This window comes from Phodopus roborovskii, unplaced genomic scaffold (genome assembly GCF_943737965.1).
Source record: "Phodopus roborovskii unplaced genomic scaffold, PHOROB, whole genome shotgun sequence".
Classification (NCBI taxonomy): domain Eukaryota; kingdom Metazoa; phylum Chordata; class Mammalia; order Rodentia; family Cricetidae; genus Phodopus; species Phodopus roborovskii.
This window is the reverse complement of record NW_026126459.1, coordinates 3597035-3718930: the sequence shown is the minus strand read 5'-3', so window position 1 is coordinate 3718930 and position 121896 is coordinate 3597035. Positions and strand designations below refer to the sequence as shown.

The following is a 121896-nucleotide window of genomic DNA, read 5'->3' as shown; positions in this document are numbered from 1 at the left end:
GGTACTAACCTGGACAGAAGGCAATCATAATTAGTTTAAAGACTGGCTTGTTTATAACTGTATAGCCTTGATCAAATTACTCAATTACCCCAGGATCCATTTTCTCAACAAAGAAATAGGACACTGCATAAGCCTGAGCTTATGCTCAGCATGTCTGAGACCCATCTGTACAACTTCTGGCAGTAAGAGGCGTCCCACAATCTCTTCCCAGGGCCCAGCACTGCTGCTAACATGCTATGAAAATTATGGCAGGTCATTTAAATCTCATGGGATTCATGTGAGGCATGACAGACAGAGGACATGCAAACATCCTATAAAGCACACAGCATGTCATGAGCACAGGGATTAAAGAATTCAGCTTCAGCACTGTCTGAAGCACCAGGAAAACAGAGAACACAGGAAATAGTGGACTACTGCCAAAGCCACAGATCTTCCCATAATAACGAGACCACAAATGCAGCTCCAAGTAAGACCCTTTACTGAGAGCTCCCTAAAACATCCAGTCCTTGATTTGAACAAGTTTCAACTCAGCTGATGGCTGACTTAGGTAAGGCTTCTTGGTGACAAGAATGCTTCCATCCACAATATCAAAACAGGTCTTCACTCCTGCATGAGTGTCTGTCTTCAGGGCCTCTGTCCCATCTTCTTCAGGGTTCGATTAAGCTACAAGGGAAAGTAACGATAAGTTAGATGTAGGATCTTTGGGACCCATCCCAACAGTGTGCACAATCAGGCAGCCAGACTCCAGCAGTCCCCCAGGGCCAGGGAGGGCCACAGGAAGCCAGGCATTCTTTAGACCCTCAAGTGGTCATAGCCTTTTTTCTTGTCTTCACTTGACAAATACACAGCCTACACTGCCCTATCCATTACACAGAAAGGACAAGGGTTCAGGGTGGCTAGACCAGCTGAGCTTCAGCCTCTCCCTGACAGAATATTCCCTGACTCACTGACTGACAGGTAAGGCTTAGACAACTAAACAGTAAGGTGTCACACTGTCATAATTCTGAAGGAGCATGTCCTCTGTCTGGGTATCAGGAAAAAGTGGCTCAGAGATGGACGAGGGAGCTCCACAACCTTGCACTCTTTGGCCTGACACACAAGACATTTCTTAGGGTAAAACAGGAGCACCGGGTCTGTCAAACACAGCTTCCAGTCTTCCTGCATGCAGACACTGGCCAGACCTGTCTGAGCTGGAGAACACCCCGACTGGGAACTGGGGGAGGATGGACTCAGCAGCAAATCCACCCATATTAGGAAATACCAGGAAGGGTGAAGAGCGCGGCACCCTTTTCAGGGCCACCCGCAGACCAAGATCTTGGAAAGAGATACCTTAGAAAGGGCTGATACAGCAACTCCTGAACCCAGTCCACTCTCCAAGCTGCCAGCCAGGCAAGCTCAGAAAGTTAAAGGGCCAATCACACATTTCTTAAAAAGAAGAATGAGGAAAATTTCCAAGCCTCCTATCTATTCTCAAGCTTATCAGCCATTCTCTCAGATATCTTACCTCTTCAAATTTGTGGATCTGCCGGATAAAGAAATCCCCATAGCGCCTGGCAACCTTAGTGTCTGCAATATGGATCATGTCCTATGGGGAAAAAAAACAGTCAGACGGCATTGGGGCGGGGAGGGGGGCAGGAGGGTGTAGGGTAGGGATGGAGAAGAGGGCCACCTAGTGTGGAGTCACTTAACTACAAAAGACAATGGTACCCACAGTGCTGTCCCCAGTACCTGGCATGGTGGTGGTGATGGGGAATGACATGACACACACAAGACAAAGATGCTCTATTTATCTATGTTCCTGTCCTCTTTATTTTTTATTTTGAGGATCTCTCTAAACATCCTTCTCAGTCTCCCAAGCAAGCAGTATTACAGAACCTGGACTACCACACTCAGATTCCTAACACTAATTTTCAAAAGCCGAGTTTGTGGGAAGCAAATCAACACCCATTAGTGAGAAACAAAAGCACAAACACACTGGTACACACATGTAATCATCATATGCAATCCTAACACTTGAGATGCTGATGAAACAGGACCACACCTGAGCTACACAGTGAAGATTACCCTGCCCTCAACATCTCCAAACCACCAGTCATAATTGGCAGAGCCTTTAAAGCATGGATGTAGTATTAATTTAATCTGAATACAAGTCACAGCAAAACGTGACTTGTGGGCATGGAGATGGCTCAGTGATGGTGATGGGAGGTGGAGACATGAGCATCCAGCAGAGCAAAATAAGACAGACCCTATCTCACCAAGATGGGAGGTGAGAACCAACTCCCAAAAGTTGTTCTCTGATCTCCACATGCACACCAGCACACAGATCATGCACACACAAATAATGAAACATAAAAATAAAATTTGACTTGTAATGACCAAATTGGGAGAAGTATTTTATTAAACCATTGACAGAGTGGGTAGAGCAAGCCAACGACGCTATTAAAGAAAGTGCACGTGCCACAAACAATGAATTCAGTGCAGAAGAGGTATGTGGGGGGGGGGGAGGTGGGAGTGGGATGCAGACACATGTTTATATAGATGTGTACAGCTGTGCATAGGGACCAGAGACTAATGTAGAATGTCTTCTTTTACTACTCTCTACCTTACCTACTCTTTTATTTTGTAAGATTTTAAATGGCATGCAGGTCTGCATGTGGGTAAGTGCTTGTGAGTATGAATGCCCAAGGAGGATAGAGGCGTTATCCCCTGGAGCTAGAATTAGACAGTGAGAGCAGCCTGATGTGAATTCCAGTCCTCCTAAAGAGCAGCAAGTGGTTTTTGTTTACTTGAGACAGCATTTCTCTGTATAGTCCTGGCTGTCCTAAAACTTCCTCTGTACCCCAGACTGGCCTCAAACTCACTGAAATCCACTTGCCTTTGCCTCCTGAGTGCTGGGATTAAAGGCATGTGCCACCATGCCTGCCTCCAAGTAAATTCTTAAAGACAAAATACTGGACAGCAAGATGGCTCATCAGGCTACATGAGTCTAATGACTGACTGATGATGAGTATAATCTCAGAACCCATGTAAAGGTAGAAAGAGAACCAACTCACAAAGCAATACTCTAGCCGACGCACACACTATGTGGTACATGTACATACACAGTTTGGCATATGTATGCATGCACGCGCACACACACACACTTTAAAAGACAAATTACCCAAACAGGACCCATCCATTCCATAATTACATACATACCCAAAAGAAAGATATGTTAGGTGTGTGCTACCAAGCCTGAAAGCACCATTCATGAGAGTAAAAAAAAACTAGTACAGTGGGTACAGGCACTTTCTGTGCACGCCTGATGGATGACCTGATGCCTGGATCTCACACTGAAGGAGAGAACCGGTTCCTGCAAGTTGTTCTCTGGCCTCCACATGTACACACTCCTCTCTCTACACACAAATAAATACATCAAGGAGCACTTCAAGTGAAGTAACTGGTGAGGGGAACTGCAATACTAGATATATAAAATGTTCATTGTTCTGTGCTTCTGAGAAAAATGTCAATGAAAATTAAAGTGACGCTGGGTGTGCTAGTTTGAATGGTATGGCCCCATAGGCTCATATATGGAGCTGTTGTGAAGGATTAGATGTGATTTGCTGTAGTTGTGTCACCAGGAGTGAGCTTCGAGGTTTCCAAAGTCCATATCATGCCCAGTTAGCTCTATAGCTCTCAGTTTCTGCTCCAGCACCATATTCCCTGCCATGATGGCTAATCTTTGGAACCATGAGACACAAATTAAATGTTTTCATAAAATATCTTGGTGATGTGGTGGTGTCATGGCAGTGAAAGACTGAAACAATGGGCATGGTGGCACAGACTTGTAACCCCAACTACTTAGGAAGCTGAGGCAGGAGGATCAAAGTTCAAGGCCTGTCTGGGCAATTCCACAAAATTGGGCTGGAAATACAGCAAAGTGGAGAGTGCTTGCCTAATATGCACAGGCACTGCTCAACACCCAGCACCAAACTAAACCACAAAAGGCCATTTATTTCCATGGTCTTATTAAATAGGACACTAACGTGTCTGGCTTCGACTTAGTATCACAGTTACAGAAAACACTATTCTTTAGCGTACCTCTTTTCCCTAGGAAGCCACTGTTAGGATTTCGGTAGGAACCAAACACATACCCAGACACATACAAACTTGTTACAGATTGTTGATAGTTAACCTACAAAAGTCTTATGTAAACCAGACAATGGCATATGTGTACACTTCCAGCACATGGGAAGCTGAGGCAGGAGTATCGTAAGTTAAAGATCCCATTCCTCAATAAAGCCTTTGTGTCCTTTATATAATAACCTAAAATCACCTAGAAGCCCACCAACAGGAGAGCAGATGAAGCACAGAGCAATCACTGTAGCGAGCAGCAGGAGGTGACCATTTCAGGGCACAAATGAAGGAACTGAACGTGTGCAGTCATTGTGGACAACAATTTTCTCACAGCTAATGCTAAGTAAGCTCTCATCCCAGCTTAAATCTCACTTCAATCTCAACAAACCTTCCATACCATCTCATGCCTATAACCTACTACATATCTGACTTAACTATAGGATCTATCATTTACCCCTTGAGAGGATAAGCAGGGTGACCAGGGTTGCTCGCCTAGGGGATACCATACCTTATCAATATAGAAGTCCACCTCCGAGGCTGACTGGAATTCACCATCTAGGGCAGAAATGCCACTAGTCCACACCAGGTTCTTCATCTTGTGCTTGAAGACAAGTAGTTGGATGCGGAACTCCTGCTCTGTGAGGTCCAGGAAGCCAGCGAGCTTGGCCACAGGCATGGTGGTGTAGAGCTTGAGGAAGCTGCGGATGGTAGAGAGCTGGGCCTGCTGCTGCACTTCATCAGAAAACACCTTCAGCTGCTGCAGGAAAGGCTCCTTGTGATAGTTAGGATGTACATTGTCATAGTTGGGCACCACAGGTGACAGGAACTTGGGACAGGCATAGCTAAACAGCTCCTCATAGACCTGAGGATCGCCCTTTTGCATGCGCAGCATCTTGTCCCCATATTTCTCCCGCAGCTGGAGGTGGATGCTCTCATCAATCCGCATGGGGTACATAGTGAGAGCGATGGCCAACAGAGCATGCATCTGCTCGTTCTGCTTGTTAATCTGGGGAAAGTCAAACACACACATTCTTGAACCACACTGTGGGCCTGCTGGCCCCCACCTGCACAGAGCTTCGTTTACCATGTTGTCTCCAATATAATAGTCACTGCACTCAATCAGGAGACCTGCAACACCAACCTGAAAGCTCTCCTAAGCCCCACCCAATGCTAAGTCTTCCTCGGTTGTCTCCAGAATTCTCCACAGGGCCTCTCCAGTTGGCTTCACATTACTGGAAAGTCAATTCTTGGAAACTTGCTAAGACTAACAGAAACCTCTGATGCCAATAGAAAACAAAATCCTCTGTGATAATGGCGGACTACCAAAGCTTCCTTGCATTCCCAGTAACCCTACTGCCTAAGCTAGTCTACAGAGGTGCTGTGCCAGGATTCTCAAGCCCCGACCCCTCTGTGCTCAAGCTATCCATGCTGCCTAGGAAATACCTCCCCAGTCCACATGTCTTGAGTCCATCCTCCCCCCACTAACTGCTTCAGACAATGTTTGTTTTCAGTGCTAAGGATTGAATCCAAAGCTTTGATCATGCTAGGCAAGGGCTCTACCTCAAACTAAGCCCCCAGCCCTCTAATTTGCCCTTATTACCCAAATGTTAGTAATCTAAGGTTATGCTAATAAATGCTTGGTCAGGCAGGTACTAAAAAGTCCTGCTGAAGTGCAGTTCAATGGGCAATGGTCTGCATGAGTGACAGCGTAAAGGGAAAATCCAGCTGAACAAAAACACATGTTCTCACACACAGCAGCTAAAGAAACTGATTTTACAGATGGGTAGGAAAGAGCTAACCCTAATGCACAGGCTTTTAATCTCAGCCACTTTAGTGGTTAAGGCACAGAAACCCATATTCAAGGCCTACAAGATTAGTCTGAGGAACTTAGTGAGACCTTCCCTTAAAATAAGCTTGGGGGAGGGGGAAAGGCTGGGAATGCAGCTCAGTAGAACACTGCTTACCTTACAAGCACTAGACCCTAAGTTTAAGTCCCACCACCACCACCCCACACACAGGAAGAGAAGCTGTGAGCCCTATACACTAAACTAACCACTTTCTGATTGGATTTAAGGCCTGCTACACAGGAGGGAAAGTATGCCTGCTACTCTAAATTAGGCAAAGTACCCATAGTAGGGAAGGAAGCCCATAGAGCCCAGGGGTGAACCTACTTCTATTAGTTTGCTAAAATAGACTTGGCATCAAAATGACCTTTAAATCTCTATCTCTCAGACTATCAAAGAAGTCCCATTGTTAACACAGAAATTCGCAAGTGCTCAAACTCCAGAGAAACGTTTGTGGACTGGTCAGTCATAAACAGGACATCTAGAGCATATCCCCTGCACCCAAAGCTCAGGGATGATGGCGAAAGAGGGACCAGAAAGATTGTAAGAGTCAGAGACTGAGAAGGACTCTGGAGTGGGCATGGCAGGATCCCTACACTCATGAACTGACAGCAACTGGGATTTCCTGCACAAGAATAAGCTAGTCATCATTCCAGCAAGAAGCAGGGAGGGGAGGCACTCAAGAGGCCCAAAGGCTGGCTAAGGAGCTTCTAAACAGCTATGGCTTCTGAGGGGGAGTCAGTTTTCAATGGCACCACACTCTAGGTTATTAGACATAAATAAGTAAACAAAAAGACACAAAGCTGAGAGGGTGGGGGGTTCTGGGAGGAGTAGGGAGTGAATACGATGAAGATATATTATATATTGTATGCATGCATGAAGCTCTCAAGTAATTAAGGAAAATATACTGTTTTAAAAACCCAATATGCAGCTGGGCAGTGGTGGTGCACACCTTTAACCCTAATGCTTAGAAGGCAGACAGATGAATCTCTGTGAGTTGAAGGCCAGCTTGGTCTACAGAGCGAGTTCCAGTAAAATCTCCAAAGCTACAGAGTAATCCTGTCTTGAAAAAATAAAAACAAAACTAACAAAATAAAGCAGGGTGATGGTGGTGCATACCTTTAATCCCAGCATTCGGGAGGCAGAGTTGAGTCCAGCCTGGTCTACAGAGCGAGTTCCAGGACAGGCTCCAAAGCAATACAGAGAAACCCTGTCTTGAAAAACTAAAAAAACAAAACAACCCAACATGCTGAGGCGGGAAGACTACTGTGAACAGGAAGATAGTGGCTGGCTGCAGCTGTCAACAAAGTTCCCAAAAAACAGCCACTATAATTCCCCTAGAAGTGAGTGGGTAGACAGAGGGAGTTCAGAGGATAGGCATGTAATAGATAAAAAGAAAAAACGATGAGTTTTATAGCATAGCAGGGACACTGTTTTATATCAATTTTTATCTACAAAGAACTAGGAGAGGGGCTGGAGAGGCAGCTCAGAGGTTAAGAGCACTGACTGCTCTTATAGAAGTCACGAGTTCAATTCCCAGAAATCACATGGTGGCTCACAACCATCTGTAATGAGATCTGGTGCCCTCTTCTGACCTGCTGGCATATGAGCAGACAGAACACTGCATACACAATAAACAAATAAACCTAAAAACAAAACAAAACAAAACAAAAAAACCAAGAGCCAGCAGGCTGTGAAGGAAGGGGGGTGTGGTGGGGGGTAGAAAGGAGGAGACGGGACAAGGACCGGGACAGGGACGGGACACGGGATGGACGGACAGCCAGGGCCACACACTGAAATGCTGTCTCAAAACAAATAAAACCAGAAACAAAGAACTAAAAAAAATAGTTTGAAGGTTTTTCAACACAAAGAAATGATAAATGGTTATGGTTGAAAAATATTTAAATTTTTTGTTTGTTTTTTTGAGACAGGGTCTCTTTACATAGCCTGTAAAGAGGCTGTTCTGGAACTCACTTATGTAGTCTAGGCTGGCCTCAAATTCAAGAGATACACGGGTCTCTGCCTTCCAAGAGCAAGGATTAAATGTGTGCACCCAGCTATGATTCATTTTTTTATCTAGTTATCACATATGCCACAAATATATATAATGTAAGCTGTATTGAAATGAATTATTTTTGAGAACACAAGTGGTGAGGAAGCGGCTGGCTGCAGGGTTCTCTTACCATTTCATACTTGTATGTGGTCCTCTGGAACATACTCTTGGTCCTCTGGATGTACAGGAGGATGTTGGCAAAGACCCGGATAGCATCCTGGTAGCGACGCATCATCAAGTACGCAAAGCCAACATAATAGTATGTGGTGACCTGACACTCGGGCACACGGGAGTACATGCTCTGCAAAGAAAAGTGGAAGCAGTAGCCATGAGTCACCCCAAACCAAAAATGCCAGGCGGTGGTGGCCCACATCTTCAATCCCAGCACTTGGGAGGCAGAAGCTCTGAGTTCCAGAGCGAGTTCCAGGACAGCCAGGACAGAGAAACCATGTCTTAAAAAACCAAAAAATAAATAAAACACAACATAAACCCAAGACTTTCTTCTGCGTGTGATGGTGCACACACACATTCAATCCCAGCGCCATGGTGGCAGAGGCAAGTGCATTTCTGTGTGTTTGAGGTCAGCTGATCGGTACAAGTTCCACGGACAGTTAAAGCTATACCATGAAACTCTGTTTCCCCCAAAACAAACATAAACAAAACTAAGTCTTTCAGGAATCTGTTCTTGTTCTCAGAGATATAGTCATAGAGCCCTGGCTGGTCTGGAATTTGCAGGGCTGGGTGATAGGCAGGCACTGCCAACGCCCAGCCCAGCCTTTTAACTCTACACTAGTGAAGAACTTTCATTAGCCTTCTGTTTTGAAGATAGGACAAAGATTCTGAGAACAAGCCACTTCAGTGTCATCAGCCACGTACAGCTTTAGGCTCAACTTTCAGCAGGCTTGGGGACAATGGAAGGGTCCAATTTTCTGGATATTTACTCTCAAAAATCAGTGTTCTGGGGAGTCAGAACAGAGAGGAAAGACATACTTACCTTCTTGTTCAGCTCAATGTTCTCCAGCACCTTGATAGCCTGGTAGTAATCTCCCAACAGGGAATGCAGGCGCAGAAGCCCCACCAGGCTGAAGTAGCCCAGCATCTTGTAGAGGGAGTGCCGTCCATATTCCCCAGCCACACTTTCAGGGTCACCTGTGAGGGAAGATGCTGTGAGTGTTTCCATAGACAAGGTAAAAGAGGACCAGCCTGGCCTCTGACTGTCACTCAGGAAGAGTATCACCTATTCCTCTCACATGGAATGCCTAGCAATCTCAAGAAACTGGGTTGGCTGTGTTCTCATCTTGTGGTGACTGACTGCTGCTTTGAGTGGCAGTTCATCTGTTGGTTTTTTTGTTTTTGTTTTCATCCTAATATAACCTGAGAATGTGAGAAGGGCCTCATTGAGAATAGTTACTCACAAGGCCTTTCTTTTTGGGACTCAAAGCCAAAGCAATTTACCCGCAGATGCTATGGCCTCTTTCTGAGGAGAACCCTGTTAACCAATTGGCATGGATAACACAGAAAAATGCTAGGCAGAGCCACTGCCACCTCTGCACCACCAGGCAGCATGTCTTGGATGCCACATGGTGGGTGCCTGCTCCTTGCCACAGCTGATCTAAAGAACTAATCTCTTGCCTCAGCACTCTACTTGACACAATTACATACATGAACCAAACTCAGGCCTGGATATTTGACAGACACATCTCCAAACATAAAGTAATCTCTTAGACTTCAATGAAGCTGGAAAGGGCTGACAATATAGCTCAGCAGGGTAAAGGTGCCTGTCGCCTAGCCTGACAATCTGAGCCAGAACTCCCAGAACCCAAGTGGACAAATTGTTCTCTGTTCCCTGCATGTGTACTCCGTGGTACATGTGTACCTATAACCCATACACAGAAATAAATAAATTGTAATTTTAAAAAAAATCATTGAAAACTAACAATATTTGCTGTTGATTAAAAAAAAAAAAAAGTGAGCTGTGCCTGGCTTAGTCCCAGCAGAGGCAGGCAGGTCTCTTGAGTTCAAGGCCAGCCTGGTCTATATAGAGCGATCTAGGCAAGTCAGGGCTACCCTGAGAAACCCTGTCTCACAAAGAAAAAGAAAAATATTGAGCTTTTGACTTGTTTGCCACTATAAGCACAACAGCTTCCAAATACTTACCTGATGAGGTGAGGAATAAGACCTTTTTGGTTTTGGTGCTAGGAACTGAATGGGCTATGTACATGCTGAGCACACAGTTGTCCATTGAACTACACCTAAGCTCTAATGAGATTTTTAAAAAATTATGTAATAATATAAGGCCAGCTATGCTGATACACAACTTTAATCCCAGCATATCAGAGGCAGATAGATTTCTATTAGTTCCAGGTCAGCCTGTGTGTACATAGAATTTCATTCATATTGATAAAGGACCTACTGAAACTGTAGGGCAGACCAGTAAGTTAGCAGTGACAAAGTGAAAGGTCACATCAACATGGCTCCTTGCCACTACTACCCTAATCAAAGAACCACTGTCAAATCCCAAAGAAATACACACTCTACAGTGAAGAGCAGGGAGCAGAGCACCGGCACTACCTAAAAGGCTATTAAACCTTCCTTCGGGTCGGATGGTGGTGGCATAGGCCTTTAACCCCAGCACCCAGGAGGTAGAGGCAGGTAGATCTCTGTGAGTTTGAGGTCAGCCTGGTCTATAGAGTAAGTTCCAAGACAGCCAGGAGTGTTACCTAGAGAAACTCTGTCTCAAACAAACAAACCAAACCAAACCAAAAAAACCCCAAAAACCTTCTTCTGGGACACACTTCAGAGTCAGGTAAGTCTCTGTGAGTCCCAGGGCAACCTGTTCTACACAAAGTTCTAGGCTGGGCCAAAACACAAACAAGTAAACCATTCTTCCCTTTCGAGCTGAGTACAGTGTGAAATCAGATTATTCTCATACACATCAACCAAAACATGTTGTTACAGGCCGACACAAAAAACAGAGACGAGACTCCAGCCATCCATCTCCTAAGAAGTGAGATTCTAATGAACTCTGAAAAGAGCTGCTTTAGCTGGGCATTGGTGGCTCATGCCTTTAATCCCAGCACTTGGGAGGCAAAGGCAGGCGGATGTCTTTGAGTTTGAGGCCAGCCTGGTCTACAAAGCAAGTTCCAAGACAACCTCCAAAGCGATACCACCCCCCCCCCCCCACATCACACACACAAATGCTGCTTTAACTGAAAATAAGAGAGTGTGTGACACAGTCAAAGGATAGACCTCAGCGAGAACTTTGAGGGCTTGTGAGAAACCTTGTTTCCACTGTTCCTTCTAAGCTTGGATCTGTTCTTGAAATGTGCTTTTATGCGCTTTCTGGGTGTTGTAAACAGGAGTGGGTTTACTTCAGATTACCTAATATCTTACCTTTGTTACGCTAAAAATATTTTCCTGCCAGGGAGGTAGTGGTGCACCCTAAAACTTGGGAAACAGAGGCAGGTGATCTCTGAATTCCAAGACAGCCAGGGTTATACAGAGAAACCGTGCCTTCAAACCAAAACAAAAAAGGTTCCCAATCACAACCTGTCCTTGAGTTTGTATACAGTTTGAAGTTGTGTAATTTTGCTCATGTGACCTTGCTTAACCTCCAGACTATAAATTGTCTGATGCTATAAATAACCTTGGCTATTGCATGAGACTCAAATCCACCTTATGTTTTGATTCTATTCTCCCAGGTTCATACCATCAACTGCAGTACACGTTTATACACACACACACACATTCTTATATAATAATTAAAATGTTATGGTTCTCAATATTTTAAATGAAAAGAGTAGGTAAAATGTCTGAGCTTGTAAGGGCACTGCCTTTATAAGCCCAGTAACCTGACTTTGATTCCCAGAATCCATGCTATGGCAGAGAGAACAAACTTCTGCATGTGTGTCCACACGCATATCACCACGCGCACTCACACACACACACACCTTTTTTACACACAAGGAGTTCCCAACAAAAAGCTGAAGAGATACTAATCTAAACACAGCCCTGGAGACACAGCAGGAGCAGTTGAAAGTGGCCTGCCATACTCACCTCCGCTTGTGTAGACCTCTAGCTGCCGGTTAATGTTGGATTTGTCTACCAGAGAATGAAGTACATTGAGGACACTGTGAACATTCCAGATTTTAGGGTTGGATCTAAGGAAGTCAATCTCCTCCTCTGACTTCTTGGCAGTCTTGCAGCGGTACTGACTAAATGACTGGAACTGTTGAGGAAGAAGGAAAAGATGTGGAAAGGGAATAAATCCAAATGACAGACATGTCCCAAGAATGAAGTGACACAAGGTTTTATTAAATAATTTTTTAGGGGTGGGAATGACATAGCTATATAGCTCAGGTGGCCTCAAACTTTCATTGGCCCTACTTTTGCCTAAGTGTCAGGCAGGATGAAGACAAAAATGGGTGTTTTCAAGCCACAGCAAGTGGCTTAATAAAGCACAACACTCAAAGTTATATAAATACCCATGCATCAATGTGGTGCCCTTCCCTCTAGAGTAACTGATGTCGATGGTACAATAACCAGGCACTTTTACGTTATCTGAGGTTTGAATTATGTTCTCCATCCAAAAGGCCAGGAGTGATGGCACAGCCTTTAATCCCAGCAGCACTTGAGGCAGAAGGCAGATGCCTGAGTTCAAGGCCAGCCTGGTCAGAGCTATGTAGTAAAACCTCATCTCAAGGAGGAAAAGTATTGAGGAAGACCCATTCCCTTTGTCTATTGCTTTGGCCAGGAAGACTCACAGGTGCTCCCTGATCCTCTTGGTCAGTCTCTGTGACTCAGAAAGCTCCTTAACAAAAGAAGGCCAGCTAAACTAAGGAATTATGCTTATCTTAAGCTGGATGAAGCTCAACCAGAGGATTCTCCTCAAGCCAATAGGACAACCAACAATCTCAAATTATGCCAAGAGGCTTATAGAGCCAAGAAACCAGGGAGGCCAAGCAAGATGTGTGGCCTGAGATTAGTGGCATGAAAGGCAAGAAGCCTTTCTCTCACAGAGCCCGAAGGAGTTTTCACCTGCACTTTATACTCACAAGGCTTCCTGGCCTGTCGCATTCAAATACTTTAATTCAGTAATGATTTCAGGCCAGGCAGTGGTGGCACATGCCTACAGTCCCAGAACTTGGGAGGCTGAGGCAGGCTGACCCCTGGTTTATAGAGTAAGTTCCAAGACAGCCAGGGTTACATAGAGAAATCCTGTCTTGGGAGTGGGTAGGGGATACTGATTCCTTTTTCTTTCTTTCATTCATTCATTTATTTGAGGCAGGGCTTCTCTGTGTAGCCCTGGCTGTCCTGGAACTCACTCTGTAGACCAGGCTGCCCTTGAACTCAAGAGACCCACCTACCTCTGCCTCCTGAGTGCTGAGTATTAAAGGTGTGTGCCACCACCACCTGGCCGGTAGGATACTGATTTCTAACTGCTCTGTAATCCCACAACATGGAGAAGAGGCAGAAATTCCAACAGCCTGAGCTACACAAGACACTATGTCAAAGCAAATTAAAACAAAGATACCGATTTTCCCAGAATTTTTCTACATTTTAAATCTTTTTGAGACAACATGGCCTTGAACTTGCTAGAATACTCCTGCTCTTCCTTCCCAATTCCTGGTCTTACATGCCACCACACCCAGCAATGTATCCTTGCTACATGTAAGTTGGGAAAGGATGGGGACAACTAACTACTTAAGCATCACCCAGTAGCTGTTCTCAGACTAAGCACTCTATATGCAGGGCCCCAAGAATCTTCCCAGAAACCCCTGGGAAGATGAGGAAGCCACTGCATGGTTAAATCACACATCCAACATCCAGGGCCACTCAACAGTGACAATGAACTTCTACCCCCAGGCTATACAGTTGTGACCACACTTTACACCTGGCCACATTCTTGGTGCAACCTAAACAAGAGAGGCCTGAGGCAAGAGACATTTCCTTCCTGATAAGCAAAGTGGTACTGCATTCTGACCTTGCACATATTAGGTAAACACCATGATTAAGATAAAGAACTATTTCTAGCCGGGTAGAATAGTAAACCCCTTTAACCCCAACATTTGGGAGACAGAGGCCTGCCATTTGATGGGTGAGACTAGTAAAAGCTTAAACGATGTTAGCTTCTGAGACATGAGGCAGCTCCCAGTCTGGAACCTGACTCTACAGAAGCATGTGGCTGTCAGACCAGTTCCTGACATCAGAAAAGTATGAGGTATTGGAGTTCAAACCAAAGGCTTCCAAATTTACATCTGGAATTCTCAGGCTTCACAGTCCCCTCAGAAAACTGTTCTAACCCAGGGCCCAGTGCCACGGGGCCTCACTGGAGATTGTGCCATGCAAATGAACAATGGCAATGGCTACTCTCTGTGGGAATTACTTATTTCAAGTTAAAGCTGAGGCTGAACAGGCACCTGGTAGATGAACTCATCGATGATGTCCCAGAGCCACTGGTTGGGGAGTTCTAGGGGAGCGGGTCCATCAGCATCTGTAGAGATCACAAGAAAAATCAGGTTGCTGAAAGGAGCTTGCCTGTTGGAGCAGGGCTAGAACACCCTTCATAATCCCTAATCTCCCCCCCCCCCATCACAGCACTATAAACCACAACACCTCCCTTCTCCCCAACATTGAAATCTGGCTAAAAAAGAGCTGGGTGAGCAAGGCGGTGGCGGTGGCACATGCCTTTAATCCCAGCACTTGGAAGGTGGAGGCAGGCAGTTCTCTGAGTTCAAGGCCAGCCTGGTCTAAAATTGAGTTCCAGGACAGCCAGGAATACATAGAGAAACCCTGTCTTGAAAACAAAAACAACAAAAAAGAGCTGGGTGCCCTAAAACCACCCCCTGGACAAATGGGAGACTTACTGAGGATGTAATTGAAGAGATTGCAGTAGTTGTAGTAGGATTCGAACCTCTGCTCTAAGGAGGGGCCCCCCTGTAGAGAGAATAGGGTATCAGGGCACAGACCTGAGGTTTAAGGGCTTTGCCCATGGTCTACCATGATGGCTGAGAAATGAGGTCCATCTTCTCCCTGTATGTGACAGCACAGAGGGAGAGGAAAAGGGAGGAGCACTACAGTGACTGAGCATCAGGGCAAGGCCAAGTTTTATGGTCAGATGACAGCCAGCACTCACAATAGGCATGCAGATCTAGAGAGGCAGAGAAAGAGAAGGTGTTCATTTAGGAGCTACCACCCTGACAAAGGTGAAAAGGTCAGGGAGTTAAAGGAAACAACACAACGCTGCACTCCCAAGGATCTCCAGTGCCAGAGAGTCCGGGAGTGGCAGAGCCATTGCCCATGAACCACCTGTCCACGAAGGTGGAACATTTCATCCATGCTCACCCACTGGTATCTTTTCTGGCTCCTAAAAAGGCACAAATGGACAGATTATAGTTACCAAGTCTCCAAACTTCACAACATTTGTTATCTACTCCTTCACAATGGTTGCTGACCCTGATTGAGCTGGGAAACACAGAACAACATGTCTGTGATGGAGTAGGAAAAACTGCCTTGGATTGTTATCCATGCACTATCTGTGTGGTTCTGACTAGTTATTTAATCAAGGCTTGTCAGAGTTAAACAAGATCGTGTACAATGAATGTGGTAGTAATGACTACAATTCCCCAGATGGGAGGATGAGGCAAGATAATGAATTCAAGGCCAGCCTGGGCTACAAAGTAAAGCTTTGCTCAAAAAAAGAAAAAGAAAAGGGGAGAGGGACATTGTGGCATTGTGTGTGTGTGTGTGTGTCTGTGCATGGAGGGGTGGCTATACCAAAAACATGTTCATCCAGGGCTGCACCAGCCTGTTCCACATACTGAGTTCCAACCACAGACACACAGTTAAAATTCACCTCAAAAAAAAAAAAAAAAAAAAAAAAAAAAAAAAAAACCATCTAATCATTCAAAGAAAAATAAATAAATAAATCTCTCTCCAGGGGTTTAAAACTGGTCACACTCAGTGGCAGTCTAGAATCCAGCAAAGATTCCAGGTGGTAATGAATTGCTAAGTTTCTAGTCTGCAGACCAGACAGAAGAAATGAAGTTTAGTTATATCCCGTCTTCCCTAAGCTACCTTCAGCCTAGTCACACATAGCTGAACTTTAGCATTGATGGCAGTAAGGAATCCTTGCTTTCTCTCAGGTAAAGTAGCAGAGATCCCACAGGGATACAGTAAGACAGCCCCAGAAGAAACTCCTCCAGCTGCCGTTGCTGGTGGCTCCTACAGCCAGGACAGGAGCTCCAGGCAGATCAAGTGGTACCAAGGACTGAGGAGTCACTGAGGGTCAAGCCAGGGGAGGCGGCCCTTATAAAGAGCTGCTGTTACCAGTTTCCTTCACTGATGTATGCTCAAGCAATAACTAGGCCATTGGAGACAAATCTGACATCATTCCAGGAACTGAATAATAGCAGTGAGCAAAACAGAGCCCACAGCCCAGTAGTGTTAACATTCTTTGTGGGAAAAGCAAAAAGAGCCAAGTGAGCCAACAAGACAGTGTGCTAGTGACTGGTGCTTTGAAGAGCAGAGCACAGCTAGGAAGACAGGAAGGGAGGGCACAGTCACAGGGAATGAGACTGGCAAACGAGTCAGCCAGATGCAGCAGGGCCATGGATTTAACCTTGAATTTCCTAAGCATGATGGACTGACTCTAAGTCCTCATGAAGGAGGACTGGGATGGTAGAGACATTAGGGGCGGACAAGTTCAAGTGGTCAAGTGTCTATAACAGACACCAACTTTCTGGGTCAAACTATTCTTTTGCCTTTCTTCAAAAAAGTTAAAATGGGGGCGGGGGGTGTATACAAGCCTTTAACTTAGCACTTGGGATGTGGAGATGGAGGTAGGAGCATCTCTGTGAATTCAAGGCCACCCTGGTCTACAAAGTGAGTTCCAGGACCGCCAGACCTACACTAAGAAACTGTGTCTTGAAAATCAGAAAAAGAAAGTTAAAACCAACCAACCAACAAGGGTAGGAGTGGGGTAGGCATGGCTGGAGAAATGTTTATAGTGGTTAAGAGCACTTGTTCTTGCAGAGGACAAGGGTTAGATTCCCAGTATCCACATGGTGGATCACTATAGTCTGTAACTCCAGTTCCAAGGATCTGATGTCTTCTTCTAATTTCTGTGGGCACCAGGCACACACATGGCACAAAGATAATCATATAAGCAAAACACACACATAAAATATAAAAAGAAAAAAAAAAACCTTATCAAGCACCTTTAGACATGGAACAAATACAACTAGAGACTGTATTCTAGATGAAACTGACATAGACAGTTTACAAAAGTATTAGTAATACCAACATTAATGTAAAATACTCACACTGACTTTGGCGTATATATGCCTGTAGTACAATTCTTTGTACAAAATTAAGAATACAGCATCTAAAAGACATAACAAAAGGGTACTTCATTATACTACACACCAACTGGTGTCTCCTGCAGCTTCAGCCTTCCAGTGGAGGGACAGAGGTGGTCTAGAAGGTAAACTTCTATACCAGAGGTTCTCAACCTTTCTGATGCTGCAACCTTCTAATACAGTTCATGTTGTGGTGACCCCCCCCATAAAATTATTTCACTACTTCATAACTGTAATTTTGCTGTTATGAACAGCAACATAAATATCTGTGTTTCCTGATGATTTTAGAGATGAACCCAGTGAAAGGGTTGTTCCACCCCCTCATGGAATCTCTATCCATAGGTTCAAATCTGCTGTTTTAGACTCTTAAGCTTTTGCTCCAAGAACCTATGTACCCAACCAGGGTGGTAATACACGCCTGTAGTGAGGGGATGAGGCAAGGAGATCTCTGTGGGTTTGAGGTCATCCTGTTTCACAGAGTGAATTAATTCCAGGACATCCTGGGCTATACACAGTGAGATTCTGTCAACAGGAAGAATGTATACACCCAGAGAAAATTATGTTCCATTTCTATTGCTAACATCCTAACCACCTGTCCCTTCTCTTCCTCTCTAAGGCAGGGTCTCACTATGTTATCAGTGGCCTTAAATGAATCCCCATCACACAGAAAAAGAAAGTGACAGGTGAGAGGCTAATAAGCCCAAACCAAAGTGACTCAATGACCACCCCACCCCCATAAAGAGGGAAAAGAAAACTCTTTATCTGGGAAAGCTCAAATTGTACAGCTTTTTTGATCTACATGTAATTTTTATTAAAAAAACCTACATCTTAAGCTCTGGGGAAATAAAATGCTAAGTGAAACATACCATGCCAACAATGGTGGCACACACCTTTAATCCTCAGTACTTGGGAGGCAGAGGCAGGCAGATCTCTTGAGATATCAAGGCCAGCCTGGTCTACAGAGTGAGTTCCTGGAGAGCCAGGACAACACATAGAAACCATGGCTGGAAAAAACAAAAAAGCAGGGGGAAAAAAAAAAAGAAACACACATAAGCTCCCTGGCCTTTCTGACAATATCTGCTTTTATGGTATCTGCTATCCAGCACCCGTGAGACACAGCATTTATACCTACCATTGCCAACTTGGGGTGCAATGGCTTCTGCCTCAGGCCATGGTGTATTCTTGAAGAATCTTTCAGTTAGTTTGGTCCAGCTGAAAGCCAAGTCAAAAACAATTCATAACTAAAAAGCAAGAAAGACTCAGGACCCAACCCTCAAATTTTATGTATAGAACTCAGAGATATCTGGAGATATCATAGAAACAGAGTCTGAGTCCCCCAAGCCTAAGACTTTCCTCAACCCAGCTCTCCTCTCCAGACCTTCAGCAATGTAGGAACAGAGTTCAACTCCTGTTCCCTGATCTAATAGATGTCTGGTCAATGGCACACACACTCCTTGAACTTGCTTTAAGTATTTCCTGTCTCATCTTATATCTAGCATTCATTATTATCAGGGAATCCCCTCACCACTACTCTGTGCTATTATGCACTGGGAGGTTGTACAGTTCAGAAATTAGGCTCTGGGATCAGAGTGTGCAGGTTCAGAACTCAGCATATCTCATCAGAACTCCAAAGGTAGACCAGTACAAATGCCTAAATAATGACATTATTTTAGATTTGAATCTTGTTTGTTTCTGGGATACAAAGTTCAACTAATTAACAAGTTTCTAGTCCAGTAGTTCTCAACCTGTGAGTCTCAACCCTTTTTGCAAACTTCTGTCTCCAAAAACCTTACAATTTATAACAGTAGCAAAATTAAAGTTACAAAGTAGTAATGTTAATAATTTAATGGTTGAGGTCACCACAACATGACTGCAGCATTAGGAATGTTGAAAACCACTGCTTGAGCCCAAGGGAGTCACAACAACATAGTGAAAGCATCTCCTAAAACAAAAAACATAAGCCCTTTACACACACACACACACACACACACACACACACACACACACACACACACAGGATTAAACATTGCTCATTTTGTAGGAGTTGTATCACCAGGCAATCCCACTCAGAAACACAGTATTATGGCCCATACCTGTTCTCATAAATGTCCTGGATCTCATAAACCTTCTGGTCAATGACATCACTAGAGACTCGGCTGGCCTGAAGCTCATACACTTTCTGGTCAATCAAATCTGAGACAGTTTTGTGGAAGTACTGGATAAAGTTTTTGATCACTTCAGGAATCACCTGGTAGGTCTGCTGCTCGTACTGCCGTTCATAGGCAAGGTCCTGCTTTGGGTCTCCTAGAAGATGGATACAACAAAAACTGCATTGTTTGCAAGCACACAAATGTGATGGACCAGGAGGGCAGGCCACCCTACAGGGTTGGGAATATAGTTCAATCTTATTATAGAAATGCCTGCCCAGCATGAGGGCCTAAATTCAATCTGAAGCTGGTATAAAGTGGACAGACAGGGGACAGACAGACACAGAAACATGCATCTCTTTTCATAAGCTAAACTCAGATCGAAATAAACCAGCATAATTTCCCTTTAACATTTATAGATATCCATACACTTTTCCCAAGTCACCCTCAATCCCACCCCACTATTCCTGTTCCTTCTGAACAATTACCATCCAAGTTATTTCTTAGCTGAGCATGTAGGTGCACACTTTTAATCCCAGAACTTGGAAGGTAGAGACAGATGACTCTCTGAGGCCAGCCTGGTCTGCATAGTAAGTTCCAGGACAGCCACAGCCAAAGCTACAGTGAGACTGTCTCCAAAAAAAAAAAAAAAAAAAAACAACAACAACAAAAAACAAAAAACAAAGGAAAGGAAACTCACTTTCTAACTAGGTAACTCATGGCAAGCTACTCAGCCTCTTTCCTCAGTTTTTTCACTCTTAAAGAAACATTCAAACACAAACAGGAATACACACACACACAGAGTTGTGTGTGGGTTGTTTTTTTGGTGTGTGTGTGTGTGACAGGGTTTCTTTGTAACTTTTGGAGCCTGTCCTGGAACTAGTTTTGTAGGTCAGGCTGGCCTCAAACTCTGAGATCTGCCTGTTTTTGCTGGAATTAAAGGTATGGGCCACCATTGCCTGTCAACATATATATTTTGCAAAAACCTCTCTAAGAGTCTAAATAAAGCATTTAATATAATGTGCCCTAGGCAATGCATGCCATTTGGTACTTAAATAATATCAAAGTCACTATAGCATTTCAGTAAACTTCAAAAGGCTACCCAGAATACTTTCCTGGGACTTGGTTTGAATCAAGTACATTTTTCACACCAAGATTTTCTTCCTTGGGGCTGGAATGTAGGTCAAATGGTAGAGTGTGGCCCAGCATGCACCCAACCCTGAGTTCTACCTCCAGTCTAAAACAACAAACCCACAAAGGTTTTCCACCATCAGCTGATGGTTTAAACAAGGAGGGATGTATGTGTGGTACCAAGCTTGCCTAAAAACTTGGGGATCCGGGTTCCATCCCTATCATGACAAATAAGATTACCCACAAGTAAGGAAAACCTAGCCAGGCCAATTATCCTCTTCTGACACCAGGAGGAAGACCACAAAAAAGGCCTGATTTATTAGGCTCTTGCACCACCCTACCACTCAGACCTAATAATGGTAGACTCCACACTTGGGCCATCAAGGAGCAGTTTTTTACTAGATCCCTGTCAGAGTCAATGCCGAGACATTCAAAAAGGTGCCTGGAGTCACTGAACCAGCAGGGCAAATTCAAGGTCTCACCTGTGTGCATATCATAATCTCCCGGGTAGGCATAGGGATCATATGCAACCTGCAAGGAAACAGACAGTCAGGAATGCCCGCCAAGTGGGATTCCAAAATGCTCGTCCTCGGGCGTACACGTCAAGCAGGAGGCTAATGACACCACGCAGATAAGACAGTCCCCAAGGCCCCACCTGGGAGGGATTCACACGTGTGAGAGAAATGGGAGCAAAGAGGACCCACGGTTACGGGTGGATTAAGATAAGGAAAGCACAGTACGAGCGCGTCATCAGAGGCAGCCAGCACCACGAGCTCAGCTCCAAACACCCTTCCGCTCTCGTTGGGCTGCGACGACACGCGGGGACATACGCCGAGCAGGAGGGCAGAGGAGGGATCGGTGAGGAGTCCCGGAGCCATGAGGGGCCGGGTGGTCGCGGCCGGCATGCTCCGGCCCGATCTGGACGCCGCCTCACTTCAGGGACAAATCCCACCGAACCGGGTCCCCGACGCGGAGCCCGCCACGCGCACACCGCCTCATTACCTCAGACTCGTAGTCATCAGCGGGATAAGACATGGCTACGGCGCTCCAGAACCCGGCGGGAGAGAGCGGAAGAAGCCCTCCGCGCCTGTCTAGCCGGACCGGAAGTCCCGCCCGACCTAAGCCTTACCGGAAGCCCTTCCGGGGCGGCCAGGGAACTGACGTGCCTTTGATTGGAAGGCCAGAGCTCGAAGGCTAGCGGAGTTCCTTCCTCCTCCTATAGAGGTTTTCCAAGGATGTGGTTCAGGAATGCTGGTGTACGCGCAGAAACGGCCGGCGGGAGTTCTGTGTAAAGGGCCTCTTGGCCCACGTCTGCGGGGCGGGAGGGGGACGTGGTGCAGAGTTTCGCAGCAAGTTCGAGGATGCCCTGAGTTTAGTTATTTCCAAGCAAATATGGTTATAAAGCGAGATCCTAAAAAACAAAACAACAACCAAAGGACGGGAGGGGAGGGAGACAAGCGGAATCAGAAGGGAACCTCACACAAAAGATAGCTGACTGCTGGCTTCGACTGGGGAGATAATAATGTAGCGGGCCTAATCTTAGATTTAGGTGAAATTGATTTGTCTACTGCGAGAATTTTTTTTTTTTTTAAATTAACCTGGGAACAGGTGAGACAGCACAGCAGGTAAAGGTCTTTGCCCTTCAAGCCGAACCTGATTCGATCCCAAGGGACCCACATGGTAGAAGAAGAGAACTAACTCCGAAAGTTGTTCTCTGCCTCTAGGTACACTCGAGGACACACTAAATAAATAAATGGCAAAGGAAAAGCAAAGAGGTGGGGATTACAAATTGAGACTTGGTTCCATGAAATGAGAAGCACCAGAGGTGTTCCCAGCTTTTGGAATGTGGGATCAGAGCAGGCAAAGATGGGGTCAACTGTAGAATGTCTGAATTGCTCACCTTAGACTCATGCAAGAGAGGTTAGTAAAAGCCCCCAAGATCCTGGAAGTAGGGGTGGAATTTTAAAGCAACTTGGCAGAAACTGATACCTGGTGTGTAGAGTTCCTTGGGTTACATCATTCACTAGGTAATCACAGTGAGAGGAAATTTGCCTTCCCATATCTCCCCAGGCTGATTTGCCACTCTTCTGGGCAGCAGCATCCATGCCCCTGGTCAAAACACTCTGCTTATCACATTCCTCTGGGCTTTGGCACTCATGTCTACCTCCAGAATCACTTTGAGGCTGTATTGATGGACAAGTCCATCAATAGACCTGCATGGTGATGCCTTCTACTCAAAGCAGTTAGAATTGCCATACTCCTTCCTGACTCCTTAAGGATTCAGGTCTAATTCTTTTTGTTTGTTTTCTTAAACAAAGAGAGTTTAATAAAGATTTTACTTTAAAAATAATTATTTATCTGTATGTGTAATGCACAGAGGGCATCAATCTTCTGGAGTTACAGCTGATTGTGACCTTACCTCTGTGTGGGCTAGGAGTGAAATTTGGCTCCTCTGAAAAAGTAGTAAGTATTCCTTAACTGCTGAGCCATCTCTCCAGCCCCAGGAGTTCTTATTTGTTTGTTTGTCTATTTTTGACACAGGGTCTGTCCATTACACAGTTCTGGGTGCCCTGGAACTCAATATGTAGACCAAACTGGCCTCAAACTCAAAAAGATCTTGGCTCTGCCTCGCAAGTGCTGGGACCAAAGGCCTGTGCCACCACCCCCAGCCCCTTACTCCCACTCCAAAATATTTTAGCAAAGGCTTAAGCACTAGCACTAGGGAAGAGAAGCACTCAGAAAATGTCAGATACACCAGAGAGCAGGGCTGGGAGCTTCTCAGCTAGTCATAGAAGGTAATACCAGGGGTGAGTAACGAGCGGCTCCTCAGGGGAGGGTTGCTTCTGTCATTTCCCTTTGCCTCCTCCTCTGTAGTAGGACCAGAGGTGAATATGGTCCTGAGACTAATGTCTCTGAAGCTTTAGAACCTCTAGACTCCCCAGGACCTCTTCTGACTGCAGTGAGGTTGTAAGGTGCTCAGGTAGGCATATGTTTTTATAAAATTTGCACAACAGTACTTTTACTGCAATTGTCCAAGGAAGCACTTTCCACTTGGGTTTTCCTTTTGTTACAGTTCCCCTTGTGTCTGGTAGCATCTGGAATCCTGTTGAAAGAAACTCACCTGCAATCATATATATTCAATAGACTTCAGTGTGGATTTAAGTTATTGCTGGCATTCTGCAGGCAGGAATGGCTAGTACCTATAGTTACCAATGAGTATTCACAATGAGAAAAGATTTGAAGGTTAAGCAGGGCACTAAGAAACTGAACTTACATGATATCTAACAGTGCATCTATGCTAGAGATTTCATACACTTTGTCAAAATTTGACAATGTCAAAATGTGTAATGACATATTTAGAAAAAATAGAAAAAAAGAGGTAAAATTGAAATATATATATATATATATATATATATATATATATTTTTTTTTTTTTTTGAGCCAAACATGGTAACACATTTCTGTGGTCCTAGCACTTCAGGGGCTGAGGCAGGAGGATCACAAGTTTAATGATGCCAGGTAGTGATGTCTCACGCCTTCAGTCCTAACACTGAAGAGACAGAGGCAGGTGAATCTCAGAGTTCCAGGCCAGTCTTTTCTACAAAATAAGTTCTAGAACAGTCAAGGCTGTTACACAGAGAAACTGTGTCTCAAAATATAAAATAAATAAATAAATAAATAAATAAATAGTATGTGTTTCTGAACATAACATGTATATTTGCTTCCTCAGTTTTTTTGTTTGTTTGGTTTGGTTTTTTGTTTTTGTTTTTTGAGGCAGGGTTTCTCTGTCCTGGAGCCTGTCTTGGAACTAGTTCTGTAGACCAGGCTGGCCTATAACTCACAGAGATCTGCCTGCCTTTGCCTCCCCAGTGCTGGGATTAAAGGCGTGAGCCACCAATGGCCGGCTTGCTTTCTGAGTTTTGAGACTGTTGTGTTGCTTTTGTTTTAATTTGGGGCAGGTTCTTACTCTGCACTCTGGCTGGCCTGGTACTTGCTATGTAGCCCAGTCTGACCTCAAACTTATGATATAATTCTACTGCCTCAGCTTTTCCAGTGCTAATATTACAGGTATGGAACACCACTCTTAGTTTTAAAGTTATGTTTTGTTTTGTATTATAATCTGAGTTAAGGTATTATTGTGTAACCCAAGCTGGCTTCCAGCTTTTAGTTGCCTTAGTTTCACAATTTCCTGGAAATTTTGGTATGTACACTGAGGCCCAAGTTATTTTTTGTTCTTCATGCAAGCTTCAAAATGCCAAACTTAGATTCCCTCCTTATCACTACCTAGCATATATTTCACTTACTCATGAGACAGCACTTCTTACCTCTTCTAGGACACACACTTTAAAAAATATTTATTTGAGGCTGGAGAGATGGCTCAGTGGTTAAGAGCACTGGCTGTGCCTCCAGAGGACCTGGGTTCAATCCCCAGCACCCACAAGGTACTGTCCATAACTCCAACTCCAGGAGTTCTAATATCTTCACACAGGCAAAACTCCAATGTACATGAGATAAAGATAAGTACATTTTGAAAATAAGAAAGAATTTAAAAAGTTATTTTAATTTGTGAATGTGTGTGTGTTTATGTGCATGTTCACACAGGAGCTTATGGAAGCCAGAAGAGGGTGTAAGAGTGTGAGCTGGAGTTACAGGCAGTAGTGAGCTACCGAGGGTGCTAGGAACAAAACTCAGGTTCTCTGCAAGAATAGAAAGTACTTTAGCACTGAGCCATCTCTCTGCCCGCCAGAACATACACTTTAGAGGAATGCAGAACTAAAGATAATCATAAAAGTCCTGAACTCACAGAGATCCACCTGCCTCTGCCTCTCAAGTGCTACTATTAAAAGCATGTGCCACCACTGACTGGCTCCTATGTAAATCTTGCTGGCTGTACTTCCAGAAATATTCCTAATAGCTAGGCCTTACCACCTTGTTTCCAGCATCCTTGTCTTGGCTCCCTCTGTCTCATCTGTATTGCTTCCATTTAAACCCATATTTGTACAATTGCATGAGTCCAGACTAGGTTCACAGATTGACAGCACATTAACTCAGCTTGGAACTGCAACTTTGGTGAGTATATGAAAGCCCTTCACAGACTATGCAATCTTTCATCACAGAGTGTTTGATTTTGCAAGGCTCCCTTATAAATGGAAAAGCAGAACTTCAAAGGAGAAGGAACAGAGCAGCCTTGGGCTCCTGGAACAGATGATTCCACAGAAGTGCTGCCTTTTCTCTTGATCTTTTGCCTGAGGTTTGAGGTAGGTAATTCTCTGGCTTGGGCCATTAGTTATATCCCAGCCTAGCTAGGCTTTGCTAGATGTGTTTGAAGCTCCTTTTTCCTCAGCCATGAGATTTGTTTGTAGTTCACCTCCTGTTCTGTTTTTCTTACTGCCCTAATCACTATCTCAGAAGCCCTACCCACCCCATCCTGCACCTGCACTTTACCAGTCAGAGATAGAAGTATCTTTGTGGACCCTTTGGTCAAGCAAAATCTAAACTGAGGTACGCTATGTAATAAAAAGGCCAATGAAGGGGCAGGCTGTCTCCTTATTGCAACTTAAATTCTACCTTTTCTTTCACTATAGACTTTGAAGACTATATTGTTCTTGGTTACAAATGATCTGCTTACTTGTCTGGGTATTGTTTTGTTTTGCTTTGCTCCATTTTTTTTTACAGATTTAATCTTATTTTATGTGTATAAGAGTTTTGCCTATATGTATATATATGCACCACACGCATGCAGTGCCCTTGGAGGTCAGAAGAGGATGTCAGTGCAGGGCCCACAGTAAAGTGACTGCTGATACAAGAGGACAGTGCTACAGGGTTTCTGCTTCATGGAAGAGTCTGCCAGACAGTCTGTAGGACACAGAGAAAAGTGACTGACAAACTGCCAACACAGTGGGACATTTTGCAATTTCTTGCTTTGCTGAGGAGTCTGCTGAGGAGTACTATGGCCATAGGCTGAAGATGGAACATTACAGAAGGACTTCGGGTGACTGATCAGGTAAGTTGTCTCTGTCATTTCTAGAGTTTATATACTATCCATCTGTGGTCTTTGACGGAGTTGAAGACAGATAGTTATGGTTATAGTTTTCCTTAGTTAGGATTAAAGATAAGTTAAATAGAGGACTTTAGACTCACAAAGATAGGATAAATGATGGAATTTTCTTTAAATCATTTTAAAAATGTTAATGGTCTGAACATTGTTAACTATGGTTCTTATTTGATATCTGTTTTGTTATATATTTTACTATGTTAAAGTTAAAACCCTACTTCTTCTTTTAGACAGAAAAGAGGAGATGATGGGAGATGTCATTCTGTAAATATGTTTTTCGTATTGGTTAATTAATAAAGCACTGTTGGCCAATAGGAAAGCAAGATAGGTGGGGCTAGGAGACAAGGAGGATTTGGGAAGTAGTAAGGAGGAGTTTCAAGATGTAGGCCCAAGAGACAGAGGTCCTGATCCTCTCTCCAGTAAGATAAGACCATGTAGAAATACTTAGATTAATAGAAATTGGTTAATACTTAAGACAGGCCAACAGAATTATATCTAATACAGTGTCTCTGTGTGTTATTCGGGGCTGGCACAGTTGTGGGACCAGAATGGTGGGAAAACATGCTTGTAACAAAAAGGCGCCACAAAGTGGCAACTAAGAACTATCACTTAAAACTTAACAAACCTTAAGAAAGGGTTTTAGAAACAAAAGAACAGAGACAAGCAAGTCTTCTTAGTAACAGCATTTTTTCTCAGTTGGACTCTGTTTTGCTAGAGACAAGCAGAAATTTGCGAGGTTCCTTAAGGGAGGTTTCCTGACTCAGCATAAGTGGCAAAAAAACCACATGGCTTTTAAGAAGTACTGCTAACAGTTCACTACTGTGTATAAGCAGCTGGAGAGAGTAGCTGGGTGTGGTGGCACACTCCTTTAATTCCAGCACTCTGGAGGCAGAGGCAAGCAGATTTCTGTGATTTCAAAGAAAACCTGGTATACAGAGTTAATTCCAGGACAGATAAAAGTTACACAGAGAAACCCTGTCTCAGCAAATAAAAAATAGAAATAAAAGAAATAGAGTAATAAAAAAGCCACATAAAGATAAAAAACACAAAAAGAGTCTGGATACCGTATAGTATTGTGTTGTCTTTAAATTGTTTGACTATTAAAGAAATGCTGCTAGATTATTCCAATTTATATATTTTGAAAATGCTTTGATTTCAAAATTTGAGTCTAAGAATAGGTTACTGGGGAAAAGGATTTCTATTTTTGTTTCCACAGAAAATGAAAAGCTGTGGATTCCTTCCAGGCTAACATGGTTTGATCAAGCAAGACCTCCTGAAGCAGCATCCCAGGTGATCCAACATTCAAAACAGCTAGGACAAGCCAGCCTTGCAGACCACTACAGCCAGGTTTTCTGTGTCTTCTTAGGAGCCTCATGACAGCGCCCCCTACCAGCAGGAAGCAGTTTGGAAAGAACAACGCCCAAATTCCCAAATATTGTCTATAAATGTTTGTTTTCATTTAAATGGGCTTGGTAATAAATGTTTAATGACCACAACCAATCTCTTTTTAAAGGTAAACAGGGGATTATGGTATAGATATGAATACTTTGCTTTGGAACGGATTTTCATTTATTGATACAAACTTAAGGTCAGTTTTGTGATATGTATATTTCTCCTCTTGTCTAGGTGTTGTGTTTATATAGCTCATTTAAAAATGTAATGCATACTTTAGTACAGATTATAGATAGTTATCTATAATAGTCAAAACTTATAGTTAGGTGAGTTAGGTTTTCTAGATATACAGAGATATATTTCAAATGGATAGGCATTCTTCAAACTTTTTGAAGACCTACAGAATATGACATTTAAAATGGTTTATGGTTTTTCTTAACAGTGAGACATAACTGCTCCTGGCAACACCACCTGTGTCAAAAAGGAAGATGCATATTGAAGAAACACATTATGGAGTTTACTTTTAATATGGCAAGACTACCCATTTGAGCAAGATACTGCTCTTGCCTGGACTGTTTAACTTTATGCTGTATAAACTAGACATTCAGGACCCCCTAAAAAGCAACTTCTGATTCAAGATGGACATTGCTACAGGGTTCCTGCGTCATGGAAGAGTCTGCCAGACAGTCTATAGAAACAGAGAAATGTAACTGACAAACTGCCAATACAGGTGAACAGTTTAAAGTTTCCTGCTTTGCTGAGGAATCTGCCAGACACACTATGGCTTACGGGCTGAAGATGGAACATTACAGAACTTCAGGTGACTGATCAGGTAGCAAGATGTCTCTGTCATTTCTAGAGTTTATATACTATCCTTCTGTGGTCTTTGATGGAAATTGAAGACAGATAGTTATGGTTATAGTTTTCCTTAGTTAGAATTAAAGATAAGTTAAATATAGGACTTTAAACTCACAAAGAAAGGATAGATGATGCATGCCTTTAATCCCAGCACTCAGGAGGCAGAGGCAGGCAGATTTCTGTGACTTTGAGACCAACCTGGTCTATAAGAGCTAGTTCCAAGACAGCCTCCAAAGCCACAGAGAAACCCTGTCTCAAAATAAATAAATAAATAAATAAAATAAAATAAAATAAAAAAGATGTATTTTATTGAGATAGGATCTTACTTTCTAGCTCTGGCTGCCCTGGAGCTCACAAAATATACCAGGCTAGCATCAAACTCACAAAGATCGACTTTCTTCTGCCTCCAGAATGCTGGGATTAAAGGTGTGTGCCACTGTGTCCTGCCTCATTATTCCACTTTTGAGAGGGAAAAGCAACATTTTCGCTTCCTGCTAACTCAGTTTAAGAATAGGCTTTCTAGTGGTGGAGAGATGGATCAGTGGTTAAGAATACTAGCTGGTCTTCAGGAGGTCCTGAGTTCAATTAGCAGCAACCCCATGATGGTTCACAATTATCTATAATGAGATCTGGTGCCCTCTTCTGGCTTGCAGGGATACATGCAGACAGAACACTATACACAGTAAAAAAAAAAAAAAATAAACCTTAAAAAAAAAAAAAAAGGCTTTCTAAGTCAGTGGTGGTGCAAGCTTTTAATCCCAGCACTTGGGAGGCAGAGGCAGGGGGATCTCTGAGTTCAAGGCCAGCCTGGTCTACAGAGTAAGTAAGTTCAAGGGCAGTCAGGGCTACACAGAGAAACCATGTCTTCCAAAAAAAAAAAAAAAAAAAAAAAAAGAAAGAAAAGAAAAGAAAGAAAGACAAAAAGGCTTTCCTACAAATATGACAGGAAGCGGCAATTGCCTTTCAGCCTCCATTGGAAGTGAACTGGTGTCAGAATATAGACTACTGTGTAGAGCAGGAGCTGAGGTGTAACTCAGTAGTCAGGGTGCTTGATTCTCATTTTTAGAGAATGCCAATAAAAATGTTATTTGAAGGTGCCAAGTGTTATTTTATTTGTAGTTTTTTGTTTGTTTTGATTTTTTGACACAGGGTTTCTCTGTGTAGCCTTGGTTGTCTTGGAACTCACTCTGTAGACCAGGCAAATCAGAGATCTGCCTGCCTCTGCCTCCTGAGTACTGGGACTAAAGGCATGTGCTACCACTGTCTCGTTGCCAAGTGTTATTTTAAAATTTCATTATTAATCTTGTGTGAGAGTGGGGGGGGAGGGAGAGAAGGAGAGGAAGGGAGAAAGGGAAACAGTGAGTGTAGAGGATAAATTCTCCACAAGTTTTGCTATCAAACTCAGGTGGTCAGTCTATTGCAACAAGAGTTCTCACCTGCTGAACCAGTGGCTCTCAACCTTCCTACTGCTGCAATCCCTTAATACAGTTCCTCATGTTGTAGTGACCCCAAACATTATTTTCTTTGCTACTTCATAACTGTAATTTGCTACTGTAAATATATGATATGCAGATGGTCTAAATATCCTATAGGCAGATGGTCTTAGGCTATTTCTGTGAAAGTGTCATGTGTGACCCATAGGTTGAGAACCAGTCGATCTTGCTGGCTCAGCTTTCAACTTTTTAAAATCTTTTTTCAAAATGTATTTCTTTCTTTTTCTTTTTCTTTCTTTCTTTCTTTCTTTTTTTTTTTTTCTTTTTTTGCTATATATGCCATGTTCTCTCTGCATGCATGCCCGCAGGCCAGAAGAGGGCACCAGATCTCATTACAGATGGTTGTGAGCCACCATATGGTTGCTGGGTACTGAACTCAGGACCTCTGGAAGGGCTCTCAATTTCTGAGCCATCTCTCAGCTCTAATTTTTTTTTTAAAGATTTATTTATTTTTACATGCACTGGTGTTTTGCATGAGAGTATGTCTGTGTGAGGGTGAGAGATTACTTTGGAACTGGAATTACAGACAGTTGTGAACGGCCATGCTGGTGCTGGGAATCGAATCCAGGTCCTCTGCAACAGCAAGGCAATGCTCTTACCTGGGGAGTCATCTCTCCAGCCCCATCAGCAGTCAAATATTTAATGCTGACAACCAGTTCAAATTTCCCTAATATTCTGTAAATGCCAGCCGGTCGAGGCAAAGAAAGATGGAAAGGTAAGGCAACTTGTTGGATCTAGCCTGCGCTGGTACTCATATCCAACCTAGAAAAACACCTGGAGAAAAAGTCTGGCTCCAAGAAGTTGTCCCCAAATCACAAATATGGGGTACAACAGGACTAGAACTCATGTCCTTGAAGTCCCACAAGACAATGATACAGGTATTTATTTACTTGGTCTTTGGTCTTTCAAGTGTTTTCTATTTTATTTATGAATTGACCAAATGCAAATGTGTGTGTGTGTGTGTGTGTGTGTGTGTGTGTGTGTGTGTGCTTGCAGCCCTCTTGGGTCACTTCAGGCCTGTGTTTGGTAGCCCTTTCAAGGCTGAAAAATAGTAGTTCTGAGCAAATTTGCCTACTGAAGGATCACTCTTGTATAATTACTTGGAATTAAAATTCTGTTAAAGCAATGACCCCCTTGGGAAAAAGAGAAACCTGACAAAGGGAAATATATTACATTAGAAGATATTATCGCTTGCTTCGTGGTGATACCTTCAAATCATTGTGCGTTTTGTGGAAAATCTCTTTCTGTGTACATGTGTTCATTGATTGAAAACACACAACAGTGTAGTTTTGTTTCTTCACTTTCCGATTGGCTGGAGAGCATCTTATGGTGATTGGCTAAAGTATTTGCCAGTTGTCCTTCCGGATCTAGGATAGGAAACACTGCAAGAAAAGGGTGGGGAAAAGTAGTCTGAACTCTGCTTTTTTATTGGCTCCTGTAGCAAGACCGCTTAGTGCGTAGCAATCCTATATATGATTGGCTTACTTACACGCCAGTCAAACTGCTGTAAACCAATGTTCTCTTTATATTCTGATTTCCTTGCCCGATTGGCTATGCTGTGCAGGTTCGGCGAACTCTGATTGGACTGACACTCTACACAGCCCGACCTGCCCGCACTCTGTTGCTGTGGTTGCAGGCCCCGCCCACTCACTCGCTGACAGCGGGGCTTCTCTTGGAAGGAAGTGGGTCCGTTGGTCGGTTCGGAACGAGGCTGGCGCTGCCAGTCCCGCGCCTAGCCGTTGCCATGGCAGCCACCGGCGGGGTCGCAGATGACGAGTCGGGATCTGGCCGCTCGAGCTCCGACGGCGAGTGCGCGGTGGCACCGGAGCCGCTGGCGGAAGCCGGAGGCCTGTTCTCCTTCGCGGATCTAGGCGCTGCGCTGGGCGGCGGCGCAGGCCATCCGGGCTGTGCAGCCGGTAGGGCCCAGTCCCCGCTGCGCTACCTGCAGGTCCTGTGGCAGCAGGACGCTGAGCCCCGCGACGAACTGCGCTGCAAGATTCCCGCCGGGCGGCTGAGGCGCGTCGCTAGGCCCCACCGCCGGTTCGGGCCCACGGGCAAGGAGGTGCACGGTGAGTTTAGCCAGGGATCTTGGGATCGCTTGTGAATAATTGCTGAGGACCGTGGCTTCAGCCACTTGGGCATCACTGAATAAAAACTTTCCACTCTCGAGAGTGATTGTTAGTAGACAATAATGTAAAGAATATTTTTATTATTAGAGAAGGGAGCCCAGAGCCTGTATCCACGCTATCCCAATTTGTGTAAATGCAGAGATCTGAATCAGACTGCTCCACAGTTGGCCCTCACGCGACCTACAGACACTTGTGACCTCGACTTTCTACTTGTAGAATGGGTATACTACCAGCTTTCCTCGGGTATTAAGAGTTAGGTAAAGTTCTGATCTATCTTTGTGATGGACCAAACACTTGTTTGATACACAGCCTTTTATAGTTATTCCAAGAGATTCTTGTGACCCATAAGAAGTTACTTGTACAGAATTTACTGTACACAAGCAAAACAGCCAGAACCTGGCAATGGTGGTCCGTGTCTTTAATCCCAGCACTCGGGAGGCAGAGGCAAGTGGATCTCTGTGAGTTTGAGGCTAGCCTGGTCTACAAAGCTGCACAGACACACAGAGAAACCATGTCTTGATAAACCAAAAAAATAAAGAAAAGGAAGGAAGGAAGGAGAGAGAAAAGGAGACAGGTGTGGTAGTACGCCAGTAATCCTGAGGAGGCAGAGGCAGGAAGATCTCTGTGTTCAAGGCTAGCCTGATCTAAGTGTTCCAGGTCCACAGTGTATGAATCTTGGTGATTACACTCAGGAGGTCAGGTTTTGTAGCAAGCATCTTTTTCCACTGAGTCAGTTATTACCATTTGGACATTCTGATTTCAAGTCACATAGAAAAAGGCTACACCAGTATTCTAGCCCAGATCAGTCAGGCTGCCCTGGTATGCCTGCTATATTGTTTTCTATGGTTTATGGTTAAAGGAAAATGGGTTGCAGTAGGATTAATATTAGAAAAATTTAAGCTTTCTTTTCAGACTGGCATCATTTGACCTGGTGCCTTAGTGTTATAAAGATCAAAAGAGGGCCGGGCAGTGGTATCCCATGCCTTTAATCCCACCACTCTGGAGGCAGAGGCAGGCAGAGCTCTGTGACTTCTAGGCCAGCCTGGTCCTACAGAGTCAGTTCTGTAGACCAGGACAACCAGGGCTAGACAGAGAAACCCTGTCTCTAAAAAGATTAAACGAGAATTGCAAAGTGCTATATAAACAAAAAAGAGGTATATGGATGCATGCAATTGTCATATCTAATTTGCATTTTTTTTTTTTTTTGACCATTCTCTAACAACAAAGGTAATGCTTTCTGTTAGTTTTAAAGTAAAAGTGGTATCAGCAAGAAGAGGGGAGTTTCTGCTTAGGAATTACTTGAGTTTGGTCAGTCATTCAGGAATGAGGTGCTTTGAAGCAGTTAGCTCACAAAGGACTAAACCTACTCAGTCTTTCTCTTTAAAAAAAAAAAAATCACAATTTGCAACAACTTAAGAGCTGGCAGAACAATTCTGCCTTGTTTTATGGATGATGGGCTGGGGCCCAGGGTAAGTAACTGGCATGCTCAAGGTCACCAACTACCACAAGTGGCAGAAATTATATCTGGCTCCAGAAGTCAGTTTGCTACAGAAATTGGTCTCTCCTCCAACTCTGGCCCAGTTCCAGTTTCTCCTTGTTTCCAGGCTGGTGGTTTTTGTCAGATACCTTTGCCTTTGTGTTGCTGTGACTAAAGGGTGGGATATCAGGGAACACTAGGAAGTCATGTGCCTTCTGGTTTTGTTACGATTTTTTTGTAACTGTTAATTTTCTCTTTATAGCTCTGAAGAGGCTGAGGGATTCTGCCAATGCCAATGATATAGAAACAGGTGAGTGTACACAGTGGGATCTATGGGCTGAGGGGAAGGAAAAAGCCAAATACCCTGTATCTGGGAAGTCTGCCAGCTCACACTCATTCCCTCAGAGAATGCTCACTGTATTTACTCCGTGACCCTGAAATCACTGTGCAAAACAGAAGTAAGGTGTAAGTACTCTTTCACCATGCTCCTCTGTTACCCAGAGTCTCCGGATGTCATAGTGCTCCTCACCCTGTGTACTTTCTGATGTTAGGGGCAACAGGTTGTGTTTAATACCTGGGATTCAGCAACGCCTCAGCAAAAAGCAAATGCCTACTTTTCCAGGAGTGACCACTCCACCTTAACTGCTGGGTGATCATCTGGTACCCCTGGCTGTCTAGTAACTGGGTCTCAGTTATTGACAGGGCATCTGACAAGTATGTATGGAGCTCCCTACAGGATACTGCAGCTGGCTTTCTGTTGCTGCTCTTGAGCATTCCGTAACTGAGGTAGAGCATTGGAGGTACAAGGACACCTTCTAGGACAAATACTACTGCTACTACCACAGCTACTTATTTAATCCTCTAACAATACCTCCCGTGTGTCAGGGGAAAATCGTATGTTGGTTTACTGTGGCTGCTGTATTGTCAGACTTTTGTCACAGTGACAAAATAGCGCCTAAGGAAGGAGATTACTTTTGGCACATGATCTTAGATTTTTTGGTCCTCAGATCACTTCCTGCATTCACATCTCATCATGATGGGGTATACCCTTAATCCCAGCACTCAGGAGGCAAAGGTAGTTGGATGACAGATTATGGCCAGTGTGGTCTACCATAGCAAGTTCTAAAATAGCCTGGGGTACAAAAGGAGATAAAAATAATAGGTTTGGTCTGGGGAATGGCTCAGTGGGTAAGAGCACTGAGTTCAGATCCCCAGGGCCCATGTGAAAAAAGTCAGGCATGGCTTCTTGTGCTTGTAACCCCAGTATTGGGATTGGAGACAAGTGGATCCCAGGAGCTTGGAGGTCAGCCATCCAAACTGAAGCAGGAAGCTGTAGGTTCAATGAGAGACCTTGTGTTGAAAAATAAGGTAATGAGTGACAGAAGATCCCTGATGCCTTCCTCTGGTCTCTCTATACACACGCATAGGCACATGCTCTTGCACACACCATAATAATATACCATACATACACAACAAACACAAGAAAGATGAATAAATTAAAAAGCAAAACAAAACAAGTTTGCATTGATCATTGCTGGAGGGCATGGCAAAAGAGAGAGGTCAGTGTCACTGTGGCAGGAAGCAGAAAGAGTATACGTGTGCTCTCGGGCTCCCTCCTTTTCCCTTTCTTGTCCTTCTGGGCCCACGCTCCACAGGATGGTGCTGCCCACACTCAGGATAGGAATTCCCTTCTTCTCGAATCTTTTCTGAGAATGTCCTCATGGGTTCACAGTGACGTATTGAGCTCCTAGGTACTTCTACAATCAAGTTAGGATTGACCATCAGAGCTGCCTCAACAAATGGCCCAAATCTACTGCTCATCAACACAAGTAGCATGGATAGTTCTGCAGGTCACATGTTCAACCCAGGTTTCCCGGCCAGGCTAAAACTTCAATTGTCTGCCAGACAGCATTTCTTTTTGGAGGGTAATAGAAAGAATCTGTTTCTCTTCTACAGAGCCTGCAACAGTGGGCTGAGTTCTCATCTTGCCATCTCAGTTTTTGAAGTAGGAAAAGTAAGGATTTATTTGGTTCCACTGGGCCTGGATAATCCAGCATTACCTCCATATTTTAAGAGTCTTTAGCCTTGGGCAGAGCTACAAAACTTACTTTTGCCTTGAAGGTAACATATCTACAAAATTGGAGGGCCATTATTCTGCCTACCTCCAGGGTATAGCATTCTGCTTGGGTGGTGGGATGCTGTGGCAACAGGTAAGATGTGAACATTGATGAAGGGCCATGGTTACAGGTACCTCCTTACAGCAGGTATGAAATAGAGACAGGGCTACAGGGACCTATTTCCGTATGGTTCCCTTGCCTTTGGCACAGCAATAGTTGCAGGACCAGAACCTGGAAGGTTTGTCCACTTCTTGGTCTGTTTTCCTTGAACTTTAATGTTTGAGGCTATTTGAGCAACAAGTTTAACGTTTGTTGTTTGTGATGGCATGTCTGTGCTTGTAGATGCCAGAGAACAACTTATGGGTACTTGTTCCCTCTTTCCACCATGTGGAATTGAACTCAGCTCATACCACTGAGCTTTCCTGCCCACCCAGGCACTTTTTTTTCTTTGTTTTAAAGATTTGATTTGTTTATTTATTATGTGTTCTTTTTTTTTTTCTAATGGTTTATTTATTTTTACTTAATTGGTATTTGACCTGTATGTATGTCTCTGTAAGGATGTCAGACCCCCTGTAGGTGGAGTTACAGGCAGTTGTAAGCTGCCATGTGGTTGCTGAGAACTGAACCCAGGTCCTCTGGAAGAACAGCCAGTGCTCTTCACCACTGAGCCATCTCTTCAGCCCATATACAGTGTTCTGTCTGCAGGCCAGAAGAGGGCACCAGATCTCATTATAGATGGTTGTGAGCAACCATGTGGTTGCTGGGATTTAAACTCAGGACCTCTGGAAGAGCAGCAAATGCTCTTAACTGCTGAGCTATCTCTCCAGCCCCTTCAGGCACTTTTTAAAAATTGCTCTAGTATGTGGCAAGAGAAAGGACTAGGACTACTGTCTTTCAGTTTGGCCTTGAACTGTTGATTCTCCTGTGTTGTTAGAGTGCTATGGTTATGGGAATGTGACACAATACCCAGCCAGCCAATCAATAACACTAACTGAGCCAGCACTTATGGGGCACTATGCATCATACCAAAGCTATAAATCTGTAATCTAGCTAAGGAAGAAGTCTATATAACAACACCAGTTCAAAACCCAGACACAGCTGGGTGGTGGTGACACCTTTAATCCCAGCACCCAGGAGGCAGAGACAGGAGGATCTCGGTGAGTTTGAGGCCAGTCTGGTCTACAGAGTGAGTTCCAGGACAGCCAGGGCTACACAGAGAAATCCTGTCTCAAAAAAAAAAAAAAAAAAAACTAACAAACAAAAGAAATCAAAACCAAATCAACCAACCAAACAAAATAAATCCAGGCAGGAACACAAAACAGAGCGGTGGTGTGCTGAGCAGGAGCAGAGAGCCAGGTTTGCAGCCCGCTTGCCTCTTGTTTCTTGGGTCACTGTGACCTCTGAACCTTAGGTCTCACTGGGTCAAAATGTCCTAGTCTGTGAAGTGGATGTGACAATTTGCATGGCTATTGTCAAGCTGATGACTGGCCAGAATTCCCAGACACTATACAGTGAGCACTATTCTAGAGTGGACAGTGTGCTGCTGTTAAAGAACAGAAGGAACAGGAAATGGAAGAAGTGTGAGGGAAAAGAGGCTGACTCAGCTGGGGAGAGCTGCATGGACAGGAAGCAGCTGGGGGAAAGAGACTAAAACGTAACTGACTCTAAAATGACTGGCAGCAATTTTCCCCACAGACATGGGGAATTAGTGCATAATGTCTCCCCCATTTCAGGGCCCCTGTACTGTCAGAGAAGGAATAGCACATCCATTATCCCCATCACAGCGGCTCTGCAGATGTCAGCGCAGAGATGATGCCCATTTTCGGGTGACTGCTGTGCAAGTCCAGGCCTCCATGCCTGTTCCCATCCAAGCTCCTACCACCACCTCATGCTGATGGCTGTGCACTCCTTTCCTGCTTAGTTTAGCTTAGCCTGGGATTTTGTATGTCCCTGAGGCTTGTGCTCTGTCCCCTTTAAGTGCTACCTCTTGAGAACTAAGTACCATCCAGTAGCTTGGGCAGCTGTGTCCAGCTGGAATGGATATGTATCCAAGCAGAGACAAAGGAATGGGATCACGACCTATGTTAGAATTACTGTGACTCTGCAGTTCCTACCATGAAGATCAAGAGCCTCTTCTGATGTTCTGTCCAATCTTTAGACACGCAGGTTAAACACAGACTCCATGGCCATTAAGATAACAGAATTCCAGTAGTCCCTGTGGGGCTAGCATCTAGGAGGGCCCAACTTTCCTATGAATTGTGAATGGCTCATCTAGAGGGGCCCTTGAGCATCATTGTCCATCTCTAGGGACTGCAGCATAGCTAACACTACTGCTTTCTCACCCTTCTTCTCCCCCATCTTGGTGGTCAGTGCAGCAGCTGCTGGAAGATGGCACGGATCCCTGTGCAGCTGATGACAAAGGCCGCACAGCCCTCCATTTTGCCTCCTGCAATGGCAATGACCAGATTGGTGAGTCCTGGGGAAGCAAGAGGAGCTGGTCAAGGCCAGTGACATCCTTCTAAATAGAATGGGAAAAGAATTTCTGTCTGCATGCCTCAGGAGGCCCAGGGTATGGGACAAGGAAGACTTTTGACAGGAGCCCTCAAGTATTAGGACTATAGATGTGTGCCACTATGCCTGGCTAGCTTGGTGAGTATTCATTTAATAAGCAGAGGTCCTTGTTAATGATTCCAGTGTGTGTGAGTGTGTGTGTGTGTGTGTGTGTGTGTGTGTGTGTGAGAGAGAGAGAGAGAGAGAGAGAGAGAGAGAGAGAGAGAACGGGTCTTATGCAGTTCAGGTTGGCCTCACACTTGCTAAGAATGACCATGAGCTCACCGTCCTGCTTGTCTCCTGAGTGCTAGGATTACAGGCATACACTGCCACACCTGGGCCAGCTTCTTTTCTTTTCTCTTTTGTGGTCCTGGGGATCAAATCCAGGGACTTCACTCATGTTGGCAGTGCTCCATCACTAAGCTATATATCCAGCCCTCTTTTTCACTTTTTTACTTTGGACCAAGGTCCTAATAAGTTGTCCAGGCTGGCATTTAGCTCACACTACAAACCAGGTAAGCCTTGAACTTGAGACCCTCCAGCCTCAGACTCCTGGATAGTGAGTCACAGACCCATCTACAGTATGCTGGTCGCTCCTTTCCTTTGGTTAATGGGTTTTTTTTTTTTTTTTTTTTTTTCTGTGTGTGACTCTTTACAAAATCTTTGGCTTCCCACCAAGATAGTCTCCTGTTTTCTTCTAGAAATGTGACAGTGTTACTGATCACATTTCATCTATGACCAGTTCCTCTGGAATTAGCTTTTGTTCTTTTGTGAGACTCAGCCTGGCCCTCCAATACAATGTCCTTAACCTACGTGAGTCCAGCTGGGTGATTGGCATGCCCTGGCAAGTTGAGGTGACCCAGGACTGCTAGGGGAGGGGGACTGTTCATGGAGCCCAGCACCATGTATGGCCTCACTCTCAGCGCAGCGTGCTGCTGTCAGGGAAATAGGAAATATCTTCAGGGGCCTTCCCCGGTACTTTCCTCAGTCCTATAGGACCAAGAGGCCAAGAGACACTCCTAGAGTCCTTGGGGTCCTACACATAAACCCTGTAGATCCCATAAGTGATGGAGGACATGCAGCAGCCTGGGGAACCATGTCTGGGTCCTGCACTCTACACTCAAGGAAGTTTTTACTGGCTTCAGGATGAGGTTTAGTTGGTGCAAACCTCTAACAGTGTATCTTGGGTTTTTCTGTTTTCAGTGCAGCTTCTCCTGGACCATGGGGCTGACCCCAACCAACAGGATGGTCTAGGCAATACACCATTGCACCTGGGTAAGTCCTCAATAGCCACCACAAGGTAGACTTCTAAGATATAAAAGCTAGGGTTCTGCAGGCTCCAGAAGTATCGCCTAGCATCCTGGCACAATGAACCACAAGTGTGCATTCCCACAGTCTGTGTTCCACAGACCATTCACAGTAGGTTGTGCACTTGGCAGTGCTGTTTGTGTGCTTGGACTGGTGGCAACCACCTCTGCTAAGAAGTGGGTTGTGAGCCCTTTGATGGCCCCAGCCTTGCTTCAGCCTCCCCAACTATACAGGGAAATACTGAACTTGATCTGAGTCCTGCCCAATAGGGCACACTGCCTTGGTGACACTATCTCAGGAGGTAACATGGCACAAGACCATTCAGAGACAGCTTCTCTTCCCTGCTCTCCAAAACCATGATTCTTCTTTCTTTTTTCTTTCTTTCTTTTTCTTTTCTTTTCTTTTTTCTTTGTTTGTAGAGATAGGGTTTCTCTTTGTAGCCCTGGCTATCCTGGAACTCACTCTGTAGACCAGGCTGGCCTCGAACTCACCAAGATCCTCCTGTCTCCGCCTCCCGAGTGCTGGAATTAAAAGCGTGCACCACCACTGCCCAGCCACAGTCATGATTCTTAAGTCTCTCTTCTTTCACAGCGGCCTGCACCAACCATGTGCCTGTCATCACCACACTGCTTCGAGGAGGTGCGTGTCCCCTCCCCTCTTCCTGCCCTTCTCTCTCTCTCATCCTCAGCATCCTCAGCATGCTTCCTTCTACCTCTCCACAGGGGCCCGTGTGGATGCCCTGGACAGAGCTGGCCGTACGCCCCTACACCTGGCCAAGTCAAAGCTGAACATCCTACAGGAGGGCCATTCCCAGTGCCTGCAGGCTGTCCGGCTGGAGGTGAAGCAGGTGAGCAATTCCCCCTTGGATGGATACCACACTTAGCAGACCACCTGCCTCTGGCTTAGGACTTCTGATCTCACCGAACCTCAACATTCCTGCTCCATTATTCTGTTGGTGGCAAGTTGGGCCTGTGCCTGCCTTCTAGCCAACAGCTCAGCTCCTCTTCTTCTTCTAGATTATCCACATGCTCCGGGAGTACCTGGAACGCCTGGGGCGGCATGAACAGCGGGAACGGCTGGATGACCTCTGTACCCGCCTTCAGATGACAAGTACCAAAGAGCAGGTGAGCTACAGCCACAGGACCTGGGGTGTTGCCACCACCATGGCCCTCACAGTTTCTGTCCACTTCCTGGAAGCTGTGCTGGCTGGTGTGTGCTCATGTCCCTGTTCTCGGGGGTGGGGGCGGGGGCAGTCAGTCCCAGACTACCCAATGCCCAGGATGAACTCATAGTCAGAGAAAAGGGTTACTGACACCTAGGCCTTCACTGGATAAGGACTCAGCTAAGCCCAGCACAAGTGTCCAACCCCTATCCTAGTCATTGAAACACCAAGGTGTGGGGGAAGCATTTGTGTGCCGTGAAGAGAGGCAATGCCTGTGGTCTGTGGTGATCCCTCTTGGATCAGCCTGGGTTTGTCCCCGCAGGTGGATGAAGTGACGGACCTCTTGGCCAGCTTTACCTCACTCAGCCTGCAGATGCAGAACATGGAGAAGAGGTAGCAAGGAAGATTGCTTTGTCATCACCCTTCTGCCCTCCGCTCTTGGTACAGGCAAAGCCCAGGGGACTCGAGTTCTACCTTGCCCTTAGATGCTGAGGGCAGAACTGCTGCCAGACAGTCTGAATCATCTCTATGGGCCAGGATCACAGCCCTAGCTCCTGCTGCATAATGCCAGCCTCTGTAGCCACATTCCAGGCCCATGGGCAGACATCACTCTTCCTGTGGCCTCCCTATGTCCTCAGCAAGCCCCAGAGCCCCAATTCCCAGCCATGGACTTATTATCATCATCTGGCTTTGGGTAGGTACTCTGAGGCCACCCTGGCTGCTGTGGGTGTCTATGCTGGCCCTGGCCCTTACACCAGCACTTAAATTTAGCCCTGCACCTGGCTTTCAAGGACATACTGCATGAGTGTCTCTGAGTAGAAGAGGGACATTGCTGATGCCTAGGCCTTCATGAGGTTAGGAAGGACCCTGTTTAGCCCAAAGAAACATCTCCACCTCCTTCCCTCCCAGTCACTGAAACACTACGGATGGGGATGTTTTGCAGCCAAGTTGTCAGAGATAGATAGTGGTTCATGTGCCCAGGTCCTCATCCCAGGAACCTCTAGGCCTTAGGTGGTGTGACAAGAGTCTGAGCAGATACATAACCAAAGGTCTTTACAGGATAGAGAGGATCCTGGACTATCTAGGTAGATGGGTATCACCCCAGAGAGCCTGTGGGAGGGAGGCAGGTAACTCCTGCCATGTGGAGGTGAGACGTCAAGGAGGAAGCCAGGAGCTGGAAAAGGACAGCAAATGGAATGCCCTCTGAACCTCCAGCAGGGGCTGGCTCTGCTGGCAACTGGACATGGGCTCAGTGAGATACATTTTAGTTTCTAGCCTCCAGAACTGTGAGAATAAATCTGTTGTTTAAGCTGGCTTTTTTAGTGGTGGCTTCTTGTAGTGACAACAGAAACTCAGGGACTCAGACTCAATGCTGAACAGTGCCCTATCTTATCCTGAAGATGGTTCTGGGGTGTGAGGAGACTTACATGGGAGGCTGCCTCTGCAGACAGGAATTTGGCCACTGGCTTCTAAGCTCAGTCCACATCTGGCCTGGAATTGCTCTGTTTTCTCTTTTATTAAGCTGAAAGCCCTAGCTAGTGGCAGAAGAGAAGCCCATCTTCAGATCCCAGCCCAGTACTGAATGGAAACTCAGCCACTCTCCAGATCCTGGAAGGAAGAATTGGATGGGATTTTAACCCCCAAACCCCTGTGGGGAAGGAAGGCCAAAGTCCCCCATACTGGCAGGGTTGGGAGGGCAAGTGCTTCAGCAGCCTCAAGACTGCTGTCCCTTCTGAGTGACAAGAGGGACAAGGGACTGTGTGTATGGAACAGACTTTCTCCTCTGCCTGGGTAACCAACTCTCCAGGTGACCTTCACTTCTTGGGGCCCAGGGGTGCACTTGATCTTGCTCTCTTCTTGGGGCTTCACTGGGGCCAGGGCCATTGCCTGGGGCAGGCTGGAGACCAAGACAGAAGAGAGACGGGGCAGGAAGGACCAGGCTCCACTCAGGCCTTGCATCCGTGGGCCTTCTCTAGACTGCCTGGAAAGAGTAAGGCCTGGTTACTGGCCCTCTGGCTGTTAGGGAAGGAACATGAACCTCAGAAGGAGTAAGGTTTGTGTGGAGTGCACACCGGCATCCTGAAGAAAAATCTACAGTAGGGGCTGGAGAGATGGCTCAGTAGTTGAAAGCACTGACTGCTCTTCCAGAGGAACTGGGTTCAATTCCCAGCACCCATACAGCAGCTAACAACATGTAAAACCAATATCTGACACCCTCACACAGACATACATGCAGGAAAACACCAAAGCATATAGAATAAATAAAAATCTACATAATCTGAAAAAAATCTACATAATTGAAATTGGGACTCCAGCTTTGGTTCCCTGGAAGCAGGAGCATAAAGAGTGGCCAGGATCTTGTGGGGCTGCCTAGGCATGCCAAGGACACCTTGCCCCAGGGGTGTGCTGAGGTGACTCAATTTCTAAAGACAGTAGGACACAGGGACTAATTGATTCCTGAGCCTGGGCTCCAAGAATGAGGACGGCATCTTCTACCCCTGTTACTTCAGACTAGGACCCAAGAGCACCCTTGGCCCCAGCAAGTGTCTGTACTAACTCCCACTGTGGTCATGCAGACAGTGAAGGAGGGTTTGGTTCAGGAAGGTGGGTTTTAGGTTAATCATCAAACTCTGGCCAGGCTGCCAGGCAATTTGCCTTGTCCCATTTCCAGCCAGAATATTTCCTATAAGCCTGAATCAATCTGAAGAGCCAGCCAGAGAGAGTCGACTCAGATATTGGAGTGAGTCAGGAAACACACAAGTGGGCCCTGGGCGATGGACTGGGCAGCGGCAGGAAAGAACTCAGCTGAATCAGTCCCTGGTTGGCTCTGGAGCCAACTTCCTGGAAGCCACTGACTGGGAATGGGTGCAGTGGGGGGAGGGGAGCGGCTCTTGGTTTCACCTGGTCCTGACTGCTTCCTTCCTAACATGAACAGTCCTTAAACTGAGCACTTACTCAGACCACACATGTTCACATGTTCCAGGTGGGCCAGAGGCCCCCACCCTGCCGACCACAGCAGCCGGATCTACCTCAAACTCATGCTGTCCCCTCACAATCCATTTCCTCACATAGGGTGACAGTATTGAGTGCCTCTGTGTCAGCAAATGTCTATGATAAAGTGTCATTGTGTGTGTGTGTGTGTGTGTGTGTGTGTGTGTGTGTGTGTGTGTGTGTGTGTGTATTCATTCCCCTATTCTGCTGATGTGGGAAACTGACTTGCTTGAAATCACAGAAGTGTCAGACTCTAGCATTCTCCCCTGGCTTCCAAAAGCCCAGAAGCGGGGGATCCAACTCTTTCCTTGCCAAGCTCACAGTACAATGTGTTTGGTAGATAAGACATACCTGAGGCTAAGACAAGGTCAAAGGTGATGGGTCTGGTCCAGGAGCCTCGATAATCCTGGCTGATCTGTGGGGCGAGGATCCCAGAGGGTGAGAGGTTGACTAAAGGGAAAGTGGATTTGGCTAGGGAGGGCCCCTATGAGGAGCTTCTGAACAAGATCATAGTACCTTGGAGGGAGGCCAGCTCAAGCAGCTCAGTTCTACCCAGAGGCCTCACAGCTGTTGAAGGAGAGCAGCTGGGATTCAGACTGAGCAATCTAAAGACCACCCCCTTACCCTGTGCTACTCTAGTTTGTCCCAGCAGCTGAGGCCAGTGCCTAGCCAGCTCCAAACCGCCCAGAACCACAAATGTGGAGGGAGCCTCAGTGCACCCACAGGTTACCCCATCCACACTGTCCTAGAACCATCCTTTCAGTTCCAGCCTCACCCCTACATCATCAGCCACTTAACTTGTTGCCAAGCAGATGTCTCCAAGATCAGTCTAGCCTGTTAACCAGCTCTCAGCCTGTGCTGCTGGCCTCACATCATCTTGCAGCCAGCAATCCACAAAATGAGCCCAGCATCAGGAAGCGATGTTCATTAACAGGAAGGCTGGATGGTTAATTGGTGTTTATTTCCCCTGGTCCACACCTTGAAGTTGATAGATGATGCTGTCCCTGCCAGCCCAAAGCAGGCGGAGGGGCTGGTGAATAGGGCTATGCCAGGGTCAGGAAGCTCTATCATGGGAGTAGCATAGGGTTGAGTGCAGGGAGGCCACCTTCTTTGGACATTCTAGTTATTCCCACTCCCAATCAGCTCCATCTTGCCACTTCTACGACTATATGAAACCAAATCGGATAGACCTGAGCTCTGTGGTCTAGGGCAAGTTATTCAACCTTTCCAACTAAAGCAGATGAGACATAGGTTCCAGAGCCAAGCCCAAGAACTAAATAAAACATGGCAGGTGTAGCATTCTATTTCCCTGAAGACCCCACAGTCCACCCCACCTAGATACTTCAGTTTAATGTGTCTCAACCAAGCTCATCACCTTCCCCCGAATCTGTCCTCTTAGTTGTCCTTACTGACACTCCAGGGGTCAAGCTAGTAGCCCGTGTGTCATCTGAGGGACCTCTCTCTTCCTCAGCTGCCATCAATCTTAATAGTTATACTTCCCACATGATTGACTGTTTGAGTCCCCTACTGTCTTTGTCCTGAATGTCTCCAGCTCTCTGGATTTTCACCAGCCTGAATGATGTCCCTGCCCCTGTCTGTCTTGTTCTGCTGTACAAAAGCCAATGTTGGCAGCAACTGAAAGTTTCTGAAACCTCATCAAATCACTGTGGTTCCAGAACCAGAGCAATGGTTCCTCATTGCCCTCAGGATCTGGTCTTCAGTTCAGATGAAACCCAGAGTCTTCTTCACAATGTCCCTACCGCCTTTGCCTCCCTTCCTGTGGGGACCCTGTGCCATCATATGCTCTTCCCATCAGTAGCCCCTGCAAATGGTCTTTTAGGCCTTCCTCTTGGAGCCACAATGAATACACATTTAACAATTGTCCTTGGGCACAGCTTCTCCAGGAAGTCTTTTCTGGAAGTCCACACTGATGGGACCTTCTCTGGGCTCCACAGTCCCAGATGTCTTCCCTGCTGTGCCTGGCAAGTGCTCAAGTGTGAATACACACAGCTCCTTATAAGTGTTGCTGGGGCCTCAAGTCAGGTGACCTCTCTTGGCCGCTGAGGGTAGCATCCTGGTTTCACTCAGCCTCCACTCCAGCCCCTACTGCCTACCTAAACAAAACAAAACAAAAGCCATGACTATAATCCTACAGCTGAGAACACTGGGACAGGAGGATCCCAGGGATTTTCTGGCCAAATTGGGGAGTCTCAGATTCAGTGAGAGAAAATAAGATAGAGATCAATTCAGGAACATATCCGATTTGGATGTCTGGCTTATACACCATGCACACAAATGGACATGTACAAACACATTCAGGAATTCCTGTTTGCATTGTCCAGGAACTTTGCTCTCTGGGTCATTTCAGGTCAGTGTGTTCTTCTGTTAGGACCTCTTTCTCTTTCTGGCAGTACTGGGAATTGAAGTCAGGGCTTCATGCATACTAAGCAAATATTCTACCACTGAGCTATATCCCTGGCTCTCTATTTCTTGAGACAGGTCTCACTAAGTTGCCCAGGCTGGCCCTGAACGAACTGTATAGCCTAGGCAGGCACTGAACTTGTAAACCTTCTGCTTCAAATTCCCCAGCAAAGAGCCACTGGCCTGTCCCACCAGATTCTGTTGGGCCAGACAGGGCCAAGATAATAAACTCAGGCCGTCTTTGGCTTCTCTTAAGTCAGGCGTGGGGTAGATGTTTGTGGCTAAAGAAGAGGATGGGCAGGGCCCAGTCTTTTCTTCCCTGGTACCTTGCCCTCCTGTATTACATACAAGCATCTACCCACTGCCTGTCTACATACACATCCTGGGCTTCCCTTGGTCAGCCCATAGGCCCTGAGTGGTTGCACTAAGCCAGAATCCTGCTTCAAAAGCAGCAAGTCTCAGCAAGCCAGCTAGAGGTCTGGTTATCCAGTGTTTCTCTACTAGATGATCAGAGTCTCAGGCCACTGTGATGGGGCCTAGACACCATTAACTTCTCTGGTTCACAAAGGTTCTAGGTGGGTCACCTGCTGGGAACTACAGAGGACTACTGGGTGGCTGAACTCACTTCCTGTAAGCCAGCCTAGGGGTTTTCTGTCTTCACTCCTACTTTGCAGGTGTGCACTGTCTCTGAGAGCTCTCTCAACCACCCTTCTGTATTTACTCAAAGATGCTGGGTTGCCTTGAAAATGTCCCCTGGGTCTAGTGTCATACTTCAAATGTACTTTTTTGTTTTGTTTTTTGAGACAGGGTTTCTCTGTGGCTTTGGAGCCTGTCCTGGAACTAGCTCTTATAGACTAGGCTGGTCTAGAACTCTCAGAGATCTACCTGCTTCTGCCTCCAGAGTGCTGGGATTAAAGGTGTATGACACCACTGCCTGGCCTCAAATGTACTTATTGAAATATGATTTGCATGTCAATTACACCCAGTTTATCTGTATACTTCAATGGTGTCGGCGTGTTCCATGGTTGCATAGTATCATAATCTACTTGTATTTTACTTTTGCCTTTTGAGACAGAATCTCTGTGTAGCCCAGGCTGGCCTGGTACTTGCTACATAGACTAAGTTAGCCTCAAACTCACAGAGATCTGCTTACCTCTGTCTCCTGAGTGATGGAATTAAAGTTGTGCACCAAGCATCCCAGTTATTTTTGTTTTAACAACAAGTTATGTATCTGTATGCATGTATGTGAAGGGAGAGTGTGTTCATGTTCAAACATGCCAGCACACACATGTGAAGGTCAGGACAGCTTGCAGGAGTGGATTCTCTCTTTTCACAGTGTGGGATCTGGGGAATCAAACTCAGGTTGTCACGATTGACAGCAGGCTTCTTTATCTGATGAGTTATCTTTTCTGACCACTCCCTCCCACCTTTTTTTTTTCTTTTCTTTCTTTCTTTCTTTCTTTTTTTTTTTTTTTTTTTTTTTTTTTTTGAGACAGGTTATTACTACACCCTAATTGACCTGTAACTCACTGCATAGGCCAAGTCAGCTTCAAAATCATATAGGGGAGATGCATGCATGCCTTCCTTGAGGTAGGATTAAAGACATGCACCACTACATCTGGCCTACTAATCATGAACTTCTGATTCTCCTGCATCCATTTCCCAAATGCTGAGATTATATGTAGGCTACCACCTTTTGGGGATTGAACTCAAAACTTGATTTAACCCAGAGCATTCTATACACCAGGCAAGCACTCTCTCAACTGAACTATAGACAGCTCTGGTGATCTAATTTAGACCTTTTTCATCAACCTAAGAAGAAACTCAGCACCTATTAGCATTCTCATCTCCTTCTCCCCACCACTCCCAGACCCAAGCAAATGGCAAATGGGTTTTGTCTTTATAAATTTGCTGATTATACAACATATGTCATAGTGCCTATTTTCAAGGCCTGGTTTTGTGTGTGTGTGTGGCTTGTATTTTTATTTATATATGGAATGCTTTACCACTGTATGGGTTCCATATTTCATTCAGGGGCTGATACTGGGGGGGGGCTTCCATCTGTATTTAAATGATACTATTATCTGCCACTCATTTATGTCTGTCTCCTGTCATGCTATCTGCCTCCCTGCACCCAAAGAAATGGAGACACTACCCCTTGCCTATCAGTGTTGGGTGGGGCATAAAGTGGTGACAGCCACCATGGGTGCTACATAGAGGCAACAACATACTCCCTGCCTCCAGGGAGTCTCACTAAGACTGGAACATTGGCAGAATCATGGGAGAAAACACTAGGCCCAGTGTGAGGGGGACTGGCTGGGTCCTGGAAGCAGCCACTTGCCTTGCTGATCTCAGCTTCCTCCTGCTGCTCTGACTTCTGTGTCAGCAGCAGGTGGTAGGTCATAATGACCATCAAGCAGCTGCCTCCTGACAGAAAGAGGCCTTCCCAGGGTGCTCCAAGCAGAAGATGGAGGTATATTAGGGCCCGAAGCTAATCAACATTATTGACATGTGGAAAGGGAGGGCAGAAGCAGGCAGCTTGGGACCCAGCAAGACTGATTTATTGGTTAATTAGTCCTTTCTCAGCTGTGTGTGGGGATGGGGAGGGGTGACCAAAGCCCTTAAGAGGCCAGCTGGGGCCCAGCGAATATTCATTCTCCTCTCTCTCTCTCTCTCTCTCTCTCTCTCTCTCTCTCTCTCTCTCTCTCTTTCTGCTTTTGGGGTCAGAGTTTCTCTGTGTAGCTTTGTAGACCAGGCTGGCCTCGAACTCACAGAGACCTATCTGCCTCTGCCTCCTGAGTACTGGGATTAAAGGTGGGCAATACCGCAGCCCAGCATCATTGTCTCTTTTGAGCCAGGAACACCAAGGGTTCCAGTCAGAGGTAGTAAAGGAAAACAGGGTCTGGAAAGTGAATGGACTGTTCTGCCAGACTGGGTTTGAATAGGGGCTGAGGCTGCCTGCTTTGGGACACTGTATCTGGTTGGGTGGACCAATTTTAACCACCGCGTCCCTTGGATTGGAGCTGCAACTCTGCCTCTGCTCTGCGATGCAGCCTGGCTAGGCTGCCAGGCTCTAGCGCTCCTAGGTAGCATTGTGTCATACAGGGGAGAGGACAGACTCCAAGCAGGAAGGGTTTATTGCGGTCTTCGGGCGGACAGGGCTAGTCCAGTCTCTCCACCATGCAAGGCATCCCTTCTGGGTTCCATACTCCAACCGCGAGGCCTGGCGTCTCCGGGGCAACCTGCTGGCCCCGAAGACACTGGCTGGACACGACGGAGGGCGCGATGGGCACGGTGGTGGCGGTGGAGACGGCGGCCGCAGGGCCACAGGCGGCGGAAGCGCGCGCGGAAGTGGCGCGAGGCGAGCGAGTAGACGAGCGGGTTGAGGCAGGAGTTGGCATAGGCGAGGCAGTGCGAAGCCAGGCGACAGGCGTAGGTGGCCGGGCTGAAGGCGAAGCGACCGTACCAGAAGCAGAGGATGAGCGCGTGGTGCGGGCCCCAGCACAGCGCGTAGAGCGCGGCCACCGCCAGCATGGCTCGCCCCGCGCGGCCCGTCGCCCGTCTGCGCGCCTCTGCCGCCGCGGCGCCCGCTGGACCCACGGCGGCCCACAGGAAGCGCAGCGTGCGCCCGTAAGCCAGGCTCACCACGGCCACCGGCAGCAGGTAGCCCGCGGCGAAGGTGGCCACGTCGAGTGCGCGCCGCCGCGCGTCCTCCCAGGCGGGCACGCAGAGCTCCAGTGCGCCGTAGCGCACCGTGCCATAGTAGCTGAGGTAGGGCGCCGAAAAGAGCGCGGCCAGCAGCCACACCAGCCCCACGGCGGCGCGCGCGTTGCGGGGTGTGCGCAGTGCCCGAGAGCGCAGCGGGTGGCGCACTGCCAGGTACCTGCGGGTCAGACGGCGAGCGGTCGGGACCGGGCCTCCTGCGCGCGCTCGTCCCACACCTGCCTCAATTTCCCCATTCCACCCACCTTGCCTGGCGTCTAGCAGGAACCTAAAGAGAAATGACTCACCCGAGTTTCGAGCCACAGAAGCAGACATGGGGGCTATGTGGGCCAGGTGTGAGGACTTAGCTAGTGAAGAATGCATTGGGATTTTCTTTTCCTTCCTTCCTTCCTTCCTTCCTTCCTTCCTTCCTTCCTTCCTTCCTTCCTTCCTTCTTCCCTTCCTCCCTCCCGCCCTTCTTTCCTTTGTCCTCCCTCTCCCCCACCACACACCCCACAGAGTTTCTCTGGATAGCTATGGCTGCCCTGGAACTGGCTTTGTAGATCGGGCTGGCCGGGAACTCACAGAGATCCTCCTGCCTCTGCCTCCATAGCGCTTGCTGGGACTAGCGGTACACGCTAGCATTAACTGGCCCTGGAGTTTCTTTTGTTCCTGTATATTTTACCCTTACACTTGGCCTGTGCTGACACTTGGGACACAGAAATGTCCTCTAAAAGTTCACAGTGGAGGTGGAAAGGGCAGTTACCACTGAGGCTTTATGCCTTTATGCCCACCAACCTCTAGTCCCTAGTCTCTCCTCCACTAGCCAGTAAGAGTCTATCCAGGACCCTCTCCTGTCTGCCCCAGGTACAGCTCACCTGTCCACTGAGACGGCAGCCAGCGTGAAGCTGCTGGCATACATAGTGAGGTAGATGAGCAGGTGCACGGTCTTGCACACAAAAGCCCCAAAGAGCCAGGCATCCAGTGTGTAGATGGCCGCCTGGAAGGGCACGCAGCACAGGATGAAACACAGGTCGGCCACCGCCAAGTTGAGGATGAAGAGATCTGTGGTACTGCCCTGTTCCTGCCAGGCACTTGGGCCAGGCTGCAGCAGCACAGCCAACACCAGCCCATTGCCCACCATGCCCAACAGGAAGATGAGGGCAAAGACCACAGGCACTGCCACAGCCCCTACGCCCCCTGGGCTGTCCAGCGAAATGTTCTGGATGTCAGCCATCTTCCTGTCAGATGGGGAGAGAGAAAAATGGGTCCTCAGACAGGAGGCCAGGGCTCTCTCCAGGCATTTGACCCAGGGGCCTCGATCCTCCAGCCTGGATCTGACCAAGTATCCTGGTTAGTTCATGAGAAATGGAAGAGAACAGAGCAAAACTACAAATCACTGTGTGAGTAAAAACCTGTCACAGTCACATTAGCGTGTGTGTGTGTGGGGGGGGGTGTGCATGAATGCTCAAACGTGAGCACTACTCCTTGGTTTGGTTTCCTAGGGAACGCCTCTGTAACCCAGAGCCTGGAAGGCCATTTGGGTTTCTCTGGACTTAGGCACCTGGAGACAGAATAGCAAGATGTTAGAGCAGGGGTGGGGGTGGTGGGGTGCACAAACACTGGATGTTCTCAACCAGGTCTGAAGTTCATGGGAGACCCGTGTATTTAGGGGCATTTTGTGGCCATTGGTGACATCCCTGAGCCATTGGAGAGTCCATCTTCGTGGAAGCACCACTGTGGCAGAGCTAGGAAGATTGGAAGTTGCTGCCTCTGCTTTGTACAAAGGGAAACTGAGACCTAGATAGAGAGGTGCATGAGTGGAGCTGCTGTGACCCTGACTCCTACGATGGGGTGCTCACCTGGAAAACTAACAGGTGGTACCCTGACTACTCACCTATGTCCCAGTACACATGCCTGTGTGCACACTGCCTGTGTTCATCCCTGCTCCACCCGACAGTTCACAACCTGTGGATCCCCTTGCACTCCAGGACCACTAGAGGGGTGGGATGAAAGAGGAGCAAGACAGTCAGGAGGAATGGAGGAGAGAAGAAAGGCAATACCTGCCTCCTGCGTGGCACCCAGCATGCAGCAGGCCCCCAAGCCCAGGATGGGCAGCACCCACCTCAGCCCTAGGCACTGGGCCCCTGCATGCTTCCTGAGGCTGGAGCTTCTCGGCTCAACCGGCTCAACCGCTGCCCTTGGTGACTCCCTGCAGGTACGACTCTGCTTCCTATTTCTCTTCCTTCGTCTTCAAGGCCCCTCCTCTCCTCTCATCTGCGCTCCGCTGTCTGCTGAGTTAGATGTGGGTACTTGCTACTGCTGCTCCAGAATGGACTGCCCAGCCTCCTCCTCAGACTCTGATTTCCCCGGGGTGGCATGCTCCTCTGCCAGGCTCTTGTCTGTCCGGCTCTTCTCTGCCTGCCTGCGTTGTTGCTACCTCACTCTTTCAAGGCAGTAACCCATTGATTTCGCTCGGTGAGATCCGCTTTGTGTTTAACCCCTCCATGCCCAGGGCTCAGCCTGTTCCTGGCCCCTCCCACCTCCTGGGGCCCTGCCTGTGACTCCTCCCCCTATTGCCTAGCTTCCCGGGCTCCCGGTAGAAATCTGATCGAAGCTTAGAATGGATTTCTAGTTTAAATGGGCTTTCCAAGTCTGGGAAACCAGAACCAAAGTGTCTTTGCTGTGGATTTCAGGTACGAACCCCAGAGACCCATTTCCTTTCCTTAGCTGGTTTCAGGGGCTTCATCCACTGTAAACCAAGTCTTGATTGAGCCTGAAAGCCATAAGGAAGCTAGAGAGGGTTCTAAAGGTAGAACAGGACTTGTGCCTTTATTTTGTAAGGACTTTGATATGGCTGAGGTTAAAAGAGCAGACATGTCTACTCTTGGTCTTTTGAGAGTGCCTTGCCTTGGCAGGAACCAGAGGTTAGGAGATGGTGAATGGCTGCCTTGAGCCCTTGGAGGAGTGCTCTTTGGCCAAGTGCTTCCAGGAGTAAAGCAGATGCCACTGGGGATCTTGGACAAGTGTATTAAGGGCTAAAGACAGTCTACTATGAGTCAGAAAGGAAAGAGTCCTAGAACCTGAACATGGAGGGGACATGAGTATTCCATGAAGCCAGACTACAAGAACTGCGGAACACTCTTGGAGACCAGTTCCAGTGGGAAGTGCCTAGGCAGTTACCAGGGCTTGGGGGCCTCTCGACTGTCACCAGCTGCATATGCAGAGACTTCACTGAACTGAAGCTATTAGGAACCAGATGTAGAAGCTGCAAAGCTCAATTGTGGAACTGTTGAAGCTGAGGATCCAAAAGGCATCATCTTGGTTGGGATCCCTGGACAGGGCACTTGTAGGACTCTAGACATGGTGTGAGGACAATGATGTGGGTAACAATGCAGCAAGACTTCTACAAGTGTGGACCCACATACCCATACCTGAGTCCCAGACCCAGATGAATTCCTTGACCTGGAAGCTCCCCACTGGCCTGGCCTCCAGACCCCCTCCTTCCCTGCAGGGGTTGGACAAAGGCCTCTGAGAAACAACAGGGCTGAGCTGATACAGTGGAGGGGAGAGGTGACTGAGAGCCTGGCTGTGGGGCACGGAGGACAGACCATCATGGCTGGAGCCCCAGGGTTTCCTTACCACCCACCTCCTCCCTTTACTCCTGCCAGCCCCATGCCAGATGCAGAAGACAAGGACAGTGTGGCCTGGAAATGAACCCTGAGTCCTGGACTCAGCAAGTTGAGGACTGGTTCTCCAGTTTTCCAATGCCTTACTTACAGCTTGTCACAGAGGCCCAAAGACTATCCGTATGTGCCTACTCTGGAACATGGGCACCCTAAGAGGCTGCTCTGTGTACTGGTACTGCCTACGACCCCTTCTAGATGGCAGAGTAGTTGCAAGGTGAATGATCCAAACCTGGATCAGGGCAGCAGGCTCTCTGAGCCCCATGCTGCTTGACAGCATGGAGTGACACCATGGCCAGCAGGCCCAGGAGGTCAGTGCAGATGCTACAGGAATGGCCTCTTGGGAATGATACCAGAAGCAGTACCTGGGCACTGCAGGAGCTATCTCTTTTGCTATGCTGCTGGCTGGTGGATCACACTTCTTGCAGCTTCACTTGGGTATGGGTGGACCTGGGTCTGGTGTTCTGTCCCTGCCGGGGTGTGGCACACACATTACCTAGTGGCTGCTCTTGGCTCCAAGGCATGGCCTGTCATTCTGCACAGAACACACACATCAAGCTGCTGGCCTAGCACTATTAGCTGACTCCCCAGCTGGTGCTGGGTCATCAACAGTCTGTCCAGCGGTTTACCTGGCATCAGGTACTCTACCTGCCGGTGGCAGTCTACAGGTATTCCTACCCTTAATGTGCCACAACTGCCTCCTGCCAGTCTGCAACCCTTACAGCACTACTGGGTTGCAAACAAGGATTCCCCATTTTTAAGAATCTTCAGGGTTAGGTTGGAGCTGATTGACTGTCGCTCCCAAGATGCCCTGGTACCCAGACAGGTGAGCTGGAGGTATGAGGCCTTGTTTCCTGTTTTTAGTGAAGCAGGGTCTTTTGTCCTCAGTTCTTCAGAAAATTAAGGAGTTTCCAGAGGCCACACCACCACACTGAGCCTGCAGCTACACTCAAAACTGGAGAGCAGATACCTCCCACCTCCTCCCACAGTGCCTGCAGCAAAGACAGGTCAGCTTGTGGGAAGACAAAGGACAGGGCCTTGACAGCAGCAAACCGGCCCTTCTGGCCTTGCCTGAAGGCTGTCTACCAGCCAGGTTGAAGGCCCCCAGCTCTAGAAGGCGGGGCAGGCAAGGAATGAAGTCTGAGTTTGCTGTGCCCTCTGGCGGCTGACCATCAGATTGTAGGCTTTGGAACAGCAGCTCTCTAAAATGGGGGAAACTGGGACTTGCACGGGGCTGAAGGCCATGGAATTAGGGACAAAGTTAGATGTTCTTCAGTGGCGATCTGCTTTCTTCTCTTTGGGGCCTGAATCCTTTGCCCTCTCCCAAACACAGGTCCAGGAGCCCTTTCTATCTGGCAGTTGTGTTTTGTCCTTAGGATGGGCACAGGAGACAAGTCACAAAGGTTAGACTGAGATAGGGGTCCACAGGAATGTTCTCAGCTGCCCTCCACAGCAGTATAGAACCTGCCTGTATCAAATCAAATGATAACTCCCAAACGAAGGATTCCAACTGAGTTTGGGAAAAGAAGTCACCTCATGTGGGGGACTGCCCTCAGAGACCCAGTTCCTGCCTGATTCATCGGTTAGCCACAGGACTGGGCCTACTCAGAAAGAACAAAGCAGACCAAAGTGCGGAACCAATTTTCACATTGTTGTATCTCCATTTTCAACCACACTCTAGAAGTCTGGGTTGGGTCAGAGCCTCTGGGACCCCTTTGTCACTGCTGGTCCCTACCCAGAGCTTAGGGCAGAGCTCCATGCAGCCGCCCCACCTCCACGAAGGCTTCCACACAGCGATCAATGTCCTCCTCACTGTGTACTGCTGAGATCTGGACCCGGATCCGAGCTTTGCCCTTAGGGACCACCGGGTAGCTGAATCCGATGACAAAGATTCCTGAAAAGATAGCAAAGGCACTCAGAGGTAGACAGGCTTTGTTGCCATGAGATATAAGGACCTTCTGTTCCCAGGTCCTTCTTACACAGAGAATGCTGAGCTCACAGACATGGGGCTACCTCGTAGTCTGGTGTTGGTTAAGTTTGGACAGATGGCTGACCTAAGAGGGTGTGGACAGCAGGGAATGGGACACAGGTCTAGGAAGGCTCAGTAGTCTTTTCTCTGAGGACACTGCCCCAAGTCCTCTTACCTTTCTTTAACATGTCATCTGCCATTTGAGAAGACAACCGGGCATCACCCAACATAACAGGGCAGATGGGGTGATCAGCTCCTGAGATAGTGAAGCCAGCAGCTTCCATCTTACTGCGGAACCTGGGGACACAGTTGAGTATCACAGGGAGCTGAAGGCCGTAGAGCTAGAAGAGGAGGCCCAGGATCTACGTTCACCTGTGAGAGGAAGGGATAATGACAGAGAAGTGCAGACCAAAGAGCAGGTGAGGCACAGGCAGGGGCAGATGGGAAAGTAGGAATGACAAGAGCACAGGAGATGGAAGGGGGAAGCTGTAATGGAGACGGGCGGGGAGGAAAAGGAATGTGGGCAAGAGGAGGTAGAAAGTGTGCAGCTATCATTTCTTCCCCCATTCTGCTCCAACCCTGTGGGCACCATACCGCCTGGTCTTGGCAGCTATAGACTGGATGATGGCGTTATTCTCCATGAGCAGGTCCAGAGCCTTAGAGGCACAGCCAACAACAGCGGGGGGCAGACTGTTGGAGAAGAGGTAGGGCCGAGAACGCTGCCGTAGCAGGGATATCAGAGGCTCAGGCCCTGTAGTATAGCCCCCTGAAGACAGAGAATAATGTGAAGAGGAGCCAGTCAGAGGCCAGTAACTGCCCCAACCCCTCCTATAGTCCATACTGCCCTCCCCTCCCCACCTTCTCTACCCCAGAGATAGGATTCTGTAGGCACCTGATGCTCCACCTAGCGCCTTCCCCAGAGTGGAGTTGATGATGGTGACCTGGTCCATCACACCTAGCAGCTCATCTGTGCCCCTGCAAAGGAAGCCACCACTATTGCCACTGGCCTCCTGACTTCCCATCCACCTTCAGAAGCCCCCACCCAGGCCTCCAACGTTCCCACCGTCCAGTGGACCCAAGAAAGCCGGTGGCATGGCATTCATCCACAAAGACCAGGGCACCATATCGGGCAGCAAGGCTGCAGATCTCTTGCAGAGGAGCAATGTCACCATCCATGGAGAAGGCTCCATCTGTGGCCACCAGTCGCAGTCGGTGTTTCTGTGGGGCAGAGAGAGCAGGTGATAGGTAGCAGGGCCAAACCACCTGCTCTTCTACCATCTTGAGACTGTATTCTGAGCCTTGTCCATCTCCTCCAAGCTCAACCACCTGAGGCCTGGCCCTGATAACGGGTTCAGACCTCCCCATTCTGACCCAGACCTGAAGAGGGCAAGCTGGAGTGGGGACAGGTCCTAGTCACATATCCACACACCTGCTGCTCAAAAGGTACTTGCTGATTTCAGGCCATGTGGAGCTATAGAATAGTCTTAGGCACAAGGGATAAGGAAGTCCAAATAACGTCTTCAGTCCTTTATGCTACTTGTGAAAAGGGAGCCCCTCCAAGCCTAATTTCCCTGAGCAGGGGAAAACAGGCCTTTCTCAGGAGCCCCAGGGCCTTGACCCACCTGAGCCTCCTTCAGCTTAGCTTCTAGGTCAGCCATGTCCAGGTGGCAGTAACGGTACTTATGGGCCTTGCACAGCCGGATGCCGTCAATGATGGAGGCATGGTTCAGCTCATCTGACAGGACTGCGTCCTCAGGCGTCAGCAGGGCCTATGGGGAGGAATTCCTATATAGCCACCCAAGAGTTCCCCCTTCCCTGTTAATCTCCCCCAAGGCAAAAACTCTATCTGGATGCCTAGGGCCAGGTGAAAACTTGAGGTTGGTACCAGGCCCCCTCACCCCTGCCCTCCAGTTTACATAGGTTGCTCTGGGGCATTTGACACTCTGCCACACTCTCCCGGCTGCCCACCTCCAAGTCATTTCCAGCCTCTACATACCTCAAATAGGCCGGTATTGGCATCGAAACAGCTGGGATAGAGGATGGCATCCTCACGCTGGTGGAAATGGGCTATCTTGGCTTCTAGATTCTTGTGGATGCTCTAAAGGATACAGGCAGGTTGCTGGTAAGTACCTGTGGGCTTTGCTAGACAAGTCCTAGAGGACCACCAACAGACCCAATGCAGGAGGCCTGGAGCCTCAGCCACATCCTTCATTTAGCCTCACACAAGTGACTCCTGGAGCCTCGGATTGTAGCAGCTGCTCCCACTGTGGAGGATGAGGCCTGTAGGTCTCAATTCCTTGGTGGACCTTTGTTTGCAATCTAGTGTTTGTATTCTGAGTGATGCTGGAGTCAAAAGATATGTCTTTACATCAGACTGTCTTTTTCTCCACAGCAAAGAGGATCACATTAAGTAAGCCTATGTTTATTTGGGGTTCTACATCTTAGATTTGGAAACTGTTTAGTCTGACTCAAGAATTTTATTAGAAAATAAATACATGAAAACTGAGTGTGAGCCAAGCCTTTGAGTAGTGCAAGCCTTTGATCCCAGCACTCAGGAGGCAGAGGCTATGAGTTTGAGGCCAGCCTGGTCTACAGAGCCAGGCTAGCTGAGAAAACCTATGTCAAAAAAGAAAGAAAGAGAGGAGGGAGGGAGGGAAGGAGGCAGAGAGGAAGGGAGAGAGGAAGGTAGGAAGGAAGGGAAAGGAATAATGAAAGGAAAAAAAAAACAAACAAAAAAAAAAAAAAAAAAAAAAAACCAAATATGCTTTGATCCCAGCACTCAGGAGGCAGGAGGAGGTGGATCTCTGAGTTTGAGGCCAGCTGGGTCTACAGACTGAGTTTCAGGACAGCCAGGGCTACACAGGGAAACCTGTCTCAAAACAAACCAAAAACAAATGAAAATAAAAACCAGAGAGAGATGGAGATGGGAGTTGCTTTCCTGTGTTTATTTCACCCTCATTTTCAATGAGGACAGTTAGAAACGTGGATCTGAAGTGTTGACTGAGGCCATACCTCGTAGCCCTGGCTAGTCTGGAACTCTAAGTCAGAAAGATCTGCCAGCCTCTGCCTTCAGCATATGCCACCATGCTTGGGCAGGAGTGGGGACTCTTACATCAAGTTCTTGGGTCCCAGTCCCATATGAAGTTTGTGCTTTTGGATAATCAGTCTCTTTTGCCTTTGGTGACCTCATGTCCACAACATGGATAAATGAATAAGAACAGCACTGATTGCTTGGGACTTTAAGGGAATTAATGGATCAATAGCTGTGGTGTTCTTTTCTTTTTGGTTTTTCAAGGTAGGGTTTCTGTGTGGCTTTGGATCCCATCCTGGAACTCGCTCTGTAGACCAGGCTGGCCTCGAACTCACAGAGATCCACCTGCTTCTGCCTCCCGAGTGCTGGGATCAAAGGTATGTGCCACCACTGCCTGGCAGCTGGGTGTTCTTAGGAGTACCTGGAACACAGCAGGTACTATATAAGTTTTGTTTTTGAAGTGAAGAGGGAGTTTATTTTTAAAAGTTACTATTTTTAAAATTAACTCTTTACTTTGTTTATTTGTTTGTTTTTGCTTTTTGAGACTGTGTTTCTCATAGCCCTGGCTATCCTGGAATTCATTCTATAGTCCTAGCAAGCCTCCAACTCAGAAATTCACCTGTCTCTGTGTTCTAAGGACTGGAATTAAAGATATCTCTGCTCAGCTAGCTTTTTGCTCTTAAAAAAGAAAAAAAAAAGTGTGTCTCTGTGTGGACATGTGTGGAGATCAGATCAGAGGGCAGCTTTTGGACATCAGTTCTCTCTTTGACCATGGCTTCTGGGAATGGAACTCAGGTTGGCAGGCTGACACAGCTGGTGCTTTCACCTGCAAAGCCATCTTGCTGTCACAAGAATGGGTTTAATGTGGGTGTAGGAGCGGGAATTAGGGAGGGAAGGCTCTCTGGAGACCTGCAGGACACACCCAGTGATGGCTGAAGGCTTCTTGAGATGGTCACGAGATTCATGTTTATGTTAACAGATTTTATAACGTTTACAAATCAGTTACCATTTATATGTGGACCGGGAGACTGACTGTTTTAAGATACCACTTTAATGGCACAGCATGTGCATGGCATGCTGGAAACTGTGCCAAGATCAAACACCTCTAAACCCTCCACATGTCCAGCTAGAGCCTCCATATCTCCAGCATTGCCTCTGTCCCTTTCCTGCAGAATGGCTGCTGTTCTGTCCTACAGGTGAGAAATGGGAGCTCAGAGGTCAAGTTCCTTGTCCCAGGCTTCTCAGAAGAGACCTGCCCCAGCCTTGCAGTGGGCCCTGTACACCCTGGGATTAGCTGAGCTGGCTGAACCAGCCCTGTTGACTGGAAGCAGACATCTGGGGCCAGTGCCACCCAACATCTGCTGTGTACCTGGGTGCCACAGATGAAGCGAGTAGAACTGAGGCCAGCTCCAAACTCTTCCAGAGCCTGCACACCTGCTTGGATCACCTCAGGGTGGCTACTCAGGCCCAAGTAGTTATTGGCACAGAAGTTGAGGATTCCTAGGGTGGAAAAGACCAACAATATGGCTCAGAAAAGAAAGGAAGGCCTGCAAGGACCACAGTGTCAGGCCCTGGGACAGGGGCCAGAGGGAAGTCAAACTTGGATTTGACCTTGAGAGGCAGACAGCTACACACATGACCCATTCTGGGGAGAGGCCAGAGACGTTGAAACCACTGCCACAGTGCAGAGGGTGAGAAGTTTGTCCCTCTCTGCCTTGAAGGATGAGATGTTTAAAACCTGGCTATAAGTAAGATCCCATATGAGAAGATCCAGACCTTCCTCACAGGTTCCAAAACCATCATCATCTTGGTTTTGCTTTTCTTGATTTTGAAAGAGGCCTAGGTCCTCCCGCTCTGATGCTCTCTCATCTGCTGCCCAGGTGTTGCATCTCCAGAGGGGTGTCTCAGAGATCTGTTATCAATCTTAAAAAGTTAATATAGTTGGCCCAAGGAAATTGAGGCCTGAGGAAGGGCAGCTCATGACCTGGGACCGGCACAGAGTCTAAGAACTTGGTTCTCTAAATGTCCCACTTTTTTCTTGACGTGTGAGTGCTGGGACCTGAACCCACAGCCTTGGGTGTGCCGGGCAAGCACTGTACCACTGAATCACACCCTAGCCTGCTGACTATCTCTCTGAAATCACACAGGGAAAGCAGTTTGGTCTAGCCTAAGGCTTTGTTTCACTCTCTAGTCCTCTTTAGGAGAAGACAGGCAGGACACAGGTACTTCTGCAGACCTGGTCCTCTTACTTGCTTAAACTTTAACCTCTCTGGTGGAAGCTGGCCTTCCACCCCAATATCCTGTGACATTGAAGCTAGCCAGTGTTTCTCCAGATTTCTGGGGAAATCTAGTTGCATTTCATCTTCTTCCTTTCTCTTTTATTTTTATTTATTTGTTTGTTTTTTGAGACAGAATTTCTCTGTTTAGCCCTGAATGCCCTGGAGCCCTATAGCTATGTCCAGGCTATCTTCCAACTCACAGAGATCTGCCTGATCTGCCCTCCTGAGTGCTAGGATTAAAGGCATGCTTCCTTTCAATGAGAATTGGTCTCTCTAGCCCCAAGGTGGTGGCAAAAACCTTTAATCCCAGCACTCTGGAGGGCAGAGGCAGGCCGATCTCTGAGTTCGAGAGCAGCCTGATCTACAGAATGAGTTCCAGGACAGTCAGGGTTACACAATGAAACCCGTTCTGGAAACAAACAAACAAAAAACTTTGTGGCACACCCCTTTAATCCCAGCATTGGGGAGGCAGAGGCAGGCGATCTATAGAGCAGATCCCAGGACAACCAGGACTCCACAGAGAAATCCTGTCTCGAAAAACTAAAGAAAAAAAAAAGAAGAAGAACTGGTCTGTCTCTTAAGCAGATTTCATCAGGAATAAAGGTGTAGCAACTGGTAGCTTTTACACACTGGGCTCAGTGAACGAATGAGGATTTTTGTCCAATCATTCTTTCTGGAAGCAGGGCGTAGGAGGCCAATGCAGCTGGATAGCGCTCTCTTTTTCTCACAGGGTTTAAACAGGTTTAAACAGGTGGAGTTAACTCTAGGACGCCATAGTGTGCCCGAGATAGACTGGAAAGAGCAGCTATGCATGCATGAGCCTTCCCCCCTACACCCACCCTAGGACCTCCATTCACATGCAAGGCCTGGAAGGGCTTGGCCACCTGGCCTGACACGATGACTCCCAGGAGGAGAAGTTACCTCCGGGGATATCATCCACGCGGACGCACGGTCCCTGGCGGGACGTGATCACTCTCTCACTCCTCCAGGTGCCAGCCCCGCGGATTCCTTCCAGCTCGCCCTCCACGATGCGGTGCAGCTGCGCCAACGCTGAGTGCGCGCGGCGGCCGGATGACAGGGTCGCGCGCCACACGCTGCTGACCCACATCGCGTCCACGAGATGGAATGAATGCGTGGGCCAGCCAACCGCCTAGCTCTCCCCGTCATGTGGGGTGGGCAGGGCCCCGACAGCCAATCAGAGCAAAGAGAGCTTTCTTTAAGAGGCTGGGGTGAAGAGGTCCCGCCGGCAGGCGGAGCCTGATGCCGCCTATAGGCGACGAAAGTTGATTTGTAAGGCAAAATCCAGGAGGTCCGCGCTGGGGGAGCGGCTTCAGGGCTCCCCAGACCCTGCCCACACACCTAGCTCTCCCGGGTAACGTGGCTAGCTGTGCCTCCTCCTGTCCTTCCAGCCTGAGGGTTCTGGTCTGTCCCCAAAGCTTCGCTTTTTCCAGGCGCTAACGTGGCGCCAGCTCTCCTTCACTTTACCCATCCTATTGCTACTCACTCTCCTCCAGTTGAGGAAAACGCACCACTCAGATTTTTTCCCCCAGTTTTATTATTTTAAAGTTTAAAATTACAACCACAGCAACTTTTTTCCAGCAATTATAACACTTGTTTAAAAAGGGGGAAGGGGCGCGAATTTCCTATTATTTTATTAAAATAATAGACAACTGTACAGGTTTTTTTTCTCCCAGCTCCCGAAGTTAGACTAAGTACTAGTCTTAGATTTGGATATATACATATACACACGTGCACACAATCCTGGCTCTCTAAAGCTACCTAGCAAATTCAAATCAACTGTATTGTCTTACAGTCCACTCCCTGCCTCTCCCCCTCCCTCAGCTACTCAGAAAAGGTTCAAAAGGTAAAAAGCGGTTGGAGGGGTTTTACGTGGCAGCTGGTAGAAATGAAGCTGCATCAAGCAAAGCCACATCTTATACAGAAAGGAAAAAGGAAAGAACAAGACCTCCTAGGACACAACTCATCAATCCTGTGGAAAAACCCAAGTTTCCACAGGCACACTGAGGCACTGGCTGACTCCCCCACCCTCCCACTAAATCCACTCCTATTTAACAAGAGACTGCTGAAAAGACCCCCCCCCCTTCCCCAATGGCTAGATCCTGATTGTGAGAAGCAATGGCTTCTCTAACCAGCTGTAACTTGGACCCCTTCCCCCTTCTAGACAATGGGGAGGCACCCCCAGGCCCCCCAACTGGTCACCACTGCTGAGGGCAGCCCAGGGATTTTCCTCCCTCCCTGGCAGCTAGGTGGGGTGTCACCCTCTGCTCTGCACCAACGATTCTGAAGCTCTCACAAGGGATGGATGGATGCATGAGCAACTTAAAGCCTTAAAAAGGCAAACTTCAGTTCCTAGGTCCCCTCATCTAGCCAGAACTTTACCAGTTCCATTTGCCTTAACAGTAAACAAACCACCCAACGAAACACCCACCCCAACCCCATAATGTTAAACATCAAATCAAGAAAAAAAAGTACATCTTCATCATTACAAAGATAATGTCTGTGGATGTCCTTGCACGATGGATTAAGGAAAAGAGAGAATCGTTCCACAAGTCTGTCTGAGGAATCGAAACTCTAGCCTTTTTGTAAAGTCAGAATAGAATGGGCAAAGGGTTGCAGATGAGATCAAGAGAGAAATGTATTTACAGACAACAGGAGGAAGAGTGTCACAAGCAGAGCCTTCCTTGTCACTTCTTCTTGCTGGCCCTCTTGGCACTTGACTTGGCTTTGGGCTTCACAGGTTTGGCCTTCTTGGGTTTGGTTGCCTTGACCGGCTTGGCTTTGACAATCTTGGGTTTTTTGGCTTTCTTGGGCGTGGCAGCTGGCTTCTTCTTGGCCTTCTTGATAGGGGTGGCGGCTTTGGGTTTCTTGCTTGGAGCTTTGGCGGCAGCCTTCTTGGGTTTGGCTGCCTTCTTTGGAGTGGCCACTTTCTTGACTTCCTTCTTGGTCTTCTTGAAAGCCACCGACCTCTTGGGCTCATCACCCTTGGCCAGCCTGAATGAGCCCGAGGCGCCCACCCCTTTGGTTTGCTTGAGAACACCGGTGGTCACCAGGCGCTTGATGGACAACTTGATCTGGGAGTCGGCGTTCTCACCCACCTTGTAGTGGCTCTTGATATACTTTTGGATGGACTGGCGCGAGGAGCCGGCGCGGTTTTTCTCTGCCTGGATGGCAGCCACGATCATATCTGAATACTTGGGATGGTCCGTGGACTTCTTGGAGGCCTTGGCCCGTTTGGGCTTCGCCGCAGGGGTGGACGTGGAGTTCTCGGTCATGGTGGCCGGCCTGCTCCTGCTGTTGAAGGAGCCTTCCGAAGGGCCAGCCCTCGCGGGAGGCTGGACACAGCCGGAGCCGGGATCTGCTCTCCCGCTCGACTAGCAGGCCAGACGAAAGTGTGGCTGCCGGGGACGCGGGCGACGCGTGGCTCCTGTCCTCCCTGGCGCGGGTCGCCGGCAGGCTCGCGGGTTGCTGTGTGCGGCCCAGCCCCCACCGCTCTGTCGCTCGTCCGGCGCCCGGCGCTGCCCTCCGCCTCCTCAGCCTCCCTTTTCCCAGCTCTGCGTCTGGCGCTCGGGCGGCGCATCCGGGTATTTAGCGGCGGCGGGCGGACCGCGGTGAGGACTGGGCTGCTGGCTGCCTGCTCCCGGCCCGGAATGGCGCCGCGCCGCCGCCATCTGTGTTTCTTCCGCCGAGCAAACCTGGCCTTTCCAGGCGCTCCAGGCCCTCCCGCTGCCCGCTGTCTCTCGGGGTCTCTGCCTGGTTCCCTAGGCTTCCCCGCTGGGGACCCAGGCGCCCCGGCCGCTGTCTCCCGCGCCCGCCACGAGCCCCAAACTGCGCCGAGGAGCGCTGGGGCGCCGGCACATTTCCCCTTTGCGGGGGACTGGCTCTGCGGGGCCCGGGAGCCCCTGGGCTTGAGACCCCCCATTGGAAAGCTCATCCCTGGGACTACCAGGGCTCCCATTCCCGGCCCTCTGCGGGGTCCCCCAACCTGGCGGAACGGCGCAGAAGCGACCCCAACTAACACACGCCGCCCCGAGCTGGGCGACTCCCAGCTGGGCCTAGTCGGGACAAGGGGGGAGGGGTCGTCTCCCCGGGGTCGGGTCACCACTTGGGGGTCACTCGGCCACAGGACCTCCAGCATCCCTAACCCCTTTCTAGCCCCGGAGCCCTCAAGGAAACTTTCCCTGGAAGAGTTGGAAGGGCCCTTTCAAACTTTGTCCCTTCCCCCTCTTGAGTCGCCTCTCCCCCTCGACTCGCCCCCAGATCGCTGCGTGGAGATTCCTGTCTGAGCCTGAGACCCCTGGGAGATAGGACTGGCTTCCTGGGTGCCCTGCTCTCCCCCACGTCTTCCATACATCGGAACCTAAGAGTTCATTTACATGCCTTCCTAGCTTGGGAGTTTTTGGGGTGTGCGAAGCAGAACCACAAGGCCCACCCTAGGGGGGTGAAGCTCCCCTCTCCCACTGGCCTCTTGAAAGTTAGGGTGTGCCTGATGGGGTGCAGTACACATCTTTGGCACTGTCTCATAGGCGCTGATCAGAGACTGTCCTCAGGGAACCCCTCGGATGAGCAGAGGCTCTCTATGCTTTGGAGATTTGGAAAAATGGGACAAGGAGGGAGTGCTTCTTTCTCTGGTCGTGACTTAGGTATGCAGTCGATCAGGTCGGGACCACCGCCATTTTGCTGGGAAGATTCCATGCCTTTGTTATAAAATGTATCCATTTTTCCAGCCCTGCTTGGCACGAATCCACGAAGTAGTGCGACCTGGGGCTGTTGAGAGCTCCAGGATCCTAGGGAAGAAAGCCTGGAAACTCTTGTCTGCAGTTTACAACTCCTCAAAATGTCAGGCTTCTGGTGTTCTTGCCTGGACCCCGGTGGTCTTATTAGCAAAAAGGCATATATCTGTTTAATTAAATAGTTACCTGGGGGTGGGTGAGTAGCAGATGTAGATGAACGAACCTTTGCTGAGGACTGATGGGGCTGTGGACTGTTTGTCACGCGGGAAAGGAGATTTTGAACTTGGGGGAGGCGTAAGGAGATCGCTACCGGGTTTGTGAGTCCCTGAGACTAGGGCAAGACAGTGGGCCTACCTCACCACAATACCACGGGTTAATCCAAGTAATTAGGGGAGGGGGGCATATCTAGGTGAAGTGCTGTCTGTCAAAGACTGCCTTAGTTCAAAAGGTCAAGTTTTTTTAATTCTGATGATGTCAGTGACCCTGAAGTTTCCTAATTTGAAAACACATTCTGGTAGGTTTGTTTGGGTTATTTTGAAAACCAGTTCTCTGGATTTCAATTAAGAACGTTCTGGAGAAGGCATTCAAATGCACTTACCTCCGAGACACTGTGCTGCTCTTCCCACCCTACTCCCAGGTGAGAGGTGAGAGACATTGAGTGTGAGGCTCAATTCCCACAGACCCCAGACTTTCATTTACTCTTACAGTTCAAACATCTTTACCTCCCAGAATATAAAGGCTGGGTGTGGGGGGTATTTCCTGCTGAGGCATGAGCTTAACAGCTCTACCTCCCCACCTTTCTGGGGAGTTAAGGGGAGAAGGGGGATTTTTCTTCGAGATGCGGAAAGGGTCAAGATGAAAGGGGCTCCCCCAGGCTAGCACTGAAGGACCAGGAAGGGGGCCGGGTGACTCCCGCCCGGCCCAAACAATGCCTTCACAGGTGGCTCTTGGGGCGGTCTTCTATCAGCCAGACACTCCTACCCATTCATCCCCACCCCCTACCGGACCAATGCTGGATTTAGGGAAAGGCCCTTTAAAAACCCCAGAGCTACAGCGCTGTGGCAGCCTTCCTGGGAAATGTAGTCTCTGTGTGGAGTCTTCCGGCTACCTGAGCTGCTTCTCATGGGCCAAAAAGGACTCTGCTGCCTCTGAAGTTAGTGTGGCAGAGAACTGAAGCCCTACAAGGAAAAACCTGTAAATCCAATTAGAGTGGGAATGACGGTCTTGTGGGGGAGGGGCCTTACTGAGCCCTTGACTATGAGATCTACTGGTTACACACAGGAGCCCTGAAAGGCTTGGTGGCTCTACAAGGGCGCTGGACTCCTCAGTCACTGTCCTTTCCTTCCACCTCCCGGGAAAACCCCTGGCTCATTACAAGCTCAAGATTCCTATTGTGCTGAGTGTGTGTTAGGCACTGAGAACAAAGCCATGAGCAAAAAAGACAAGCCTGCCTGTGTGGGGCTGATGCAGTAGTGGGAAATAGGAACTCAAGGAAGAAAATAAACAGGAAAGATTGAATTCACTGGGTGGGTATAGTGACGCCCACCTGTAATCCCAGCATAGGGGAGGTTGAGGCAGGAGGATAGTGGAGAGTCTGAGGTCAACCTGGGCTACATAAATCCTGTTTCCAAAAAAGGAAAGACAATGTTATGTGTATTGGGAAGTGATGATTATGGACGAGTAGAGGTTCTAGGAGGGACCTGGTGTTCGCCACCAGTGCCCCAGAAAGTGTGCTTTTTTTTTTTTTTTTTTTTTTTTTAAGCAGCCAACATCTAAGCAAATATTTGAAGGAGGCAAGGAAAGGAGCCATTCCTATTAGAAGAGAAAGACTCTTCCCTGCAGAAGAAACAGTCAAAGCAAAGGACATGTGGCAGGAATGTGCAGAGTGGCTGCTGAAACAAGGGCAGTGGGAACAGGTGAGTTAAACCATCTGAGGAGGTGGCTGAGGAAGGAGGAACATCCAGGGTTTTGTGTGTGCATCTAGGACTCTGGCTTTAATGAGGTGGGGGCCGCTGGAGAGACATGACCTCACTCACAGTCAACTGTAGCTGTGTAGCTGTAGAGACAGAGGCAGGACAGGGAGGGGTGGCAGGCATCCAGATGGGCAGAGTGAGCAGTAGTAGAGGCAGTGGGGTGCGCGTGTGCGCGTGCCCGCGTGTGTGCGTGTGTGTGTGCGCGCGCGCGTGTGTGTGTGTGTGGGGGGGGGTCAGGTAGAAGCTGACACCAGATACTGTGAAACAGAGCAGGGAAGGGCCAAGGTGAGTGGGAGGGACATGGGGAGGGGTGATGGTGGATGAGAAAGGAGACTGTCACAGACGAAAAGAGGCCAGTCATATCAGATGTCACCAACCAGGGTAGCGGGGACATAATCCACCCTGTTGTACGGTGAGTACCATCCAGGAGATGAAAGTTGTGAACAAGGGTCCCCAGAGTCTCTGAACTTATGTGGGATCAAAGTTCATCATCTACCGTTCACATGTCTGTCCTTCTGAGATAAGAAGCAGGACAGTGCTGAGGTGATGGGACAGGAGGGCCTGAGGGAAGGAGCTGGACTTTGGAGGACCAGAGTAAGGCTCACATAGGACCACCACAGCAACTCCACAGCTTGGGCAGAGCCTGTCAGTGGGAAAGTGGGGGCTGTAGAGATAGGGGGCCTGGAAGGGCAGTAGCTGAGGAAATCCAGCAGAAAAGGAAACAGGGAACAAGAGGGGAAGTGTGAATGACATGGGGCAGTGTTTTGTAGGGATTTCTGGCTGTTGTGAGGGACAGAGCTGTAGCAGGGGTCAAGGGAAGCAGGGGCAGGGCAGAGAAGAAGAATCATGCAAAAGGGCAAAGTGTTAAGTTTGTGAGGTGAGTAGGGGAAACCTGGCAGTTTCCAGGTGTTACACATGTCAGGATGTGGGCCATGGGGGAAGGGACCTGCTGGAGAGCTCCTAAAGGAGGAGTCCCCTTAGACCCCAATGCAAGACTCCCCAGGGAGTGGCTGGAACTGCAAAGTATCCAGCAAAGTGAGCTCTCCAGGGAAAGCGGGCTCAGCAAGGATGCCAGGGAAACAGTCACCATGACCTCCAATCTCAGGAGCAGATAAAAGCAGGGGAGTCCATCTCAAAGGACACGGTAGGGGTCAGAAAGCCAGCATGAGCTGCTCCTAGTTGCCTAGCATGGACCCCTCATTGGAAAAGTCTTACTGTCCTCTCAGCCCTGCCTATCCAGCACTCCTGCTACCCCTCTGACTTGCCATGACTTCACTGGTTCTCACTGGGGTTGGTTTTGCACCTCCAAGGAGTGTTTGGCAATGCCTAAAACAGAGAAGTGAAGTAACTGCCCAAAGCCATAAAGACCTAGCACTCAGGAAGGCCCTGGAGGTATCCTTCCTCCCATTGCAAAAAAAAAAAAAAAAAAAAAAAAAAAAAAAATGTGTTGAATGATCACCACTGTTCTGAAGTAAGAGATTGCTCATCAAGTTTTCTCCAATAAACCCGTGGATTTGAGTGTGTCTTCCAGTGGGCAGAATCCATATCACCAAAAGGAAGAAAATGTTTGGATTTTTCTTCCTGAGTCAGGTCTCTTTAAAATGATGGCCATAGGGGCTGAAGAGATGGCTCAATGGTTAAGAGCACTGGCTGTTCTTCCAGAGAATCTGGATTTGATTCCCAGCACCCACATGGTGGCTCATTACCATCTGTAACACAGAGAAATCCTATCTCCAGAGCGGGGAAGGAGTCCCAGTATGAAAAAAGAAAGCTTTAGTCAGATTGTTCTTGATGGTCCAAAAGTAAAGAAGAAAAAGTAATTTTAAAAGGTTTATTTATTTACTATGTATATGGTGTTCTGCCTTCACACCAGAAGAGAGTGCTGGATCTCATTACAGATGGTTGTGAGCCACTGTGTGGGTGTTGGGAATTGAACTCAGGACCTCTGGAAGAACAGTCACTCCTCTTAACCTCTGAGCCATCTCTCTAACACAAAAAATGTAATTATTATGTAGGATTAGTTCCTGGCATATGGTTAAGCCAAAAGGATAAACAGAAAAGCTATTTACATCCCTGGTGGTGAACACAGGCAGGGGAGCATGGGAAGAGACCACCATGTGTCTTTTTTCATTATTGTATGTGATATACGAATATGGACAGCTTTTAGCCGGCAATTTTTTTGGAATAGGTTCTCTCCTCCCACAGTGGGTTCTGGGGCTTGAACTCAGGTCCTTGGACTTGCATGGCAAGAGCTTTTTGGTGATGGGGCAATTGAAACATAGTTTTTCTACATAACCTTAGCTGTCCTGGATTTGATGTGTAGACCAAGTCAGCCTCAAACTCAAACAAATCCACCTGCTTCTGCCTCCTGAGTGCTGGGGCTAAAGGGGTCCACCATGCCTTGGCTGCAAAGGTGTTTATTTGCTGAACCCACCCTCCCCCCACCCCCGGGCATCAGGGAATCAGGCATGCTTCTTTCCTTTTTTTCATTTTCTCTCCCCCACTGCCATGTTTCCTACTCTTTCCTACAGAGACAGAACACAGTTGTCTAGCTAGCTTCATGTTTTAGAATTGTACAAATGTGGACAGTGTATGCCATAATTTTGTGTCATAATTTAACATTTTTACCGTAAAATAGTGGAATTAGTTTACCTTAATGATTTTTTTTTTCCGAGATAGGATTTCTCTGTGGCTTTGGAGACTGTCCTGGAACTAGCTCTTGTAGACCAGGCTGGTCTTGAACTCACAGAGATCCACCTGCCTCTGCCTCCTGAGTACTGGGATTAAAGTCTTGTACCACCACCACCCAACAATAAATAAAAATTAAAAGAACCAAGAAGCTGGCTGGTTCTTAATCTCAGCACAGGGGTGGGGTAGCAGAGGCAGGTGGATTTGTGTGAGTTTCAGGCCAACTTGGAGTTTTAGGACAGGCTCCAAAGCTACACAGAGAATCCCTGTCTCACAAGACAAAAAATGAAAACAAAACAACAAAATAAAACAAAACAAACCAAGAAGCTGAAAATACAATAAACACAAATGTTGAATAGTCACGTTCTCATTCATTAACTGAAATGCCAGGGTCCTTCAGAAGACTTTCGAGGGAGGGATCCCGAGGCTTCAGTTTGAACAATTGGCCAGTAAACTGGATCCAGAATCTCTATGCTTCACTCTAGGAAGAGACCACTATTTGTTTTCATGTTGCTGATGGTAGAATGGACTCCATACATGTCCTGTAACTGTTTCTTTCTTTCTTGTTTTTTTTTTTTTTTTTTTTTTTTTTTGGGGGGGGGAGTTCGAGATGGGGTTTCTTTGTATTGCTTTGCAGCCTGTCCTGGAACTTGCTCTATAGACCAGTCTCACAGAGATCCACCTGCCTCTGCTTCAGAGTACTGGGATTAAAGGCATATGCCACCAAAACTGACTGCCTGTTTCTTTCCTTAGGGGAAGCAAAGTTAAAGATGGAAGCAAGTCCCTTAACCCTGTGTTACCCAGGTAGATTTAGTGTCCTCATGAGGATCCTCAAGCAGGAGATCAGAGAGGTTTATCTTAAGAAAGAACCCCCCTACACACACACACACACCTAAGTGGGTATTGGAGGCAGGCAGCTGGGGAGCTGTGCAAAGTGTTAGAAACAGAGAGGCTTCTCTGCTGGAGCTTCCAGAAGTGACAGGAATCAGCAGGCCCAGTGATCTTAGCTCACTTTAGACTTCTAACATCCTGACATACAGAGTGATACATTTGTGTGTGTGTGTGAGAGAGAGAGAGACAGAGAGACAGAGAGAGATTAAGATAGGGTCCTATGGGGAAAAAAAGAGCCGCTTGTTGGTAGTACATGATTTTAATCTTAGAACTCCAGAGGCAGTGGCAGGAAGATCTCTGTGAATTCGAGGCCATCTTGGTCTACAGAGCCACGCTACACAGAGAGACCCTGTCTTCAAACAAACAAACAAACAAACAGAACCCCACAACAACAAAAACAGGTTTATATGTACTTCAGGCTGGCCTCAAAAAGCCACAGATGACCTTTCATTTCTGCATTGTTCCAGAGAGTGTGTGTATACGTTTTTTGAGAAAGGGTTTCTCTGTGTAGCTTTGGAATCCGTCCTGAAACTCACTTTGTAGACCAGGCTGGGCTCAAATTCAGAGATTCACCAGCCTTTGCCTCTTGAGTGCTAAGATTAAAGGTGTGTGCCACCACCGGACTGGGAGAAATACTTTAGAGAACAAATCTATAATCAGGCTAGCTGGGAGTGGTGAGGGAGGGGTGGGGAAGACTTCCTGCTTTCAGGAGCAGAAGCCAAGAGAGGTTGGTTAGATATGTGATGGCTGGGGGCAACTGACTCCAGACCCTTCCTTTGGCAGACCTTCCCTTGCTGAACCCACTGGTGGTAGCAGGGACCCTGGGCCCTTGTCTTCTGTTGCTCCCTGCTGCAATGGCCATGGACTCTAGTCCTCTGGAACTGCAAACTCCAAATTTACTGGTTTCTTTCTTTCTTTTCTTTCTTTCTTTCTTTTTTTTTTTTTTTTTTTTTTTTTTTTTTTGATTTTTTGAGACAAGGTTTCTCTGTCCTGGAACCTGGAGCCTGTCCTGGAACTAGCTCTGTAGACCAGGCTAGCTAGCTTCGAATTCTTAAGTGCTGGGATTAAAGGCATGCACTATCAACTGCCAGCTTTTAGAGACATGGGTATCTCTGTGTAACAGCCCTGGCTGTCCTGGAACTCACTATGGAGACCAGGCTGGCCTTGAACTCACAGAGATCATCTATCTCTGTCTCCTGAGTGCTGGAATTAAAGATATGTGCCACCACACCCAGCTTAAAGTTTCTTTTTTAAAAAATACTATACTATTTATTTTATATACATTGGTGTTTTGTCTAAATGTCTGTATTTGGGAATCAGATCTCTTAGAGCACAAGTTACAGACATCTGTGAACTGTCATGTGGGTACTGGGAATTGAACCCAGGTCCTCTGGAATAGCAGCCAGTGCTCTTAACCACTGAGCAACCTCTCCAGCCCTTAAACAGTTTCTTTTATAAGTTGCCTTGGTCATGAAGTTTTGTCATGGCAACAGAGATAGATATAACTAAGATAGTCATGGTGTCTGTAATCATGCCACTGAGCGACATGCATAATATATTCAGAGATGTCCCTGGCTGAGTACAGCTGGCCTTCTTTATGTGTAGATTCAATCAACTGCTACTCAAAAATATTCAGAAAAAATACTCCTTCCAAGAAAAGACTTTGGATGGGAGGTGAGATTTAAGTGCTTGTGGTGCAAGCCTGACAGCCCGAGTCTGATCCCTAGAACACCTCCAATGATGTCCTGGGACATCTGTGCCTGCACTTATGCACGCACGCACACAGGCAGGCACGCATGCACGCACACACCAGTAACAACAACAATAATAATTAAACAAGATGAAAGGGCTAGGGGTGTGGCTCAGTGGTGGGACACCCAGCATTAGCAAGGCCCTGGTTCCATCCCCAGATTTTACCTGTATGGAACAAGCCCAGGCCTTTCCAGGTTGTGTTGGAGACAGTGTAACAGCTGTGGTTACAGTATTTACATTGTATTGGTGACTAGTTACAGCCATGCAAACAGTGTTTACATTGTATCAGGGATTGGCTAGAGGTCACATGGAGATGACTGAAGGTGTTCCGAAAACTGCACAGTTAATTTGCAAACACCACACCATTATACATGAAGATTCAGCATCCCTGATTATGATTCCTGATGGGTGTTCTGTCCTCAAGGATCCTGAGGGTTGGTGGTACATATAGATGTGTCATCAGAGAGCCCATGATAGAATAGCTGGATGGCAGAACTATGGCAGCTGGTGAGTCCGGTACCAGGCCAGATAGTTATTATGCCATCCATCTTTGTGGCTTTTCTACAGTTCTGAGATTTTACAGGGTTAGTTAGAGGAAATGTATTCAATGCCGAGTTAATCTGTTAGCCAGGCTTGCTTGAGCCTGCAACAGGACCGTTGGGGAAGAGCTTGCTAGCTCACAAAGGATAACCCAAATCTAGTCCTGAGTGCCGCTATGTGTGCTCCTGCTCTCTCCTGTCCTGAGCACAACACTCTCCTGAACATCTGGGCTGAGAACTTCCGCAGGCCATTCTCTTGGAGCTCCTTGTCCATCCTCTTGGCAGAGACTTTAAACCCTTTCTTTTAGCCCTAATCCAGTCCGGGTTTAGGAGGCAGTCTTTGTTTTGTTTTTGCAACAGGGTTTCTCTGTGTAGCCCTGGCTGTTCTGGAACTCACTCTGTAGACAAGGCTGGTCTTGAATGCCTGTCTCTATCTTCCACATACTGGGACTAAAGGGGTGCACCATCACTGCCTGCCTTGTTTTCTTTTATTGACATCTTTCCTAGTTAGGTTTCTATTTCAGTGATAAAACACCATGAAAAAACAACCTGGGGAGGAAAAGATTTACTTCAGCTTACAAGCTATATTCCATCATGAAGGGAAGTCAGGGAAGGAAGCAAAGCAGGAACCTGGAGCTGGAGACTGAAGCAGAGGCTGTGGAGGACACTGCTCACTGGTTTGTATGCCTTGCTCAGTTTGCTTTCTGGTTTTTGTTTTTGTTTGTTTGTGGGATTTTTTTGTTTTTTGCTTTTTGAGGCAGGGTTTCTCTATAGCTTTGGAGCCTGTTTTGGAACTTGGCCCGGTAGACAATGCTGGCCCTGAGCTCACAGAGATCTGCCTGTCTCTGCCTTCCAATTGCTGGGACTAAAGACATGCACCACCGCCCAGCTCAGCTTGCTTTCTTATGCAACCCAGGCCACCTGCGCCCAGGGGCTGGCAGTGTGAACAGTAAGGACAGTGAGTGGGCTGAGCCCTTCTGAATCAATCACTACTCAAGATTTCTCAATTGAGGATCCCTCTTTCTAGATGAATCTAGCTTGTGTCAAGTTGACAGAAACTAACCAGTAGAGCCAGCTGTGTTGTGACAAAGGACCCTGGGTCTGCCTGTGGCTTTGCCTGAGGATCCCCTGCCCAGATCCAGGCTCTTTTCATCCTCCCCAGCTCTCTGTACATCTGTTTCCCAGCTCTGATCCTGCCCTGCATCTTCCTGCTAGGTGCCCAGAGCTTGATTGGGGGAGAGAAAGGCTTTTTTTTTTTCTTTTCCTTTCAGAAAGCAGGAATTTATTTGGCACCAGCACTAACTTTCTTTGGCTTTCAGCATAGGCTCTGTTCAAGGCATCATCTGAACTTGACTCGGTGCCCCTCTAGTGAGCAAAAGGCAGCCTGCCCATCAGGGACATGAGGAGGGCCCTGCGGTAGAAGGGAGAGCCAGACTACAGCAAACCCAAAGCAAAATACAGCTTCCAGAAAAAGTCAGCAAAACATGCAGATCCCTTCCCTCTAAGAGAGGTGAGTCCTGACCCCCACCCCCAACATTTTACTCTCCTTCAGATTCTGGGAAGGAACTGTGGTCTTCCTAGACCCAGCTTTGAGAATGAAGCAGAGGCTGCCAGAGTAAAAGAATTTAGAATACCAGGATGGTGGACATGAAGGATTACGATTATTTGTATTAAAATTCTGAAATCTAGGTGCCCAGAGACAAGGCTCAGCAATTAGGAGCATTTGCTGCTCTTGTATACCTGAGCCTGGTCCCCAGAAGGTCACAACTGCCTGTTAACTTCAGTTCTAGGAGATCTGATTCCCTCTTCAGGTCTCCAAAGGCACTGCATGCAGGTGATGAACCTAAAGATGTGCAGACCTACTTGAAAAAGAAGCCTGGCAGTAGTGGTACATGGCTTTCATCCCACAAGTGGATCTCCAGTTCGAGGCAAGCCTGGTCTACAAAGTGAGTTCCAGGACAACCAGAGCTACACAGAGAAAGCCTGTCTTGAAAAACAAAACAAACAAAAAATTGAAAAAGTAAATAATAAAGAGAATTCTGAAATGTAATCTATTAGTATTGTCATCCCACAGCTCGGAAGTGGTTCAGTAGAGCACGCCTCTCCTACAGCATTTCTTGTGAGCTCCTGCTCCATTAGGCAGTCAGGAGTGGGATGTCCTGGACCACTTGCTGGGCCTGCTGTTAGCTGTCAAGTGCCTTGTCCATTTGTGCCCCAGACACAGATGGTGTCACTGCCTGCAGGTGTCTCAAGGATGCTTGGTGCTGGCTGGGGGGGGGAGGTTAATGTGTGAGGGGGTGTCGGTGCCCATAAAGATGGCTCTACTCCATCTTGCCTCAAGGGCAGAGAGTTCAAAACTGTCCTCAATAAACCATGAGACCTAAAGGTCAAAGGTGTGGCTACAGTAGGAAGTTCGATCTTGGTCTTAGGTCTTATTCTAAATAACAACAGACATGATTTGAGGTGTGGTTACTCCTGACCCTCAAGGCCAGGTAACGAGAAGTTCAACCTAAAGTGTGGCTACTGAATCCTTAGAGAAAAGAGGAAGAACAGTCTGTTGGTTCTGCAAACATAATGCCATGTTCCCCTTTCTGGTTAAGGTACATAAGAGTGGTGGAAAATAAACTTGGCATTTCAGTATTGACTGATTTGCCTTCCTGCTTTTATTATGTGTCCCCATCTTTTCCTTTAACGTCTTTATCTAGTCTTTTAGTCCACACTCCCCCTTTCAGGTAGGAACCACGGGCTGCTTGGCTGGATCCGACTGCAGCCCCTAAGAGACAGCTTCCAACAAGAGGGTACGGAGAGCAAAGCTGCTCCGAGAGCAGAGGGATAAACACTCTTTACCAGAGCTTCTTTGCAAAGGTCCAGGGCACTTTGCTCACTCATCTTGAAGGCATCAGAATGAACCTGAGACTGTATCACAGGGCAGCAGGACGCACGCCCGCGTGGCTATGAGGTCTGAGGCAGTTCCCTCGCCCCCTCTGGGCCCCCCTGCTCTCCTGTATGTAGTCTGAGGGTTGGGATGGACTTCCTGTGCAAAGTCACACTGTTTGAATTAAAATCCTAGCCCCAATAGTTCCAGCTAGGAGTCTGTTAGCCAGATCACCTTTCTGTGCCTCTGTTTCTCCTCCTTGGAATTAATCATTATGGATATTGATGGTACCTTCCAGATACAGTTTTCATGAGGTCTAAATGTATTTGGATTTTAAAATAAATTTGTGTGCATATGCATATGGGTAATATGTGTACAGTAAGGGCACTGGGGCTCACGGACAGACCAGTACATCCCAGATAAACCGAGATGGAAAAGAAGCAGGGTTTTATTGTTTCTTTACTGCTTGTGTTTCAGACTCCTGGACAGGGACTGTGTTTACTTCAGCAAGCAGCCAGGCCCGTGCAGTGCTATACTCAGCACTGTACTGGTACTGTCTCAGTGTGCCACACCCTATGTAGATGGCAGTTGTATCTTGCCGGAGGCAGCAGAGCCAATCCCAGAGAGGTGGGGCTTTTTACTTGGGGTCATGGGGCAGGCAAAGGCCTCCTGGAAGTATGGTCATGATCGTGTGTGAGCAAGGGAGCATAGGCCAGGGCAGGTACAGGCAGGATGTTACTGACGAAACCTACAACCCTGTCCCTGGGATGTGGATGTGGGTGTGTCCAGCAGGGTCTCCCAGCACCCCAGTCATGGCCGCTCGTGTACCACTCCTGTAGGCGCCCTCCCTCTCTTCAGCTCTGGTTTGTCTTTGAAGAGGCTGGGTGTTATCACTGCCAGGCAGCCTTCCTTGGTTCTTCTGGATAAGTAGCTGCTACCATCAGCTCTCCACAGTTTTTACTTTGTTATCATCTCTCTTTTCATTCCTGTGGAATGAGGGCAGGTTACAGGACATGTCACCCAGATGCTGGAGCATTATAACAGGCATGTATACCATGCACCCACATAGACATATACATACCCACACACACACTCACACACACACCCAGCACTGCTGATATGTGAGGTAAAGTTACACTGCCAGGGCCAGCAGGAACATGGTACCTGGTGCACCTTCGCGTTCTTCTAGGGTATCCCAACCTTCATTGCTCTTTGAGAGGAAATTGCCTTGGGAGCAAGAAGTATCCCAGAACTCCCCCATGTTCTCCTCACAAATGAGGGTGGGGGAGAGGTTCCTGGTCTTCAGTGAAAAAACCTTGGTCAGTCCTGAAGAACAGCTGAGCTGTGAGAAGGACAGCCTTGTGACCAGATGAGTCCTTGCCATTTTGTGAGTTCTGGCCCTCTCCTGCAAATGGGGTGAGTGTGCTCCTCACTCAACAGGTTATACTAGAGACTAAAGTGTGTGATGGCTGTGAAGTGCTTATAGGGCCTACCTGCCTCTGTCAATGGTCAACTCAAGGAATCATATTGAACCTGGACAGGACAGGGCTCAGGAGCCATAGTTAACGATGCACCTCATGTCCCTGGGTGAGTCATGGCTATTCTCTGATCACAGGTTTCCTCCTCTGTAAAATGAGAGGCTGCAGGCATGGATAGCTTAGATGAACATTAGGAGAGATGCTGTGTGTAAAGTTTGCTTGGGGCAGATGCTCATCAAAGTAAACTCCTTCCTCCCAGGGCCTCTGAAGCCACACAGTCGTTGTTAGGTCCAGATGGGACACCAGAAGACTGAAATGAGTCACAGTCACAGTTGAACCCTTTCATGTTAGCCCGGGACTCCTGGGGGCGGGGCAGGGGTATGGGGAGAAACAGCATTCTGCTGCTTGGCATTAAGCTGAGTGATCTGCTTATAGGGTGCTTGGCTCAGTCACTCATTTCCAATCTGTCAATCAGTCCATCAGCAAACACCTGAGATCGCAGGTACTGGTTAATTAGCAAAGTGAATAGAGATGGATCCTTGGCTCAGGGCTTGATGTCTGGGAGAAGGACATGGGAAGAACATGCCATGCGGAGGGGCTGTGGGGATCAGAGCAGGCTTCTAACTCTGTCTGGGACATCTACATCTGGGAAGGAATCCTAGAGCTGGCAGGTGGTAGCATGGAGAGGGATCTATCACTGGACAGGGCATGGAGTGGAGAGGTGAGAGGAGAGCAGTAGGGACAGGCAGGGCATGGCTGGGCCCCGTAAGAGCTGCATGTTGCTGTCAAGGGCTGGAAGGGAGGGAAGGCAGACAAGGGGATCCTGTGCCAAGAATCAACCCACAGGCGATGAAGGGCAGGGCAGGGCTTCATGCGAAGAAACAACATGGACAGCATTGCTTTGAGAAGTCAGTGTGTTGGGAAGGCTTGCCACACAAGCCTGACACCAGAGTGCAGTTCCAGGAACCCACAATAGGAGAAGAGAATCAACTCCATAAAACTGTCCTCTGACCCACGTGTGGGCATTTGCATACATACACATGCATGCCATGGTGTGCATGTGCTGGTACATAATGCCCAGCCCACTTTACTGTCAGGACTGTGCTTTCCGATGCAGAGAGGGCCAGCTGGAGTCATGCTGGCCTGGACAAAAGATCCAAATTCACAGCTTTACCACTGAGCTTGAGTCACCTCAGCACTGTGAACTCAAAGCACCCCAAGTGCAACCATCACAATTAGGGACCCGCTGGCTTTGTGCCTAGCAGTTGTTGTTAGCCCCAACATTAATGAAGCCACAGCAATCCCTGAAGAGTGATTCATGGGGATCCTCCCGAATGAAAGGCAGGTCTGGAGTCACTGCTGATGTGATGAGTGACAACTACCTCAGTCATAACAACTAATGTGCGCCTTGCGCTTTATGAGGCACCAGTCACTCTCCTCAGGAGCCACCTGTCATTGGCTATCTCACCTTCACAACACTTAGCAAAGTGGCCAGTATTGTGCAGTTGAGGAAATGGAGGCTCAGAGGAACTGTATACAGCCTGCTAGTGCTGCAGAGCTAAGAACAGGAATATGACAGAGGACTACCTGACTCTCAGACTTACCTTTCTCGATTATTCAACCTCCCTTAGCAGCATAGATGCTGAGTGAGGAGAGGGACCGGATGGCAGTGGGTATGCCCAGAAGAGTAGGACCTGCTTCCTGAGATAATATTGTTATTGAACTTGGGTCACAGCCTGTACTACGGGTTGGATTCAGACACCCATAAGACAATTAAAACAGCCAAATTAATAGTGGAAATCAGAAAAAGGTTTGCTTCATGTGGGCATGATGGGAAGAGGAGCAAATCCATTTTCTGGATCCTAAAGTAAGATAAATTGACATAGAAGGTCAAGGATTTGCATATTTAGGCAGTGCTGGGGGTGGCCCTGCCCAAATCTGACCCAGTGTTGACACAATGTTGACCCTGTTCAACACTCTGACCTTCCTTTTGTAGCTGCTTTGACAAGATGTCAGAAATTCCGCTCCCCACTGGCCTCCCCCACCTTCCACTGGCCTCTCCTCCTGCAAGAATGAGATTCCTGGGGAAATCCCCATTTCCCCAGGGTCTATGGTTTTAACAAACCCAGTCAGATTAGGAGACACCAGTGTCTCTTTAGAATATCTTCATTTCAGCCAGCCCAAGTACAATGTTCCTCCTTCCCCGAGGTCCCTAGAGTCAAGAATAAGGTCACAATGTCTGTGGAAGGGAGGAGAACTTTGGTGCTCCAGTAAGGCATGGAGAGGGACAGGCCAGCCTCTGTCACTGCAGAGGGCCCTCTGGAGAATCAATGGGAGTGTGGGAACCGGAGACACTGAGGGACAGGGGACATCAGAAAGTGTCATTAAGTCATCAACACTCCTTCCCCACCTCACAGGCCCTGAGTTCTATGCCCTAGTAAGACCAATGGCTCTCCGTGTGCTCGGTTCCACTCCTGCTGACCACTTGCTCCCCACAGCATGGAGCCCGTATGTCCCACTTCCCAGTGCCCTTGATGGCTCCTGCTACTACTGTGCCTGGGGCGTCTCTGCGCCTGCCTTAACTAGCTTAACAGTGTTCCTGGTTCCACCATGTTTCCCAGCCCTCTAAGCAGAGCCAGGATGTTTTATGCAGTCCAGACGTTCCCCAAGTCCTGAAGCCCATTGCAGGACATGCAGCACCACTCCCCCCCTGCAGTCTGCTGCTCCAGCCTCATCTGCTGCTCCTGCACAGACTGAGCTCCAGGCTGTGACTGCAGCACATTCCTGGAATGAGAATCTCTCCAGACTCAGAACCATGGTTACCATGCTCAGAAGCAGACCCGTTTCCAACCCCAGGCCTGGCTAATTCCTGCTCAGCTCCAGCACCTTTTCCTCTAGGAAGCCTCCCCTGATCTCCCCACCTGGGTCTGTGCTGACTGTGGCTTTTTGGATAAGCTGCCTACCTCAAAGTTCCAAACCTTCATAGGTCAAGGCAGCCCCAGGATGAGAGGCTGGCTCTTCAGGGCCTCATCCACAAATCGCTTTCAGGACAAGTTGGAGCTAAAGCACAGGTTAATGCCAGCCTTGGGATAGGCTCCTTTATCTGAGTTTCTGAGAACAGGCTGGGGACACATTAGTGGCTAGATGTTGAGGAGCCAAGGATAAGTAGCCAGGGTCAGCACAAGAGAACACCCAGACACAGAAGAGCTGATGGCAAACCCTGAGGAGGACATTACAGAGGGTTCCACCTCAGGAACAGGAGGCTGGGAAGAGAGCTGGCCTGGAAGAGCCACCTCTGCTGACCAGGCCCTGCCTCTGCTCTTGAGCCTGGGCTGGCCCTAAGTTGTTTTTGACTGACAAGTGACGTCACGGCATTTCCAAGCATTGCTCATAAGCAATATTGACTCCACAGCTGCAGCCCTTTCTATGGGAGTCATCCAGACTACAGATGTCCTGAGACCACTGTGCATCCAGGAAGCAGAAGGACGTTGCAGCGAAGCAGGCATCACACTATGGTGGCACGCCTGTGAAGGGAGAAGCTATGAGGGACATGCACAGAGAACCTCAGCTGACCTGCGCTCTGGCCACCTGATATAGCTGCAGGAAGGACACAAGAGACTGGCCTAAGCCTGCTATAAGTCTGGAAGAGTGAATAAGAACATTGCCATTCTCAGCCATCAAGTTTATGGTAGTTGCCTACAAAGCAACAGATAACTGAAAGTTAGTAGTTTAATACCCACAGCCTCCTGGAGCATTACTGTCCCATTTAACAGATCAAGAAACTAAGCCCAGGAAGGAAGATGATTTCAGGAGGCAATAGTGGAGCTATTTCTATAGCAATGGCTGGATGCCTGAGGCCATAACCAGACTGAACAGCTAGACGGCTGTGCTTCAGACAGTGTCCAATGATAAAGGGGTCTAAGCTCTTCTCCTGGGTGGCTGACCTGACACCTGCTGGAAACCTGGTTTGTTTTTTTAAAAGCCAGTTTACTGGGCTGGAGACATTGCTCAGAGCATTGGCTGCTCTCCCTGGGTTCGATTCCCAGCATCCACATGGCTTTGATTCCCAGCATCCACACAGCAGCTGTTACTCCAGTTCCAGGGGATCCAACTCCCTCTGGTGTACAGACACACAAGCAGGCCAAACACCCATACACACAAAACTTAAAAATATTTTCACTACTACCCAGACTGAGTCAGACTACATCTGTCACCCAAGATCCCTGTATCCATTGCTGGACAGTGGCCCTTCTTCCCCAGTTCAGGGCACCACTGGTTTGCTGCTCTTGAATGTCATGTAAATGAACTCCTGTAGATGTCATGTAAATGAACTCCTGTAGATGTTATCTTCATGGCTTCTTCTTAACCATTAAGACTGGAGGACTCACCCATGTTTTTTGCACATAGCAGTTACGGCTGATTGCCATATCATCAAGTACAAATAGACCATAATTGTTCTTTTTGGGGGATGAGAAATGTAATCCAGGCTGTCCTGGAGCTTATATAGCTGAGGGTGACTTTGAACTTCAGATCTTCCTACCTCCATTTCCCAAGCACAGGGATTAACAGGTGTGGACCACCACGGCTGGCTTACACAGGGCTATGGACTGACCTAGGGCTCCATGCTTGCTGGGAGAGTAACTCTACCAACTAAGCTACATTCCCAGCCACTTACACTACCATGGAGGAGCTGCTGAGCTTTGAGCAACCTTGAATAGGGCTGCCATGAATGTGTCTGTCTAGTTGTGCAGTGGCTTTTGATGCTCTAGGTGCCTGTACAAGAGAGAAGCACTGTCAGAGGGAAGATGTAAGTTTAAGCCACCACAGTGTGCCAAGAATGCCGATGCCAGCAGAACATGACAATCCCTGGTGTCCCAGAGTTGGCTAACTAATACTTGGTACTGTCAGGTCTTTTGAGCTATTCCAGAACTGGGGAGTGAAGACTTTTGTCTGCAATGACTATTGTGGAGTGTTTGGTGACTTATCACCCTAAGCACAGGAGAATGGGCTTTCAAGGAAGGAGGTGAGGATGACGACAGAGATGGGCTCGGATTCTCAACTGTATGCGGATGCTGGGGCTGCCAGTCACAGACTTCTCTTGCATCTCACTGGCAGAACTGCTTGTCATCCAGGCTACTCTTGAACCAATCATAGGGAAGGATGTAGAGAGACACTGCTATACTCTATGACAGTGGTCCTTGACCTTCCTGATGCTGCAAACCTTTAATAAGGGTCCTGATGTTGTGGTGACCCCAACCATAAAATCATTTTTATTGCTACTTCATAACTGTAATTTTACTAGTTATGATTCATAATGTAAATGTCTGATATGTGACCCCTGTCAAAGGGTTGTTTGATGACCCCCAGAAGTGTTGTGACCCACAGGTTGAGAGCCACTGCTCTATGAGGTCCCCATGCTGGGTCTTCCCTAAAACACATCAGAGATGATTGAAGAGCAGTTATTCCTGCTGGTGGCTCTGCTTGGATTGCCCTTCTTGAATTTTCTATTTGGGAAAACTGATTTTGAAGCTGTTCTTGAACCAGCATCAGACCAAGCCAGTGTCTCCTGTGTGATCCCAGTCTCTTGGGACACAACCCAATTGGTTTCCAAATCTTGGAAAACTGACCATAGGTACAGCCTATCATGATGGTCACATTCCCTATCTGCACTCCCACCTCTGTCCATGGCTGGATAACCTCTGTGCATAATCTCAGCCTAGTGCAGAGAATGATAAAAAAAAAAAAAAAAAAAAAAAATTTTCTGGAGAAGCAAACTGAGGCTGGGGAAGGATTTTATGGGGTGCAGCACAATCTCAGCACCTGCCCTCTCAGTTTCTCAGATAGTCAATGAGTGAGCCTGAAATGAGCCATTGGTGATCCACCAGGGAAGCAGGTTAGAGAGCAATTTCTGACAGCTATCAGGGTAGATTGGGTTCCCCTACTGCTGCTGCTGCCCTCAAACCACTCAAATGTCCAAGGCCCAGGGGATGAACTGGACTCAGCTCCACCTATGGAAGCCCACAGATCCCTGCTTCTTCGGGTGGAATACAGAAGCCATCAAGAACCTGTTTGACATTTCTTATCCTGCCCAGCCATCCACAAAGCCAGAGTTGCTGGAAGGTTTTATTGTTAGGATGAATCATGAGACAGGAGAGATGTGTCTTCATGGGTAGCACTAGTGGGCCACACCAAGCGCCCCTCAGAGGAGTGGAGCTATGAGGACAGCTACAGGCTCCATTCTCTGTCCACTGGTTCCAGGGTGTGGACCTAGCGGGGCAAAACTCGTTAGTAGAGGTAGGGCAGGAAGAGAGGGCTTCTGGCCTTTTCCCTCTGGTCAAGTCACCCTGGCCCTGCTTGGGCCTTTGCAAGGCCCAGGGTAGGAAAGAAGCCCAAGCAGGGGACCGGAGGAGGCCTAAGCAGGAGAGTGGAGGGTATAGGAGCCAGTGCTAGAGGTACATGCCACCAAGAATTGCCTTTTTTAAAAGTTTAAAGTGTTTAGAAAGAAAAAAAAAAAAAAAGGCAAAAATTCTATATAAAAAAATCTCTTCATATATAAAATCCTGAAGAAGGTGCAAGGTAAGACCCAGTGCGAGGGACGAGCTCAGATCCGCAGTGTGTGTGTGTGTGTGTGTGTGTGTGTGTGTGGTGTGTGCTCATGCATGTGTTAGCAAGTATGAGTGCACATGTGGGGGGGGGGAAGCTTGGCTTCTGACTTCTGTAAGAGAAGGAGGGTGGCTGGTCCTCCGGGGCTGGAGGATCCTCACTGAGCTGAACCACAGGGACCTGGAAGGCAAGAGTGACCACTGAGCACTGGAAAGGCAGGCCTCAGGCTTTGGCCTGCCAGTGTAGGCCAAGCCAAAGTACCAGTGAAACTGCCCACAGCTGCAGGCCCCACAGATGAACCAGAGCCACTTCTATAGGCTGCTTTGCACAAGGGGTGGTCATATGCCTTAGGAAGTCTACTCTAGTCAGGACAAGGAGGTAGACAGGCCATGTCATGTCATGTCACGTCATACATCATGTCACATCATATCACTTCAAAGCCCTCTGAAGGAGAGCAGCTCTAGGTCAGCACTGGCTGTGGCACAAAGCTTGGGGTCTAGGGGAGAGTTTGGGTTATGTCCAGGGCCCATGAGCCTATGGAAGGGCAGACTACTGGCACGGTTACCATGATAGTGGCTAAGATGCAGGGCTGTGGGATCCTGACCCATGTGTTATCACCTTAGGATAAACATACGCAGGCTGACACAGCAGACTTCGGACTGTCTTATGGTCATGACAACTCCCTTGTAGCCAGTACCACCACAATGACACTTACAGAAAGAGAAATGGGCCAGGGAAAGGCAGGGCTGGCCCATCAAGCCGCATGCAAGTGATCACAGGATTGCACTGCAGGGTCTCCACCCACCTCTACTCAGCCGAGCTGTTTCTCACAGCCTCCTTCTCCTGCAGGGCAGCCATGGCCAGGCGCAGGTGCTCCTTTAGCTGCTCGATCTCGCGCTCTGACTGTGTCTTGATGTGGTTCAGCTCCACATAGACATCCTGGTACTTCCCCGTAAAGCGCTTGTCCTGGGCACAGAGGAAGCCCTGAGGGCTGGAGCCTGTAGCACCCGCGCCTCACCCCCTTGCTGTTAGCACAGAAGGCCAGGTTCCCCCAGTGATGGGGGCTCCACTGTCCTTCCTCCCCACTAAAGGGGTGGCAGTTAGGGCCTGAGGAGGTGAAGCCTTTGTTCGTGATCATAGTGAAGTAGGAGAGCCCCAGGAAGGCATGCCTGGGGCTCTGGTCTTTCAGTGGGTTTTCTCTGCCTGTTCTCCAAGCACAGACAGTGTACTCCTGGCTCATACTTCAGAGCCACACATCCACAGCTTGATGAGGGCAGGAACGAGCCAATGTCTGTACAGAACTGGGTTGGCTTCCCAACTCCTAGCAACACTTGAAGTCAACCCACAGCCAGGCTGGGATAGCTGTTCTGTTCACAGCTATATTCCTGGCACCTACTAGGTGCTCAATAATAATGAATGGCCTTGAATGTCGGAAAGCAAGTGTGACCTTGGGTGAGTCATACCCCTCTCTCTTCTCACGCTTGTCTGGGATGGGATATTGAGGCCTATGTGGAAGGCCCAGGGAGAGGATAGGGCTGATGGTGGCTGGCTCAGGGAGACACATGGCTCACACCCAACCCCACAGCTGTTGCTGCCTACCTTGTGCATCACCTGGAGCTCATCCCGGAGGCACTGCACCTCCTTTTTCAGGTACTGGAGTTCGTTCTCTTTTACTCTCAGAAGCACCTAGGGACACATGTGCAGGGCTGAGCCAGGACCACAGGCCAAGGCTACCAGATCTATATTGCTCTGCAACCTGGCATCTCAACCCCCACTGAGAGGCCCTGTATCCTACAGTCTACTGACCCAGGAAGTCCCCCGCCTCTGTTCTCCTTTTTGTCACTCTTATATTGGGAAGCTGCTACTTCAGCTACAGAGTAACACAGTACCAGACCTAGGCACTAGGGTCGAGGGGGTTGACAGGAGACTGTGTTATGACCCTACTGTGAACGGTAGCTATGTGACTGCAGCAGGACTACCCCCTCTGAACTCTGAGGAGCAGAGCTATTGACATGTGGGGTGCATAAACTCAGCTGAGCAGCAGAAAAGCCTTTAGACTCCAGACTGGTGATCTACTGCCCATTTCTAGTCCCAGCTTCCATACCAATAGCTGGGTAACCTTCAGGAAGTCCATTAACTTCTGTTTCTTCATTGGTTTAATGCAGACAGTAGCAATGCTTGACTAAGAAGCTCAATGGAAGAGAACAGTCAAAGGGCTCAGAACTTCTAGGTACAGAGGCAGGCCTTATAGCAGTGGCTCTCAGCCTGTGGGTCTTGAACCCTTTGAGTGTTGAACTAACCCTTTCATAGAGGTGGCCTAAGACCCTCCTACATATCAGATATTTGCATTATGATTCATTACTAGCAAAATTATTGTTATGAAATAGCAATGAAAATAATTTTATGGTCGGGGTGGGGGTTACCCCAACATGAGGTACTGTGTTTTGGTTTTGTTTTGTTTTTCAAGACACTGTTTCTCTGGCTGTCCTGAAACTCCACTCACCACCATGCCCAACATGCTAGCTGTTTTATATTTAAGTTATTAGGACTCACAAAGGCAGAGTGACTGAGCATGGTCACACACCAGGTAGATGACACGACTGGATCAAAGGCTGGAACTCTGACTTAGCCTGGAATTCTATCCCAAAGTTTTGAGTGGCACTTGCAGGTGACACCCAGCTCGCTAGGGAACTTCCATTCAGGTCCTGGAGCCAGGGGTTGCCTGGCACAGGGGAGGGCAAGGCAGAAGAGGGGAAGCCGTTTACCTCCAGCTCGCAAGAGCTCCTCTCATTGCTGCGCCCACAGCTGTTGCCTGTGCCCTTCGAGGCGATGAAGCTGCGCAGACGGTCGATCTCCTCCGACAGGTGGGAGTGCAGCTCCTGAGAGAATAGGATGGTCAGAGTGGGAACATCAGACCCATCATTGCCCAGTCGCAGCCTCCGGGGGCGCCAGTGTACCTGATTGTGGCGCAGCAACTCCTGGCCCTCCTGCTGGCAGCGGAGCAGGGTGTGCTCACGCTCCTCTGCCTGCTGTGTCAGGGCGCCGATCTCCAGGCACTTCTGGGAGTACCTCTCAGACAGCACCTGAAGCTCCCGTTTCAATGCCTCTATGTCCAACCTAGGAGCACAGGATGGGACAAACACGGACCCCGTGGACTCTCTAGCCACTGCTTGGCCTGGAGTCACAGCATTGTTGGTTGGAGATATCTGTGGTTTTGAACTCAGACCATTGTAGCTGTGGGCTGGTAGCAGTCTCTCTGGTCTGCAGGGGTTTCTTCCGGAGGGTGAGCTCAGGGACCACCTCTCACCACCATAGCCCAGGCACCACAAAAGTACTGGGGCAGGGAGTCACCCTAGTGGTCAAGAGCAGCACTGCAACCCAGCTCTAGGAGACACTAAAGAGGCACACAGGCCAGGACCTGGGTCCTGAAGACCGGTATGTCCTCTGCTAAGGCTCCTCAGCAAAGTCCTAGTCACATCTATCAGGGCAAGTGGTGCTCCTGGCTCAGAGGCAAACCCACCCCAGATCCCAGACCCTGCTGCCATCTTACTGGTGTTGCTTCCTAAGGCCATCTGGACCCTGTTGGAGACTCTGTGTTTTGCTCAGCTCCCGGCTCAGCTCTTCTTGATATGCCTTCTTCATGGCTTCAATGGCTAGGAGCAGAACAGACAGGCAGAGGGCAAGTTAGAAAGGTATCCACACAAATTCCATTTGTACTGGTGCAGACAGGGCCAGAGGGGTGCAAACACTATGGCTGGAGCTGTACCCTGAACCCAGTGGCTTTGGGTGAAGTGGTCAACTTCTCTGGGTCCTCTTTGAAGTAATCCTGTGTGATGGGCTCACCTGGGATCATATGTTAATATCTAACCACTGGTATCTCCTACTAGTGGTTTCTAGCTAGCCTTACACAGTGCTTCACACCATCTCTGTAGTGGCTAGAGGGCCATCCATCAAGGCCTATTTGTCCTGCCTGGAGAGTAAGAGCCAAGCGCTGGCTCCTGTTAGCTATTTAATGGGGAGCTCCCAAGAACCCAGCATTTCCCCCATATTGCACAGAGCAGGGTAAAGAATATGCAAGCCTCCAGCTTTGGATTTATCCACAATTTCGAACTGCAACACCTCTGAATATTGGGGGGATCTCATTCCTCCTCGATGGCAGTCCCTACCATGCAGGGATACAAAGCTGTTAGTAGTCTGTTATTTAACACAGTGACATTTCCATCAAGTTCAAGTTCACTGTAGAATCTCTGGTGTTAGATCACTGAGTGATGCCTGCATCCTGTTGAGGAGGGGTGGCTACTCTAGGCTGCCAGCCAGGTGGGTCTGCCCTGAAACATGAACACAGCCCAAGACTTGGGGGAAGTGACCATGTAGACTTGAGCACAGGGAACATTTGGCTAGTATCGGCAAGATGCACGCTCCAGGTCACATGACCTCATTCATGACTTTGCAAAGCCAGAGGGGCTGCCCAGGATATGCCAGGCATACACAGCAAGTGTGTACTTGACAGAAGAGGTGGATAGAATTTGTCTGTCTTGGGTGTTTCCTGTTCTGGGCTTGGGAAAAGTGAGGCAGTTCAGCACCCCGCTTTGCAATCAGAATATCAGCTCTAGGCTCAAAGCATAGCTCTGTCATATCCAAGCTGTGCCATTCGGGACAAGTCACTAACCTCTCTGGGGTCCAGCTTCCTTACTCCCTGGATACCATGAACACTCAGGTTGCTCCCATGAGAAATGTGTGGGAACAGAGAGGTATGTATACACTGCCAGTGGGGCAAAGGTCACAACCACTCCTTGAGCATCTCAGGGTCTGACCAAGTACCTAGACAGGATAGGCTAGCTGATTGGTAGTATGTGGCTTGAGGTACCCCTCAATGTCTACAGAACCCAAGGAAGAAAAGTCACAACCCAGGGAGGGGAGGTCTTTTACTGCCTCACTTCCTTCTTTTCAAGCTGGACCACAGGTAACTTCTAGGGCTTCCAATCCCTACTGACTGCTTCCTTGAAGTCCTTACTTAAGTGGCTTCTCAGTTCACTGTGGAAGCACCAGGCCCTGCCCATGGTGCATCCTTGGTCCTCACCTGAGGCTGTAGCAGCCGTCTCCTCCGCCAGGAGCCACTCCTTCTCTTGCTGCAGCCGCTGCAGCTCTCGCTCATGGTGCCGCTGCAGCTGCTCCATCACCTGGCGGTGTGAGGACTCCATCTCTGCCAGGCTGCGCTCACAGGCTTCCTGTGGGCCAGAGGCCAGGGAGGTCATGAGGCTGCTCCCTCTGGCTGAGCTAGAAGCCCTTCCAGGCTACAAGCCTCAGTGCAAGCCTGCCCAGGGCTAGGCTCATGTCCCTGCTCTGAAATGTGGCACCATGAATGAGTCCATACCTGTCTCCACTGCCACCCAACCCTCCTCAGCCACTAACTTCATAAGCCCTCTTTCTGCTTCAAACCTTGCAATGATAGCCCATTTGCAGGATAAAGTCTGGCTCCCACAACTCTGTCTCTGCCTAACCCATTACTATCAAGCAACCTCATAGTTATAAAAGCAGTTCTTGGGATGGTGAAACGGCTCAGTGGTAAAGGCACTTGCCGTGTAAACCTGAGAATGCAAGAACTAACTCCATGAAGCTGTGTTGATTTCCACATGCCATGCATGTATTCACCCCCTTCAATAATAACAACTTAGGAAAACCAACAAACACTATTCTTTTGCCTGCAGTGGGAACACTTCTCTTCTGGGAAACTCACTTTCCTCCACAGCCCATCTTAAACATCTTTCTAGTTCTGCCTCTGGGAAGCCTCATCCCTGCCTCCCAAGGGCCTGTTTCTCTGGGGACACAATAGCCTGGAGACAAGGTACATCAGACCCAGCTTAGGCCTGGAATGCAGGCCAGGGTTAAGTCACATGGTAGGACCTTAGTAAATGAGCTGGAACTGTTGATGTCGTAAAAATGGTTTTGTAGACAAGACAGTAAGTAGATAGACCCATGTCTACTGTTGGAGTGCCTACTGTGCCTGATGTGTATGGGCAGTTTGGGGTCATCATCATCTTTTTGATACAGGGACTTGCTATGTAGCCAGGTTGGCCTTGAACTCACAACATTCCTGCCTCAGCGTCCTGAGTACTTGGGATTATAGAGGCATCATTGCATATATTTTTTTTTTTTTTGGTAGCTCTAACCTTTGCCTGGGCAGCTCCACTCCTAGGAACAAACATCCCACTACCTGTGTATAATGACTAAGGCACAAGTGGGTTCCCTGAGTCAGTGATGGGGTCTAAGCCTGCAAAGGACAATAGGCAACTGTCGGAGGGCAGGGATGCCATATGGACTGCTGTGGAATGTAAGATGACTCCTGACAATATTCATGAATGCAAAACAGGCCACTGCCTGCTTAGCTCAGGTATGCAAAAACACAAAAAGTGCTGGAAGGATATTGTGGCAGGCTGGATAACAGCTCTCCAAGGATATCCATATATGACTTGGGACTGCCTTGGTCTGTGAAAAAAGAAATTAAAGCTTCTAACCAGCTGCCACTAGGAGCAGAAGACTGTCCTAGACAAGCTGGTGTCCTGAGGAATGAATGTGGGTAGGGTGGGGTGGGGTGGGCGACAGAAGATAAACATCTGGAGACATGACCAGGAGAGGAGAGTTACAGCGAGTGAAAAGCTTTGAAATGAAGGGAACATAGGTGAGAAACAGGCAAGGAGCCCATGACCCCACCTGCAGCCTAGGAAAGGAGTGTGGTCCAGGCCACCCACCCTCACTCACTTAGTCTGTGCTGGGTTTCATCAAGATGATTGTCAAGTCTGCGTTATTGACCCAGCTGTTGGTAGTAATTTGTCCCCTTGACCACAGGAAGTTGATCTAGACATATGCAATGGTGGGCAGAGGGACACATGGGGCTGGGAGCAGCATCAGGGCTCATTTCTTAACATTTTTAAAAATCGTAGTGTTCTACCTGTATGCATGCCTGTGCACCAAAAGAGGGCACCACGTTTCATTATAGATGGTTGTGAGCCACCATGTGGTTGTTGGGAATTGAACTTACAACCCCTGGAAGAGAAGCCAGTGTGTGCTCTTAACCCATCTTCTTACATTTTTTTAGGGGTGGGGTGCATACATGCCACAGTACACTCATGGTGGAGGTCCAAGTTTCCTTCTATCATGTGGGTTCCTGGGATGGAACTCAAGGCTTCAGGCTTAGAGGCAAGTGTCTTTACTGACTGAGTCATTTGGATGGGTGGCCCTAGTGGGTTCATTTTTAACCTTTTAAACTTTGCAGTGGAACCCAGAGCCTTGAGTATGCCAGGTGAGAGCTCTACCATTGAGCTACAACCCCAGCCCATCGTTTTTTTTTTTGTTTGTTTGTTTGTTTTGTTTTGCTTCTGTTTTTTCTTAAGACAAGGTCTTGGTCTAAGACCTTATTTAGCCTCTAGCTAAAGCTGGCCTTGAATTTACCATCTGGCCTCAGCTGCCCAAATGCTGGGTCATGCACCACGTCTGGTGTCTTCATTACTTTAAAAAATGTAAATGTGGTTCTTGTTTGTTTTTTATTATTTTTTTGTTTTGTTTTGTTGAGACAGGGTTTCTCTGTGTATCTCTGGCTATCCTGGAATTCATTCTGTAGATCAGGCTGGCCTTGAAGTCACAAAGATCTTCCTGCCTCAGCCTCCTGAGTGCTGGGATTAAAGGTATATGCCACCCCTGACAACATCCCAAGCTGCAGGTTAGCCAAGGCTACATAATGGAACTTGGTCTCAAAAGAAAATAGGGATGTGCAGAGATATGAATCAGGGTTAACACTTCCTGCTCTTCCAGGAGACCCAGGTCAGGTGGCTTACCCAACAGAACTTTAGCTCCAGGAGTTCAGAAACTCTTTTTTGACCTTGGTGGGTACACACACACACACACACACACACACACACACACACACACACACACACACACACACAAATCTAAAAAAGGAAAAGAGAGACCAGGCAGGTGTGGTGGTGCACACCTTTAATCCTAGCACTCAGGAGGCAAAGGCAGGCAGATCTCTGTGAGTTCCAGGATAGCCAGGGCTACATAGAGAGACTCTGCCTCAAAACAAAACAAAATAAAAATCAAACAACAATAACAACAAAAAATAGCATCCAGTCTCCACATCAGCAGACACACACATGTGCATGTCACATGAATAAAAGAAAAAAAAAACCATTTTAGGTCACTAAAATGGGCTGGGTCAGGGAAGAAACTAAGGTACATAAGGCCACATAAAGGAATACAGTCCTCCCCCATCAAAACCCCCACCTCCTTCTGCAGCCTCTCCCCACTGTAGGCTTACATACAGTGGGGAGAGGCTGGATCTGCGTATGAGTGGGGGAAACGCCTGTCCTGCTGGGCCTTTGCTCTTGTCCTCTGACTCTCCCCTTACAGAGGAGGCCACATAAGGAGTAGAGATGAGCCACCACTCTCCATGCTTCACCTGTAAGCCTCAGCCTCCATCAGAGGCCTCGTAAGGACCTCCTGAGAGGCTCACTGGGTAGAAGGGCTACTGGGTACAGTGCTCCAAATCTGTGGAGAACTCAGCAACAAGGGGGTGAGGGCCAGCTAGGTGTCAACTGTGACCTATCTTCCTTAGTGCCCAAGATAACACCGGCCACTTCTCTGCCTTGTCACCAAGGGAGAGAAAGAAGTGCTGGTGACCCTATGGCATCAGCTGGAGTGTGCTTCTCCCATAGCTACTTTAGTGCTGTAACAGGTCCTACGCTGAAAGACAGGCCGGCACTCGGCCTGGGAGAGCACACTGGGGAATTGCTTCTGCAGCAGTCACCTCTCCAGGGTCAGCTGAGTTTCCAACCACCTCCTCCCCCACCTGAGAGGGACGGGTGACTTAGTCCCTCTTCCCTCTTGTGTCTGCCATCCCAGCCATCACTGTTTCCTGGGCACTTCCATGTCGTCTCTTAACACCCCAGTCCTACCTGCCCCCTCCCCTGCCCCAGAGATGGAGTACTGGCAAGCTTTGGAAGTGCCCAACGGGACAGAAGAGGACCAGAAAGCAAAAGCTCCGGGCCTGCCTATAGTTCAAAGGTCACACCACAATTCTGGGCCTCAGGTTTCTCACCGAGGTCCTTAGGAGCCATAGTAGTGCTTTTAAATTTTCAGTTGAGTAACACAAGCTTTTTCTAAAATGAACTCTGAAGTTGCTTCTAATAGCAAACAGAGCAAACACAGAGCAAACACAGCTGCTCTGACTCCAGCAAGTGGACCCTCCCAGAGAAGTGTTCCCAGTTCCACTCAGTGACCCCAGGCTGTAGCCTAGCCTCCGTGCCACGCCCCACCCAGGGCAGGACCTAATGACACTGGGCCACTTCCACCTTCCCTTAGCCCAAGTAGCCCAGGAGAGACTCCTCAACACTGTCCCAAACCCCTGCTCTTTCAACTGACCTCCCCACCCACAACTCAGCAGTAGCTGGCCTCTGCTGGTGTGGCAGTCCAACACCAGGACCCCAAAGGCTCCCTTGCCCTTCCAAGCCCCAGTCACCAGGGCCTAAAATCGCCCTTCAGACCTCTGCCAATCTGTTCTCAGCCAGTCTTGTCCTTTCCTCTTATTCAGTGAACTCCAAGATCACCTTGTGTGTCTCTGGAGAATTCTCAACATCTTCAGCTTATCCTTGGGGGCTCTACTGTAGGTACTGATAAGCTTCCTACCTTCCAACATAGCAAATATCCCATTTGCCACTATAACTCAGAGGACGTGACCATCAGGGTGCTTTTCAAGAACCTGCTCATGTCAACCCCCTGAGATCCCAGCATTCTCTCCTCCTCCTGGCACTGGTAGGTCTGGTAGGACTATAGACAGCTGACTACCAAATTATTCAGAATTCTGTGACTCCACTGTTAAGCCAAAGTACTTTTAAAAAATTAAACACATATAATTATAATGAATTACACTAAAAAAATAAAGGAGATCATGAAGGTTAGTGTTAATTATCAACTAGATAGATCTGGAGTCACCTAGACAAGGAGCCTCCAAACTGACTGTGAGGGATTATTTATGGCCGTGCCTGAGTGGAATTGTCTTATTAGTCTACCTGAGGTAGAGAGCTACCATAAAGGAAAGTAGTACTATCAAGCTGGGGTCCTAGACTGCACAAATGTAGTAAAGTGGCTGAGCACAGCATTTACCTCTATCCCCTGGCTATGGGTGCCATGTGACAGCTTCTTCCGAGTCTTGTTACCATGACTTTTTGTTCTGACAGACCCAGAGCCCAAATAAGCCCTTTCTCCCTTAGGTTGCTTTTGTCAGGATATTTTATCACAGCCATAGAAAGTAACAAGATAGAAAATGTCAAGGCTGATGCTTAACATGCGTGCCCCCCCTCATGTGTTTATATTGGGTGTGTACTCTGACCTTGCACCAGCACAGCAGAAACCCATCCCAAGCCCACAGCCTTTGGACCATGGCTTTGACATCAGCCACAGGGGGAGGCTCACACCATGGAAACTGCTCAGTGCCATAAACTGGGACTCAGTTTATCTTTATCGCTTATACAGAACCAAAATGGTGAGCGATTCTGACTAAATTATTCTCAGTCTCAGCAGAAAGCCGGCATTCAGTTCAGTAAAGAGTTTGCTTACAACATTGATCTTGAGAAGTTTTGATGTCTTTTCCTCTTACTCATTAGCATAAAAATATCACTCAACACACATGAGAACCACCTGTTTGTTAATCAACTGTGGCCACAAGTATAAGGAGTAGTCATTAAAGCAGTCTGAGAAATATCCATTTCTATATGGAATTCACAATAAAAAGGATTATATACTTTATTTGTACATTTTATATATACTAAACAACCTTTTATAATTTATAATAAATATATGCACACACACAAGTTTTTTCTAGTGAGCTAATTGTCCATTGTGAGAACCAAAATCACTCCCAGACATAGACAACTGGCCCCAGGGAACAGTCTTTTCCCAGGGAGGACAAAGTTACCTAGAGGGAGAAAGCCACCCTCCCTTGTTGAGAACTGCTGTCTCAAGCAAACTCCCGAGGGCAAACTAGAGGCTCCCAAGTCCCACAGACCTCCTTGGTAGGCAGGGAAAGCCTCTCCCTGTATTTAGAGAGTGATGCCCAGGGTTACTGGCTCCCCACTTCCCCAGTGGTGCAGGGAGGAGGTCCAAGTGCAGAGTGTCACACGGGGACTCACACACAGGCTCTGCAGTCAGCTGGACCCATGCTCAAATCCCACCTCAGGCGGGTCACATACCCTCTCAGAGCTCAGTGGCCTTGTCTGTAAAATGGGCACAGTGATCATGCCCACCAGCTGTGGGAAGATTAAATGACATGATGTGTAGCAAATGCCTGGCATGATTCTCACACACAGAAAAGGTTCCCCAAACACAGCTGCTCTCTGACAACACAGCAACCAGAAACCTGCCCCCACCCCACAAAGCAGTCCCTCAGCCTTACCTGTGAGATATAGCCTGGAGGAACATGGCTGTTCTCCTGGGACCTGGGGAAATTCTGAGGAGCTTCTCCTCGGAGCCGCCATGCTTCTAGCTGGGCACGAAGGGACTGGACCTGGGACACAGGAAGAGGTCAATGGGTGAACGAGTGTCCTGAGATGGGAAGGGTGCTGGTGGGAGGCCAGGAGCCCACAGGTACTACCTCCACATGGCTAGAAGCCCAGTTTCCTCAGCGTGTTTAGTAATAGTTCTGGTTTGGAGAAGGGGCAGGAGCCCCAGGGAGAGGTACAGACATGGGACTTTGTGGCTGAGTCCAGGATAGCTATGTCAATGACCCAGATCAGCTTTGACCCAGAGGTGACCAGACAAGGTTGGGAATAGCACACTGTAGACAGATATCCATCATCCCATGATTGTAATGGGGGGACACCCTCTGCACCACACTTTCCACGTGTGTAAAATATAGCAGGTCCAATGTCATGGAGGGCAAAGAGGAGCCTAACAAAGTCACACAGAAAAAAGCCTGTTCTTCACCACTCCTCATGTCTCTTCCCTGTGGCTAAGGACAGAACAAAGACAAAGCCATACAAAAACAAAACCAACTCTAAGTACTAGGGGAAACAGCCCCCTATGAGGACTGTCATTGGTAGGTCAAATATTGGGGTGAGCTCCTCACCACTGTAGGGCTGCAAGGCTGATGTCAGGCCATGCACATTGATACTACAGGGGGGCTGATGGGGAGAGAGGCCTACCTCCTTCTCCAGAGCCTCATGGCTGTCACTGGGGGTCCCCCGACGCTCACTATGGCCTTGGTTGAGCAGGGCAGTGAGTGGCACTCGCTTATTCTCCCGCAGGGGCAGCTTTTCCAATTCCTGCCACTTCTTTTCAATCTCCTCACTGAGCCGGCTCTGCTGGTCATCAGTCAGGGGGGCACCAAGGCCCCTTCGAGGCCCATCACCACTGGGAGTCTCTGGGGTCCTGCTGTCCGTGGACTCAAACCACTTGCGTCTTTCCTCAGAGCGGTGTGCCAGGTCCCGCTCCAGATCCTCCTGCTTGGTTGGGCGCTCAGGAGTGGAGCGGGTCAGAGTGCGCACACGCTGTGGGGAACTTGGGGTTAATGGAGAGAGCTCCACATAATCCAGTGACTGCCGTGATCCATCCACTCTGCGAGGGCCACCCCGGCCAATAACCTCAGAGCCTGTCCGCTGCTCCCCTATCTTCTGGGAGCCCTTCTGGGTACCATAGCCATGCAGCGTATTTTCCTTATTGCAGTCTGAGAGCCTAGGACGTCAGCAGAGCCATGTCAGGGAAGAATCTCTGCCCACTCCAGCTTACAGAAACACTTTCGTAGGGTTACTTATTCTCTGCCAAGGACTGATATGAACCTGAGTGAGCAAGCAGTCGTGACTAGAGGTGGAGAACTCACACCTCATTATTATCAGACCATGGGAGGACCCTAGGGAGGTCATCTACCAGCAGATTCCCTCTCATGGTCCCAGTTACTGTATCTGGAACAAGGGACAGCAATACCATACGTGGCATGGATGTGGGGCTCAGTGTGTAAAGCAAATGGGAGAGCTTTTGCAAATGCTGATGCACGCATTAGTACAGACATAAAACAGCAACAAAAATGTACAAGAGGCTGAAGAGATGGCTCAGAAGTTCAGAGTTTGGCTCCTGGAACTCATATGGCACTTCACAACCCAGGGGACCTGATACATACCCCTGATACATACCCCTGATACAACCCAGGGGACCTCCATGGGCACTGCATACATGGGTGCACATACATACATACATACAAGCAACACAGTCACAAACATTCCCAGCATTCTCTGCAGCAATGATCATATTCTGGTGGTTGGGGGCTGGTGGGGTAGATAGAAGCAACTCCCTCTAAAGGGCCTCCTCAGCAATTCAGCTGTGCTTTCTGATCTGATGGCCAAGCTGTGAGCTAAGGGCTGCTAAGCTGTGCACCAGGCCTATACTAACACTTCTGGGTCAATACTGCAAAGATTCCAGCCTACATACCAAACAGCCCAACAGCACGGTTCTGCAGAATTCACCAAGAGCCCTGGACACATGCCTATTGTATAGATATGATTACTTTGTTTTGGAATGGATTTTCATTTATTGTATACTTGGCTTTGGAATGGATTTTCATTTATTGATACAATTTAAGGTCAATTTTGTGATATGTATATTTCTCCTCTTGTTTATATAGCTCATTTAGATATGTAATGTATAATTTAGTACAGATTATAGATAGTTACCTATGATAGTCAGAACTTATAGTTAAGTTAGTTAGGATTTCTAGATATATAGAGATGTATTTGAGATGGATAGGCATTCTTCAAACCTTTCAAAGACCTACAGAATATGGCATTTAAAATGGTTTAGGGTTTTTCTTGACAGTGAGACATAACTGCTCCTGGCAGTACCACTGCATCAGAAAGGAAGATGGACATTGAAGAAACGTGTTATGAAGTTTACTTCCAATATGGCAAGACTAGCCATTTGGACAAGATACTGCTCTTGTCTGGACTGTTTGACTTTATGCTGCATAAACTGGACATGCAGGACCCACAGAAACGTGACTGCTGATTCAAGATGGACATTGCTGCAGAGTTCCTGCTTCATGGAAGAGTCTGCCAGACAGTCTGCAGGACACAGAGAAAAGTGACTGACAAACTGTCAATACAAGAAGACAGTTTAAAGTTTCCTGCTTTGCTGAAGAGTCTGCCAGACACAGTATGGCCTATGGGCTGAAGATGGAAGATTACAGAAGAACTTCAGGTGACTGACAAGGCAAGATGTCTCTGTCATTTCTAGAGTTTATATACTATCCTTCTGTTGTCTTTGAAGGAGTTGAAGACTTATAGTTATGGTTATAGTTTTCCTTAGTAAGGATTAAAAATAAGTTACATACAGGACGTTAGACTCACAAAGATAGAATAGATGATGGAATATTTTCTTAAATCTTAGTAAATGTTAATCGACTAAATACTGTTAACTGTGATTCTTACTTGATAACTGTTGTGTAATATATTTTGCTATGTTAAGGTTAAAACCGTTCTTTTTATTTAGACAGAAAAGAGGAGATGATGGGAGATGCCATTATGTATATATGTTTCTCATACTGGTTAATGAATAAAGCACTGTTGGCCAATAGGAAAGGAAGAGGGACTAGGAGACAAGGAGGAAAGAGGAAGTAGTAAGGAGGAGTCAAGATGGAGAGTCTGGAGAAGGCAGAACCGCCAGCCGCCTCTCCCTGGTAAGGCCATGTGGAAATACATAGAAATGGGTTAATACTTAAGACAAAGCTAGCCAATAAGAAACTAGTACCTGGCCAACAGCATTATATCTATACAAAGTCTCTGTGCGTTATTTGGAGCTGGTGCAGCGGCGGGTGGAAAAACCATACCCTTACACATGCCTGCAAAGGTGCAGACATAATATCCAACATGACAGATGAGGAATCTGAAATGCAGACGGGAAAGCCTCTGGCCTATGGCTGAACAACCAGGGTAGAGCCAGGCTTGGGGAGTCATGCTTATGTCTCTAACACCACACTTCCTTCCTTCCGTCAAGCGGCAGCAGCAGCTTTGAGCTTTAGCTCCCCATACACAATAACAAACAGCCCTCCCCTTCACCATGGCAGCTGGAGATTGCTGTGTGCAGAGGCCATGATACCTAGCAGACAGAAGAGCCAACTTTGCCTTTCAAGCCTCTTGTCTAAACGACCAAGACCTTTCCCAGCTTTTAGAATGTAAGGGGACCTAATGAGGTAGCAGGCCAAACCCTAAGTTTTCAATGGATTCTGGATGGCCAAGAGCATGTACTGCTAGAGGAACTGAGCCCCTGAAGGTACAGCCACTGGGCCCTTGGGTAAGTACTCAGAACCCCATTCAGGGACACAGCACTGTCACTACCCCCAGGACCCAGCCCAAGACATACTTGGTGACATCGGGGGCTGAAGCTGGACGCACAGTCTTCCTGAGAGCCTCAATCCAGTTCCTCCGGATGCCCGAGGTCATAGCCGACAAGGTATAAATGGCATCTTTGGTCTGCAAGGGTACTACATGTAGCTTGCCACACGGCCAGCCCTGTGTTCCCTCCCCTTGTGGAAGTGATCCTTCTTTCCCAGGAGAGTATATAAGGCCAAGTGGACAGAGGGTACGAAACCCTTCTGCCAGCCTGTGGAAGTACCTCGCATCAGACCTCCCTAGACACATTAAGTATGGACATCAGCATTGCTGATTGGCTGACCATGGACTGAAGGCAAGTGAGTAAGTGGGGCCAACACATGCCCAGGGACCCAGGTTACACCCTCGACCTCCCAGATCTGCAAGCAGCCTCACATGGATCTGGAAGCCATAGTTGCGCTGTACTGCATACTCAGTGACGTCTGTGCAGGAGTGCAGGTCGATCTCCCCATCCAGTTCATCTGCCTAAAAAACAAGAGGATTCGCCATGGTCTACATGGGCCCTGAGGAGCCCCACTCCGCAGACCCCAACTATGGGCCCCGTATTTTCTAGGACCCAACCATGGGTCCCCATTTTCTAGGGCCCACCCACCCATCCAGGTACCTCACCTCCTCGGCAGTGGAATCCCTGTAATATTTGAGGCTTGAATCCGTCAGCACAAACCAATGCTTTTTCCACTGTGAAGGAGGAGATGGTAAGAGAAGGAGCCTGTGTGTACTTGTCCTATCCCTTACTCCCATTCTTACAGTTGAGGGGTGTGAAGGGAGTCACAGATCAGAAAGGCAGATCTGAAGCCAAGCAGACAATGGCTATGAACTAGCCCTTCTAGATAACTGCCTTCTGTGGCCCCAGTAGGCCACCTTTCCTTGGCTTGCTGGCACCCCCATGTTACTGTTTTTGTAATTTTTTTGAGACAGGGTCCCATGTAACTCAGGCTGGCTTTCAATCTGTGATGTAGCTAGGATAACCAAGATATGTATGGGTACATGTGCCATTGTGTGTGTGGGTCAGAAGACAACTCTGTGGAGAGGGTTTGCCTTTCCTTCACCGGTATCCTCCCTGGATTCCAGGAATCAACTGGAATCAACTCAGGTCACCAGGCTTGTTGTGGCAAGTGCTTTACCAGCTAACCTGTCTTGGCCTGACCCTGAACTTCTGATCATTTAGCTTTCACCTCCTGAGTCCTAGAATTATAGGCATGCGCCATCATGCTTGGATTATGTAATGCTGGGGATTGAACCCAGTGGTCATGCCTGGCAGGCAACCATTCTATCAACTAAAGTATTCTCGGCCTATTCCAGCACCCTCTGAAGACATCAAAGCTTGGCATTTGCCTTCCTCCAGTGAAGATGAGGGAAGGGGCAGGGCTCTGAGAGGTTAAATGCCTAGCAAGTCAGTGACTAAGTTGGTCCTGACCTCTGCAAGTCTTTTTCCATATGCCCACTGGGTTGACACAGGGTCAAAGAGGAAGATCTCTCAGACAGAAGTGTGGAAAGAGGCCTGGGGCAGGCATCCCACTGTGAGAATGCGCTGGTGTACCCGCACATTTGTGATTCTGCAATTTGAGTGTCCCTGCCATGCCTCTCGAGTTAAGCCATGAGGGAAAGGAACAGGCAGACAAATCTCCCACACCAACCTCAGCCTCCCCCAGGCTCTTGCCACTTTACTGGAAGGCCAGTTGGGATCAGCCCACTGTGGGATCAGTGTCTCACAGTCTAGGCTCTCCTGACACCACCAACCCTGTGGGTGCTATTTTGTGTTTTTGTTCCTTAAGGACATGATAAGGTTTCTAGCACTTGAGGTGATGCTTTCTACTTCCTTTCATGTGGTCTCTCCTCTGAGAAACAGGGTTTAGCACCAAAAACCCAGACTATGAGTGAGGCCTTAGGCCTTGCTATGTGCCCTTCAGCCAGTGTTGCCACTTCCCCAGTCTTCAGTGTTCTGACTGTACAGTGGGGATGGTAAGAAGTCCCTAGGCTTCGGGTCACAATGGAGGCATCGATTCCTTATGTGTCTCTTCTGGCATGTGGCACAGGATCTTGGGAACAATTCAAAGAGGCCAATCATTTAGAACAACCTTGCCAGCTGGGCTGTAGTATCATACGCCTTTAATCCCAGCACTCAGGAGGTAGGGGCAGGTGGATCTCTATAAGTTCAAGGCCAGCCTGGTCTATGGAACAAGTTCCAGAACAAGCTCCAAATCTACAGAGAAACCCTGTATTGAAAAATAAACAAACAAACAAACACCAATCTTGCCCCTGAAGTGGACCAAGGTACCATTTGAAACCTCAACTACATCTGCAGTGTGGAAACAGTTTCTGGGTCTTCTAGATCAACTCTGCCACTATTTGCAACAGAAGCTGGATGGAGCACTGAAGGCCTAAAAACCAGAGTCTAGGCTTGGGCTGCCCAAGGAATCACTTTGCCTGAAAGAGGTCTCACTCTTGTAGGCTTGACTCCCATCTGTGCACAAGGAACTGGGCTGGCTACACTCCTGAGGACCTAACAGTTTGGACATTCCAAAACCCTATGAAAGAACATGAGTTGAGGCCAGTTCTGGGTGGGGCCCTTAATCCTTCTACCCTCTAGAGACCTTAGGAGGGGAGGCCAGGAAGGGGTCACTGGCAGGGTGCCAGGCCTTGTGTGAGCCTGGAGAGCAGCCACTAAGGGATGTCGAGCGGGCAGCAGGGACAGAAGGCTGCTGGCTGCGGGGAATAAAGCGCGTGGGCAGGAAACACAATGCAATTCCCCTTGGCTCTGAGCCTTGACCGGCATGCGGGCTGCACACAGATCTGAGCCACAGGCACACGCAGGCGGAGTAGGCAAGGAGCCAGCTTAGCTCCCAGCCTCCAGCCTGTCTGGCAGCTAACAAAGCAGAGCTAGTGAATGGTACTGCCTCAGGTATTCCCAAGGACAGACACATTAGACTAGATGGAAGGAAAGAAGGAAGGAAGGGAGGGACGGAGGGAGGGAGGGAGGGAGGGAGGAAAGAAGGGAAGGAGGGCAGTGAGTTCCCAGCAGGCAATAGAGGCTTCTGGCCCCCTCAACACAGTGACTGTTTTCCACTTTGTCCATCATTTGCATGTCACAGAGCTGGTGACTGAGGCTGTGATTTCATCTGCCTGTGCTCTGTGCCCCACTCTGTACCCCAGTGTCTGGAAATCTGTACAACTCAGATTCCTAGCTATTGATGGCACGAGGAAGGACAGCCAACATGGTCCTGTGCTCCTGCAGAGCTGGGACGACCTGGAGTATGCACAGTAGGGAGGCTCCACCCATCCACTCAGGTGTTAAAACAGATGAGGAAGCTGATAGCCAGCAAACTGTCCCTCCTGAGTTCCTACTAAACCTGGCCTCCCTTTTCCCTGGACCAGAAATCTGACCCCTTTGGGGTTCCCATCTGGCCTTCACCTTGGATCCCATGCCTAGCCCAAGGGCCTTTCCACATAAGCCCTGCATATTAGCCCAGGCCAACCTCTCCCCTCCAGCCCAGCCTCTTACCTCTCCAAGCTCATCCAAGATTGACATCCATCCCTTCTTGAAGTTGAGAAGATCGGGCTATAGGTGGATGAAAAGGCCAACAGTTAGACTCATCAGGAAAACCAAATGGGCTGCTAGGAGGGACTGTGACAGTCATCTTGCCCTAGACCTGTGACACTGAGGTCCTGGAAGACAAATTAAGAGGGCAAAGGACTCAGAGAACTTTCCCCCAAACCAGGCAGTACCAAGCAGGCTCCCAACCACTGAGACAGCCTTGGCCCTTTCCCCAGCATCTTCTGAGAGCCAAGACGTTGGGCTAAGTGGCTAAGACACACACCCAAGATGTCCAAGCTCCCTGGCCCCACCCCAGATGAAGAGAGAGGACACAGAAGGAACTTTGCCTATGAAGAGAGCCCTAGGAAGTCCAGAGGGTAACCCTGAAGAAACAGCCTAGCAAATGTTCCAGTTCTCTTCAACAAGATCCAGGTGGACTATACCAACACAACCTAATTCTCTATCCAAGCTGTCATTGGTCCTCCCACCAAATCTGCCTTCCCTCATCTCCTAGAGACCCTGAAGTGTTGAGCCAGGCCCAGGCTGAGGGCAGATGGCCTCTTTCCCCTAGGTCTCCTTGGACAGGCCATGGCACCTCAATCCTGGCAAGCCCTACCTGGCAGGTCCTACCCAGGGAGACATAGCCCTGGAGTTGTGCGGCCCCCAGCTGCAACATGTTCCACGGGAAGGCTGTAGCTAGTTCTATCTGACCAGGTCTATAGGAGGCGGTTCATCCTGATCTGCCCATCTGGAGGGTATCGTCCCACTGACCCTCCCTGACATGGGGGCCCTTGCCTATTTAGGTCTCTGTCCTTCAGTAGCCTTAGCTCCTGCCCACTGTCAGGGAAGGGAATAAGACAAGACAAACAGGCTGGCAGGGAAGAGATGCCACCTGTTGTCATGGCTCTGAGCCCACCTATCAGAGCCTGCATCAAGTGAGCCTCACGGAGCCAAGGTGTCTGGTTTCCTGAAAGGAGTCAGTGAAATAGTGCAGTGGTGGGGCTGTGGCAGCAACAGCTAGGAACCAGAGCCACCTGACCTGGCCATCTTTCCTCTAGAGAACCCCATTTTCCTCAGGCAGAGTGGTCTCAGGCCAGTAGTTTGAATGCCTAGAGCATCCACAGCCATGGTCGGGGCTCCCTCACCCTGCACACCTGTCTGGGGGAGGAGGAGGGCTATGCACCAAACCCGGAAACCCTGGGGCTGTGTTTGTCCTGTTTGCTTTCTATTCTGTCAAACTGACTTGAATCTATGACAAGGCAACCCAGGATGATCCCCAACTAAGACTGGAGATAGCGACTAACCATATCTGGCCCCACTTCTCCTCAGCATGGACCTCCCACTCCCACAGCCCCAGGATGGGAGGAGAGGCCTAGTCACAACAGTGTATAAATATCTCCCACCTTCCTGTCATAAATTCCTGTGCTTTGGGGCAGATCTCCTGACCCCAAACTGGCCCCAAGGAGCCAAAAGTTAGGGCAAGGTCTGTGGAGCTGGCACCATGAGGCTGACCCAAAAGAGAAGGCCCCCAGGCACAGTGACAGACAGGGACCCAGAGAGCTGCTTTAGAAGTGAAGTGACAGGGCCACCTCCCTTCCTCATATGCACAGTCCCCTCTAGGCTCTGGCTCAAATGTGCCCCATGACTAGGGCTCTGCCCCAGCCACTGCAGTCTTCCAAGGAGAATGAATGTACTGTAGTCAGAACAGCTCCAAGTATTTCAGGTCTGGTGTGACCTAGCATGGCAACTTTAGGGAGAGAAGACCAGCAAAGTGAGGGTTTGATCTTTCTGGGAGGGGAAACTATGAGCAGGATCTGACAAGAGCTAGAGAGGTTCAGTCAGAGAAGCATGTGCCACAGAAACACAAGGGCCTGAGTTTGGACCCCCAACACCCTCGTAACCCTATAATCCTAGTTCGGGAGGGTGGAGGAAGAGCCCTGGGGTTTGCCGGTCAGCCAACCTAGCTAAACTAGAAAGCTACAGATTCACTGAGAGTTCCTGTCTTAAAAAAATAAGGTGGAGGGCAATATACACAAAGTCAACTTCTAGCTTACAGATGTAGGTATACGTGCACACACAGGCATGCACATACATACACACACAAAACTGAATCTGGTGGGCAGTGGTGGCAAATGCCTTTAATCCAGTATTTGAGAGGCAGAGGTAGGTGGATCTTTGTGAGTTTGAGGCCATCCTGGTCTACAGAGTGAGTTTTAGGACAGCCAAAGCTACACAGAGAAACCCAGTCATGCAAAATAAAATATAATAAGGTGGGATGCACATACCCAAAGTCAACCTTTAGCTTCCTCCAGATGTAGGTGTACACCCACACACAGGCACACACAGGCACACAGAGGCGCACGCACACACACACACACACACACACACACACACACACACACAAATAAAACTGATCTGACAAGCTGCATCCAGAGAGCTGCCACCTCCCCAGCTCCTTGGGCTCAGCTGCCCATTCTCCACCAGGAAGATCAGTGTGAGGAACACCCACAGGCTCTCATGCCCTCCTCCCCAACCAGTACCACAGGTCATTCCTGCCTGTCATCTCAGCCACAGCTTCAGCCCCTTCTAAGCACTTACCTTTACAGGGATCCTTTCAGTGGGGTCACGAAACACCTTAATCTCTCCTAGCAATCTGGCCTGCCCCCACCTATTTATCCCAACTATTCCACCATCCTGTGAACAGATCCCCAACACACAGTGACAACTCCCAAAATCCTTTACACCTGCCATGTCCTCAAAATGAAATACTAAGTACTCTTCTCTACTGACCAAGCCAAGTCCCTACTCAGGCCTTCAGACCTGCCTAACTGTACCCATCATCGGAGGCCTCTTCTCAAAACTTACCCCATACCACCTGCCTACTGCACCCAGCCACCTCCCACATCTAGTTGCATTAGGATTGCTGAAAGCACTTTGGTTTCCCCTCTAGGTGGGCTGATTAAGATCCAGTACAGGACACACCTTTAATCCCAGCACTCAGGAGGCAAAGACAGGTGGATCTCTGTGAGTTTGAGGCCAGCATGGTCTACACAGTTCCAGGATATCCAAGAATACACAGAGAAACCCTGTCTCAAAATAACAACAATAAAAGATCTAGATGGGCTCAGAGTCGGAAGGAAAGAAGGAAAGAAGGAAGGAAGGAAAAGGACTCTTTTTAAAGGTACCCAGTACTGTTCTAGGACAAGATATCAGCTGTGAACAAGAGCTGTGGCCTTGCCCTGGTGGGAGAGCTTGGGAGACAGCCAGTAAACATGCAGAACAGAATAAGTATATAATTTGATGCCCAGCAGTGGCTGCAGAATGAGGCTCCTTAACAAAGTTTCACCAGAATGAGGCAAGATGTGAAAGAGGCTCTGTACTCCAAGTCAGCCCAGATCTACCAGCTACCTGAAGCCTCTTACCCAGCCAGCTCTTGGCCACTGCTCTGCACAGAACACTCAGCTGTGGGTAGTGGGTGGTATGGGGGTGGTGTGTGTCAGGGAGATGGGCTGCAGACATGAAGAGTATGAAGGCTAGGAGAACCTGGAACAGGCTCAAGTCTGAATGGTACCCAGGACAAGCCCAGTGAGCTCTGTGAATAGTGACCACAAGCCTATTCCCTGCTCAAAACCGTTCATGGATGCTCACTGCTCCTGGCTCAAGCTGTGGTCCTTTCTCAGACCTCTTCTCTAAGCTTCCAGCAGCCCTGAGATGGCCATTATCCTTTATCAACACACCCCTTCCTCCACAGTCCATCACTGTCTGACAAAGTCATGTAATCAGAGGACAACTCCCTCAGGAAGCCCTCTTCCCGCCAGCAGGGATGCCATACCTCTCCTTCAGGATACAGAAACACATGTGGCGCTTAGCAGACTCACTCTTACTTAGCACGTGCTTCCTGGGAGTGGCAATTGCGTACACTTCTTATCTCTCCCCAGAAAGCAAACCGAGGAGGGCCAGGATATAAATTTTGGCACAGCCAAGGCCAAACTGCATCATCAGGGCTATACTATACTTCACTCCTGTGCACCTCGGTTTCCCCAACTCTATGACAGGGACAGTATCATCAACCTTAAAAGGATCAATCTGGTACTATGCAAGCGTCCAGTTTAGGATTTGGCAGATACCCAGTAGGCCAGGCAACCACCTCCCCCTATCTCAGGACACTGACTCAACTCCTCCCCCAACATCCCTCTGCTCAATAACAGGGAAGGGGAGACTGCTGAGGCCAGGAAAGGCCAGTAGGGAGGTGGCAGGATGTGAGGAGGCTGAGGAAGTCCAGGCAATAGAGCCAGGTCATATCTCTCTCTCTCTCTCTCTCTCTCTCTCTCTCTCTCTCTCTCTCTCAGAGAGCAGGGGCCCCACAGGCCACGCCCCCACCCCAGCAGCACAGCCCACCTCTCACCAGGCCTACCCTTGCGCATGTGCATGCACACCCTGTTCATCCTCCTCCCAACACCAGGAGGACCAGACTCCCAGAGCCTGTCTGGGGCACTAGTCAGAAATCAAAACCAGCCCCCCCCCCCATTCCAGAACATCATGGCCAGGTGCTCAGACAGACCTGGAAAAGAGGCTATTTCTTCTTTTACATTCAGGACACCTCACCAGTGCCCTTCCCCAAGCCTTAGTTCACTTGGCTGTGAAATGGGGAGAACAGTGCTCTTAACTGTGAGATTCCATAGGATGATCAGGGCATAGACATTGATTGACAAAACTTGGTAAAGGCCATCTCCAAGAGAAACTGAAACTTCTGACCCCGCCCAAGTCCCCAGCGCCCAACGCCATGAGGACTCAGTTTCAGCTGCCCCCAGGAGGGGGTCTCTCAACCGTGGGTTGGGGTGGGGCCGAACCCCCAAAACTCTGGCTAGAACATGGGCTGAACAGCCATCACAGTCCAGGCCAGGTCAGCACGACCCATCCAAGCCCCGGAGCACCTCTTCCCAGGCCCAAGCCAAGCAGCCTGGGGGGAGTTGGGCTTCCACCAAGGGGGCTGGCAGGCAGGGGGTGAGGGAAGTGTCGCCCTGAGTCTGTCAGTGACGAGTGCCCTCCACCGCACGGGTTCCATGGGGGAAGGAGGGCAGGGGACCGGGGGAGGGGGAACAAGTCTAGACCGAGCTGCCCGGCACTCAACTCTCGGCCTCGCTAGGTCCGAGCTGGGGCCACTCACCGTCATGGCGGCGCCCCGGGACGTTGCTGGGCACTCTCGGGCCGGGCTCCGCAGCGCACCCAGCCCGCCGCCCCTCTCGGCCGCCGGCCGCCTCAGCTCCAGCCCTTCCCTTCCCCGGAGCTGCCCCGGCCCCTTCCATCCGCCCATAAAACTTTTTTTTTTTTCAAACTTCCTGGGAGGACCCGGGTGAACCAATGGGAGACCTGGAAGTCAGAGCAAACAGAGGCGGGGGCGGAGGGAGGACCAATAGGAATATGGGCTGGGCCGGGGGCGGGGCCTGCACGACAGGGCGGGCGGATGGGGCGGCGGGCCGGGAGGGCCGACTCCGGCCGACAACTTGCAGGAAGGAAGGGCCTGCGTGCAGGTGACTCTGCCGGCGACACCGCAGAGGCGGGGCGGGGCAGTCTGATCTCACGGCTGGGGCGTAGAGCCTAAGTCCCCCCGTCCGAATGATGGATACACCCGACCTTGGCGCCTGAGTTGCAAGGCAAACGGAGTACAGCACCCAGTACTAACGATTCAGTGAACCCCACTTGTTACCTACGGAGTTAGCATTTCGTTCTCCCCACAGACGTTAGAAGGGGGCTCATTTGTTTCTGTTTTACTCACGGGAGTGCAGTGGTTCAAAGATGGACCTATTTGCCCGTCCGAGGTCTCACGGGGTGAGGGTGAGAGAAACGAGGCAGAGAGAATTCTATCAAGTAAGCTGCGCACAAAATGAGGTCCGGAGTTGTAGATAGAAAGGGAGAGGGCTTTTGCGAAATCTCCCACAAGGGACTTTCCGTTAAGAAGCTCTGGGTTCTCGGGTGTGAGTGTGCACCTGTTGCTCATGTTCCCAGCTCCCTTGTCAATGTGTTGTATTTTCTTTGCCTGCGGAAGCTCATCGTGGTCCTACAGGTGAGGAGGGACCTTGGTGGAATTTGCAACTGATTGTACCAGAAGCTTGTGTGGCAGTAGCGGTTCAACCTCACAGAGTAAAATGAGTTGATGCAATGACCCATGAGTGTTAACCAAGTCAAGAAACTAAAACAACTTCTCCATTTCTAGTTAGCTACCCTTAGGTGTGGACCAGGGGGCCTGGATTATCTGCAGCTTCAGATATTTTGCCATCTTGATTTGGAGTTCAAAGGCATTGCTCTTGCTGGGCATACTGGTATAGGCTGAGGGAGAGGGTGAGGCAAGAAGATCAAGAGTTCCAATCCAGGCTGAGCAACATATGTAATTCTAGGCTAATCTGAGCCCCAGCTACATAGCAAGACCCTGTCAACAAAACAAACAGAAAAAAAACATGGGAGTATAGCTCTGTGACCCCAGCACTTGGGAGACAGAGTCAGGAGGATCATGATAAGTAGTGATCTGAAGGCTAGACTGAGCTACATATCAAGACCTGTCTCAGAAAGAAATAAATGTGTATTATTGTATACTATAATTACAATGCTACTCTGATTCTTTGCCTATTTCACAGATAAGGATTCAGAGGCCCAGCAAGCTGAGTTTTTCCCCTAGCAACCCTGTTGACGTCTCCTCACAGTGACACACAGATCTACATGTTAAGTTAACTTACTGTAGACATTGGCCTTTTGATACCGATATGCTTCCCCCCAACCCCACCCACACTCCTCAATGATTAGCAGCCCTTGGAGAGTGAGTTAGAAGAAACCCCCTACTGCTGCCAGGTGGCTAGGCACAGAAAGCACCAGCCTTTTGGCTCCTGGCCACTGAGAGTTACCTTCTGGTCACCTCAACCCAGGGACCAGAGTGATGATGATCAGTTCAGCACACTGGTTTCTGCCAAGTCAGCATCCCTTATAACCTGCCTGGATCTACCCTAAATTTTAAACATGCTTCTTCCATGTGAAAGACACAATGCTGGACTCCTGGAATCCTCTGGAAGGGCAGACCTTTGTACTCTAGACTACCTTGTTTGGAACACTTCCCTTCCTGCTTTCTGTATGCCCATGTACACACACACACACACACACACACACACACACACACACACACACACAGTTTTCTCTCCTGCTACCTCACAAAAAGATGCCTGGAAAATTCTCTTCACCCTTCAAGCCTCAGTCTAAACAGAGCCACATATTCCAGCCAGACTTAGAAACTCACTGCTCAAAGCTCCTGCCCCTCACCTAGTGCTCCTGTCATCCAGCAGGGCCAGGGACATAGCTAAGTGATATAGCCTGGCACACACAAAGTTCTGGGTTCCCTCTCCAGCATTTGGGGAGGGGGGTCTTTGCCCTGTATACCCTGCATCTGACCCCTCATCCAGTGCTCCCTGCATCTGCTTCCTTGCCTATAACTCCTTCTGCCCACCCTTTTGCCTAATATTCCCTGTCTCCCTTTTCCTTATCTTTCTACATCTTGCTCCTCACTTAGTGCCCCCCATATGTGACTCCATGCCCCATGTTCCCCGAATCCCTGTCTTTATCAAATGCTCCCTGTATCTGACCCCTTGTTAATGTTCCCTGCATTTGCCTGCCCCTCTGCTACAGTGCCATTTACCCAGGTGCCTGTCACAGTATTTGCCTCCATGTGCTCCCTGTGGGCAATAATGGAGCTTGTCTTTCTCTATTTTTGAGGCCAGTGGAGGGCTTTAGCCTGCAGAATACCCTCAGTAAGCATTGATTAACTGAATGAATATACAAACATAGGGATCACAGCTCACCCTAGCAGAAGAGAGGTGCAGAGCTTCAGGGACCCAGAAGTGACTTTTGCTGGCAAAGACTGCAGCCACCATACTTCAAGAATATTCAGTGCTGAGTCACATCTCTCCTGAGGACTCTAAGGTATGACTTGGGGAAGGAGACAGTGGCCCAGAGCACACAGCCTGGTCTGAGTAGAGCTAGAATTCCAGCAATCTTCAGAGAGGCTCCAGGCAGTTCTGTCTCTGGCATTTACAATTCTAGTCCCCAGATAAAAAGATCATTGCCCTTGACTCACTAAGCCTCAACCACCATATGTCTGTTAGGGAATATACCTGGGTAACTAAGGGTAGCTATGGGCTTCCAGATGGTTCTTTGAGGTCAGTGACACAGGGTGGGGTTGTAAATATTCAATGCTCTGATCAGCCAGAGCAGGGTTTGCATCTCAGATGCACCCATGTGTGACATGGAACAAGAGACTTCACTTCCTTATTAGTATGTGGGCAACATGAACCTAATGGTCCTTGAGAAGGGGACCAAACACAGTCAGGCATACCCTGCGTGGGACATGGGGCTGGGGAGTTCAGCAGGCACACAATAATCGTTGGTAGTGTAGAGAATGTGCACAGACAAGGCAGTCTGGAGTACAAAGGTCTGCCCTTCCAGGGGATTCCGGGAGTTCAGAAGCGCACCTGCTATCATAATCCCCACTTCTCTCACCCTCTCTCCACCAAGACCTTCCCTGCTGCTCCTCCCACCTCCGCTGTGTGTTGGTGACCTTTAGTTAGTTTGATAAGGCAAATCCTGCCCATGGCTTGAAGGACCACTGCACCCAGGTAGCCATATTTGCTTGGCTGCCTTGGGTGCCCCTGCCTGTAGGGAATGACAGGTAGGAGTCCATGCCACAGATGGGATGCTTGAGCAGCCTTCCTCTCCCAGACTCTAGGTAGCTCCATCAATCACCCCAGCTGACAGATGTGACACACATTCCAGTGCTCTGACTTCCTTTGGAACTCTCTCACTTGGGACTGTGCAAAAAACAGCCCTGTGGTATCCTGGCTGTCGGCTCGTTTCTGTAAGCCTCGGTGCCCATCTCTATAAAAACTGGCATCTGTCTCCAAGGGCCCTGCAGTGTGAGTGCCAACAGGAAATTACAGGAGTCACCCAGTCACTGAGACAGTTAACCCCCAAAGCCAGCCCTTGTTGCTTCTTGCCTGCTGTGAAGGGGCAGGAGGGGACAAGTCATAGCTACCTCCTCTCCTGGCCCTGATGGCGGCCCCAACCAGAGGCCCCAGTGTTTACAGGCCTCTCTGGGCAGGAGATGGGTTATGTAAGGCCAGATGTTTGTGAAACTGGACCAGGCCCAGGTCTGAGACACACTGTATAATCCAGAGCCCCTTCAGGCTCTCCTCCCCTCCCACCACCTGGCTCCCTGGCTCAGGCCAGCAGTTGATGACTGGAGATTACCCAAACATCCTTCATCCTAAAAGCTTTCAGGATCTGTGCCCTGCACCAGAGGCAGAAAAGCACCCCTTCTGAGCCTGACAGAGCTTTGTAGAGTCCTCTCCTTCCATAAGTTTTCCCCACTCCTCCCTTTCAGACCCATTTTCTTGGCTAGCCCCAGCCTCCTCCCCACTTCCCTTCCCTATCCACCCTCTCCCCTCCAACCCCTCAGGAGCCAGCCTACCCTTTGCCACCTGAGGACCCCCAGAGACAGCAGGTATGGATTGAACAGCGCTGGCCGGTCCCCGGGCATCCGCCACGAAGTCACCAGTCGGCCCTTGAGTGGACTCCCAGCCTTGCCCTCTGCTGGCCTCTTGTCTTCCTGTCAAACAGGGTCCAGTGTTGGCTTAAGTCCCTTTGATGGGATGGGGCATCCCTGGCCACAGCCTCCCTTGACTATTCTGCTACTGCACAAGCCCAGGGCTCCCACCTACTTCCCCTGTCAGAGCTACAAAGAAAAAAATTGGGTATCTTGCTCGCTCTGCATAGTGTTTGACCAACAGGGTCCCATGCATCCTTGGGATTGTGTCCAAAAGCCTAAGCCAAACTACACGCTGCCAAGCAGAGGGTACAGGTTACAGACATTTAACTCACATGGTGCACACCCATCATGTTACTACCAAGAAGTTTCGGCCTGGTGTGGTAGTATACCAATCCCAGTGCTTCAGAGGTGGAGGTAGGAGGATCAGGAGTTCAAGATCAGCTTCAGCAACATAGCAAGTTTGAGGCCTACCTGAGCTTCTCTTCATGAAGCTCAAATTGAAAACCACCTTTAAAAAAAAAAAATGTTCTTCCAAAGGTCCTGAGTTCAATTCCCAGCACCCACATGGTGGCTCACAGCAATCTGTAATGATTCCTGGCGCCTTCTTCTGGCCTACAGGTATACATGCAGGTAAACCACTCTACATAATAAATAAATCTTTTAAAAACTTTTTTTTTAATGTTTTTATAAAAAAGAAGCTGGGAGCCAGGTGTTGGTGGCCCATGCCATTAATCCCAGCACTCAGGAGGCAGAGGCAGGCAGATCTCTGTGAATTTGAGGCCAGCCTGGTCTACAGAGCATGTTCCAGGACAGGCTCCAAAGCAACACAGAGAAACCCTGTCTTGAAAAAAAAAAAAGAAGAAGAAGCTGGGCAGTGATGGTGCATGCCTTTAGTCCCAGCACTTGGGAGGCAGAGGCAGGAGGATTTCTGAATTTGAGGCCAACCTGGTCTACAGAGTGAGTCCCAGGACAGCCAAGACTATACAGAGATACCCTGTCTCAAAAAACAAAAAGTCAAATACATATATCTGATCTCTCTTGAAGATGTGGAGACTTCTGGTCCATTGTACTCTCAGCAGCAACCACCTGGGACAAGGGGCCACACCTGTGACCCCAACTCCTATCTGCCTAACCTTTGGGACATTAACATGAAAGGAATGAGTCACAGACTTATCACAGATGCCTATTGCAGAGCCCTCGTGCTGCCATTTTGAAGTCATCTTTGTTGAGGCAACTGAGTCACCAGCAAAGGAGAGGGACTGGCCCAAAGCCACACAGCAAACTACAGATTGAGGAGGGGAACAGAACTTCCCTGTCCTCTGGCAGGATCTGCAAGTCTCTGGAAGTGGAGTTTAAAGCATCAAAGCTCGGGTATCTAAGAGATCTGAGGAAAGGAGTGCTCCCCATGATCACATCCCATCACAGTCCACAACCCTGAGCACCACATGGCACTGCTTAGGCTCACCTCAGTCCATACCACCACACAGAAGGTGCTCACCAAGTGTTTTGAGTAGAAATGAGTGAATAAAGGATGAATGGATGAATGAATGGATGGATGAATGAATGAGGTAGTTAACACTTCTATTCAGTAGAGATGGCCTGTGGGGCTTTCCATATTTCTAATTTCCTCTTTTCTCACAAAGCCCAAGCTCCAGGAAGCATGAAGAAATCATTCCAAAAGAGGAAGAATGAAGTTGTCATTGTCCCTATTAGTGATGGGAGTCCTCTGTCCCCTCCCCATTTCACAGAAGGGGAGACTGGTCACCAAGTAGACAGAGGCACATAGACAAGAAAGAGTCAGGAAGCAGTTTGGACAAGGGTAAGGACTGAGATCACAGAGAGCCCTTTTAAGGAATACTATTTAACTAGGCAAAGATGTGTTACATTTGTTTATGCTGCAGAATATTACTTTAACTATGTGAAGGTGTGTTACTTTTGTTTCTGCTGCCTTTATTCAATTATGTAAAGAAAGATGTGTTACATTTGTTTCACCTTGCCTGCCTAAGGCACCTGATTGGTCTAATTAAGAGCTGAATGGCCAGTAACTAGGTAGAAGAGGGATAGGTGAGGCTTGTGGGCAGATAGAATAAAGAGGAGAACTCTAGGCTCAAGAGAGGGAGGATAGAACGAGGGACACAAGGCGGGCAAGAAGCCAGGCAGCCACCAGCCAGACATAGAGGAGCAGGAAAGTAGGACACACAGAAGGAAGAAAGTAATAAGCCCCAAAGGCAAGAAGCCTCAAGGCCAAAGGTAGATAAAGAGAAACAGGTTAGCTTAAAAGAGCTAGTCAGAAACGTGCCTAAACTAGGCCAAGCATTCAAAGCTAATAAGTCTGTGTGTCATGATTTGGAGGATGGTTGTGGGCCCAAAGAAAAAGCCTGCTATGGAGCCCTGGGTAGGAGGCCAGAGTCCTGGTCCTTATTTGTACAAATGGATTGGACAGCATACACCTGTCCCCAGCTCAGATCAGTTGCAGGGCCAGGCTCAGTGGCCTGTCATCTCTGGCTTTTCAGGAAGCAGCACAGGGAACAGTAGGGAAGAGGAAAGCATAGCCACAGTCTCCTGGCTCATGATACCTGCCTGCTGTCTGCCTCTGCCTTCACCCTTCCAAAAGTTTCTGGTGAGAAGGGTCTGTTTTCAAGTTTCAGAGAGGAGCAGGGCACAGCTATGCTGCTACAGTCCACCTCCAGGCAGCCTCCCTACCCCACCCCATGTATAATAGCTCCAGCCTCCAGAACCCTGGAGAGCCTTTAGGGCCCTCCAGGCTGCAGCAGCATCTCTCTTAACTCCACTTTACTACTCCTGACCCCAGGTCCAAGAAGCATGGCCCAGCCTCAAGACCCAAAAGAACATTGCCCTCAAGAACTATTTGGGTCAAGCTGCCATTTGCTCAGGAAAGACAGTGTGCCAGTAAGTCAAAAGCAGGGCTTCTGACCCCAGGACCATTCCCCACCCAGGTCCCTATGCAATGGGTGGCTCTGCTGACCACCCTCCCCCAAATTTTCTCTTCTCAAGGCCTCATAGGAGGACCAGATTGGGTCTGGATGGCTCCAGGGCTCTTTGGAGGAGCTCACCCCACCTCCAGTCAATTCCTTTTCCTTTCCCCTCCCCGTGTGCCCACATCTAGGCCCCAACTACCGAGTCAGCCTGCTTCTGGTCAGCCAGTGAGTCTTCGCCTCTGCTTAATTCTGGTGCCTCAGGCTCCTCTGGCTGGAACTGAAGATAAGAAAGAATACAGCTTAACCTAGGTCATCCCCCCAAGATTCATACATCCATCAACCTTCTGATTTTTCCAGTTATTTTTCTGTACATCCAATATCACCAGATGCATGTTGCAAATCCACCTGTCTCATGTCTATCCTATATTACCCTCCTATCACCCACAGCACATCACTGTCCATCATCCACTCTACACCTACCCTTCATTTAGTCATCATCTAGCCATCTGTCCACCATCATGCATCCTCCTATCCATTCACCCATCTCTCCATCCTTCTGGCAGTCAGTCATCATCATTGATTGAACAGTATCCAGCCATCATAGTTCACTTAATGTTTGCCCACCCAACCATATACTCAACCATCACCAAACAACCACCGCTATCCATCACCCCCTGTCTACCTAACACCTGCCATCTGACCATCATCCATTAAGCCATCCTTCACTCATTGCCCACCCATCACCTAGTCACTGTCCCAGCCACTCGCTCTCTTGTGTGGGATGAAGCATCCATGGGTTCACTGATCTGCCATCCACTGAGTTGAATCACCTCCTCTCTATCAGGCTTTGGGTTCAGAGGCAGAGGTCTAGAGATGCAGTGTTCACAGCCTCTGCCCCCTTGGAGCTCATGTTTGTTTGTTTTATGATGCTGGAGGCTGAACCCAGGGCTTTGAGTATGCTATGCAAGTGCTCTACCACTGAGCCTGGTCCCTAGCCAACGCCCATAATTCTAAGGGGAAGTGACAGATGTGTGGAAGCAAAACTGTGAGGCCCAGAAGGGGACCATCACTATCCTCAGGGTGGAGTCAACATTGGAGGACAGAACATTAGACCTAGAACTTAGACAATAAATGGACATTCGGTAGGTGACAAGGGAAGGTGCAGTCATCTCAGCCACAGGAAGAGCAAGTGCAAAAACATATGCTATGCAGAGTCCTCCAGCCAGCCCAGCATAGTGAGAGCAAAGTATGGGGAGGGAGGAACAGGAAGGGGTCTTGAATAACATGGCAAGGATCTTCATTAGAGATGTACCTGGGGCCCCAGCAGGGCCTAGTGAGCCCTCTGCTCTGTCATCCATGAAATGCCCTTCATGCTGAATCCACACATGTATGACACATGTGGTATTTCTATAGAACTGCAGCCAGAGTGCAGCCCCACCCCACCTCCATCAATGCTCTGGGCTTGGAGGCATCACCAGGTATAGCACTGGATCCAGTCTGGCTACTCTGCTTACCCAGTGAGCACTTTCCTGCCTCTTCTCCCTGCCTAAGCTACTGAAGGGGCCAAAGGGTCTCCATCCCTCCTGTCACCATCTCTAGTCTCAAAGAGGAACCCCAATCTTTCTGACCTCCCACCTTCCCTGTAACTAGCCAGACTGCAACAAGCTAGCAGCCTCTGGGACACAGCATTGTCCATCCTACCCCACCCCTCCATTGAGCATCAGGTAATTGCCCTGCCTCCCCATAGCCTGATGACAACTTGAAGGAAGGGCTGTGTCATCTGACCCTTCAACCCTGGTGTCTTGGTGCTGAATTAGGTAGTTAACTGAGAACAGCCACGGGGGGGGGGGGCAGTAAGCATGGGCTTTGGAGTGAGTACTTTAATATCATTTATCAAACAAAACTGTAGGTATTTTCTGGGAAATTCTAATGAGTATGGGTCTCAGTTTCATCATCTATAAACTGGGGACAGGGGCAGCTGGCTCTTCACAACACATGTGGCCTAGCACTCTGCCTGGAAGCCGGTAACACCAGTGCCTGATGCTGTCAGAGAGTGGGGGAGAGCACACAGTTTGGAATAATGGCCTTTGCTAGACACCCTCCAGATATGGGACAGACTTACCGCCTGGTCTGGTAGGTTGTGGCTTTCTAGGTGATCTGTCTGCTCCAGAGCAGACAAAGTTGAAGATTCTGGTCCATTTGTCACTTTGGTTGTTGGCCTCTGGGTGGAGGTAAAGGCAGGGCTGGGTAGCTGTGCTGGGCTCTCAGACTGCTGCTCAGGGCTATGTCCGTTGGCTTGGGTGGCCTTGGACCATCCTTCATGCTGGATCTGTGTCTCTGTCTTCAGGGTGCCCTTCGTTCCTGGGGAACCCAGCTCTGGTCCTGAAGCCCTGGCTGGGTCACACAAGTGCCCACCTGGGTGCTTCTGGGGCAGCCGAGCCTGCAGGAGGTCTAGCAGGCCTTCCCAGTCCAGCCTTGGTAGCTGGGCCCAGGCCCCATCCTCAGGTGCCCGGAGAAGGCCCAGCAGGTCCCTCCAGTCCAGGTCGGGTGGTTTCTCTGGACTATACTGATGTGGGGATGCTCCCTCAGCCCTCCAGCCCATGGCAGTGGTGGCCTCAGGATGCAGGGCACATAGGCATTCTGTTGGGCCTGCCCAGGAGCTGTCTGGGGGTGTTGTAGGTTGGTGAGGCCTGGACAACTCCTGAAGGCTACCTTGGCTCCTTGGTGGCCCCCTCTGTAGCCTATTACTGGAAAGCTGCTCCCAGGTCTCTGACTGTCCCCAGCTTTCCCTATGCTCCTGGGGAGGGCCCCTCCATATTCCCTCCAGGCTGGAACTCCCAAGTTCTGGCCAGCACCCTAGGCCTGGACCCTCCTCCTGGCTGTCCCAACTCTTCTCTGGGTGTCTATTAGGACTTTGGAGTCCTGACAGCTCCTCCTGACTCTGCCACCCTTCCAGGGGCTGCCTCAGGCTGGCGCAGCCACTCTCTGGATGTTTCTTTATTTGAGCTTTCCTTTCAGGGGGCCGGGATGATGTCTTCGCAGATGCTGAGGATTTCTGGAGCCACCAGTCTCCCTCAGGCCTCTTCTCAGGACTCTTAGGATGTAGGGCCTCTGTTCGGCTCCTGCGGGCTGGCTCTGCCTGCTTGGCAGAGGGCTTGGTCACCTGTGGATGAGTTGAAGGGGTGGGTGAAATTCTGGTCTGCACTGGGTAGTCTCTGTCTGTCTTAGCCAAGTCCCAGAAGGGGGTTGTGAGGTGAGGCTGTGTCTTCCTAGATGCCTAGACCAAAGCTGATGGAAAGCCGTGGCTTGCTCTCTGGTATGTGCTCTCTCCTCTCACCCAATCTTCTTGGTTCCAGAAAGAGAGCTGCTCACTTTCTGGGCTCCCCTCCCTAAGATAGTCTTTCCAACCCAAGCTATCAGGTGCCCGAATTTCCACCATGGTAACTGTACCATTGGGGTGTGCCTTGCCCTCTAAGTTTCATTTGAGATCCAATCCCTGGGCTGGACAAGGCAGCCCCTGGTGCACCCGAGGCTCCCTGAGATCTCAAGATAGCAGATGCCTCCATGGGGACAGCTCTGAGGGGCTATCTTCAAAGGAATTGTATGGAGTCCTTTACATCTTGCCAAGAGCTTCTGGCCCTTGGAAAGGGTGCAGTACAATCCCATGCTGGGGCCCTGGCTTCTTCACAGAGGACCTCCCTGCCCAGGACACCTGCCTGGAACCAAGGCTGTGGGGGGAGGCAGTGACTTCTCATGAGGGCTGGAGCCTAGCTGTGCTCACCTGCCTGCTGGGACCAGGACTGGACTGTCTCCGAAGTTGGCTCTGACCTTGGCTGGGCCGCTGTGACCGTCCCTCATCCAGAACACGGAAGGCCCCCGATGCCTCTGACTTCCTATAAGTAAATGTAGCTATTCCAGAGGGTCTTTGGGACTCCATCCCAGCACTCAGCATTCCCAGCCCACCCCTGAGAAGAGACTCGTTGAAAGCCCAAAGCGATGATGATTCTCTCAGGGCCTCAGTTTCCCCTTCTGGAAAATGGGGACAGTCAGAACCATCTAATCTGACTCCTAAGATCACGAAGAAGACACAGGAGAGTGAAGGCAGAGGATGGGGAGTGGGCAGCTCTTGACCATGGGTCCCTTGGGCCTCATCCAGCACTTCCTATTACCTACCAGCTACTCCTGACAAAGATTAGACTGGTCCTTGTGGGAATTCAGATTTATTGAGCATCTATTGTGTACCAGGCACTGAGCAAAAAATAATCACAATGTTTAAGAAAATATTTATTGAGCACTTCCCATGTTCTATATGCCAAGTGTTTGTGTGCTGGGTCCCACTTAACTTTGCATAACCTACTTTGGGGACAAGAGAATTTTAGGTGCCTCATTCTCTCATTCTTTCTGCCATTTCCCCATCCATATACAAACTGAGGATTTCTCAAGCCAGCTGCATTTTGTGTTCCCCTTGGAGCTAATAGAACTCCAGCACTCAGCTCTGAAAACTCTGGACCCTTCTAGTCATGGGTGAAAGAGCTCCTAGCCAGGTGGCCGCACAGAGACATTCTCTCCAACCCGACAATTCCAAAAGGGTCACTAGCAAATATCACCATACCCAACAGAGATCACCTTCAGCCTGTGTCAAAATCTTTTGGTTCCAGATATGCGTATGGGTTAACAATGAGTGGCCATGGTCATATTCAACATAGTGTCACTGTTTCAAAGCTACAGTCTGCCCCTCTCCTAGTAACAGACAAAATCTCAGCCTCCATGAACAGATAGCTCCTGTGGGGTCTGACTATTAGATTTCAGCTAAACTGGTCATGGAAAGAGGGATGTGGGAGACCCAGCACAGCAAAAAGAAGTAAACACATGAATTGAAGGAGAGGTGCTGTCAGCGAGCCCAGGGTGAGTCCCCAAAGGAGACAAGAGGGGGGCTGTCTCTCTAAAGTCTGCCCACAGCTGAAGAACCACACAGAACATTGCAGAGGTTTGCAGAAGGAATGGACCGTGGGTAGTGATGACACCTGGGTCCTAGTGCTCAGGAGATGGGGCAAGGAGACCAGGTGTTCAAGGGCATCACTGGCTACATGGAGAGTTGGAAACTAGCCTAGGCTACATGAGACCCTGTCTCAAATCAACTGAAAATGTGGTATCAGCCTTTGCTGTGGTCCTGTGGCCTTTGCTGATGTCATTAGAATTAGATGTGGGGACTGGAGAGGTTAAGAGCACTGGCTGCTCTTCCAGAGGTCCTGAGTTCAATTCCCGGCAACCACATGGTGGCTCACAACCATCTATAATGCGATCTTGTGCCCTCTTCTGGCATGTAGGCATACACGCAGGCAGAACACTGTATACATAATAAATAAATCTTTAAAAAAAGTATTAGATCTGGAAGCTGTTGGAGTCCTTAGCAGTCCTAAGGTCTCTGGATTCTAAGCTTGAGGGCTCCATGATGAGGCTCCATTCCCCGCTCCCCAGACAGGGTTTTTTTGTGTAGTACTAGCCACCCTGGAACTTGTTCTGTAGACCAGGCAGTCCTTGAACTCAGAGATCTGCTTGCCTCTGCCTCCCCAATGCTGGAATTAAAG

General features: G+C 48.6%; 6 protein-coding genes across 6 annotated transcripts; 1 reads left to right on the top strand and 5 right to left on the bottom strand.

Annotated features, from left to right (window-relative positions):
* Positions 1–461: 461 nt before the first annotated feature.
* Eif3l (eukaryotic translation initiation factor 3 subunit L) lies at positions 462–21772 on the bottom strand. The gene is made up of 13 exons (XM_051189355.1): positions 21653–21772; positions 21133–21181; positions 19466–19676; positions 18505–18584; positions 17337–17398; positions 14880–14949; positions 14433–14506; positions 12070–12241; positions 9008–9162; positions 8144–8314; positions 4625–5122; positions 1505–1585; positions 462–663 (listed from the first exon to the last, which is right to left on the bottom strand). Exons 1-13 carry the CDS (start codon positions 21683–21685, stop codon positions 625–627), a joined length of 1695 nt encoding a protein of 564 aa, XP_051045312.1. The 5' UTR covers positions 21686–21772; the 3' UTR covers positions 462–624.
* A 10317-nt stretch (positions 21773–32089) lies between these two features.
* On the top strand, positions 32090–42504 carry Ankrd54 (ankyrin repeat domain 54). The gene is made up of 8 exons (XM_051189354.1): positions 32090–32517; positions 34317–34364; positions 38542–38640; positions 39925–39996; positions 40621–40668; positions 40752–40876; positions 41046–41153; positions 41514–42504. Exons 1-8 carry the CDS (start codon positions 32193–32195, stop codon positions 41586–41588), a joined length of 900 nt encoding a protein of 299 aa, XP_051045311.1. The 5' UTR covers positions 32090–32192; the 3' UTR covers positions 41589–42504.
* A 7091-nt stretch (positions 42505–49595) lies between these two features.
* Galr3 (galanin receptor 3) lies at positions 49596–52460 on the bottom strand. The gene is made up of 3 exons (XM_051189353.1): positions 52431–52460; positions 51184–51546; positions 49596–50486 (listed from the first exon to the last, which is right to left on the bottom strand). The coding sequence occupies exons 2-3, from the start codon at positions 51540–51542 to the stop codon at positions 49739–49741; spliced, it is 1107 nt and encodes a 368-aa protein (XP_051045310.1). The 5' UTR covers positions 51543–51546; positions 52431–52460; the 3' UTR covers positions 49596–49738.
* Positions 52461–55676: 3216 nt separating this feature from the next.
* On the bottom strand, positions 55677–62393 carry Gcat (glycine C-acetyltransferase). The gene is made up of 9 exons (XM_051189352.1): positions 62192–62393; positions 60361–60491; positions 57957–58058; positions 57583–57729; positions 57024–57178; positions 56853–56935; positions 56555–56726; positions 56136–56257; positions 55677–55885 (listed from the first exon to the last, which is right to left on the bottom strand). The coding sequence occupies exons 1-9, from the start codon at positions 62376–62378 to the stop codon at positions 55734–55736; spliced, it is 1251 nt and encodes a 416-aa protein (XP_051045309.1). The 5' UTR covers positions 62379–62393; the 3' UTR covers positions 55677–55733.
* A 989-nt stretch (positions 62394–63382) lies between these two features.
* Positions 63383–64685, bottom strand: LOC127225769 (histone H1.0). The gene has a single exon (XM_051189351.1). The coding sequence runs from the start codon at positions 64561–64563 to the stop codon at positions 63976–63978; it is 588 nt and encodes a 195-aa protein (XP_051045308.1). The 5' UTR covers positions 64564–64685; the 3' UTR covers positions 63383–63975.
* A 20058-nt stretch (positions 64686–84743) lies between these two features.
* LOC127225768 (TRIO and F-actin-binding protein) lies at positions 84744–109115 on the bottom strand. The gene is made up of 14 exons (XM_051189350.1): positions 108954–109115; positions 103754–103810; positions 100861–100929; positions 100627–100716; positions 100223–100332; positions 97018–97546; positions 96270–96380; positions 89901–90048; positions 88371–88473; positions 87778–87937; positions 87586–87699; positions 86420–86506; positions 85626–85786; positions 84744–85000 (listed from the first exon to the last, which is right to left on the bottom strand). Exons 1-13 carry the CDS (start codon positions 109098–109100, stop codon positions 85628–85630), a joined length of 1884 nt encoding a protein of 627 aa, XP_051045307.1. The 5' UTR covers positions 109101–109115; the 3' UTR covers positions 84744–85000; positions 85626–85627.
* Positions 109116–121896: the final 12781 nt, after the last annotated feature.

Excerpts from the sequence above, each read along its gene's own strand:
- Eif3l (XM_051189355.1), bottom strand. The coding sequence starts at position 21,685 with ATGTCTTATCCCGCTGATGACTACGAGTCTGAG. Across the intron at positions 21,182-21,652 it reads CTGATGACTACGAGTCTGAG|GTTGCATATGATCCCTATGC; the intron begins GTAATGAGGCGG and ends GTTTCCTTGCAG. Across the intron at positions 9,163-12,069 it reads AGAGGTCTACACAAGCGGAG|GTGACCCTGAAAGTGTGGCT; the intron begins GTGAGTATGGCA and ends CTTCCCTCACAG.
- Ankrd54 (XM_051189354.1), top strand. The coding sequence starts at position 32,193 with ATGGCAGCCACCGGCGGGGTCGCAGATGACGAGTCGGGATCTGGCCGC. Across the intron at positions 32,518-34,316 it reads CACGGGCAAGGAGGTGCACG|CTCTGAAGAGGCTGAGGGAT; the intron begins GTGAGTTTAGCC and ends TTCTCTTTATAG. Across the intron at positions 41,154-41,513 it reads TGACAAGTACCAAAGAGCAG|GTGGATGAAGTGACGGACCT; the intron begins GTGAGCTACAGC and ends TTGTCCCCGCAG.
- Galr3 (XM_051189353.1), bottom strand. The coding sequence starts at position 51,542 with ATGGCTGACATCCAGAACATTTCGCTGGACAGCCCAGGGGGCGTAGGG. Across the intron at positions 50,487-51,183 it reads GCTGCCGTCTCAGTGGACAG|GTACCTGGCAGTGCGCCACC; the intron begins GTGAGCTGTACC and ends TCTGACCCGCAG.
- LOC127225768 (XM_051189350.1), bottom strand. The coding sequence starts at position 109,100 with ATGGGCGGATGGAAGGGGCCGGGGCAGCTCCGGGGAAGGGAAGGGCTG. Across the intron at positions 88,474-89,900 it reads GACGGCTGCTACAGCCTCAG|CCATTGAAGCCATGAAGAAG; the intron begins GTGAGGACCAAG and ends TTCTGCTCCTAG. Across the intron at positions 86,507-87,585 it reads GGAGCTCTTGCGAGCTGGAG|GTGCTTCTGAGAGTAAAAGA; the intron begins GTAAACGGCTTC and ends ATGTGTCCCTAG.
- Gcat (XM_051189352.1), bottom strand. The coding sequence starts at position 62,378 with ATGTGGGTCAGCAGCGTGTGGCGCGCGACCCTGTCATCCGGCCGCCGC. Across the intron at positions 57,179-57,582 it reads CTAAGCTGAAGGAGGCTCAG|AAACACCGACTGCGACTGGT; the intron begins GTGGGTCAAGGC and ends TCTGCCCCACAG. Across the intron at positions 56,727-56,852 it reads GGCGCTAGGTGGAGCATCAG|GGGGCTATACTACAGGGCCT; the intron begins GTGCCTACAGAA and ends CTCTGTCTTCAG.
- LOC127225769 (XM_051189351.1), bottom strand. The coding sequence starts at position 64,563 with ATGACCGAGAACTCCACGTCCACCCCTGCGGCGAAGCCCAAACGGGCC.